Source organism: Coturnix japonica, chromosome 24, assembly GCF_054131305.1.
Source record: "Coturnix japonica strain WE chromosome 24, WE-NBRP24, whole genome shotgun sequence".
Taxonomy (NCBI): Eukaryota; Metazoa; Chordata; class Aves; order Galliformes; family Phasianidae; genus Coturnix; species Coturnix japonica.
The window spans coordinates 8,040,753-8,149,899 of record NC_140686.1 but is presented as its reverse complement, the minus strand read 5'-3'; the positions used below and the strand labels follow the sequence as shown (position 1 = coordinate 8,149,899).

At 58.5% G+C, this 109,147-nt stretch overlaps 11 protein-coding genes across 45 annotated transcripts; 6 read left to right on the top strand and 5 right to left on the bottom strand.

Moving 5' to 3' along the window:
- Positions 1-6,511: 6,511 nt before the first annotated feature.
- On the top strand, positions 6,512-19,780 carry MAP3K14 (mitogen-activated protein kinase kinase kinase 14). 2 transcript variants are annotated; one of them, XM_015885466.3, is made up of 16 exons: positions 6,512-6,645; positions 9,430-9,700; positions 10,162-10,231; positions 10,570-10,780; positions 10,897-11,505; positions 11,910-12,047; positions 12,536-12,665; positions 13,276-13,407; positions 13,782-13,886; positions 14,516-14,679; positions 15,023-15,173; positions 15,747-16,091; positions 16,308-16,414; positions 17,095-17,239; positions 17,741-17,841; positions 18,237-19,780. In XM_015885466.3, exons 2-16 carry the CDS (start codon positions 9,448-9,450, stop codon positions 18,399-18,401), a joined length of 2,826 nt encoding a protein of 941 aa, XP_015740952.2. In that variant the 5' UTR covers positions 6,512-6,645; positions 9,430-9,447; the 3' UTR covers positions 18,402-19,780. The 2 variants fall into 2 exon arrangements, with proteins under 2 accessions (XP_015740952.2, XP_015740953.2); XM_015885467.3 differs by lacking the exon at positions 6,512-6,645 and adding an exon at positions 8,306-8,570.
- A 14-nt stretch (positions 19,781-19,794) lies between these two features.
- Positions 19,795-37,956, bottom strand: FMNL1 (formin like 1). Of its 4 annotated transcripts, none has more exons than XM_085523540.1 (29): positions 37,899-37,956; positions 37,435-37,709; positions 30,450-30,533; positions 30,073-30,156; positions 29,908-29,981; positions 29,227-29,310; positions 28,860-29,000; positions 27,707-27,832; positions 27,276-27,384; positions 26,919-26,995; positions 26,753-26,846; positions 26,346-26,420; positions 25,861-25,971; positions 25,601-25,750; positions 25,398-25,499; positions 25,078-25,297; positions 24,571-24,864; positions 24,365-24,486; positions 23,610-23,812; positions 23,287-23,521; positions 23,133-23,201; positions 22,968-23,048; positions 22,390-22,519; positions 22,115-22,278; positions 21,888-21,989; positions 21,556-21,654; positions 21,227-21,350; positions 20,832-20,931; positions 19,795-20,686 (listed from the first exon to the last, which is right to left on the bottom strand). In XM_085523540.1, exons 2-28 carry the CDS (start codon positions 37,612-37,614, stop codon positions 20,840-20,842), a joined length of 3,426 nt encoding a protein of 1,141 aa, XP_085379666.1. In that variant the 5' UTR covers positions 37,615-37,709; positions 37,899-37,956; the 3' UTR covers positions 19,795-20,686; positions 20,832-20,839. The 4 variants fall into 4 exon arrangements, 3 of the variants coding, with proteins under 3 accessions (XP_085379666.1, XP_085379665.1, XP_085379667.1); XR_014937069.1 differs by having other exon boundaries at positions 19,931-20,686; positions 22,115-22,255; XM_085523539.1 differs by lacking the exon at positions 20,832-20,931.
- Positions 37,957-44,317: 6,361 nt separating this feature from the next.
- On the bottom strand, positions 44,318-48,584 carry LOC107325036 (myosin light chain kinase, smooth muscle-like). Of its 4 annotated transcripts, none has more exons than XM_085523542.1 (12): positions 48,467-48,584; positions 48,067-48,324; positions 47,492-47,592; positions 46,969-47,086; positions 46,727-46,814; positions 46,406-46,609; positions 46,075-46,292; positions 45,822-45,945; positions 45,593-45,745; positions 45,266-45,386; positions 45,092-45,182; positions 44,318-44,710 (listed from the first exon to the last, which is right to left on the bottom strand). In XM_085523542.1, exons 4-12 carry the CDS (start codon positions 46,982-46,984, stop codon positions 44,586-44,588), a joined length of 1,140 nt encoding a protein of 379 aa, XP_085379668.1. In that variant the 5' UTR covers positions 46,985-47,086; positions 47,492-47,592; positions 48,067-48,324; positions 48,467-48,584; the 3' UTR covers positions 44,318-44,585. The 4 variants fall into 4 exon arrangements, with proteins under 4 accessions (XP_085379668.1, XP_015741002.1, XP_032305268.1 ...); XM_015885516.3 differs by having other exon boundaries at positions 48,067-48,166; positions 48,467-48,554; XM_032449377.2 differs by lacking the exon at positions 48,467-48,584 and having other exon boundaries at positions 48,069-48,192.
- A 2,053-nt stretch (positions 48,585-50,637) lies between these two features.
- Positions 50,638-53,908, top strand: LOC107324990 (uncharacterized). The gene is made up of 6 exons (XM_085523648.1): positions 50,638-50,674; positions 50,778-51,084; positions 51,800-51,940; positions 52,896-53,062; positions 53,412-53,538; positions 53,649-53,908. The coding sequence occupies exons 1-6, from the start codon at positions 50,638-50,640 to the stop codon at positions 53,704-53,706; spliced, it is 837 nt and encodes a 278-aa protein (XP_085379774.1). The 3' UTR covers positions 53,707-53,908.
- HEXIM1 (HEXIM P-TEFb complex subunit 1) lies at positions 53,873-55,741 on the bottom strand. The gene has a single exon (XM_015885499.2). It carries the CDS (start codon positions 54,998-55,000, stop codon positions 54,155-54,157), a length of 846 nt encoding a protein of 281 aa, XP_015740985.1. The 5' UTR covers positions 55,001-55,741; the 3' UTR covers positions 53,873-54,154.
- Positions 55,742-56,068: 327 nt separating this feature from the next.
- Positions 56,069-61,924, bottom strand: ACBD4 (acyl-CoA binding domain containing 4). 6 transcript variants are annotated; one of them, XR_014937067.1, is made up of 10 exons: positions 61,823-61,924; positions 61,612-61,732; positions 61,448-61,532; positions 60,925-61,045; positions 59,043-59,144; positions 58,346-58,452; positions 58,023-58,164; positions 57,085-57,901; positions 56,633-56,671; positions 56,069-56,381 (listed from the first exon to the last, which is right to left on the bottom strand). XR_014937067.1 is itself a non-coding variant. In XM_085523529.1 (10 exons), the coding sequence occupies exons 5-10, from the start codon at positions 59,142-59,144 to the stop codon at positions 56,271-56,273; spliced, it is 777 nt and encodes a 258-aa protein (XP_085379655.1). In that variant the 5' UTR covers positions 60,925-61,045; positions 61,448-61,532; positions 61,612-61,732; positions 61,823-61,924; the 3' UTR covers positions 56,069-56,270. The 6 variants fall into 6 exon arrangements, 4 of the variants coding, with proteins under 4 accessions (XP_085379655.1, XP_085379653.1, XP_085379654.1 ...); XM_085523529.1 differs by having other exon boundaries at positions 57,085-57,254; positions 58,937-59,144; XM_085523527.1 differs by having other exon boundaries at positions 57,085-57,254.
- Positions 61,925-62,856: 932 nt separating this feature from the next.
- On the top strand, positions 62,857-72,496 carry PLCD3 (phospholipase C delta 3). 14 transcript variants are annotated; one of them, XR_014937063.1, is made up of 15 exons: positions 62,857-63,260; positions 65,408-65,566; positions 67,058-67,286; positions 67,771-67,900; positions 68,285-68,510; positions 69,161-69,362; positions 69,497-69,641; positions 69,715-69,867; positions 69,936-70,058; positions 70,430-70,464; positions 70,846-70,962; positions 71,034-71,182; positions 71,326-71,461; positions 71,748-71,897; positions 71,966-72,496. XR_014937063.1 is itself a non-coding variant. In XM_085523526.1 (15 exons), the coding sequence occupies exons 1-15, from the start codon at positions 62,885-62,887 to the stop codon at positions 72,052-72,054; spliced, it is 2,544 nt and encodes an 847-aa protein (XP_085379652.1). In that variant the 5' UTR covers positions 62,857-62,884; the 3' UTR covers positions 72,055-72,496. The 14 variants fall into 14 exon arrangements, 5 of the variants coding, with proteins under 5 accessions (XP_085379652.1, XP_015740934.2, XP_015740933.2 ...); XR_014937064.1 differs by having other exon boundaries at positions 69,933-70,058; positions 71,051-71,182; XR_014937065.1 differs by having other exon boundaries at positions 69,933-70,058; positions 71,051-71,182; positions 71,326-71,497.
- Positions 72,497-73,279: 783 nt separating this feature from the next.
- Positions 73,280-83,982, bottom strand: NMT1 (N-myristoyltransferase 1). The gene is made up of 12 exons (XM_015885450.3): positions 83,816-83,982; positions 79,555-79,666; positions 78,875-79,019; positions 77,898-78,016; positions 77,620-77,711; positions 77,081-77,197; positions 76,512-76,682; positions 76,034-76,142; positions 75,299-75,469; positions 74,572-74,739; positions 74,300-74,437; positions 73,280-73,558 (listed from the first exon to the last, which is right to left on the bottom strand). Exons 1-12 carry the CDS (start codon positions 83,941-83,943, stop codon positions 73,538-73,540), a joined length of 1,491 nt encoding a protein of 496 aa, XP_015740936.2. The 5' UTR covers positions 83,944-83,982; the 3' UTR covers positions 73,280-73,537.
- A 221-nt stretch (positions 83,983-84,203) lies between these two features.
- Positions 84,204-93,252, top strand: DCAKD (dephospho-CoA kinase domain containing). 9 transcript variants are annotated; one of them, XM_085523534.1, is made up of 7 exons: positions 84,204-84,236; positions 85,792-85,902; positions 86,211-86,328; positions 87,799-88,002; positions 89,510-89,597; positions 89,679-89,838; positions 93,083-93,181. In XM_085523534.1, the coding sequence occupies exons 3-7, from the start codon at positions 86,217-86,219 to the stop codon at positions 93,149-93,151; spliced, it is 633 nt and encodes a 210-aa protein (XP_085379660.1). In that variant the 5' UTR covers positions 84,204-84,236; positions 85,792-85,902; positions 86,211-86,216; the 3' UTR covers positions 93,152-93,181. The 9 variants fall into 9 exon arrangements, with proteins under 9 accessions (XP_085379660.1, XP_085379657.1, XP_085379658.1 ...); XM_085523531.1 differs by having other exon boundaries at positions 89,679-89,933; XM_085523532.1 differs by having other exon boundaries at positions 84,204-84,438; positions 89,679-89,933.
- Positions 93,253-96,385: 3,133 nt separating this feature from the next.
- Positions 96,386-100,754, top strand: C1QL1 (complement C1q like 1). The gene is made up of 2 exons (XM_015885451.3): positions 96,386-97,160; positions 100,293-100,754. Exons 1-2 carry the CDS (start codon positions 96,603-96,605, stop codon positions 100,470-100,472), a joined length of 738 nt encoding a protein of 245 aa, XP_015740937.2. The 5' UTR covers positions 96,386-96,602; the 3' UTR covers positions 100,473-100,754.
- Positions 100,755-101,539: 785 nt separating this feature from the next.
- On the top strand, positions 101,540-108,853 carry KIF18B (kinesin family member 18B). Of its 2 annotated transcripts, none has more exons than XM_015885470.3 (16): positions 101,540-101,594; positions 102,019-102,370; positions 103,330-103,487; positions 103,905-104,009; positions 104,200-104,310; positions 105,005-105,202; positions 105,277-105,453; positions 105,783-105,857; positions 106,008-106,096; positions 106,249-106,360; positions 106,557-106,672; positions 106,792-106,985; positions 107,347-107,845; positions 107,951-108,046; positions 108,166-108,251; positions 108,488-108,853. In XM_015885470.3, the coding sequence occupies exons 2-16, from the start codon at positions 102,052-102,054 to the stop codon at positions 108,583-108,585; spliced, it is 2,433 nt and encodes an 810-aa protein (XP_015740956.2). In that variant the 5' UTR covers positions 101,540-101,594; positions 102,019-102,051; the 3' UTR covers positions 108,586-108,853. The 2 variants fall into 2 exon arrangements, with proteins under 2 accessions (XP_015740956.2, XP_085379644.1); XM_085523518.1 differs by having other exon boundaries at positions 101,570-101,652.
- Positions 108,854-109,147: the final 294 nt, after the last annotated feature.

Here is a 109,147-nt window from a genome sequence, read left to right as displayed (position 1 = left end):
ATCGTTTCCTTAAGCAGAAGTTAACTGGGGGTGGTCCTGTGTCACACAGATGGCTCCGCTGGGCTGGAGCTCCATGTGAAGAGTGAGCAGTTCTGAGTTACACAGCACAGCTCCTGGACACAGCCACATATGGCAGAGGGGTCTGTGTGGGCTGTGTCAATGTGCCAAGCCTGACTGCATGGCATACAGTGAGGGTCAGCACTGCACACTGCTCTTGGTTCCACCACCGTGGTCTTGGGAGGAGTGGATGGAACAAGGTGGGAAAGGACCTGGGGTGCTGATGGGCAGCTGGCTTAGGTTGGGTGTCAGAAGGGGCTTCTGCATGGAGAGGGCAATGTGGGGTCAGTCTGGGCTGCCCAGTGGGGTGCTGATAACCCCCACCACATGGGCATGGCACTAAGGGATGTGGTGTAGTGATGGGACCTGAGAGCTTGGGCTGATGGCTGGATCTGGAGATCCTGAAGGCCTTCTCCAGTGTGGATGCTTCCATGGTTCTGAGGTTCTGTAATTCTGCCATGGGTTTTCTGCTCGTTTTTGGCCAAACACACCATGGAGACACTGTCCTCCCCCAGCTGCTGTGTGGGGCTGTACCCAGCTCCCCCTAAATGGGCAAGCAACCCTATGATGTGAGATGTGAAAGAAAGAATGCAGAGCAGTGTTTGCAGGATGAGAGATCCCACAGCAGACACGTGGCCGTGCTGGGGCACTTCCAGCAACTCATCCATGAGCACCATCAGCATGGGGAGCTGCGGCTCAGCATGGCAGTGCCAAGGGCTGCACTGTGCCAAGGGCTGCTCCTCACCCAGCACTTCCAGGACCTGTGGGCAGCCCACCAGCATCACAATGGAGGCAGCTGCCAAGGAACCGAGTGGAGCTGTCAGGAAGGAGAAGTGTGGGAGTTCCAGGAAGCTCAGCTCCCAGCTGTGATCTGCGTGTCCCCATTGTACCCATGGAGTGGGGAAGTGAGTCTGTCCCAAAGCCAGGATGGGAGCTCCCAGTAGGATTCCTCTCTTGGCTCCATTATCCTGTATGTTTGTGGCTCAAACACGGCACAGGGCAGAGGGAGCTGCTCTTGCACAGCGTCCCTTCCTCCCCTGGAGAGGCAGCTTTCATTTCAGGGCTGGGAAATCACATGTTTGACTGCTTCAGGGTGATGTCATTGGTTTGGGAGCCCGGCGGCAGCCCAGAAGGTGCTGCAGGACTGGAAATGAGGAGGAATTGCTGGGAAAGGGCTCTGTGCTGTGGAGCACCCAGCAGCTCTTTGGGCACAGCAGCACCAGGGGATGCACACAACAAACCCAGGGGCTGCTGATGGGGTGCTGTGCCAGATGGAGCTTTCACCAGCCTCGTTTGTGCTGCCCTTCGTTCTTCACTGCCAACAATGCGACCCCAGGCACAACATCTCATTTTTGATGCTTTTAATTTAATTTCACGAGCAAAGGCTGAGCCCACATCTCCCACCTGTTGCTTTAGGAAGTTTCCTGTATGGAGCACAGAGACCTTCTCTGTGTCCTGCCCCCATTCCAACTGTTTGCTCCCTAATGAGGGTTCTTCCTAATTATTGTCACCCAAGTTATTGCCTCAGGTTTGTCAGGTTTCTTTTAACTCCTTTAACTGAGGAGTAAAGGGCTGAATGGGTCGGATTAATCAAAGTAAGGCTGTGGATGCATGAGATCATTGGAGCTGTAGGGGAGAACACGGAGGTGGCGTTGAGCAGAGGGGAGATAGCAGGGGGGATGCCCAGAGAAAAAGGCAATTAAAGCACTGCAGAGCAGATGTCTCCACTGCGCTGTGGTTGGCCACCTTTGCTTTCCTGTCTCCTGGGAGCTTTTCCCATCACACACAAGAAATAAGACAAAATAAGTGTCTGCATGTTTCCAGTGTGAGAAGTTAACCTGTGTTAGAATCACACGCAGCCGTCTGGCTCATTTGTGCTGAATGGAGATGGGGAAATGCCCATGGCTGTAGGTGAGGATCCTGGGCTGCAGTGGCCACGAGAACAAGGCTCTGAGATGGACACCAGCAGCACACGTCGCAGTTGATTTCACTGTGCTCCATTGGGTTTTGTTGTGTTGTGTTTAGGGTTGTGTTGTGTTCCATTGCTTTGCACTGGGATAGTGTTGAGTTCTATTGCTTTGGATTCCATTGCATTTCATTTTGTTGTATTGCATGGGGTTGGAGATGTGTTGTGTTCCATAGCTTTGCTTTGAATTTCACTGCATTCCATTGCATTGCTTTGCATCCAGTTAGGATTGTGTTCCATTGCTTTGCATTGGGTTAGGGTTGCATTGCATTCTGTTGCTTCAGATTCCATTGCATTTCATTTCATTGTGTTGCATTGGGTGAGGTTTGTGCTGCATCCCATTGCTTTGCATTGGGTTGGGGCTACGCTATGTTCCAGTGCTTTGCTTTGGGTTTCTTTACATTGCATTTCTTTGCATTGGGTTAAGGTTGTATTGCATTCCATGGCTTTGAATTCCATTGCATTTCACTGCATTGTGTTGCATCCCATTGGACTGCATTGCATTGGACTGCATTGCATTCCATTGCATTGCCCCCCATTGAAGAATAAGAGCAAACAGATGCAATTAGACACTGCTGTATGGGCTGGGAGGAGGGGTGAGCCCAGAGGGATGCCCACACTGTTGGGGTTGGCCACATTCTCTTGCCCCTTTGCAAATACAGAGCAGACATTGCAGCACAGCAGCAGCTGGTTTCCAATTCAGCCCATCCCCATTTCTGTAAGAGGAGCGAGCTCAGCGACTGCTCGGGGTTTCTGAAGGTTCAAGCAGAGGACAAGGGCTGGGATCGAGTGGGATGTTCCACTGCAGGACAACAGCTGCCTGCAGCTGAGCCTCCCACGGGGCTCAGCGTCCCAGCATCATGTCCTGGGATTTGCATCTTATGGGATTCTGTATTATGGCATTCAATAGTGATGTCAGCGTTTGGATGCCTGACTTGGATGTCTGGCTTCATTCTATCTGTCCATCTGCTCCCAAACCTTTGTCATTAAACCACTGTCTTGGGAGCAGAAGTGCTTCCCATTCCTCAGACCCGGACTAATCCCTTCATGTTCACCAATGCAAGGCCTGGGGCTGACAGATAGACCCAGGGAACGAAACCACCGCACACAATGAAGTGACGTGTGGTGCCCTCCAGCCACAGCACCCACAGACCTCATGGACTGCTGCTGCCCCACTCCTCCCCTACCCTGTCTCTATGGGGCACACAGCAGCAGCCAGCCAGCAAGTTTGGAACCAGTGCTCCAAAATGTAAGGAGCACAACTGAGAAGCACAGCAGCAAAAGGGATAACAGCGAGTCCTTGGCTGACACGTAATGCTGGGCTTCCAGACTCTGCCAGCAGTGGACAAGCCATATTTTCCCTTCAGAGGAATACTGGATACATCAACCAACCCAGCCCTTGGCAGGGGGCTGGAGCTCAGTGAGCTTTAAGGTCCCTTCCAACCCAATGGTGCCTTGATCCCATGCTTCTACAACCCTCAAGGTCCCTTCCAACCCAACCATGCCATCATTCCACGGTTCTCTGATCTTTGAGGTCCCTCCAACCCAGCTGTGCCATGATCCCACGGCTCTACAACCCTTAAGGTCCCTTCCAACCCAACCATGCCGTGATTCCACAGTTCTATGATCTTTAAGGTCTCCTCAACCCAACCCAATGCCATGATTCCATGATCATTTCCTCTGAGCTCCCTCCAACCCAACCAAATCCATCCCGTGACTCTGATTCTAAACTCAAGATGAATAAAAGATTTCTCCAAAACGCATCTTTAAGAAACAAGTCCAAGAAATGGAATGAAATGGAACGAAATGGAGCCCCGTCCAGCTCCCTCTGTGCTCATTTTGGGTTAATCAGTTACCAGTCAAAGCAAGGAGTATTCCATTAAAAGCAGTGCTGACGATCCAGCAACTCCTTTCTCCAGCCTATACATAAATATTTCTTTTCTTAAAAAGGAAAAAAAACAACCAACCAACCAACACTGGAATTTCTTCACTTACTTTTCCACTCTCGGAGCTGGGATTAAAAAGAAAACAAACGTTTTGTGCTTGTTTTCCAACGTATCCTGAACCCCCAGCCCGGCTGCAGGGCTCACCTGGGGGCGGCTCTTCGTGCTCTGTGCCCACCCGGCCCCGACTGGAGCTGCTGGGGTCGGGACATGCAGCGGTTCAGACGCGTTTCCTGCTAACAGAACGGAGCCAGAAAGCAGAACTTGTTCAGAACGATCCTATTTTGGCAGAGATAAGAGGAAGTCGCACAGGAGCTCATTGCCTGCGGGGGCAGAAAGCTGATTAATTGGAACTGATTGCTATTCGAAGGAGCAGATGAAAAGCTTTGGAAACCCAGTGAGGCTGCTTCTGATTTCTCACTTCAAGCCACGAAGTGGAGAACACGAAGTTCAGTTTGAAGGCGATAACAGTGATCAGCATCAGAGCCATCCCGCACCCCACAGCAGCCATCAGCAGAGCCGCTGCGTGCAGCGCAGGGATCGTTGTGGCCATTTCTGCTCTTTTTAACCCCGGAGCAGCCGCATGGCAGAGCTCTGTGATGGACTGCGAGGTGTGGGGCTCTGCTCAGTGAGGATCACAGCGAGTGGGAATGAAAGCGACCTGCATGAAGCGCTGCTTCTGCCTTGGGGAGGGAAGAGCTGTGACGGAGCGCCTGCAAACACAGAGCAGCGCTGTTCTAAAGAGCACCGGCACGACACGGCACGACACGATACGACACGGCACGGCACGATACGACACGACCTCCAAGGAGCCCGAGGGAGCAGCAGGTCTGTCCATGCAGCACCACGATGTTCGCCAACCCGGCGTTAAAGCCCTGCACGATGCAGCATCCGAAGCTGCGCCCCACGCGTGGGGGTGGATGTCAGACCCGTCCGTGTGAGCCGGGAAGTGAAACCTTTGGGCCATTTGCTGCCCCATCCATCTCCGTGTAACGCTGTGACCGCGGTGAGCTGCTCACGGAGGAGCGGATGCAGCCGGTGCATCGCGCACCGTAACAGCGGTTCTCACTCTCGCTCCGTTCGCGTTCGCCCCGAACTTCGATCCCTGCAGCACAACCCGGAGTTGGGCCGCTCCGTCCGTCCCTGCATTGAAAACCCCGCCGCGAGGCAGCGCTTCTCCGTGTTCCTTTTGCGAGCAGCGGACGCTGCGAGTTCTTTGCCGACACCCACGGTCCGAACCAGCTCCGTTATCGCCGGAGGGTCCGTTCGGAGCGGGGCCACGAGGGGGGGCTGAGTTTGTGACCGTAACGCTGCGCCCAGAGCCGGGACAGGGGGAGAATCCGCCGCAAACCTCAGGCGGCGTCCAGTGTGTGATGGGGATATAATGGGGGCACGGGGGATATGGGGACACGGGGAGGGGGATATGGTGAGATATGGAGGGATATAGGGACACGGGGGGGATATGGGGACACGGAAGGGATATGGTGGGATATGGGGACACAGGGAGGGGGATATGGGGACACCGGGGGATATGGGGACACGGAGGGAATATGGTGGAATATGGGGACACGGGGGAGATATGCGGACACAGATGAGATATGGGGACACGGGGGGATATGGGGGATATAGGGGGATATGGGGAGATATGAGGACACGGAGGAGATATGGGAGGATGTGGGGGGACAAGGGGACACGGGGGGGGGGACATGGGGACACGGGGGGGATATGGGGACACTGGGGGGATATGGGGGGACAAGGGGACACGGGGGGGATATGGGGACACTGGGGGGATATGGAGGGATATGGGGACACAGAGGGGACACAGAGGAGATATGGGGACACGGAGGAGATATGGGGGGGAGATAGGATATAGGGGGAATTGGGGGATATGGGGGGACAAGGGGACACGGGAGGTGGATATGGGGACACGGATGAGATATGGGGGGATATAGGGGGATATGGGGGGATATGAGGACACAGAGAAGATATGGAGGGGATGTGGGGGGGACAAGGGGGGGATATGGGGAGATATAGGGGGATGTAGGGAGATATGGGGGATATGTGGGGATATGTGGCTAGGTGCTGCAGGAGCACAAGGTGGGAGCTGCGGGGCACGGGAGCAGTTTGTGCTACAAGCCGGGGGGGGGGCGGTGCCGCAGCATTTATTGGTTCCGTGCCCGTCCCGTTCAGCCCGGCCCGTTCAGCCCGGCCCCTCCTCCCTTCATGGCACCATCCGCCCCTCCCCCTCACACCGACCCGCAGCCCCGCAGCTCCGCCCACCCACCGCTCGCTCTGCGCATGCGCGCCCACAACCGCGCGTGCGCAGTACCACCTGCACGAGGCGGTGGGCGGGGCTGTTCGCCGGAAGCTCCGCCCTTTTCCGGGAAACCGGCCGGGAGGCGGGGAGAATCCTGGGCGGTGATTGGCCGCGGGTCAGATGGGGCGGGGCGAGAGAAAACGAAGGGAGGCGATTGGCTGCGGGGCGGAGCGGGAGGAGAATGGGCGGGGCGAGGAGGATCGGAGCGCGGTGATTGGCTGCCAGGCGGATGGGGCGGGACCGGCGGCGCCCGCGCCTGTCAGTGTGAGGGAGCGGCGGGACGGACGGCGGGACGGACGGGGTGTGTGCGGGGCGGGCGGCACCGAGACCGGGAGCGGCGGGAGGAGCGACGAGATCGGCCGGTACCGGACGGACGGAGGGAGGGAGGGCGGAACAGGGTCAGCGGGGCGGGGGGCTGCGGGATGCGGGGTGGGCCTGGGGCGGGGCGGGGGACGGAGGAGCGCCTTACCTCAGGCCAGGCCGGGCCGGGCCGGGCCGGGCCGGGCCGGGCCGTGCCGCCGTTCAGGCCGTGCCGCTGTTCAGGCCGTGCCGCTGCCCGGTCGTGGCGCTGCCTTTGAATTCCTCGTTGGTGACTCACCCGCTTCGAGCTGTGAAACGCGGCGCGTTGTGGCGGGGCCGAGCTGGGATCGCCGCTTCCCTTGGGCCGCTCCGGGCTCAGCGCGTGTGAAGGGCGGCCCGGCCGGTACCCGGCCCTTATAACGCTGAGGAGCTTCCATCTGTGCTGAGCTGGGCAGAACTTTGGGGTTGTTTGGTGTCTGTAGGTGTGAGTTGGAAGGCTCGGGCTGTGCTGCGGTGTCACAGTGAGCGCTGGGCCCTGCTGACAGCACGGAGCTGGTTCGGATCCACTCGGTGCTGGGGGTGACCCAGCCGGGTGCAGCTGTGTCCCGTGGGCTGCAGGGCAGAGTGGTGGCGGTGGGCTCTGAGCTGGGAAAGCTGAGTGCATCAAACACATGGGGACACGCTGCCATTCACATCTCTGCTCATGAAGGGACTCGTGCTGAGGGAAACAGTGACAGATGGTTGGTACATGGAGTTCTGCTCACTGATGTTTCCCTGCAGCTCTTGTGTCCCGGCTGCAGGAGGGCCGGGTGGATACTGGTGCTCTCCATCCCAGGGTAAGCAGAAATAGGAGCTTGCAGTGCTTGCCATCAAACCAGTGGAACAGGAGGTGTCTGTAACAAACCTCACTGACAGCACCGGGAGTCCTGCACAGCTGGAGGGCAATGGGAGCCATCAGGCCATGGGAGCACCATGCAGAGGAGGCAGCACCATACAGAGGAGGCAGCACAGCGTGAGGAGCAGCCCAGCATCGCACCTCCTGCTCTGGCTGCTGCCCTGCAGCCTGTGCTCCTTCCCAGCCCGGAGCTCTTCATACCTCCAGGAAGTCTTTTCTCCTCTCTTTGCGTGCGCAGTGTGTGAGTTAAGGACAAGGGGCGTGTGCTGAGCGCTGCAGCTTTCTTTTCTCAATCCCTACTGAGACAAAGCGAAACTTCTCCCTCCCGTCAGCACGGAGCTGCTCTGCGCTGCAGTAACATGCTGTGAGCTGATGCTGCTGGGAACGGAACCGCCTGAGTTTGGGCTGGAGCCCCAACGTGGCAGCCCAGCCTTGTCCTGCTGGAGCTGAGGGCGTTGTGTTGTGTTGGTGGAGTCCCCAAGTCAGCGCTGCTCATCGCGCTCTTCTCAATAAGGAAGTGGGAAACCTCATGGAGACGACGTGAAATGTCAACATGAAGCAGCTGCAGCACACTCAGATTGGGAGAGCAGAGCTGTGTGCAATGCAGGACACTGCTGGGGTGGGAAGGGGCAGCGGGGAGCTGCTGGGGGGAAGGTGGAAGGAGCAGGAAGCCCCGCAGCACTGCTATGTGCCCCGCAGCCCCATGCAGCTCCCAGCGGAAGCTGTCAGCTCTGTGCCGGTGCTGCCGCAGCACAACTGATACCACGTCGGCTTTCGTTCTGTACAACTGCACTTTCTATTTTACAGCAGTGAGAACTGACGTTGGTTAACGGGCTGAGAGCTGCAGCCTTCCTCAACGACCCTTCCCGCTACCATCCAGGGCCCCGCGTGGATCGGTGCTGCAGCGCTCGCCTTCACTTAGTGCCTCGTTACCTGACCTCTCCTTTTCCTCTGGCAAAGCACGAGCCCGTGCACACATCTGCAGGAGGAAGGAAGGAAGCCGGGGGTACTGAAATCAAGAGTTGAGTCTCAGTGATGTGGATGAGCCAGAGGAGGTTCTGAAAGCAGCAGAGCTGGGACCCGCAGCGCCAGGTGCTCTCAGTGCAGGAGGGCAGGATGGGGGGCACAGCTCACAGCACTTACATTGGAGCATCGTGGGGCTCAGTGCTGCATGGTCCATCCTGAGCTGCTCATCTGCTGCAGCCATTATGTAGAAGTTCTGCATCGGTTCCTTTTCATCACAGCTCCCAGGTGCTCTGAGCTGCACATTGGTTTGGGGGTCCTGTAAAGCCTGCAGGTTGGATGGCAGTGCTTGGAGCTGGCAGCTCCGGAGCCCACAGTGCCCCATCGACCCACATGAGCTTTGTGTGCTGCCCAGTGAGGTTCCCCCTTCAGATTTCACTCCCATCGATGTTCCCGTGCTGCTCCTTTCCTTATCAGGCGGTTGCGGTTCCACATCTCCCCTCCCTCTATTACCTTTTAACCGAGGAGCACCTTGCAGAGCTGCGCGCTCTCAGGGGTGGGCAGGGCTTTGCTCTGCAGCCCCTGAAGGTGAGGAGAGGGCAAGGAGGGACAGAGTTAATGCAGACTGGGCAGCAGTGAGTGTAAAAATAGCTCTGAGCCTGTTGGTGTGCGCTGCAGGCTCACTGTTAGTCATCTGCTGCCGGCTTCTGCTGCTCCGAGGGATTGTTTTACAGCCCTGAGATCTGCCTTGATTTCTGTAGAGAAGGGGCAGGGGTGGCTGTGATGATGGGGTACAGCCCCGCGTGGGAGCTGGTGGGGGTGGGTTTGTCTTGGCTTCCATGCTCAGCGCTGCGTCGAGCCTTGCTTTGCATTGGATCAGTGTTAATGGATGCCGTGGGCAGGCTTCTGTTTCTCTCAAGCGTGGAGCTGCTTTGCCTGGGAGGTGTTATAATGAGTGTTGTGCTTTTATTTTCCCATTCCTCATTAGGGGCTGTGAAGCTGTGAAATGGCAGTGATGGGGATTGTGTGCCATGGAGCTCCCGCTCCGCCCGCCAAGCAGCAGCAGGAGCTCAGTGCCACCAAAGGGCTGCACGAGGCCGCCAGCGAAAAGCAAAGCAGCGTTTGCAAAGTGGAGGATTCCAAGAAAGCCATCTTCCACAGCCAGTGGAAAATCCTCAACGACGTCATCACCAAAGGAACAGCAAAAGAAGAAACAGAAGGAGGCTGCGCGTCCATCTCCATTATTGCCCAGGCAGAGTGTGAGTAGCAGGGAGCGCTGCTGTTCATTGAGAAGGGCCGCGCGAGGCGGTGTGCGGTTTCACTCTCCTGGGGAGCCCAGCTGGGATCTATTTGTAATCCCACGTGGGGTGGAGCTGCTGACACATCCCGGGATCTATTTAGGCAGCGCATGAAACCTCTTAATAATGTGGCAGCATTATTGAATGGCATGGAGTAACAGAGCAGTGCATGGCTGGAAATGCATCACAGAGTCCTGCCTGTGCTCTTGGCTGCTGCTGAGAAGTGTTCTACAATACTAATAATGGTAGAAATGCTGAGAGGGGGTCAGGTGGGGGACAGCAGGGGATCAGGAGGTGACGGTGCAGTGCTGTGGCTCTGCTGGGTCTCCATGTGGGTTAGTACATTGGGGGGGGGGGGGTTCCCCTCCTCCTTCTTACCATCGTGCTGAAGATGTGCAGTGATCTTGTTTTCTTTCTCATAGGTGAGAACAGTCAGGAGTTCAGCCCCACGTTGTCAGAGAGATCCTTCATTGCCCACAGCAAACGTTACAGGTGAGAGATCTCAGAACACAAATGCTGCACTGCTGTGTGTTGCCCCATCCAGGTCGATAGATCTGTGCTCTCTGTCCTGTCTCCCTGTCAGTGCTGCCTGCTCTGCTGCTCCATCTGGGAGCTCAGCTTTGTCTGAAATCACTGAGCAGACCTGCTGCTTTTCAGGGGTAGATAAACAAAAGGGGAAGAGAACCTCTGCTTAATAACAGCATCAGCAAAAGGGCTGTGAATAGAAGCAGCTCAAGGCTCAGTCTCCTTGTCCCCGTTTGTAGCTGTAAGCTGAGGCTGTGCTTTCCCCATCCCATCTAAGAGCCCTCACACGTCTTGGTTTCCAACAGCCGCTCAGACAGCCTCGATCAGATCCCAAACAATGTGGCCCACGCGACGGAGGGGAGGATGGCTCCCACCTGCTGGAGGGGGAGGCATCGTGGTAAGGCGAGGAAGAAGCGTCACAAGAAACGATCCAAGCTGAAAATACAAACAGTGGCTGCTGGCAGACGGGGCCCCAGAACTCCAGAACAGGAGAGCTGCACTCCCATTCCCGTACAGGTGAGACCTTGTGGGTGCTTGTGTTGTGTTGCCAGGACCCCTGCAAAGCACTGAGCCCTCCTGGTTATGTCTGGGCAGCTGTCCTGAGGCTCCCGCTGTTCTCTTATGTTTCCTAGGAGGATGAAACACACCACAGTGCTCTCTACAGAAACAGCTTTTGGTTATCAGAACTGAACAAGAACTGGCTTTACGATCCACCCCCGTTTCAGAAACCCGAGAAAGTTCTGTCCGCAGGCAAACTCCATTCAGTGGGCAGCCAGCACAAAACTGACCTGCACAAGCTGATAAGCCCTATCCAGTGCCTTAATCATGTCTGGAAGCTGCACTACCAGAGGGACAACGTCCCTCAGCCTGAAACTGTCCATCCTTTTCCATACAACATCCTGCCCCCTCCATTCCCACATCTGGACAGTCCTATCCATCCCATGAAGCTTAATGCTCTGGAGACATATTTCCATCGCGATCTCAATTACCCAGACAGTGAGCATCGCTTGTCTGGCCTGAACTTGGGATTCAGCTTCCCCAAGTGCGTCAGCCAGTCCATGAAAAGCAGCTTGGACAAGGTTTCTGTGGAAGAATACTTGGTGGACGCCTTGAAGGGCAGCGTGAGCCTCGGGGAGCCGCAGAACTTGGCCAGCCTTGCCAAGACGTGGAGGGGAGGCGGTCTGGACCTGAAGGAACAGCTTCAAAAGGCAGATGAGAATGAAGGCGTGCTGCTCACTGAGGTGATCTTCCCATCCTACACAGTCCTGTCGTGGTAGGCAGAGCTTCTCTTGGGCTTCCAAAGAGAGAAGCCGTATCCTTCTGTCACAAGGCTGCCTTTTCCAAGGGGATATCGATACGGTTGAACACTTTCAGGCAGAGATGTGACGTTGTTCTTTGGAGGATATAAAGCCCCAGCTTAGCTTGGAGACTCTCATTTGTCCACACGTTTGCTTGTCTGGGGGAAGCATTTCTGAGCATTGGGCCTATTTTGTTTCACCTCAAGGCAGCGACAGAAGAAACTGAGTTGGTGGATTTTTAGAGCGGTGATGTTGTTGTGCTGTTTGTTGGGAGCTGTTCAGCTCCACCGACAGCAGCTAAAGTTTCTCTGCTTGCTTCATCTTGTTTTATGGTTCTCCTCCCCTAGAAACTAAAGCCGGTGGATTACGAGTACCGAGAAGAGGTTCACTGGACCAAGTGCCACGGCTCCCTGGGCATCGGCTCCTTTGGAGAAGTGTACAAAGTAGAGGACAAGCAGACGGGATTCCAATGCGCTGCCAAAAAGGTAATTATGTGTGAGGAGGGGGGTGATGTGATGTAGGAGACCAGGCTCTATGAAGGGAAGGCGTCCCATTGCCGTGCAGGCTGTAGGTGTGGTCATAGCACGGTGACGACGAGAATCCAAAGTGCTTTGTTTGCACGTAACGCTGGCGTGGTTCCATCACCTCTGTGCAACTGTTCCTCAAATGGCTGCCGGAGACAACTGGAAAGAGTATTTGTGTGTGTGTGCTTGTGTGTGTGTGTGTGTGTGTGTGTGTGTGTGTTTTGGGGGAGTTTGTATTGAATCCAGATGAGTTATGTGTGAAAATCCATCTGAAAGCCTTCACTCATTGCATTGGTTGCAGTGCAGTGGCTGTCTCATGGAGGCAGCAGATGAGGCTCATCCAGGCTTCCTTTAAGCGTTCTGTTTTTCTGCTGGATAGAAACAAACGTAGATACAGCACACAGAAAAACATGACGGGTGTCACCAGATCCGTTCCTCTGTTCCTCCAGGTGCAGGTCGAACACTTCCGTGCAGAGGAGTTAACGACGTGCGCGGCGATAACAAGCCCTAAAGTTGTGCCATTGTATGGTGCTGTGAAGGAGGGACCTTGGGTGACCATCTTCATGAAGCTGATGGAGGGTGAGGAAGGGATGGTGCAGCACAGTGACACGGATCTCCTCCCTGCCCTCTCATTAACTCTCGTGTCCCAGCCCTGTACTCGTGGGTGTGCTGGGAAGCCGCCTGCTGTCCCCGTGGGTGTCTGGCTGCTGTTGCTGTTTCTGGGCAGTGTTTCCAGCCCAGCCTTGCTCCATTCCAGCTGCACATTCCCATTGAAACACAGAGCTGCTCCCTCCTGGTTTTGGTGCTGTGTTTATCTGTGCGTGTTGCCTGATGGCAGAGCACGCTGGACAGACAAACCTAAGTGCTCCTCTGTCACCCAAGGCTCCTCCTGCAGCCATGCTGCTGTCAAGCACAGCCTGGGGCCTGCAGCATGAGTCTGAGCACACAGTGGTTGCTTTTAGGGCAGAACAGCATTGTGAAATCGATGCAAAGCAATGGGTGGTGTGAAAGGCACCAGTGTCTATGTGCTGTGAGACCTCTGGGGATAAAGATAGGGAACGGACCCAGGTGTGGGAGATGAGGGCTGTCAGAACCAGCAGTTCTCATGTCTCTGTCACAGCGCTGGTGGTTCTGTTGAATCACTGAATTAACAGCTGAATTGACACAGGCTCTGTGTGTTCCCTGCCAGGTGGATCACTGGGTCAGCTAATTAAGCAGAGCGGCTGCCTGCCCGAGGACAGAGCCCTCAGTTACCTGGGGCAGGTGCTGGAAGGTCTGGAGTACCTGCACGCTCAGAACATTCTCCATGGAGATGTGAAAGGTAGGATGCTGCTGATGGGGTCGTGGCCTTCCCTTCTTACCAGGAGCAAACTGCTGGGGATGGGGCTTCTGAGTGGCAAAAGGTCACTGAATGAGATCTTCTGCTCTGCCTTTGGGACTGGAGCTTGGCTTAGTCCAAAGCAGTTGGGCATAGTGATGGGATTTGTCACCCCTTCCTTTCTGGTGTCTGGGTGTGGGTTGGGCAGCTCTGACAGACATCTGGGGTGGCTCTGGTGGTGTACAGTGAGGCTCTGTAGGATTAACAGACCCCAATTTGGACTCATTATTAAAGCAGCTCTGTGGGTTTCGGGGCTTTGTTTCCCTCTGGGTGACACCACAAAGGGCACTGATGGATTCACCACCTTTCGTTGGCAGCGGAAAACGTGCTTTTGTCTGACGATGGGAGCAGAGCTCTGCTGTGTGACTTTGGTCACTCTGCTCACCTCCATCCTGACGGCCTGGGGAAGTGCTTGGTCACAGGTAAGACTTCTCTGCTGTCGCTGTACAGAATTGCTCTACTGACTCTTTCTGAACATTTATATATGGATAAATTTTCATGCTGCTGCATTTTCCAGATGTAACTCCCTCATAGGTTGATGAGTTGTATTGTGATGTGTGTTGCTGGCAGCTGAAATGAGTGGAGGTTTGGAAGCTGGTCCTTGTCTCTCAGTCTGGAGGGCTGTTGTGTATTTCATGCTACATTCAGTGCTCCCTCCCTTGAGAAACCACGTCCAGACTTTAATATCTAACTGGCTGCTGCTGTAACTTCATTAAACAGCCAGGGTAGAATCCTGACCTCCACCAAAGGCAGAATTCCTCCCTGATTTCTGGGCAGTGGAATGGCGAAAGAAAAGGACTTGTTTCCTGACGCTGTGTTCACTGGTGGAGGTTTATATTTTATAGGTCCCCTCCCATGTGCACTGCAAGGGCACATTAATACATATCCCAGTGGGTGAGGCCTGTCGGGGTGTGGGGCTTTGGATGCTGCTGTGGGGTGAAGCTGACTCCTCTCTCACTTAACTGAAGAGCCAGGGAGGCTGCCTCAGCTTCCCAGCAGTGGGACAGCCGTCCGGTTGGCACTCAGTGAGCTCTCATTTCAATGCTGATAGGGAACTACGTGCCCGGCACGGAGACACACATGGCTCCAGAGGTGGTGCTGGGGAAGCGCTGCGACTCCAAGGTGGACGTGTGGAGCAGCTGCTGCATGATGCTGCACATGCTGAACGGGTGCCACCCCTGGACGCAGTATTACAACCATCCCCTTTGTCTGAAGGTGAGCTGCTCCGATCTGCAATAAGAGCTACTTCAGCCTGTGATATCTCAGTGCAGCCATGCAGCAGGAGGGCTCTGAGTTGACAGCAGCCGTGCTGCAGAGCGGGAGGTTCTCACTCCTGCAGACTGCTGCATGTTGCACAGAGCCGGGCTGTTTCTTTCCTATCCTGCTCGTGGTTTGGGTGTGAGCTCCAGCCGCTCAGCTGTAGGCAAATTACTGCTCAGGTCCGTCGCGTAACGCTGTCGTTACGGTTGGGAGAGCTTTCAGGATGGGAAGAACCTTTTTTTGCAATCAAATGAAGCCTCTCTGGTTTAACCTCTTTCGCTTCCTGTTTGCTGTGCAGATCGCGAAGGAGCCGCCTCCTCTGAGGGAAATTCCACCTTCCTGCAACCCCCTCACTGCTGAGATCATTAAAATGGGGCTGCAGAAGGAGCCCGTGCAGAGGGCGTCTGCATCCGAGCTGAGGACCAAGGCCAGCACTGCGCTGCAAGAAGGTAGCAGGGTGGTGCCACCCGTCGGGCTGCTCTCCCACGCTGCACAGTGGGCACCCAGCACTCGTGTCACTGTTCCTCTGGGGAATAGCAGTGCATTTTGCAATGCGTTCTGCTCAGTGCATCGCTTGCACTTCAGCACTGATGTGCGCTTCGGGTTGAGAGCTTTTCCCTGCATTGGTTCTACTGAGATTAACCCCAAAGGGACCCCAGATACGCTGTGACTTCCTGCATGCTGACACACACCGTTCCTTGTCTGCATGAAGCAGACGATGCTGTGCTTCATGCATGTTTGTGAAGCTGTGTGCTGGGTTTGCTGTGCCCGCTGCCTGCAGCCTGCTGTGCGGCAAAGCTGGGAGCGGAGCTGCAGCATCCTTGGCTGGAAGTTGTGCTTGTGGCCCTTCCTTCCCTCTGAGACAGCCCATAATTTCTGTCAGTCCTGCTGCACCAGGAGCTCGCGGGCTTCGGCTGGTTTTATGTTCAGGGAAAGCTGGGCTTTTTGCAGCAAGAGAAACTTGTGTGGTGACAGGAAACCTTTGCCTCTATACAACATCTGTGTGCTCTCTGTTTCTGCAGTGGGAGGTGTGACGAGCCCCTGGAAAGGCGAATACAGAGAGCCCCGGCGATTGGCACTGCACAAAGAGAGCAACCCGCAGACATCCCTGCCCCCCGCAGTGAGCCCGGCCTCGGCCGCTCCTGACCCAGACCCTGCAGCCCGAGGCTGCTGTGCCAGCCCTGCGCCTCCACCGGCCCCGGAGCGAACGCAGCAGCGCGAAGGAACCCGCTGCAACCCCAGCAGGGAGCTGCCCCAGATCTGGGATCCTCCTCCTCTCTCCTCCCCTCCCCTCCCCTTGAAGAGCTGCAGCCACACGGAGAGAACGACCACCATTTCTGAACAGGAGCTGCAGCAGCTGGAGATCGGTACGGAGCAATAGAGGCAGCTCGGTCTGTCCGTCCTGGCTCAGTTCTCATGGCAGCAGCAACAGCTGCCGCATCCCAGAGGGGTTGTGTGGGGTTTTCCAATACGCTGCTGTCAGTGTGGCACTGAAGATGCTTTGGGTGTTAACTGTAGTGTCTGGGATCGGGGCAGGGAGGAATGAAAGGATTCACTGGGAATGTTTTCCTGTCTGTTTGCAGAGCTGTTTCTGAACAGCCTTTCTCAGCCGTACTCACTGGAAGAGCAGGAACAAATGCTTTCGTGTCTCAGCATTGACAGCCCGTCTGTGTCAGACGCCAGTGAGAAGGTGAGCAGCATTGGGGCCAGCTGCTAACCAACCCCTCCCAATGCTACAGTCCACTTAACACCACGCTTTATTAGTTTGGTTTGCTTTAACCCTGCTGTGTACAAGGTATACCAGTAAAACAACCCACCTGAGTGAGCCGTACTGAGGCAGGGATGGATGTGATCTGCCCTTACACCCTTTGCTTGTTGTTCCAAAGCCAAGCAGTGCACTGTGGTTGTAGCTCCATGCTTTGCTGTTCCCTTTGCACAGCACCAGCCCCCAGCAGCTGACCTGGCGCTCAGTGGCTGCTTACCAACGTGCTGCTGTTGTCACACTGACCCCCCCCGACTCTCAGATAGCGCAGGCTCTTCTAAACAGCGCAGCTGCTGCTTTTCCTGTGTGTTATCTCTCTCTTCATGAGACTGCATTTATCTGATGCTTTATTGTGCTGTGGGTGTGGTGAAAACCCCTTTTCTTTCCCATGCAACTCTTCAGCCGAAGAGTTGACTATTGAAAATAGCTGCTCACATCTGCACAGTGCTGCTGCCTCACCTTCCCGGCTGGTGGGCGAGTGCTGAGTAACTCAAGGCCCAGCACAATGGATTCCTGCTTTGTTTCCCCTGGGGCTGTTCCCATCTTGCTGTCCCACAGGAGCTCCGTTTCTTTGGGAGCCTGTAACAGCCTCACGTTTCCTCCTGCAGAACTCCATGAAGGCTTCCCTCAGCCTGCGGGACACCATGAGCTCCGGCATCCATTCCTGGAGCAGCCAGACAGACGGACAGAGCTTCAGCTGGAACAACGTGCTGAGCCGCAGCCGCCACACGGACACCCCCAGCTGCTTCAACGGTGAGTCCCTCTTCCTGCAGTCAGCACATGCAGACACATACAGCCTCACTGCCCACCGGGGTCCCTCCTCAGCTGCTGTGTTACCAGGGACCGGGCTGTGACGGGGCCAAGTCTGCTCCCTGCAGGCAGGTGGGGGGCACTCGAGTCTGTGCAGCCAACTAAAGGCCACAGACACCCCCGATCCCACTGAGGCTGATTCAGCTTCATACCTCATGCAGCTGCCGTGTGCAGGAATAGGTGCTGTGTAACCATCTACAGAGTGATCCTGAGGGTGCGTTGTGCAAATCAGCGTCTTCAGCTGCTTTCTCACTAAGCCCAGCTCTGCTCTGAGTCACCTTTTGTCTCCAGCACTTCTTTGTGCCAGGACCAACCTGAACAAAACCCCTGATGACAGAAGGAAGCGCCTGCGATGGCCGTGCCCTGTTTGTCAGTGCTTCTGTGTGGGACTGTGAAGCTGCTGCGCCCACAGCGGGAGCTGAGGGTTTCTCTGGTGTGTTTCAGGAGTGAAAATCCAGATCAGGTTGTTGAGTGGAGAAAATTTACACATCAGGGATTTCCACAGGACGAAGGTGGGAGACATCGCCACTGGGATAAGCAGCCAGGTGAGACGCAGGGCTGGAGCCATCGCAGGCTTTTGTTTAAGCCATTTCTTCTATCCTGCAGCCTCCTAATGCCTCAAAGCAGTGAGCCAGGAGTCTGCGCAGGGACCCTGATGATGCACTTAGTAAAATAATCGCAGGCTTGTTGATAGGAGAAGCTGTTTTCTGAATGCCAACCGCTGCACGCATCACAGTTGAGCTCCATCTTTAACAGCACCTCTGCTTCAGCCTTCCTGGGGCTGCGATGCTTTGCTAAGGGCTGTTATGTTCTGAGCGGGGCTGATGTTACGTTCTGAGCGGGGCTGATGTTACGTTCTGAGCGGGGCTGATGTTACGTTCTGAGCAGGGCTGATGTTACATTCTGAGCAGGGCTCAGCTCTGTTTGCTCTGCCCCACAGATTCCCGTCCCCGCCTTCAGCCTGGTGACGAAGGACGGCCACCCCGTTCACTACGACATGGAAGTCCCCGACTCGGGCATTGAGCTGCAGTGCACCCTGGCCCCGGACTGCAGCGTCAGCTGGGCGTGGAGAGTCAAACACGGGCAGCTGGAGAACAGGCCGTGAGGCCGCTCCTGTTGGAGAGGGTTTTGTACCTCGCTGAAACGTGGAATTGCAAAAGCTTCCAAGCACCCCCTGCCATGGAGCACCACGTGCTGGAGCCTGGTGCTGCAGTAGGATAGTGGCTCAGCACGGTGCTCTCACCTCGCCGCCGTTCCGGCCCCTTTCAGGACATGACCTGAAGCGTAGATGTTCCCCAGAACAGTGGGGCAGTGCTTGTTTTGGGTGTGTTACATTGAGCTTGAGAATGGGAGGTGGCAATTTCTGCTCTTGAGAGGAATACGATTGTGCTCATCAGGAGGATGTGGAGGCCGGGTGAGAGCTCCCATTGCTCAGCAAAGGGAAGCCAGTTGTTGCTGGGCTGGAAGGAGGCTGTGTGTCCTCAGAGCACCCAGGGGAGCAGGTTGGTGTCCTCTGAGCTGCAGGAAGGCCGGGACGTGGCTGCAGGCTGTGGGTGGCAGCAGCTCTGCCTCAAGAGAAGACACAGCAGTAACTGCCGGGGTTCTGGTCTCACCTTCCACGCAGACTTTTCCTTCCTGAATCACAAAAGAGCTTTGTTTCCAGAATGAGATTTGCTTGCAGCTCTCATCTGCCCATCTGCTCCTGCTGGAGGAGCACAGCCTGGCTGGGCAGAGCCACGGCTGCAGCCCCACGGCTCCACTGCAGGCAATGGGGCAGAGGAAGGATGTCAGCTCAGCCAACCTCTGCTGCCAGATTCCATCTCTCCATCCCGCATCCAGCTGTGGATCCAGCCCCGGTTCAGCCCCTCCTCGCGGGCTGGGCAGCAGATGGGCTTTTGTGCCTTTATTTCTGGGGAACTTAATGACTGATTTGTGTGTTTCTATTTTGTGTGTTGAACCCACGTGTGCCCAGTTCGGGTGGGCAGGTGCTGCTCTCCCTTTGCTGACAGCTCTGGGCCGGCGGTGAAGGGAAACTCACTTAAAGCAGCTGATGGAGCCCTGATCCAGCTCTGGAGCTTTGAGCTGTGCCCCACAGCTGCTCCCTCCAGCTCCCACCACCCCTGGCAGCGTTGTCCCCAACCGGAGCCGTACAGCTGAGCTGCTGTAGGAAAGTGGAACTCTTGAAGAAAACTCAAACCCATCCCCTCTGTGGGTTTATCCCTTATAGCACTTTTTTGTTCTCGAGCACTTAACCCGCTGTGTGAATCGGGCTCCCGGCTGTTCTGAACCGCAGCCCCCCATGGAAGCATCCCGATAACCGCGATGCGTTTCCCGGCACAGCCTGCAGAGCTTCACGCCTCCCGTACAGCATTAACGCCGCTCCGGGGGCTGCGGGTGCACAGCGGGGCCGAGCTGGGCTGGGGGGGTGAAGGTGACCTGCAGCTTCACCGGGGGGAAATAAAAGCTGGGGATGGAGAAAAGAAAGACGGACCACGGGCTGTCATTGCTGCGCCGGCACCGAGAGCAAGTGGAGCCAGCACAAATTGCCAGCATTACCAGCACCGCTCCGCCCTCGGGTCGGTTTATTAGCAGTTCTGCTTTAACAGGCCCTCGGTATATAAAAATACTGCCGTATCCAAAGGAGCGGTTAATGTTTTACATCTCTGGCTTCAAGGCATTTATAAGTTACGCATTCATATTCCCAGCCCTTCCCCAGGAGCAGCGTTAGTTACAGCGGGGAGCTGCGTTCCGGGCAGCCGGGACGGGGGCAGCGGGGAACGGAGCGGAGCCGGGCGCTGCGGGGGGAGCAGCAGCAGCAGCAGCAGCGCTGGGTCCAGCCGCTGTGAACCCACGGGAGCGCCGGGCCGTGCTCCTCCAGCACGGAGATGTTAAGGAAGACGTAGAAAGTGAGCGTTAAAACAGCACCCCGCCAGCTGCTGGGGCTCCCAGGTGCGATGTTGGCAGCAGCTCCGTGATGGGGGCACAGCCGGCTCTGCAGAACGAGCCGTCCATGGGCTCCGAGGGACGAGAGGCACCGGCAGCGCCGCTCCTGTCAAAGGCACCGGCAGCTGAAGGGCGCAGCGGGGCCAAGCGCCGCCCCGAGCGCTGAGTGCGATGCGGCAGCTCCGGGAAGCAGCTCGCGGCGCTGCCCGCTCCGCCCGCCGGGAGAACGAAGCAAGCGCTGGGGCAGCCCCGCGGTGTGCGATGGGGGCCATGGGGGCGATGGGGGCCATGGGGGCGGACGGAGCCGAGCGGGCCCCGCTCCCACCCCGCGTCCCGGCGCGGCTCACAGCGCCATGTCCGCCGTTGCCTGCAGGCTCTGCCCCGCCGCCCGCTTCTTGGCGCTGCCGCGGCCCTTATCAGCGCGTCGGTACGGGTTGTTCCGCAGATCTGCAGCGGGAGGAAAGAACAGAGCGGAGCTGAGCTGCAGCCCGGCCCGGCCCTTCTGCCATAGCGGTACCCGCAGCTCCCAGCCCTGCCCTGCAGACCCGCCGTGCCGCAGCCCCCTGCCGGCACCCCCCGCCCCGGTACGTACAGCAGCCGCTACAGCGGGCTCTCCTCGCTGAAGCTCACGTCGCAGAAGAGCCGGGACGAGCGTTTGCCCGTCCGGGCCGTGAAAGGAACAGTTTTCAGAGCTGAGCACAGCGATCCACAGACAGCGAGGAGGAGGAAGGAGGGGAGAAAGGAGGAGCAGAAGAGGAGGAAGAGCTGTGAGACAGGGCAGAGAGGTGGGCAGCCCCGCTGCGTGCGGCAGGAAGGTGCTGCAGGTGGGTCTGGGCTCTGCACGGTGCTGGGGTCCCCCCGGTCCTTGCTGACACCCCCGTACCCCCAGGCGGTCCCTGCTGTGCCACTGAGGCCCAGAACATCACCGTGCCCCCCAGTGTCCCGCCCCCAGCTGTATTGGCTGCAGGGGGACGCTGAGCCGCTCACCTGAAATAATGTCCTCGATGGCTCCGTCTTTGCCTTCATAAATGAGCGGCTCCTTCACCATCTGCTTCTTCTTCAGCTCAGCGATCATGTCCATCTGCTGCCGCTTGGCTTTCTGGAACGGTGACTGCAGAGGGGACAGCGGGGTGAGCAGCGCATCCCCGTGCTGCCCATCTCCCCCGGCCTCTTGCTCTCTCCCACAGGCAACGTGCTCTGGGTGCAAGGCCACCCCACGAGGGCACAGACAGACCCAGGCCGCTGCCTCGTGGCTGTGGCTGTGCGGGGTTTGCTGGGGCAGCGATGCCGCAGGGTCCCGTCCCATCACCGGGTACCTTCATGTCCGGCTGCTCCTCACTGCCGGGGGGTCCGGACTCCGCCTCCTTGGCCGCAGCCTCTTGTTTCTTCCACAGCTCGATGTCCTGCTCTGCTTTCTGGGGAGGAGCGCAGGGAGGGCGGGCTGAGCTGGGGGCTGCTGGGGGAGCTCAGCGCCCTGCTCCCTCTCCTTGGTGCTCCCCAGCAGCGCAGCCCGGTGCCTGGATCTGCAGCTGCCCCAGAGGATGCTCTGAGTGCCCATGTGGGTCCATGTGGGCAGGGAGCCCCCAGCCGCACTCGTGGCTTCATCCCCTCCCAACCCCAGGAACAGGACACCCCCATCCTCTCCTACCTTGTAGGCTCTGATGAAGCGCATGAACATGGGGAAGAACGTAGTGGGGGGACTGGTCTTGGGGTTCTCCCCGAAGTATTCCACGGCCGACTCATAGGCCTCCTGTGGGCAGAGATCTGGGGTTGGGGGCTGGCAGCAGCCCTCCTACAGCCTCTCCCATGGGGCACAGGTGTGAGCAGGGAGCACCACGGGGCATCCCGGCACAGGACTGGGGGCCCAACACCCACCTTGGCAGTTTTGCTGTCAGCCTGCAGCTTCTCCATCAGCTCCGTGTTGGCCTTGAGGAACTCCTTGAGCACGAGGCTGTCGTCCTGCCGCATGAACTCCTTGCGGGTGAGCTCCATGCCCTGCTGCAGGCTCCGCACATCCTGCAACACGCCGTCCAGGGACACTGCGGGGAGGGCGGTCAGCAACCAGCTCCAGGATCAGGGTGGGCTCAGACGGTCCCCGGGGCGGGGGCTGCACCCGCCACGGCCCCCAGCCCCACGCCCACGGGTGCTACCTGAGCCCGCCTTGTCAAGGAAATGCAGCTCGGTGTGGAAGCCGGTCAGCTCAGGGTACTTGTCCGTGATCACCCGCACCAGGTAATGCAGCAGCGTCTGCTTACGGTCTGTTGATTTCATCTCCAGCAGCTGGGAAAGAGCAGCGTCAGCCCTGCCCTGCGTCCCACTGCCCCACCAACCCTCCTTCCCCATGGCTGGTTCCCATGTCCTTCTGTGCACACACACCCTTCCATCTCCGCACCTGCTCCTCGTGCCCCTCCATCCCCACGGCTGCTCCCTACATCCCTCCAAACCCCATGGTTAATTCTCACACCTCTCCAAACCCCCATGGCCAGTCTCCACCTCCCTCCATCACCTGCTCCAACGTATCCCTCTGTCCCCACAGCTATCCTGTCTCTCCATCCCTATAGCTGCTCCCCAGGCCCTTTACCCCTACAGCTGCTCCCCACACCCCTCCAGCCCACAGCTGCCTCCCACATCCTCCCCACCCACAGCAGATCACTGCATCCCTCTGCTCCCATGGTGTGTCCCCATACAGTGACACTGCCTGCACACACTGGACCCAAACCCAACGTACCGCATCGAGGCTCTGCAGGCGGAAGCCATAGGCAGCCCCACGTTTGCTGCTGTTCATGTAGTTCCCAAAGGCCAGGACGATCTGAGGAGACACCCCAGGCAGGTCAGCATCACACCCCAGCAGCCCCCCCATGGCCCCAGTGCCCCCCATGGGGCTGCCCCTCACCTCGAGGATGTTGCGCAGTTTGCTGGAGGACTTGAGGGACATAGAGGCTGCGATGATGGCATTGAGTTGCTGTGGGTGGAGGGGAAGCGTGTGAGTCTCACTGCAGGATGCCGCCTCCCTGCAGCCCCCCAGCGCCGCCCGCAGCCCCACACACCGGCATGAGCAGCTGGGCCGTGTCGCTGAAGTTGCCCAGGAAGATCATGACGTTCATGCGCTCGGCCAGGCGCGGGATCTTGCTGAAGCGGATCATGAACTGATCCTCCTCTGAGAGCTCCTCCAGGGGCTGCTGCTCCCGCTCGAACTTCCCGATGAGGGTCCGCTCGTACTCCGTGGGCAGGAAGCGCAGCAGCAGCTCCAGGAAGTCGAGGCTCAGCGCCTGCTGGTCGTACCTGCAGCACAGCGGGCACTGCCATCCCCACCACCCCACAGCGCAGCCCACCCCACACCACCCCATCGCACCGAGGAGGGGACACTCACGTCTCAATGGCCGTGCAGATGTCCTGGATGCTGCGGCCGCCCTTGCGGAGCGTGATGGCCAGGTTCTTGGCCCTGTTGGACTCCATGAGCGTGACCTTGCTGGGGGCTTTCTGTGTGGCTTTCACCTTTAGGGCACTGATGTCGAGGCCGGGGCCCTGAGCTTTGGTCTTGAACTGTTCCTCAAAGTCACTCATGTCCAGCTCCTGTGGGGACACGAGGCTGAGGGCATTGCTGGGGGCTGCGGTGGGGCACAGGGGATGGGGCTGCGGCCAGAGGACTGTGACAGGATAAGTGGGATGGGGAAGAGGATGAGGATGGAGGGAGGGGATGAGGAGGAGAGGGGATGGGGATAGGACAGGGATAGGACAAGAGGACAAGGATGGAATAATGAGGGGGTAAGGGGACAAAGTGAGGGGAGTGGGAAGAAGGCAGAGGATGAAGATGAGGATGAAGATGTAGGCAGAATGAGAGGATGAAAATGGAGTGAGGAGACAGGGAGGGGGTGACAGGAAGACGACAGGGCAGATCCCGTGCTGCTTCCCTCTGTCATGCTGACCTCCATCTCCCTGGAGGCTGCAGCCCCGTGAGGCAGTGACACAGATGGGTGCCACGTGGGCGAGGGATCAAAGCCAGCACGGCCGCAATGCGGGTGCACAGGTGACGAAGGCGGGTAACTCAGTGCGGCTGCAGTGAGGACTCGGGTGGCAGCCACACTGAGCCCCTGCTCCCAACGCCCCCTGCCCACGTGGCCTCACCTGCAGCACTTTCTCATCGTTGAGCTCGGTGAAGACGGTGCCGTCGATCTGGCTCGGCTTCAGTGCAACCCAGTTGAAGACAGGCATGCGGAACTTGGTCTGGATCGGCTTCTTCACCTTCACTGCAGGGCAAGAGCAGGGCAGTGTCACTGGGGGCCAAGCCCCAACCCAGCACACTCACAGAAACATCCCCAGACCCAACTCACCTGAACCGTTGGCAGTGGGGGGAGCGCCTGGCCCAGCGTGCGGCGGCCCACCGAGCGGTGGGGGTGGCGGTGGGGGTGGCACAGAGCCCTCCGGGCCCCCAGGGAGCGGCGGGGGTGGTGGGGGTACCTGGGCACCTGGCAGTGGAGGGGCTGGGGGGGGTGTGATGTCTGTAGGCAGTGGGGGGGCGGAGGGTATGGAGGGTCCAGGCTCAGCCCCAGGCAGTGGTGGGGGGGGTGGAGGTGGGGGTGGGGGTGGAGCAGCGGGTGCTGGGGCAGGAGCTGGAGCTGGAGTATCTACAAACAAAAAGAAGAGGATGAGTCAACACCGCAGCAGGACACGGGGCCACTGCCAAGATCCCACTGCCACCAGGTGACCCCTGGGCACATCCCCACACCTTTGCTGTGCCCCAAACACACCGCCACCCCTGCTCTGTGCCACCTGTCCCAAACACGAAGGGGACACTGGGGACACGGCAGGCGGCCTCCATTTCCCTGCACCCGCGGTACCTGTGCTGGTGGCAGTGGTCTCTCCGGTAACCACGGGGGCTGCTGTAGTTTCTATGACGACAGGGACAATTTCGATGGCGACGTCTCCATCGGGCCCACGCAGGATCTGCACTAACCCCTTCTCCTCCAGCTCCGCCAGCCGCCGCTCCAGTGCCAGCCGGTAGCACTCCTGTGGCTGTGGGGCCGGTGGGCTGGGCGGCTGCGGCGGGCTGAGCTGCTCCTGCAGCGGAGACAAAACCCAGCGTGTCACCCACATCCCCCTCGCACCCCAAACGAGGCTCCTTGTTCACGGCAGCATCGCAGCACCCAGGGGCGCTCACCCGCAGCGCCTCCAGCTCCCGCCGCGCCTGGCTCAGCTGCTTCTCCAGCTCCGCTATCTTGGCCATGGAGTCGTTCTCCGCATCCTGCAGCTTCTCTGTCAGCTGTGTGGGATGAGGATGAGGCACTGTCACTCAGCCGTGGCCGCCACCCGCCCCGAGTGGGGTTTGCGTCAGCAGCTCCGGCCCCCGCGCCCACGTCCCACCTGGCTGACGTGCTCCTCCAGCTCCTCCATGTGCTCCAGCACGGCCGTTTTGGTCTCTGAGTCCTCCAGCATGGCCCCCACATCGAAGACGTTGTCCAGGTAGGCTTGGATCTGTACCTGCAGCTTGTCGCTCTCGGTGAGACGCAGGCTCTGCCGTGGGACAGACAGAGGCACCGTCACGACTGGTGACAACCACAGCGTCCAGACACCCCCATCCCTCCGCCAGGACCACGGGGGTGCCTGGGGAAGCCCCAACCCACCTCCAGGTACTGGTCAAGCCCCAGGTGGGTGAACTCGTACTGCAGGAAGACGCGGAAGTTCATGTTCTCCACCGAGTGCACCACGATGTTGATGAACTGCATGCAGGCGACCTGCGGGATGGGAGCAGGCTCAGCACAGCCCTGGGCACAGCACGGTGGCCCTGCGGACTGCGTGGTGGCTTCACTGGAGAGCTGGGAAACAGCCAGCTGCTCAGCAGCCCTTGGGGACACAATGGTCTGGGGATACTATGGTGGCTCAGCGGCCCTCATGCACAGAATGGCATGCTGGATAGGAAACATGATGCCCTGGGGACAGCACAGCCATCTGACAGCCCTTGGGACCCCAGGGAGGGACACAGCACACTGGGGACAGCCCCACAGCTGGAGACACAGCCAAGAGGCCTGGAGGGCCCACAGGAGCTTCCCCCAAAGCAGGAGGCTGCGGGTCCCCAGGCTGTGGGTCCCCTGCCTTGTGAGCCACTCACCATGAAGTCGATGTTGCTGTCCTCATTTCGGAAATACTCCATCAGTTTCTCAAAGCGGTTCTTCTCGCCACAGACCTGGGGTGGGAGCAGGGGCTGAGCGCTGGGAAAGGCAGGGCCGGAGTGGGCAATGCTGGGGGTGTCTGGGCAGCAGGTGCCCACTGGCGAGGCCAGCCCAGCCCTGCTGGGTGCTGCTCAGTGCCATGGTCCAGCTGGGACGTGGCCCTGGAGACAACTGCTGGCATGGGGACATTGATCTCAACAGTCCAAGTGGCCTCAAATGAGTTAGGAGATGGGAACTTTTAGGATCAAAGGTGCTCCAATGGGGCAGGACTCTGCTGCACAAAAGGAAACTGAGGCACAAGCACAGGTGTCATCACAGGGACACTGTATCCCTGCTGGAGACTCACCTCCTTGAAGTTGTCGAAGGCAGCGAGGATGATGTCGTGGCCACCTCGGACCAGGCAGACAGCGGCCAGCAGCTCCAGAACGAGTGCCTTCGTCCTGTGGGGACACAGGGATGAACCAGGGCTGTGGGGCGCATCAGGGGACAAGGGGGCAGGGGACAGATCCTACCTGGCATTCCTGTTGTTGAGGCTCAGGGTGATCTCGTTGACACAGGCTGGGTGGTTCATCACCAGGCTGAAGCCAGACTGGGGGGAAAAGGATCATGAATGAGGTCAGACATCCACTGGCCCACCCCAAGGACACCCTGGGATCCTGTGACGTGTCTCTGCCATGGTCCCACCATACAGGAGGGTGAGTGAGGACACCTGAGTGCAAAGGCTGGGTATCCCTATGCCATTAGAGCTCGGGGACAGTGGATATGTACTCCTCCTCGTCACTCCACCCCAATGCCCTGAAGAGGGCAGCACAGGGCTGGAAGCTTTTGGGGATCCCTCAGGGATCCCTGAGGATGCTGCCGGTGCCCACCTGGTAGTTCATGATGGCACGGAGACACATGATGCAGACATGGACATCATCCTTCTGGTTGACAATGCGGGAATTCCTCAGTGCCTTCCTGCTGTGTGAGGGGTTGAGCCTGCCGGGCAAGAAGGCAGCTGAGCAGGGGACACCTGGGGGCACCTGTGGGGTGCAGCGCAAGCAGGGCAGGGGCAGCGCGGGGGCAGATGGGCAAAGGGGTCAGGCAGTGGCCTCGGTGGCCCTGGGCTCACCAGCCAGCAGCAGAAACCCAGAGACCAAGCCAGCTGCATCCCAAAAGGGGGGAGCCCCCATGACTGGCTCAGTGACCATCCCCATCTGCAAGCCCAAGGGACTCTTGGCACCGGGGGGGGGGCTGTGGTGGGGCCGAGGTGGCTGGAAAGCCAGGGGCCCCTCGTGCATGGGCAGTCTCGGAGGCTCACCGGGGCGAATAGGAGCTGCCAGGTGACCTGGGGCAACTGTCCCCATCACTGCCCGGGGCGCTGCAGGGGACGCTGGGGTGGACATGGTGGAGGAGGGTGTGGATGTGCTGGTTCGAGAGGCAGCAGCTGGAGGCACGTTAGAGCCTGCAGGACAGGAGGGAGAAACAGGGCTCCCGCGCAGCCCGCGGGATGGCTGGGGCACAGAGCTGGGGGCCAGGGGAACACAGATGGGAGGCAAGCAGGGCGGCTGCTGCCACTCACAGGGGCTGGCATCGAGCACCAAAGTGCTGCCCTTCTAAGCCTGTGACCAGGCTGAGGCATGGTGGGTGGGTGACAAAGGGCTGGGACCCCGCGGGTGCCACATCCGAGCCATCACTCCTGACCTGTCCCTGGGGCTGGGGACACACCGGCTCCTCCGGAGGTGCTGGCAGGTGGCGAGAGGCCCTGCAGTCCTGAGGGAGCCCCCAGACACGCTATGGCAGCTGTCTCCCTTCCCAGGATGGCCACTGCTGGGTGTCCCCTCAGACCGCCCTGACTACTGGGGACAACTGCAGGGACTGTCCCCACGCCAGAGCCAGCAGCGAGTCAGGGGGATCTGCACGGCCCCACTGGGGCATCTGCCACACCAGCACCCCGGCCCCGTCACCTACCGTGAGCACATCCCCCGGCAGCGTGCAAGAGAAGAGTGGGGTTAGAAGAGGGCTGCAGGGTTAGCAAGCAAGAGCTGCCAGCCAGCGGGTCTCGCTCAGGGGTGCAGGCCTGGTCACATTCAAACTGTCGCTGTTTTTAAACCCTCCCATGTCCAATGAAGCAGTGGGTTGGGGATTTATTCCCCTGAATCTCAAGCAGCTCTGATTTTACTCATTCACAGATCACCCCACTCTTTCTTTTGGCCAGGGCATCCTGCAGCAGGGAGCAGCGCTGAGAATGGATCCAACTCTGCTTCTGCCCTGGATCCCAGCAGAGTTTATCCACTGCTGGGAGCACACGTGGCTTTGTCCCTCCCCAGTCCCCCACACTTTGATGGGAATCCATTTTTAGGACCAGGACTGCATCTCCCTGCCGAGCCCCTCTCTGAGCTGGCACAGCGCAGCATGGCGGGGCCAGGGGGCAGCGAGGCAGTGGGGTCTGGCACTGGGGTGCCACAGGTTACCTGACAGTGAGGTGCCGCACTTTGGAGATGCCGTGTGTGGGAGATGAGGAGTTGCTTTTGCTCAGGTCCTCAACCGACCGCTCCAGGGGTTTACCCTTTTCAGAGCCTGGGCTGCCATTCTCAGTGCTCTCCATGTCATACCTGGTGGCCCATGTGGGGACAGGGACAGATGGGCAAGGAGAAACCTCAGTGCCAGAAGACACATGGGAACATCCAAGGTGGTGAATGTGGGCTGTTCTGAGCCCCCCCCCCAGCTCACCCAGCCCCTCTGAGCCCAGCAGGAGGCCAACCCCAGCCCAGTGACAGTGTCAGGGCAGGGGATCAGGGGAAAAGGGGACCCAGAATGCCAGCGGCAGTGGGGACGTACGCAACAGAGCACTGGGCAAAGGCGAGGTACTCCAGCAGCACATCCAGCCCCTTGTTCTCCTCGTTGAGAAACTCCTGGACCCAGCTGCAGAGAAGAGGTATTAGTGGGGTTTGCCAACTCTTCTCTTCCTCCCACCTCCCCTTCCACATCCCCAGCAGAGCCTCACTGTGGTGGGGAAAGCACCCAGGTACACCCTGGCCAGATGTCCCCAGCCATAAGGTTAGGACATACAGGGGACATGGCACCACCATGTGCCACCTCTCCAACACAGGTGGGTGCCACACAAAACCCCAGTGCCTGACCTGCAAGGGACACAGCCTACAGGCTCTGCCACCACCCTATGGAACAGCCCAGCCTTGGGCAGCGGGTCACCATGCCCAGATAAAAACACAGGCAACCCTCATGCCACAAGGAACCAGGGCACCCAGTGTGGGGGGCAGGGTCCTACTTGGGACCCATGGGTGGCAACAAACTGGCACAGCCAAGATGGAAACTGGGTTCTGGAGCAGTCAGGGCACAGCTGGTTGCTGCCTCAGCACCTCCATCCTCTCATCAGAGTCCTCCCAGACAGGCAGGATGAGACCACCAGCCTCCACCTGTGCCTCCACATCACAGTCACCCCCACAGCCAGAAGCCACCAGCACGTGAACCTCTGCCCCATTGACAAGGACCCCTCCTTACCCGATGTAGTTGGTCCTCAAGGAAATCTCCAGCTCCCGGAGCACCTGTGTTGACTCCTGCACTCGCCGCTTGAACTGGAGGAATAGGGACAGCCGAATGGTCACTAGGCTGAGGACCAGCACAGGGGAACAAGGGCAGACTCACAGGGTGCAAGGCAGCCCTCACCTTCCTGCTCACACCGCCTGTGTCCAAGTAGCTCTTCAGCTTCTGGATGTAGGCAGACGGCGGGTTTTTCACCTGGAAACGCTCCTACAAACCACACAGAGAGGCTGAAGCCAGGACATCCGCAAGCAGCATGGGGAAATGTCCCAGCTCCCAGCGCTGCCCAGAAGCACAGCAGCCACCCACCCCCTGTACTGCAGATGGCCGCCTATAAATGTTTAATCAGGTTAATCAGCTGCTGTCTCACTAATGGAGATGGATGCCAGCACTCGGATCCACCGCTCCAGCCTCATGTACCAGCAGCCACCAACTGTGAGTGGCATTTGGGGACAGAGCCAGGAGCAGGGCCAGCAAGGTGCCACGCAGCACTCAGACCTCACCTGGTCACAGACAAGCTCCCACTTCTTCTCATTGTCATACTGGCTGAGCAGCTTCATCTTGTCTGGAGGCAGGTTCATGGAGCTCTGTGGGGAGACAAGTGTCAGGGGCACGGCTGTCCCCAGAGTCCTCTCTGGGCATGTGATGCTCCCCTTTCACTCAGCGCCGTCTCTGTTTGCCAGTGGGACCATGGGGACATTGCTGTCCCCAGGATGTGACTGTGTCACCATCAGGCATCACAGACCCATCAGCATTGTCCTTGTCCAAGGGTGTCTGGGATCCCCACAGCAGAGGGCACAGGAGCTGGGGGCAGGGGATGTTGAGGGGAAAACTGGAGTCAACCCTCCATGTCACAAGGGCAACAAAACTGGCAACCTGGATCCCAGTCCAGCAAACCACCACCTTGAATGGCGGCCCAGGCTGGGGACATGGCTGAGCCCCCATGGCCTGAGGGTGATGGATGGCCCTGAGCCCTGACTGCAGGCACACAGCAGGCCCAGATGGTGAAATCAGTGTTTATTTGTGGACACGATCTGAGGGCAGGGTGCTGCATGTCACCACGTCCCTTCGTGCCAGCATTGCACAACCCGGCTGCGCCGCCTCCCCACCCATCAGCCTCTCCACCACCGCGGCCGCCCGAGCAGGACGTGACGTGGCTTCCGCTCCTCAAATGGCAAGAGGCAGCCACCAAAACTGCTCCTCACCACGTCCGGGGGCCCTGGGACACCCCAGGCTCAGCTCCTGCCTGCAGGACAGCGAGGTGCAGAATGACAGCGTATCCTAGGGGGGTGCAGATACCATGGGGTGACCTGCAGAGCCTTGGGGGAGCCCCCACTGCACCTCCGGCATGGCACACATACCCTGAGATTAAAAGGTTTGACATTTCATTTCCCCAAAGAGCAATTTCTTGGAGATTCAGCCCCAAGAAAAGCAGGAGCAGAGCCTGGAAAAGCCACGGCCTGGCAAGATGGTGAAACAGCACATGGAGACAGTGCACGGATCCAACCCTGATGAGTCACCTTAACCTTCAGTTCTGGGGTTCCCCAGCACAGGGATGTGAGGTGCAGTGACCAGTGGGCGCAGCCCTTGGGACACCCACATCCCTGGGGAATCCCACAATGGTTTGGCCAGGATCTGAGCGCAGCAGGGAGGGATGCAGGCAGCCACAGAGGAGCCCATGAAAGAGAAGTGCCAACACGCCAGGCAGCAGCGGAAACCTCAGCGCCCACCTCCCACCAACGACCTGTCAGGCTGCTATTGCAACAAACCAAACCAGAGTGATGGGGGCAGGAAGGAGCCTGCACAGAGGCTGAAGCCATGGTCACTGGGCTGCCTTGAGCCCCAGGCCACCACATAGAGCCGGTGTTTGGCTGCTTTTGGCTGGGCTGCCTGGAGCCAGCTGCTCCCTCCCACCTGTCCACAGCACCAATACCAAAATTATGCTGCAAGGCCACAAATAGCCTCACTCCAAGGCCACCGGGCTGCATTGCAATGGCCGGATGGGCCCTGGGACAGGCAAGGCAGTGACACATCCCAGGTTGCCACACAGAACCTGCCGTGGGTGACTGACACCCCCAGGGCCCTTCTGCTGGGCAGCTCTGTCCATGTGAACAGATGGGACCCTGCAGACCCCAAGCCCACAGCACATCTATAAGCTTTGCACTGGGCTGTTCCAAAGTCATAGAATGTCCTGAGTTGGAAGGGACCTGCAGAGATCAACAAGAGCAAATCCTGGCTTCTCACAAGACAATCTAAACATTAAACCAGCAGGGCCTGATTTTACCAGCTGTGGAGCTCCGAAAAGCCAAGAACAAGCCTCACTGATGGGACAGGGCCTTGCATGGGCTCCCTGCCCCAAGGATGCGGGCAGAGTGGGATGTCAGAGATGTCCCTACAGAGGTGGCCATGCCTGGGCTCTGCTGCCAAGCCCCGCTGTCCCCAATGAGGGCACAGCCCCTTCACACAGCAGGGCTGGGCCTGGGGGCAGGATGTGGCACTGTCTGGGTTACAAACAGGGTGGTGGATGCCTTCCCCGCAAAGGCACGTGGTGCAGGGGAAGGAAGTGGCCTCCCACCCAGGACACTCTGCTGTGGTCCGTGGCATCAGCCAGGAGCACAAAGAAGCTGGTTCTCACTTCCTGCTGGGGGCTCTGGTGCCATTGGGGCCGTGGGGCAGAGTGGGAGATGTGATGCAAGAAGAGCTGGCAGGTGGTAAAGGCAGGATTTGGTGCTTCTTCTTGGGTGGTAGGGATGGTAAGGACAAGGACGGAGGGGACAAGGGGACATACCCCAGCAACCACAGACTGACACCCTCATTCCAACCAGCACCCACTGTCAAGCCCATCTGCATCCTGCTGTGCCATAGGGTGCACCCACAGCAGGCCGCACAGCCCACAAGGGCACACACAGCTGCTGAGCAGCACTGCTGCCTGCCCTGCTCCTGGCAGCCTGAACAGTTGTCACCAAGCATCCACCAGGAGCCCAACATCTCCAGTGCCTGCGGTGACACCTCAGCAGCGCCCTGGCAGGAGGCGGCTGGCTGAGACCCCCACCACAGCCAAAGCCAGCAGGGGAAGGACTTGCTGCAGGGTTATGCAGGGACTTACCCTGCGCCTGAAACCAGACAGGGGGAGGCAAAGCAGCACCTACATCATTTCCCACTACAAAAAGGGCTTCTGGTTGTACAACGGCAGCATGAGGCCATGCAGAGGAACCCCGCTGGGGAGGCCGAGGGGTTGTGGGTGTCAGGCAGTCCCTTTTCATTCCACACCTACAAGCCTTCAAGCAGGGCCAGTCTCTGCACCCAGAGAGAAAATTAAAAGCATCCACCACGGAAGTGTTTGCTCTGCAAAACACGCGCGGTGCTGCCGTTGCTGGTTGGCTGCCCGGGCAGCTCGAGTCAAACCCAGACTGAAACGAGACGCCCGTTGCTTAGGGATCAGGGCTGAGCTGCTGAGGCGTCTTCTGTGGTTTCCCGACCTGCACGAGGCGGAGGGGAGAGAGGCAGCATGTGGGGCTGAGAGCTGGGAGCTCACGTGTGGATCCATGTGTGCAGCAGTGTCTGGGCACACGGCAGATGCAGAACCACACAACAGTGATGGGAAGCTGCCCCTGGCCCAGCATAAAGGATCAGATGCTGGGCAGCAGGGAGAGGACAGCACCCCAGCTCAAGGCCACAGGGAAGAGTGATGAGAGCAGTAGGGTGTGTTGGCAGCCAATGGGATGTGCCAGTCCCAGGATGCTCCAGCCCTTGTGGTGATGCTGTGAAGGTGATGTTTCTCTAGGCAGGGCTTGGAGCATGCCCGATCTATGGCACAAGACTTCCTACACTGTCCCCGCAGTGACAGGCACCAGCACTGTCCCGTCCAGCAAGCACATCTCTCCTTGCTATGCTGACGTGACGCTGAGGCCACGGCCTCTTCCCAAGGCTCAGTGCCAGTGGAGCAGCCTGGGCTCTCCCAAACCCCAGCACACAGCACACAGGGCTGGGCAGCGCTCCCAGGAGCACCTCACCCTGCGAGGTGATCCCTGGAGCCGGCCATGGCCACGTCCCAAACCTTGCAGGTGCCAGAGGGAAAAGCTGGCAGGGAAGCAGGCAGCCCCCCACCAGGGGCCAGAGCCCACCTGAAGGGAGGACAAAGAATTGCTAAGGGACAGGCACTGCTACCGTGCAGCTGTGGCCAAAGGCTCCCTGCTGCCTGCTGTTCCCAGCTCTATTTTAAGCACAAGCAGAAGCTCCTCTGAGCATACGGCGGGGAAATGAGACTCGTCAGTCACACTCACCTCCCCACTGAGCGCCTGCCCAGTGCCAGCAGCAGCATGGAGGGGGGATCCCCACATCGGGACGCCCTCTGGATTCAGCCACAGTCTGAGCCAGACACACAAACACAGGCTTCCTTCCCAACACCGGGCTGTGCAGGCAATCATCCTCCATGGGGATGCTGGGGACATCAGCAGAGCGGCACAGGAGCCCTGACAGCATGGCACCATCCCACATGCTGCTGTGCTGCACAGAGACCAGACTGGGGATGCATCCATCATGGAGCAGGGCATCATTTTCCTTTCCCCCAGCCCACGGCACGGCTGCAGCTGGGGTTCACTGTGACCGACCTCAGCACCACGCTCCAGCCAACGGTACATCTGCAAACATCTGCAGGGTGACGTTTGCTGGTTCCCCAGGACAACTGTAAACGCACACCAGTGGCTCCTGGCCATGCAGGGCCCTGCGGCACACCATGATTCTACAGCAAAGTGAAGTTTTTCAGGTCTCCCGGTTCCCATCCCTACCCTACAGGCTGCCCTGATTTCACAGAGCGTTGCTGATTTTAGGTGTTACCAGCAGCTAAACAAGGGCTCTGTGGGAATCTGTCACCCGGCTCCTCCAGGGCTCAGAGTGTTTTTAGGTCTCTGCCCCTTCAGATGTGACTGATCTCTCTTCCAGGTCTCCAAAGGGGCCAAAGCAAAGCTCTCGTGACCAGCTGAGCTGCCACAGCTCAGCAGCAAAACCTCACAGCAGGGCCTCCACCATCCCCATCTCAGAGCCCTCACAGCTATTTCTGGATGCTCAGGCAGCCCAGCTGTGGCTCACCTCCACCACACCCTCATCTCACCTCTTCATTTAAGCCCTCCCTGAACCTTTGTTTGCTTCTTGATATGTAAGGGGGATGAACAGCACTGCCCTGAACACACACACACCTGTACGCCCCTGGCCCAGCAGCCAGAGACTGACTCCTTCCTCCTCCTGTCCCCATATCCCCTAACCCCACAGCCACACCAGCACGTCCCAAATTGCTTGGCACAGAAACGGCCCTGGCATCCCTTTGCCAATACAGCATCTGCCACGGAGCCCTAACTGGGAACAAGCCAGAGTTTCTGCAGTAATACAGAATTCCCCATTGCTGAGCACATGGTGGCAGTTGGGACCCCCAGGACCCCTCTGATGGCCCGACAGCCCTGGGCTGACTTTCAGCTCCCTCAGTTTGGGATACCTGCCCAAAACCTGGTTTGCACTGATGTGCTCTCGCAACACCAGGACGCTCTCACAACACCACTGTTATGGCACTGCTGTCCCCAAAGCTGTGTGATGGACCCAGATCACATCCCAGCAATAGCACAGATGGATCACCAGCACACCGCTTCACGCCTTATTGCTAATCCCACACCCTTAGCAGTAAAGAAGTGAACCCATTAACACCGTGAGTTTCTAGAGGTGATTCCAAGTACAGCTGGTGTGGCTGAAGGCCCTTGTGGGGGTCCTGATGCTCCCCCTGCCCTGAGTGGGATGGAAGGAGGGGGAAGGGAGCCTCTGTGAAAGGAGGAAGAGAGATTGGGACACCCAGTTTCACAAGAAGCCTGGTTCCCATGTCGCTGAAAGCTGCCTGCTCGTCCCGGTAGCTCCATGCCAGGGCTCCTGCTTGAGACCCAGGAGGTTTGGGAGGGATCTGGATCTCCACTTTGCCCTTTTTGATCACTTCTCAGCTTTGGCCCTTGGAGCACACCTGGGCCCCATCTCACCAGCGGAAAGTGATGTTTCCTGAGGCCTCACAGTCGCAGCAGAAGCACCTCAAGGTCCCCATCCCCTTCCTGAAAGCACCGCACACGTCACCCCAGAGCCATTACAGGCACAGCCACAACCTGAACCTCATCCTGCAGCCTGCACCCAAAGCAACACACGGCACTGTGGGCACACAGCAAGTTACTGCAAAGCCCCATCCCGGGGGTCCCAGGAGCACCACCCGGGCCCTGTGTTGCACAGCCCTTTGCTGTGACCCCTCTGCAGTGACAGCAAGTCAAAATAGATGCAGAGGACTCACAGCCCATGTCTGCAGGCAGAGCAGACACTTCAGCTGCGATGCCTGTCCCCAGTAATCCTCCTGTAATTGCTGCACGGCGGAAAAGCCTGTAAATAATCTGTGCTGGGCCGGCGGGTCCTGCCTGCCACGAGGCCACACACACACTGTGGAGCATCTCAGGTCACAGCACCGGTGCTGCTCCGGCTCTCGTTGTGTAACAGCAGCCGCCGGAGCCGTGCCTGCAGCCGGAGCCGGGCTGCTGCTCCTACACCGGTCCAGGTGAGCACACGGGATGACTGCAGGGGATAAGGGGATTTAAGCAGCAAATGTGAAAGCAGCAAACGTTTCCCTGCTCTCGGTGCGTTGCCGATCTGACTTTGCCGTGGAGCTTTTTGGTGAGTGAGGGGACACAGGAGCACGACCTTCAGAGCGTGCCCCAGCTCCGCGGCGTGCGGGGCTTTGCGGGGAGAGTCGGGCTGCTCTCGCCTCCGCCCTCCGGAGCTGCAGAGGGAGGAAAAGGCCACATCGCTGCGTGCGGGGGAAGGCACAGGCACGGGGACCGCGTCCAGCACAGCTGTACAGTGAAGGTCACGGCCATCCTTCCCCTCCCAAGGACAGAGAGAAGCGGCCAGCAGCTCAATCCAGCGTTGCTGGTGCCCGGCACTCAGCTCACCTCCTTCTTCTCTGCCCACCCGAGCGCCCCATGGGACTGTGGGGCTGCACGCGGAGGGTCAGCCGCCCCACGGCACGGGGCAGCGGGTGGTTTGCTCCAGACCAGCGAGGCTGGGGCTGATCCCAGTCCTCAGCCCAGCGCTGAGATGGGAATAGAGGGAGGGGGAGAGGGAGAGCGCTGCCGGGATGCGCCGGAGAGGAGCAGGGGAGGAGGTGAGCGAGGCAGGTTGCTATCTGTAGCACCGGCTCGCTGCAGCGTGCACGGCTGGCACTGCTCGCGCTGCCAGCTCCGGGCCTGCAGCCGGCTCCTCAGCCCCATCCCCGCGGCTGCGGAGCATCCCCGGGGCCGAGGACAGCGTCAACCGAGCGGGCAGCGCGGAGCTCGGGGCATCCCGCTGGCGGTCCCCGTGAGCAACGGGAGGAGTCGGCCCACGCCGCGGGGATGGGAAAGGAGGGATGGAGGGGGAGGAAAAAAAAATCACAGAGAAAAGCCCGTGCAGGACTGCGGCTCCTCCAGGACTCACCAGGACGCGGCTGAAGCGCTCCTCCAGCTCGTCCGCGGCGGGCATGGGCTGCCGGGCGGGCGGCGGCGGCCGCGGCGGGGTGGCGGCGGTGGAGGCGGCGACAGCGGCGGGGCCCGGAGCTCGGGGGTCTCGGTTCTCTCGGGCCGCAGCCCCCTCCATGCCCCCGGCCGCGTTGCCCATGGCGCTGCCGCCGGGCCCGGGGTGCCCGGGGTGCCGGGGATGGAGAGGAGCGGAGCGGTCACGCTGCAGTGAGCTGGGCTGGGCAGGAAGCGGAGCTGCGGGAGGGATGGGGCGGGTGAGTGTCGGGGTGTTTTTTCCCCTTCTCTGTCTCTCTTCGCCGCTCGCAACTTCTGCTGGGCGTTATTGAGCCGCAAACGCCTCCCCCCGCCTACACCCCCGCCCCGCGGGCTGGGCTCCGCTGCGCCCCGGTCCCGACCGGCCGCCGTGCCCCGCAGCCCCGGCACCTGCCGCCCTCTGCCGCAGCCCGGCTCCAGGGTCCCAAAGCCCACGGCTGCGCGGAGCGGGGCTGCGCCTCGGGTTCGGTTTCGTTTTAATAATATTTCTGTAAGGAAGGGAAGGAGGGAGGCGGATGGGGATGGGGAGGGCAACGGGGACGGCTGGGAGCCCTCCTCTCTTCCTCTTTTGGCCCCGGCTGCCAAAGGAGGGCGAGCTGAGGCTGAGCAAACTCATCGCGCCTCTGAGCATCCCCAGCAGCGGGGATGGAGCCCCGGGAAGGGCGGCACCGGCACAACTCCAGGCTGGAGCATGGCTGGATGGCAGGCTGGCGGATCAGAGATGTGCTGTGACACCGCCCAGTGCCCCATCCCGGCTCTGGAGGTGCCTCCCCAGCAGCTGGCAGCACTGACAGGGCGCTCTGTGCAGGGACACCTCCCTGTGACCGGCACGGAACCACCCGCTGCCCTCGGTAGAGGATGCAGCAGAGGATGAGGCAGCTGTTCTCACCCCGTTAACATGCAGCTCCTGCTTCCTGACAGCCCTGGCAGAGCAAGGAGCAATTCATCTCCTCATGGCTCCTGCTGCAACTGGCATCAATAAATGTAGTTCTGAAAAGCTGCCATTACACGAGCACATTATTCCAGATAAGAGACATGGAGATAAAGAGCTGCTGAGGGCCATGTAAGGACAGAGCCCAGGACCCCCTGATGTGTGCCAAGGCCCAGCAGCCCCGCACAGCCCCACTCACCTGCCCAGGCTCCGATGCTGGCTCTGTGTCTGCCTGGGCGTCGCAGCATCTCCTGCTCTGCACAGTGCTCCTGGTCACCTGCCGAGGTGTTGGGACGAGTCACCTGCCACTCCAGAGCTCTGTGTGCCGGGAGAATCACCAGACCTGTTGTGTCAACCTCTGCAGCAAAGCTGGGTTTGTTACCCTCACCACGTGGCCTCAAAGCATTCCCACCCTCTGCAAACCCCAGATCCCACACGGGGATGTGTGACGTGTCCAGGGTCAGGCTGGCAGGAGGCAGCAGCCGCAGGATCCTGACCCTGATGCACTGCTGTACCCTCCTCACACTAAGCACCATTCTCTGTGCCTCAGGAGGCCTGAGAGGAGCCACAGGCAGCTCAGAGACACACAGAAATTGGGGTCACCCACATTATGGTACATTCTGACATTCCAGAGCTTGACTTTGCAGTTTAAATATCTTAGTTTCGTTACATATTTCATCATTTCACTACATATTTTATATGCAATTCCCTAAGACCCCGTTTGAACAGATCTGCCCGCCTCAATCCCAGCTGGGGTACAGGGTGAGAGCAGGATCTGCCTGTGCAAGAGACCCAGCATGGAAAAAGCTGGGTCCCAAAGAGCCAGAGGGTCCCCCTGGCTGCAGAGTGCCCCCCAGCAAGGAAGTGCCACCCCCTGAGGGATGCCCCACGTCAAGGCCAAGTGCCAGCAGAGCATCGTGGTGACCAGGGCCGAGCAGGGAGGTGACACAGGGTTAAGCTGAGAGCTTCAACCACCAGGTGGGGCAGAGCTGAGGCCCGTGGTCCCAGTTCCTGGCACAGCTCCGTCCGGCGGCCCTGGCTCTGGAACCAGGTACCAGGAAGCCCAGTTGTGCGGCTCAGCTCAGCACGGAGCAGCAGCAGCGGCTCTGCCGGCCGCTCGGAGAAGCAGCGGCCTGCTGCCCTCCGTCGGCCCCGCCAAGCAGTGCAGCCTCAGCAGCATCCACTCGGGACTGAGACAGCGCAGCACCGCGGCCTGCAGAAAGGCCCCATGCCCCAACAGCGGGCTCAGCTTCACCGCTGTGCCTTCGGATGACGCTTCCCACCCTCACCGAGGGCTCAGCGGGACCAGCCCGGGATGGAGCTGTGCCGGGAGCCCCGCGAGAAGCGGATCCCAGCGGGAGTAAAGGCGGAGGCGTCGAGCGACGGGGCCTGGGACAAAATGGCGGCGGGCGCTGACAGGATCCGAGAAGGCGGAGCCTCGGTGGGGACCGGCACCTATTGGCTGCCCCTCAGCCAATAAGGCCTCAGAGCCGCGGATTCCGGTGGTGGCGGGAGGCATGAGGTTGTTGATTGGTTGAATCACTCCGGAGCTGGCCAATCACATTGAGAGCGTGGAGTGGGGCCGAGGCTCGTGGTCTTGTGTCACCTGAGGGCCGCCATGTTGGCGTGTGGGGAGGTGGAGATCTGTTTGCGTGGAGCTTAACTTGATAAAGTAATACAGCGAGGTAAGAATGGGGCTGTTCGCAATCATGACACATAGCAAGGCCCATCTGGGCGTATTACATGTGATTCAGGTATTACTGATGTTCTTTTCATCACCACTTCCCTTATTACTTACAGTTTCTGTCACTATTGAAGCGCCGTTGTACCCGAGGTCTGACATTCTGCCTTCCCACCGCTGCTGTGGTGTTTTATTAGTGATACGTGGAGGCTTTTATCTGACGCTCCCTGTGGGTTGGTAGCTGTGCACTTCCTGGTATAACAGGCCTTAAAAGAGCGTTCTGGAAGTGATGTATTCAGAAGACGTGCAGTGTTTGCCCAGCGCTATTTTTTTCCATTGAGGTTCACCTCAGGCTTAGATTTGTTTTCTTAATTCAGTTCAGCTCACAGCAAAAGACCCAGAGAGGAAATCACAGATCACATTTCCAGGTTCCCCTCGCCCTGAGTCTGCAGGACGGAGAGATTCCACAAAGAAATATCACTGTATTCCTTGATGCCCAAGGGATGTTTGTTGGTCTGAATGAGCGTTCTTATGCCTGGATTCTGCAACCCAAAGTAAACATGAGCTTTGATGCTCAGTACAGACCCAGAACCTCGAGGGTATTCAAGCAGCTGACCATTCCTTGCAAACCTCCGAGGAGCTGAACCCAAGGATAAGGAAGAGCAGCACTTATGGAGGTTCTCCAGCTGCACCACTCTCCCACCTTGCTGGGAGGCATCCAGTGATTGGTGTTGGTACCCTGAAGTGGTGTGGCTGAAGCGAAGATAAACCAGAGGGAGTCAGTCTCCACTGAAGGATCACTTATTAATTCCTTTCCTCGCAAGAGCTGAGATTGGATTTCTATTTTCAGTGCTGCTGAATTTCTCAGTGGCTGTAATGAGTTCCAGGTATAACTCTTCTCTTCATTTATTCTATTGCTTTCCCTGACAAGCGCTCATTGTTCTGTGTTAAGCCATGGGAAGCAGTGGAAGGGGAAGAAATGTATGCTGGAGGACACAGGCTTCTGTAGATAAATCAGCTTCTATAAGTAAATTAATGTTTGCAGCGTCAAGTACAGGCAATCCTGAAGCAAAAGGCAAGATGATAGAGAGAAAGCTCGTATCTGAACACCAGGATGTGAATTTTCAGGGCTGTGGGTAGTTTGAAAAACAGACTGAGATAAACATAGTTCCCAATGAGAAATATTTTGGTAATGTCACATGGTAAATAGCTCATCAAGGGATTGATTATATGTAACTTGGTGTTTGCTTATCATCCACAGCTTGAAGGCATTCTGCTTGGTTCCCAAGGGATGTGTGTGAGTTTAGATCAGCCAGAGTCTGCGTAATGAAGAAAACACAGAACAGATGATACTAATGGGTGGAAATTAGGATATGATGTATGCGAGCATCAAGAAAAGCACTTGGAGGAGTAATGGAGGAGAAAAGGGTTCTTCAGTGCCTCTGTTTCTCTGGGAATGGAAGATAAATACCACAGACAGAATACAGAATGATTGTTTATACGTTTCTGGGAGCTTCTCCTCCACCTCAAAACCAGAATGACTTGTGAATTCAGCCAGAACCCTTCATCAGGAGTGTGGCTGTCACAGATTCTTACCAGGTTCTGCATAGCAGTGAGTTCACTTCTGCTGCTGAAAATGTCACTTATGGAAAAAGACAGCAAGTAGATGAACTCTGTCAGGAGTTGCCTGATACAGTCTTTGAAGAGCCATATTTGGAATTCTTGCTGGGGATGACCTGCAGCATACAAAGCAGCAATAATGGCATCACCAAAAGAGGATTTGGAAGGGGGTGCTCGCCAAAAGGTTTGCCCTGTGCTCTGAATGTAGGTCTGTGTCAGCTCCTAAAGCCATCTGGATTCCCTTTCCTGCAGTACATCTATTGTTTACAAGGGAAAGAGGGAGCCAAATCTTGGGCAGAGTGTGCTTGAACCCTGCAAAACCACAGTAGTTTCCTTCTCGCTGGCTTCCCATGGGCAAATGTACACAGAAGCAGCTGTCAGGAATTGATATTATTAACAGGAACAGGCTCTTGCCACAAAAACATGAGCTGGGCCTGTTTGCTGATAAGACCATTTCATCGAGAGGGTCCACACCACGATAGCAAAACAGGAAGGTCACAGCATCCTTTCCTATTAGTCCAAGAGCAGCTAAGTGCTATGAAATCCTGCAAACAAGGGTCTGCAGACACCTGAGCTCGTTTCACCTTTCTGGGGGCTGCTGCAGCGTGACAAATTCTGCCACAGTGACTACAGGGAACAGTGCACTGTCTGAAAGCAGGCTCTCTGCTGCCCATTCTGCAGCAGTTCTGAGTGCTGGTTTCCCTTCCGTCTGTGTCACATGAGCGTGCCCTGTCAAAGCCCCCAGACACACACATCCCTGCAGTAGTTGGGAGCAAGAGGATTCGGTTCTCTTTGATAAAAGTAATGCTTGCCTCTTCATCCCTCTTGGCCTCGCCTCCAGCTTCAAGGAGCACACAGCAGGAAAAGCCTGAGGAGACACAGTGGGCGGAGGAAGAGAGGAAGGGTACAGGCGTGCCTCGAGCTTTACTTGGCACAGCCTCACTACAACAGTGCACACAGAGCTGCACCGTACAGACCAGGGCACCTCTGCAAGCTGAAATGAACAGGAGAGATGGGTTCACTGGGACAGAGGAGGAGAGCAGCAGCCAGCTATTCACCAGAGCCTGCTCAGCACCACCAGGAGAACAAAGAGACAAGGAGATATCCAGCCTGTTGCTTCCAAATCCTGGTCACTACCCAACCTGCCACCCGAGGGTGAGGTTTGAGGTCACGGTGCTGTTTCTGAGCCCCCTCAGTCCCTGTTGGTTACAGAGTTAGCACAAAAACTAGGAGACCAGAACCTCCAGGGGTGGCTGAATGCATAAGACAAGCTTTAAACTAGGAGAGAGCAATAGAAAGAATTACTGAACAAAGGCCATGAGATGCTGTGACTGGGAGGGAACCACAAAGTCAACAATGTGAAGCTTCAGCAGGTTCACTTTCAGCACTTACGTAAGCACAAGGAAATGCCCACAAACCTCTTAGAGAAGCTCAGTGTGCTGGGGAGCCTGAGGTGCCCCCACACTACTGCACATGGAATAAACATGGTATGTTAGAGATGTGCTTACTTGTTGGGATCACAGAGGGCAGGAGAGACGGGTCCCACAGCTGGAGCATTACAACAGAGCGATGTAGGCTCTCTAAGAATAACAAGACAGAAAGGTGAGGTTGGATTGCTTCTCTTCCACATAAGGGAGCAGCTGAAATGCAAAAAGTGCTGTTCGGGAATGGAGGAGGAGAAACCAGGAGTTCACAGCTTAGGGTTAAAGAGAGGCTGGATGTTGTGATGGGCTCCTGCTCCACCTGAGCTGCAAGGACAAGCAGACAAGGCCCTCTACAGGCAGGTGGCAGCAGCATCACATTCTCAGTCCGTGGTCCTTCATGGGACCCCATAGAGAAACAGCACAGCAGAACCTGAACAGTCCAGGAGGTTTTTAGATTACATTGGTAAGAATTGTTGAGATTGGATGTTGCTGGTTTGGTAGACTTCAGTCAAGCCTTCAACACTGCTCTATAGGGCACATAAACAAGCTGTTGTTGTGTGGCCTGGATAGGAGATATGAGATGGATTGAAAGCAGCCTGAATAGCAGAGCCCAGAGGATAAACAGCAGCAGTGCCAGGTTTAGTTGGAGGTTAATAACTAGCAGTGCACTCCAGGAATCAGTGCTGGGGCCAGACTTGCTCAGCATCATTGTTAGCAATCTGGATGATGGGACACAGAGCATCCTCAGCAAGTCTGAGTCCAGCAAGGGACTCAAAGGATCTGAAGCAACTCAGAGGAAAGGCTGAGAGATCTGTGGCTGTTCAGCCTAGAAAAGAGAGGGAGCAAGGGATCTTCTCCATTTGCATACATACCTGAAGCGAGAGCGCCATGAGGACAGAGCCAGGGCACAGTGCTACCCCACCCTCAGAGGGAAGATGCTTCCTGAGGGTGGACTTCAGAGATGCTGCTAAAGCCATCCCTGCTAAAGCCATCCCCACTCAGTCCTGGCCCCAGTGCACAGAGCCAGCCTCCTTCCTGAGGCTGTGGTAGCACTGGGTGATGAGAGTGGTACCAGCACACAAAGGGTTGGAACAGCTTTGCACAGCTCTCTCCCCCCACCCCGTGATCTGGGGAGGAAGGAGCAGCACAGGGAGCAAGAGACCTCAGTGCTTTATTGGGCTCACAAAATACACACACAGCAAGAAGATCCAGGCTGCAGCTCCAGTCCAGGCAGCCATGCAGACAGGAGCACCAGTTCTTTGCTGGGACAAGAGACCTGTCCCCGCACCAGCACAGGGACACCTACCACAGGCTGGGGAGTTCATGGTACAAACTGCAGGCCTGGAGAAGACTTTGTCCTGGTGAGTCTTCTTTCCCTTCACCAGCTCCTCTGTGGCTCAGGTCAGCACAGCAGGGCTGTGTTAAGCCTTGCCTGCAGCCTTCATACTGCCATTGCCCTCTTCTCCTGTGGGAGGCTCTGAGGAGCTGGGATCTCTCTGGGGCAGAGCCCCACAGGCTTGGTCCTCCTCTGCGCTGCAACATGAGTCTGTAGACAGATGGACAGAGAGCAGTGAGGAGCCAGCTGCATGCAACCCTCCTCTGCTGCTGGAGAAACCTGCGTGACACTTGTAGGGAGCAGGAGCTGATCCCTAAGATCAGGATCATGTGCAGGTCCTGGTGTTGTAGCACAGGATGCCCCTGCTCTAAGCCCACAGCAGAGCTGGCCCATAAGGTTGAAGGCATGAGGCAGCTTTGGGGCACTGAGGCTGGTCCAGAGCACAAGCTCTGCACTGGGGACATACCCAGTATGTTCAGCAATACAGTGCAGCCAGAGCAGAGGTGGGGGAAACTGACAGGAGCAAAAGGCAGCGAGGGTGGCATAGCAGAGAGAACCTGGGTTTATGGGTTAACAGTTCAGCACCATCACCTTCCTCATCCTGAGTCTCTGATGCTCTCCTGTCCTGGCTCTGGGACAGCAGCGTGAGCCTGTTGATGGCCAGCAGGGCTTTGCCTGTTTTCTGGAGAGAAGAAAAAGAGCACTGAAGTTCACTGGAGCCTTCATGCCCCCCACCATCCCCCAGGCACAGCCTGTCCCACACACCTGCCACTTCCGACGGGTCAGGAACTGCTTGATCCGCTCCTTTGGCAGTGCCTTCATGCTTCTGGGCAGGGGCTGCTGTAGCCAGGGGTGCTGGAGAGCCCCTGGGCTGGAAAGCCGGCAGCTGGGGATGGAGACAGATTGGGAACTGCCCTCTGGCCCTTGATGCAGCTCCAGGGAGTAGTTCTGGGCACCACCCTGTGTGTTCAGCTCAAAAGGCCTTGCACCTTCCCCTGCTCATCCCTGGGCTTGAGTATCTGCTCCGTTCATCCTCCTCACACCCCAAATCCAGCTCTAACCATGGGGACTCGCCCCACACCTGGATCTTACCGTGGATCCTTCTGCAGCAGTTGGCTGATGAAGTCCTTGGCCTGCTGGGAGATGTCTGAGAATATCTCCTCCTCAAATTCCCACTGGGCAGCTGTGATATTGCTCAGTGTCTCCATGTCATTGTCTCCCTGGAAGGGGGACTCCCCACTCAGCCTGAAGAGAGGACAGAAGACTTCAGGGACAGCTCAGCCCCTTCCCAAGCAACTGCTGTCCCCAGGGGTCCACTCACAGGATATAGCAGATGACACCAACACTCCACATGTCTGTAGCAAACCCCACAGGCTCAAAGGAGACCACTTCTGGAGCCATGAACTCAGGGGTTCCATGCAGCACCTTCACAGGGGTGTCCGGAGCTGCAGATGAGATGGAGCCCATGGGCAGGCAGCCCCAGGACAGCCCAGCTGAACCCAGCAAGTGCCTCTGCACCCAGCTGCAACAGAGCTCTATAGAGCTCCTGTTGTCACCACCACTCTCCAACTCACCCAACTTCCGCGCCAGGCCAAAGTCAATGATCTTGAGCCAGTGGCTGCCTGGGCTGACGCAGACAATGTTCTCAGGTTTGAGGTCAAGGTGTACAACAGCCTGGCCGTGCATGTACTGCAGCCCCTCCAGGATCTGCCGCATGTACTGGGTGCTGCTGGGCTCTGTGTGCTCGAAGTCATCATCCACAATGCGCTCAAAGAGTTCCCCACCAGCCACACTGCAGGTACAGGCAGGATGCTGGGAACCACACAGGGGCCTGCAGGTTCCCAAACCACCCTGCACTCCATGTTACCATCCCAGGGACCACCCCAGCACCATCCCCACACTCACTACTCCATGACCATCACCAGCTCCGTGGGGCCCTGGAAGGCAGCGAGGCACTGCACGAGGCGCGGGTGATGCAGCAGGTTCATCAGCTCCACCTCAGCACGAGCTGCCTGCTTCTCCTTGGCCGTCCGTGTCCGGAAGAACTTCCCAGCTCGGATCTTGCCTGTGGTTTTCTCCTGCAGCCGATACACTGTCCCAAACTTGCCCCTGGAACAGAGCAAGCAGGAGGGATGAAGGAGACGTCCCCATCACTGCCACATCTCGTCCCGCCCACAGGCAGACCCTACAGCTTGGAGCTGGTGGGGATTATAGGACCCTACTTACTCTCCGAGCTTCTCCAGCTGTATGTACACATCCGAAACCTTATCCTGGCTGTTAATGACAACATCACAGCATTCAAAATCCTCCTCACCTGCAGATGGGAACAGAGGGGGTGATCAGAAGGGCTGTAGGGCCACAGCCAAAGCACTGAACAGAACAGGAAACAAGTGCTGATGTGGGGGTGAGCCCCGTGCTGGGGACACAACACTGCAGCTGTGGGAGGGCAGACCGAGGACAGCACGTACCTTCTGCTTGAGACATCACGGTGCCACTGTCAAGGCGCTAACACAGTCAGGACAGATGCTGGATGCAATGTTAATATGGGGGTGAGGCAGGGGCACCCCTCTGTCTGCTCCTTGGGATCTGCGTGGTTAAAAAGCAAGGCTGAACACATGGGGAGAGCCCCACACAGCCCCAGTGATATGTCCTGCAGGGCCCTGCACCTTCACTAGGAGAGACATCAGGAAGACTCTGAGCTGCTATCTGCAGAGGTAGGAAGCAGTTTTAAAGCAGCAACCCCTTCTCCCTCAGATGGGAACAGACTCTTTCTAGGACCCCCATTGCCTTAGGCGAGAAGCAATAGCCTCTTATGTGCTCCAGCTTGCAGCAGCCAGGAAATCCCCAGGAAAAGCTGCTTTTCTAGGGCAGAGGAGCTGCTTCCTTAGGCAAGTCCCCTCCTCAAGCCTGCCCATAATGAGGGGGTAGACCAGAGCACAGACACCCCATATGCTGCACAGTGGCACCCAAACCCAGACCCTCAGTGCTGACCTGTCGCCACCTGGTCCTGTTGTGTCCCAGACCACCAGCACAGGCCCCCAGTCCTTCCAGTCCTGCCGGGTCACTGCTGAGCCACCGGAGTCACGAGTGAGCTGGGAAGGAAGGGTGATGCTGGAGTTGGCATTGGGGATCACTGCAGCCACACAGCCTAGATGGGAAGATCTCAGGGCAAAGTGCCAGCCGGGCTCCAGGCACAGCTGGAGCATCGCTCCTGCAGGGAACAGCCCTCCCCTTCCTTCCCAGAGCATTTCCGTACTTGGGGGAGAAACAACCACCAGCATCAACACTGAGCTGCCTGGCAGCTCACCACCAAAGCAGCCCCAGCACTGCAATCCCAAATGCCCCACTGGGCACCACTCAGGGCTTTGGACCCAGATTCCAGCCAGCAAAACCCCAACTAAAGCCACCCAGAGCTCTGCAGAGAGCTCACACCTCACCACACAGCAATGCCCCCAGCCTCACACCAGCCAATACCCCACCCCAGAGACCCACAGGACCTAAATCCTACAGGGCATCACCTCATCCCCACCCACAGGTGTGTTCCCACAATGGCCCTAAGTACCCACACCTGCTTCCCCAGCTCCGTCTGCAGTCAGTATTCCATCAGATCCATTGCTGTCCTCATGCCCATCCCAGGCTGTGATCACTCTGATGTCCTCAGGTGAGCTGGGATGAATTGGAACAGACCATTGCAAAACCACACCCTGCTTCTGAGCTCTGCTGCTTTGAAGCAAAAATGGAGTTTTCCAGCCTCTTCCCCCCAGGACCAAGGGATCTGCAGGCTGCGCAGCTGCTCTGAAAACACCGTGCCTTGCTTTCCCCTGCTTTAAAATCAGAACGACACAATGATTTCCCACTCAGCTGCCTCCAGACGTGGGGATGGGCCGGGGCACTGCAGAGGGTCCCACCCTTTGGGCAGCCCCATATCACAGCCTCCCTGCAGTGCAAGGGACATCACCCCATTACCTGTGGTGCCCCCGTGGGGTCGTGGCACTGCTCTGCTTCTCACTGGTGCAGTTGGGGTAGAAGCGATATGGGGCTCTGCCAGCCACTCCCAAAGTGCTCAAAGTCCACGGGGACAATGTTCCCAGCAGGGTGACAGGGCCGCAGTGTCCACGCTCTCACACAGCCCACGGCCTGGGGACGGTGACACGACCTCACCGCTCCCCGCTGCAATATCGACCCTGCTGGGACACAGCACGGCGCAATGGGGACATGTAGGACGTGTGGGGGATGATGGAGGAGATGTCAGAGCTGCTGCAGTGGGTGAGGGGCGGTGGAGACCCCCAGCTGGGTGCCTTATTCCTTACAGCATCCTTACTGTAGGGTTTGGTGCTGTTCAGGAGGATTTAGGGGTTTAGACTGTGCTGTGATGCACCTCCTGCATCTCAGCATGGGGTGGAAAGGGAAACAATTGGGTAGAGTGAGGCTGTCAGGTGCTGCACAGCACAGGGAATGGGGTCTGTGCAGCACCCGAGGGCACAATCAGAACCCACAGCTGCTGGCTGTCAGCGTTGTCTTTGTGCTCATCCCAGCAAAATAAAAACAAAATGCTTTGGGAAAAAAAAGCTCTTTGGTGAAACTGATCACACCCCCATCCCCCCCACAAACACCTTAACTCCCCAGGGGCTGGAGGTGCCCTACACCACCACTTTTTCATCTGAACCCCAATAAAACCCAAAGCTTTTAAGAGCTGAGTGCAGGATGAGCCCCAAGGAGCTGCAGAAATGCCTGCTGTGGGGTTTGGATGCCCAGGGAGCTTTGGTGGGGTCCTGGAGCTGGGTATGTAATCCCAAATCTTCTTCCTAAGTCTCTTGTTTCACCCCCACTCCCATGTCCCTGTCCCCCCCCCCCCTTCAGGGTTCCTCCTTTCTGCTGGATGTTAGGTGGATTTAAAGAGAAGGTACCTGTTTATTTGTAGGACCTACAGAAACACCTCTGCAGCACTCAGCCTGCTCACAGTGCCCATTGCTGTGCTGCCCTGCTCAGGTCTCCATCACTCTAGGTCCCACAGGGGCCTCCATCTGTCCTCATGGCCCCACAGCCACATTGCCACACAACAGAGCCACCCAGCTTGGGGCAGCACCCAGAACTGGGGGGCAGTGCCACATGGAGGGGACATGGGACATCTGAGGAGCACTGGGGACAGGGAGGACATACGGACATGTGGGAACTGCAGGAATACAGGGGACGTGGACAGCATATAGGGGGACATGGAGGAGACATGGAACATGAGAAGGATGTGCAGGGATGTAGGGTACATGGAAGACACAGGGGACAAGGCCATGTGGGGAGACATGGGGGACATGGGGGATACGTGGGGGACATTGAGGACACAGTGAACAAGGGAGGTATGTGAGCAACATGAGGGTCACAGAGCACACGGGGGGGAGATGGGAGACCTGAGGACACTGGGAATGGGGACACATTGAAACCACGGGGACCTGGGAGGACCCAGAGACAGGTGGGTGACCCTGGGACATGCAGGGAGACGTGGAGTACGTATGGGACATGGGGTGACATAGGGGGATGTTGGGGGGATTCAGGGGACCTGGGGGTGCAGATGGGGCATGGGTGACACAGGAGGCACTGAGGGACCTGGGGACAGGAACACTTTGGGGACACCAAGCAGGACCTGGGGATAAGTGTTAACTGGTTGCTTAGGGCTGGGAACTGGGAGCTTGGAACTGGGATCTGAGAAGTGGGGGCTGGAGCAGGTGGTTGGTTCTGGGAACTGTGGGGTGGGAACTGGGAGCTGGGAGCGAGGGATTGGGAAGAGATGGTAAATGGGAACTTGGATCTAGGAACTGGGAGCTCAGAACAAAGGACTGAGCTGGGAACTAAGGAACGTGATTAGAGTGAATAGAGAACTTGGTGCTGGGAGATGTGAACTGGGAGCTGGGAAATGGCAAAGGGAACCATTGGGTTCCAGTGGGAATGGGGCACAGGGGGCTTTGAAAGGGGGGGTAAAAACAACTGGGAAGTGGGAATAGTCAGTAAGTGTGGTCTGGGAGCTGGAGACTGGGAGGACTTGACTTGGAGCTGGGGATGGGGGCAGGGATACGGACACGGGCCCAGCGCGGAGCGAACAGCGCCCGGTAGGCCCAGAGCAGGCCGCAGATCCCGCACCCGTCGCCATGGAAACCCACAGCGCGCAGGCGCAGAGTCGCACAGGTGGGCCGCAAGGCATCATGGGACAGTAAGTCCGCAGAGCTGCAGCCCTCTCACGCCGGCCGCAGCGCAGGACTACAGCTCCCATAAACCCTCGCGGCGGAAGCGCAACCCTTCCCCTTCCTCTACACCTCTCCCTCCTATTGGCTCCGCCGCCATATCCGGCAGCAGTACGGCGGCGCCCGATTGGTTGGAAGGCGAGCGGGACGAGGCGGCGGCAATGGCGGACGAGCGGGCGGTGTGAGGGCTCGGCCGCCATTTTGTGTGTGTGGGGGCTCGCGCCCGGCCTCGCTGCCCGTCACTACGGGGCCGGTGAGCGGCCGGGAGCTGCGATGGGACCGAACCGAACCGGGAGCGCGGGGGAGCGGCTCCCTCCGGTGTCGAGTCCCGAGGAGAGCGGCGGAGCCCGCGCGGTGCGGCCGTTCCTCTCAGGAGTGCGGGGCTGCGGGGCGGGGAGGGCCCCGGGGAGGCCGAAGTGAAGGGAACGAGGCGGAGCGGCCGGTGTTGGGCCTCAATGGGGACGGGGGGGGATTGCAGAGATTGGGGCAAAAACTGCGAGATGGGGCCGAGCCGGGGGAGCAGCGGGAGCTGAGTGACCCCGGCGGGCGCAGAGTGGGGGGAAACGGCGCATTTTTGTGGTGAAAGTGACGTTTTGGTTTAGAAACATGGAAAGGAACACGGTGACACTGCCAGGACTTAATGCACCCCCAGAAACGAGCCCCAGGTGTGACACCCTGAGAACATCCCCAGGTGTGACCTAAACCCCTGAGAACATCCCCCTCAGTTTCACTCATCTCGGGGTCCCTGAAGTGCTGAACCCCCCCCACAGCCAACACGGACCCACCCCCCCCCCCAGACCCCGACACAACAGCCCCACCCGGCCATGGGGGAGCCCGGAGCTCATTGTGCAGCACAGAGCCCCAACCTGGGGCCAATTGGGGGAATAACAGCATTGGAATTGGTTCAGGTGTAAAACAGCACGACTGGGGGGGCTGGGTGTGGGCCCTGCTGTCAAACGTGGGACCTGCCAGTTGCAAATGGGGCTGTTTTCCATTTATACAACTTGCTGTTGAAGAAAATGTCCTGATGAAACAGGTTTGCTGACGAATGCCCGTGTTGCTCTATTAGCTCCTGCACTCCGGAGCTTTGCATTTCAGATACTGCTGCATTTCTGAGCTGGGAGCTTTATTTCAGTGCTGTGTTCAGCTCTGGGCCCCTCACAAGGAAGGAACCGAGGCCTTGGAGTATTGCAGAATGGAGCTGTGAGAGGTGTGAGCACAGAGGGGAGCAGGGATGGGTCAGTGAGGAGCTCAGGGGCCTTATTGCTCTCTGCAATGCCCTGAAAGGAGGGGGGGAGGAGGGGGTTGGCCTCTGCTCCAGGTAACAGCGATGGGATGAGGGGGATGGGATTGTGTTGCATAGGGGAGGAGCAGGTTGGATGTTAGGAAATAGAACGGGAGCCGTGGGGATGTGGCACCGTGTCAGCAGGTGGGGTGGGGTCGGACTCGGGGGGGTCTTAAAGGTCTTTTCTAACCCTAAAGGCTCCGTGGTGCTCAGTGTGTCTTAGTGCATCCACGTGGGTTGTTGGAGGTGGGATGTTGGTGGGCTCACAGCGAAGGGGAGTGAGCAGGAACGGACAGAGGCTCCTTTCTAAGGGGCTCCTGCTTCCATCGCAGTGCTGTTGTGATAGAGCAGCTGAGTGAGTCCTAAGGGTAAAGCATCGGTGGCCCTGGAGCCAGTGGGGCCGTCCCAAAGCCGCTCCGGGTTTCGCTTTGTGCTGCCGTTGTCGTGCAGTTGCAATGGACTCCTTCCCTTTTTGCAGCAGCGTTTGGAAGGAGCCGAGCTGAGCTGAGCTGAGCTGAGCTGCTGCTTCCTGCCCGTAGGAGCGGCTGGAGGCCGAGCGGGGCGTCCCGGACCCCCGGAGTGTGAGTGCAGGAGGTGGATTAAGGAGCAATTAGTGCGTTAAGGCTCCTTCATTAAGCGGAATGAAGTTGGTCCAATCGAAGTAGGGTCGGGGAGTTGGTGGGTCAGTGTCAGTGTCAGTCGGTGCCGATGCTGCAGTGATTGCGGGTTAATGGAATGAAGGGCCGCTCCTATGAATTCAATGTAACCGCGTTGGGGTCAGTGGGTGCAGGGCGGCCTGTGTGAGCGCTGCCATCACTTAGTAACTGCCCGGCTGCTACATTGCTCCCGCCGCTTCCTTGTCTGCTTCCTCCCCCTCCAGGTGCCCGGAGCTGTCGGTGCTGCCCGTGCTCGGACCCTCCGTTGTACCGGGAGGAGCCGAGTCCGCCCGGTGCGGCGCTGCGGGGCTCCAGGTGGAGCAGGAGCCTCTGCGGGCCGCTGTGCTGCTGCTGCTGCTGCTGCTGCTCCCCGAGCGATGGCCGCTAACGAGTGAGATCCCAATTAACGCAGCCCGCTCCTAACGACTGAGATCCCAATTAACTCAGCCCGCTCCGACGCACGGAGATGCGGCACAGCCCCGCAGCCGGCCCAGCGCTGCCGCTGTCATGGCAGAGGGAAGGGAAAGAAAGGGAGACACTGCGGGGCAGCTCCGCTCCAACACTACGATTGTTTGGCCGAGCTGTGCTGGGATCTGCCTGCAGCTCCATAGCAGCCCCATAGCAGCCCATGGAGCCCCATAGCAGCCCCACAGCAGCCCCATAACAGCCCATGGAGCCCCACGGCATCTTCCCTTTTCCCCGGGGCTGACGTTCGTTATGAAATAAACCTGCCCCCGTAGGTGCGGAGCTGCCTCCTCTGCGAGCTGTTCCATCGCGCCCATCCTGCCCTCGGTTACACAACAGCGGCTCAGCCCCTTCGCCGTCCCCATCCCCCCCTCAGCTCCCCGTCCTGTCCCCCCCCCTCAGGTACAGCCCCCTCCCCTTCACCCCCCCCCCTTTCCCAGCGCTGCTGACACCACAACTTCTCTCTCTCCTCCGCTGGAAAAGAACTTTTAAAGCCCCATTTCTGGCACTAGGAGCGTTTATGGGGAGCCCCCGAGGAGGAGGAGGCAGGAAAACGAGTCGAGCCTTTAGATGAGCGAATCGCTGCGGCTTCCAAAGCCCTGAGGGAGGTGTGAGCGCTGCCCCCCGGTACCGAGGGGTCCCGGTGCACGGAGCACAGAACGCACCAAAACCATCCGAGCTGCGTCCCCAGGTGGGAGGAAACTCGGGGCATCCCCCATAAACCAGACCGAAGCTGTTCCAGTTACAAGTCATTAAATTTATTAGACCTCTCTATTATTTATTATTATTTTTTTATAGTCAGTTTTGGCCAATTTACACTTTTTTTTCCTTTTTTTTTTCTTCTTCTTTTTTTCTCCTTTTTGGTTTTTACACACACACACACACACACGGGGAGGAGGGGAAAGGGAAAGAAAAGCATCATCATGAGTTCACGTTGACAGCGACCCCTCCCCACCCGCCTCCAAAGGGGGAGGGCTGAGCTGAGCGCCGCGTCCCGCAGCTCCGCTCCGAGGGTCGCTCACTCCGGAGCCGCCTCCGCCGCTCGCACGTCCCTCTCCCGCAGCAGCTGCAGGTTCTCTGCCCGCAGTCGATCCACCTCCAGCTCCAGCAGCCGCGCCGCCTCCGCCGCCTCGCCGTGTTTCTTGCTCTCCATCCGCAGGCGGTTGTTCTCGTCCTCCATGCGGGAGAGGCACTTCTCCAGCTCCAGGTACTCCTTCACCAGCTCCTGCTTGCTCATGTTCTGCAGACTCTCCACGTGGTACCGCTCGTACGTCTCCGAGAAGTCCCTCTGCAGGAACTCGCTGCCGTCGCCCCCCATCCCGTCGCTGCCGCCGTCCTCCTCGGCCGCCTCCTCCAGGAAATCCTCCTCGCTCGTATCGTCCGATTTGGCGGCGTTTCGCCGCGGGTACAGCCCGGTTTTCAGGTCGGGCTCCTCCTGGTCGTGGTCCTCCATCAGGAACTGCGTGGTGTTGTACGGGGCCACGGGCTGCCCCTTGGCGAACATCTCCGCGCGGAGCCTGGACGCGCGCAGACTCTGCCGCTCGTCGAACTGCTGCTTCTCCTCCCAGCTCAGTTTCGAGTAGGGCTTCCAGCGCCGCTTGTTCTTCGACGGCCGCCGCCGGTGCTTCTTCTTGGCGGGCCACTCCTGGGCGCGCCCCACGGCGGCGCGGTACCGCGGCCTGAGCCCGGGCTGCCCCTCGCCGCCCTCCGCCGGCCGCGCCTCGTGGTCCCCCGCGTCCCCCGCCGCCTCCGCCGCGTCCTGTCGGTGCTGCAGCCGCCCGCCGTCCCCGTCCCCGTCCGGCTGCGCTTCGCCCCGCTCGGGATCCGCGGGCGCCGCCTCCGGGGCGCGCTCGGCGTCGGCCATGGCTGCGCGCTCCGCTGCCGCTCGGACGGACGCTACATCGGAGCCGCCCGCCGCCCCGTGCCGCGGGGTCACGGCCAGACAGGGGTTAACGCCGCCGGGCCCGCCCCCCCCGCGCGCATGGCACGCGCCGCCGCCTCCTTCTCCTCCTCCCTCCGCTCCGCTCCCGCCCTGCTCTGCCCTCCCCCCGCCCCGCGCCGCCACCGCGACCCGCCGCCGCCGCCTCCCGACTGCCGCTCCCCACCCGCTCCGCCGCCTTATATAGCCGCGCGCGACCCGCGCAGGCGCGCTGCGCGCCCCGCCCCGAGGCCAATCGGAGTGCGCGAGGGGCGGGGCGTACCGCTCAGACACGCCCCCTCGCCGTTCGGCCGGCCGAGATCCGATTGGCGGAGCGAAACGTCGCTCGCGCTTCTCAGCCAATAGCAGGAAGGGGGCGGGCCGGGGCCGTACCACTCTCGGAGGGGGGAGCTGCGGGTGCGACCTTCAGCAACAAGAGACCCCCAGAAATGGGGCGGACCAAAGAGTCCGCGATGCGGAGCGACACCGAGCGGGGATGGACGGAACCGGAACCGGAGCATGGAGCGGACAGAGGGAGCGGGGGGGGATGGGGGCAGAGCGGGACGGAATGAGGGAAAGGACGGGGGATCCGGGCGGAGGAATCGCGGAGCCGCCGCTGTGTGATGCGATGTGATGGATGTGACGATGTGATGCGGCTCAGGCCGCGCGGAGGGAGATGTAAACAAACGGGGCGCAGCGAGTCCCGCCTTAAAGGCGCCGCGTCCCTTTTTTGTTGCGTTGGGGGATGGGCGCGTCGGCACCTGGTCGGTGTGAGCGGGGCGGGACGGGGCTGCGGGGCGACCATGGATCGACAACACCGCACCGGGGCCGGGGGATCCGCTGCAAACGATGCATCGCTACGATGGGGTCACGTGCCGAACCGAACCGAGCCGAGCCGGGGGGCGGCTGGCAGCGGGCCATGCCCGTCCAACAGGTGGTTGGTCCCGTTCGGTGCCCGGTGCCAAAGGTTCGGTGCCCCCCCCCCCCCCATTGCAGCGCACACAGCCACAGCCGCACTGAAAAGGCAACTTTAATGGGGTCGGGCTGACCCCGCTCTGACCCCGCTGCCGTCCGTGTCCCCGCGGGTCCCCCCCGCACCCCGCGGCCGTTCCGCCCGGAGCCGCCGGCGGTTCGTGCTTCGTGGTGCAGGAGGAGCCGAACCGGGAACCGGGAACCGGGACCGGCTGCGTGGGGCCCGTGAGGCCGCGGCTCCTCGTCACCTCTTCCTGCCCCGCCAGCGCCGCAGCAGCCACTGCGTGACGAACGGCCACGCCACGAGGAACAGCAGCGTGCGCGGGGACGCGGGGAGCGGCCACGGGGACTCGGCCTGGACGGGGCACGGACACGCGTGGGGGGCGGCACACAACAACACGGCTCGTGGCCGCCGTCCCGCCGGGCTCCCACCGCTGCTGTCAGCGACGATGCACCGGGACGGGACGCGCCGCTCACACCCGTCCCCTCCCCCGCCCCGCTGCGGGACCCCTCCCCTCCCCGGCCCGACCAGCGGCACAGCCCGGCTCACAGCAGCGCCCTACGGCCGGGACGGGGCGGTACAGGCGCTGCATTACAGCCCCTCACCTGCACCAGCAGCTCTTCGGGATCCGCCCCAGCCGGGTCCTGCAACAGGAGCGGTTGTGGGGCACAGCCAGGAACCACGGGCAGACACCGCAGCCCCGTCATGCGATGTGCTCAGCACCCGGGGCCATGGGGATATGGGGGCGATGGGGATAGAGGAGATAACGTGGATCTCGAGGGTAGTGGGGATCTCGGGGCAATGGGGATCTCGAGGGGGTAATGAGGATCTCGGGGCGATGGGGATATAGGGGCCATGGGGATATAGGGGCCATGGGGATCTCAGGACGATGTAGATCTCGGGGCCATGGGGATCTCGGGAATAACGTGGATTTCGGGGATAACGTGGATCTCGGGGCAGCGCTCCCCGCTCGTTCCTCGGGCAGATTCGAGGGCCGCGATTCGGCCCCGCCCCGGCCCCCCCCGCGCTGCCCACCCGTGGGAGCGGTGCCTCGTACCTGCGTGGATGCGAGCAGCTCCAGCTCGCTCAGCCGCTCCAACACGCGCTTCATGTCGTCCTGCAGGGCCCGCACGGTAACGGCCACGTGGGCGTCCAGCTCCGGTAGCGGCAGCTGCTCCGCGGCGCGGGGCTCGGCCGGGCTCCCCGCATCATCCTCAACGAGCCGCTCTGCGGGAGCAAGGGGAGGCGGCGCTCAGCCACGAGCGGAGCGGGCCGTGGGCTCGGGGTGGGCGCTGCACTGGGAGCAGCGGGGCTGCGTGTCCCGGCGCTGTTGGATGGAGGATCGCCACGTCTCGGCCCCAAACCCGCCCCGCTGCCGCGATAAGCCCGGCCGCCCGCAGACCGGCAGGTGCCGGCAGAAGCTCGGCCGCTCCTCGGCCCCCAGAGCCGCTTTTATCGGCCTCGTTACAAGTTAACCCCCGAGGTCAGGCAGCCCCGGAGCTTCGCAGGAACAGCAGCGGGGAACCGAGAGTTGTGGGCTGCGGGGGGCGGCAGAGCATCAATGCCCGGCAGGACGGGAGCAGCCACCGGGGCTGCCCCTCGCTGGGTCCCTGCTGGGCACCGACCCTGGGCCGGCTCCTGCGGGGACACCGAGCCGGGCCCCACGGAGAGCCCCGGCCCCACAGAGCCCCAGCCCCACGGAGAGCCCCGGCCCCACGGAGAGCCCCGGCCCCCCCTGGCACGCCCGTATTATCCGGGGGCACCGAGCGTTTGCTGCTGGCGGGGCTGCACGGCGCTGAAGCTGAAGGATGTCCAGCATTCAGCACAGCGGGACAATAACGGGGATCCGTCCCGGAGGGGAAGCATCGAGCTGCCTGGGGGCCGGGGGATGAACAGGGCGGGTTGGTGGCTGCCGACTACCGGCGGTGCCGGCGCTCAGCCCGCACACACACACCGCAGGCGGGCAGGGAGCAGCGGGAGCCGAGCTGCACCCACCTCCATCAGCGCCCCGGGCCGCCAGGTCGGCACCGCCGCTCCCCTCCCGTCTTCTGCCTTCACCCCGCTCCGCCCGCCCAGCCTCGCACCCGGCCGGGCCGCTCTTTGGGACCGGCCCCCGCTCCGCCAGCAGCCGCCCGGCCTGACACGGAGAGAACAGCGACCTCAGAGCGCCGGGATGCGCGTCCAACCCCCCCCGGGAGCTCAGGGGGGGTCACAGCCGCCAGGAAAGCGGTGAGAAGCCGATGGCAGCGCCTGCATGGATGGGGGGGTTGGGGGTACCGGGACCCCATCACGGCCCAGCGCAGCCCGGGGGACGTTACCTGCTGGTGCTCCATCTGCTCCATGGGATCGCTGAACACTTCCCCCTCCGAGTCGCTGGTGCCCTGGCTGCCCTGGTGCGTGTCGGCAGCAGGAGCCGGCCCCGCTCCTGCAATGAAGCACAGGCAGCGCCGGCGTGACGGGACGTGGCTGCGGAGCCGCTGTGAGCGTGGGGTTAAAGCTCAGCACGGCCAGAAAGCAGAAAGCAGCGCTGGGTGCACAGAGCAGGGCCACCATCCTCAGCGGGAGGATCAGGAGAAGCGCTCGGTGCTGCCGCTCGGGGCCACAAAGCGTCACCCACAACCAAGGGAGGGCACTGGGGGCAAAAAGGGACACGGGAGCCGTGTGTGTGAGCAGGGGGCACAGAGATACCAGCACTGTGTGAGCACCAGGGGCTGCACAAGAAACCCAGGTGCAGCTCCCAGGGCGCCCCGTCCATCCCTGCATTGCTCTTATCCCTCGGCTGCAGTTCAGCACAGTGAGGTCTCTGAGCACAGACACCCAACACACTCAGGGTTACACTGGGGGCAGCAGCTGCCCCACAAGAAGCCCCAGCCCTGCATGACACGCAGGCGGGGTTGGACCAGACGTGCCTGAAGCCAACAGCTCTGTGTTGGGACGGAGGCCCGGCCCAGCCCTGTCACCACTGCCTCCTCCATGGGGTCTCTGCCGGGTGCTGGACACACCAGGGAGACCAACCTGGCTCCTGCTGCTCCTGGGGCAGCTCATCCTGAAGGCTCTCCTGGCTCTCTCGCTCCTCCTGGCCCTGCTCAGCCGGCTGCTGCTGCTGCTGCTGCTCATCTGCAGGGAGAGAAAGGCAGCAGAGTTATGTGCCATGCGTCTATTTGCAGTGCCACCTGCCCTCTGTGTAGAAGAACCCCTGCACCCCACATCCCCCCCCGGGTGTTGGAGCCCATGGGGTTAAGTGCAGCCGTGCAGCATTAACAGCAGGCAGGACTTTGCTCCCCACTCCTGGCCAAGCAGCTGTGTGGTAACGCTGCCCTGTACCTCATTAGGGCTGCACGGGCACCACCAGCACCCAGCCCAGCCTCCAAAAATCACCCCTCTCACCTGGATTATCATTAACAAAACAGAAAGAAAAAGGCTCGTGGTGGGTCCGAGCACCTTTAGCACAAATAACTCAACGGCTTAAGGAGAAGTTGGTTGTTTAAAGCACGTTCCAGGCCGCTGGTGTTTATGTGGGTGTCAGGCAGTGTGAGGTTTCTGTCATTGCTAAGGGACAGCAGTGCAGGAGGACACCCACAAGGAGGGGAAGGATGGGGAGTTCAGAGCAGCTCTCATGTAATAGAGAAAAGCAGCCAATTTCTGTGGCATTCAGCAAAAAGAATGAATGCACCTGGGAGGAAGCAGCCGTCGTGAGGCCGAGCCATGCAGGAACAAACCCTACCGATTGGCTTTGGGTGTCTTTGTGGATGCAGGGGGGACAGAGGTGAGTCAGTCTGTCAGAGCTCTGCCTGTTTATACCTGCTGCCAACGCAGCCCAAAGCTCAACCTGCTGCAAAGCTAATGGAGGGAGCAGCCAGCAGCCACATGGAAGGGTTTCTGTTCCAACACAAGGCCGCCCCAACACCCCCCTGCCCCTATAAGCCCCCTCCCCGTCCCAATAATCACAGAATGACCCGGGTTGGAAGGGACCTCAAGGATCATGTAGTTCCAACCCCCCTGCCTGGCAGGGCCACCAAACATACACCTTTACTAGATCAGGTTGCCCATAGAGACCCCATAGATCCCCATAGAGACACCATAGATCAGGTTGCCCAGGGCCCCGTCTAACCTGGCCTTGAACACCTCCAAGGACGGGGCATCCACAACCTCCCTGGGCAGCCTGTTCCAGGGCCTGACCACTCTCCTAGTGAAGAACTTCCCCCTAACATCCAACCTAAATCTTCCCTCTTTTAACTTAAAACCATTTCCCCGTGTCCTGCTATTGTCAGCCCTTTCCAAGAGTTTACTCCCCTCCTGGTTACAGGTTCCCTTCAGGTATTGAAAGGCTGCAATGAGGTCACCCCGCAACCTTCTCTTCTCCAGGCTGAACAAACCCAACTCCCTCAGCCTGTCCTCACAGGGGAGGTGCTCCGGCCCCCTGATCATCTTCCTGTCCCTCCTCTGGACCCTTTCCAAAATCTCCATATCTTTTTTGTACTGAGGGCTCCACACCTGGACACAGTACAACAGATGGGGCCTCACAAGAGCCGAGTAGAGAGGGACGATCACCTCCCTATCCCTGCTGACCACCCCTCTCCTGATGGAGCCCAGGATCCCATTTGCTTTCCAGGCGCTCCCCAGCCCATTTTCCCGCACACAGCCCCGTCTTTGTTTCCATCAGGTGATCCTGGCGCTGTGCCTGTACTGGGGCCGAGCAGGAGGAGCAGAGCCCGGCTGCCACGGCCATGTAGGGCTGCGGGTGGGAGCCTGGAGCCACAGCTCGGCTTCTCCCCTCCAGATTTAGGGGAGGGGTCGCTCGGCTCGGAGACCCACCGTGTGACAGCAGCACCTGGGGCCCGGCAGCAGCCTCGTGTGTGCGGTGCGGGCTCCCAGCGGTCGGTGCGGGCTCACTCACCCCCCGTCCGTCGGAAGAAATCCTCGGGGGGTCGCGGCATGTCCCGGATCACCTCGTACAGCGGCTCGAAGTAACGGAACATCTCCTGCGTGCTCTCGTCCGGCCGCACCGTGTCGATGACCTGCGGGCAGCGGGGTGTGTGTGTGTGTGTGTGTGTGTGTATGTGTGTGTGTGTGTGTGTGTGTGTGTGTGCAGCGCTCTGTGTGTGTGTGTGTGTGTGTGTGTGTGTGTGTGTGTATGTGTGTGTGTGTGTGTGCAGCGCTCTGTGTGTGTGTGTGTGTGTCTGTGTGTGTGTGTGTGTGTGTGTGTGTGTGTGTGTGTGCCCGTGTGTGTGTGTGTGTGCAGCGCTCTGTGTGTGTGTGTCTGTGTGTGTGTTTGTGTGTGTGTGTGTGTGTGTCTGTGTGTGTGTGTATGTGTCTGTGTGTGTGTGTATGTGTGTGTGTATGTGTGTGTGTGTGTGTGTATGTGTGTGTGTATGTGTGTGTGTGTGCCCGGTGTGGGCGCCGCCCGCAGCCCCCGTTACCTTCTGGGCCACCTTCTTCATCTCGGCCACATACGCCGCCATGGCCTCCTCCCTGCTCATCCTGCCCAGGCTGTGCCACGCGTCCCTGCGGGGCGGCCGTGCTCAGTCGGGCTCAGTCGGGCCGTGCTGACCCGCATCCCCCGCGGGGCCGTGAGCTCCGTTACCACTTGTAGCGCCCGATGGGGTCCCAGAAGCCGGGCCGGGGCTCCTGGCAGCGCCCCGCCGTCGCCTGCTTGTAGTAGCTGTAGAAGCGCAGCATCTCCTCGTACGAAGGCCGGTACGAACCTGCCGCACCGTAACGCCGTCAGCACGGACCGGGCACGCCCGGCTCCAATCCCGGCTCCAATCCCGGCTCCAATCCCGCCCCGCACTGACCGCTCCGGGGCAGCCCCTGGATGACTCGCACCGCCGCCTGGAACTGCGCCCCGCAGCCCGGATCCGCCATGGCCCCGCTCCGCCGCCACCGCCGCTCGCCTCTCCGTGAGGGGACGTCGCGCGGCCAATCGGAGCGAGGCTTCCATCGGAGCCGACGTGTCGCACCCAATCAGAGCGTCGCTTGCGAAACGGGACGCGCTGTCCCGCCTCCTCCGGGCCAATAGCGGCGTAGCGCGGGAGCCCCCTGCTGGAGGCGGGGCGCGCTGCAGCCAATGGGAGAACGGGGAGCGTGAGCTGTGGCGCCCCCTGCCGGCTGCGGGTGGAACTGCACGGGGCGGGGGGGGACAGTGCGGGGCGACATGGGGCGGAGTGAGGGAGGGAGGGGGACGGTATAGGAACAGTATGGGGCAATATGGGGATAGTATGGGGATAGTATAGGGACGGTATGGGGATAGTATGGGGATAGTATAGGGACGGTATGGGGATGGTATAGGGACGGTATGGGGATAGTATGGGGATGGTATAGGGACGGTATAGGGACAGTATGGGGACAGTATGGGGACGGTATAGGGACAGTATGGGGACTGTATTGGGACGGTATAGGGACGGTATAGGGACAGTATGGGGCAATATGGGGACAGTATGGGGACAGTATAGGGGCGGTATGGGGACAGGAGGTGGGGACAGAGAATAGGGGCGGGGTGTGGGGACTGTGACGGGGTAGGACATGGGGTCAGAATAAAGGGGCGAGGTATGGGGTCGGGGTACAGGGACAGAGTATAGGGGCAGGGGATGGGGACAGTGTGATGGGGGAGGACATGGGGACAGTATAGGGACGGTATGGGGACAGTATGGTATGGGGACAGGACATGGAGTATAGGAACAAGGCATGGGGAGAGGGAGTGGGGCGGTGTGATGGGGTGGGACATGGGGACAGTGTAAAGGGACAGGACACAGGGCAGGATAAAGGGCCGGGCAGGGGATGGGGACAGCACGGGGACACGGCGCTGTGGCAGCGCAGCATCGCCCCCCCCGCTGCATTCCTTCCCTGCGCGTCATCCCATGGACAAGACCGGGGGGATCGGGGGGGGTTCGCTCAGACAGCGCTGTTTGTTGGTGCGGGATGGGGGGGGGGGGGGGTGCGGCACACGTACACACATGGATGTGCGTGGTGCACACGCGTGCAAATGGCTGCACACACACACGTATGTGCGTGCAACGTGCAACCGCCCCCCCAGCCCCCCCAGATCCAAGATCTCCACTGCAAACCCAAACCCAAACCCAAACCCAACCCCCGGGCTCCCTGCCGGCTCCTCCCGGGACCGCCCCGCTCCTCCCCCGCGCTGCCCCGCACGGCCCCGGCAGCTCAGCACCATGATCTGCGGGCGGAGGGCGCGGCGCCGCCCCGAGCAGAGCGGGGGGGTCTTAAAGAAGTTGGGTGAGTGCCGGGATCGGGGGTCTCCATTGCAGGTCACATAGGGTGGGGGGGAGGCCCCTTGGTTGGGGGGCTCCATGGTCAGCGGTGACGCCCGTGATCGGCATCCCTGTAGTTGGGGGGGGTCCGATGGTTGGGTGGTCAGAGGTTCCCATGGTCAAGGGTCTCCTTGGTTGGAGTTCCCTGTGGTTGGGGGTCCCCATAGCTGGGGGTCATGGTGGTCAGGGGAGTCCCTATGGTTGGGCAGCCATTGGTTGGAGGTCTCCATTCATGGTGTTCCCCACATTTGGGGGTCCCCTCGGTCTGGAGTGTACCCCATAGTCTGGAGTGTACCCCATAGTCTGGAGTGTACCCCATGGTCGGAGTCCCCATAGTTGGTTGGGGGGTCCAACGGTTGGAGGGGTTCCCCATGGCTGGGAGTCCCCATGGCTGGGGGTTGTTGTGGTCAGGGAAGTCACCATGGTTTGGTGGTCTCTGAGGTTGGAGTCCCCTGTGGTTTGGGGGTCTCCATGGTCAGGGTGGTCACCCACTGTCAGGGTCCTCATAGTTGGGAGCCCACCCAGTTGGGGGAATTCCCCATGGTTGGGGGTCTCCATGGTTGTGACCCAGTGGTTGGGGGTCACCATGGTAAGGGTCCTCATGGTTGGGGGTCCCCATAGTCACAATTTCCCATGGTACTGGGGGTCCCCATGGTCTGTGGTCCCCATGGTTGGGGGTCCAATGGTTGGGGATTCCCATGGATGGAGTTTCCCCATGGTTGGACATCCCCATGGTCAGGGGTCCCAATGGTCAGAAGTCCCCATAGTTGGAGTTTCCATGTGGTTGGAGTTCCCTCTGGTCAATGGGGTCCCCACGGTCAGGGGTCTCCACAGTCATGGCTTCCCATAGTTGGGGGTCTCCATCATCAGGGATCCCCATGGTTGGAGTTCCCCATGATTGAGGGTCCCTATGGTCAGGGGGATCCTTGTGGCCATGGTTGGGGGTTCAAGTGTTTGGGAGTTCCCCACAGTTGGGGGTCCTCATGGTCTGCATTTCCCATGGTCAGGAACAGCCATTTCCCACCCCAGGAGCTGCTGGGGCTGTTCTTAAGGAGTGGTTCCAAAAAGTAAATAAAAAGGAGGAAATAATTTCATGGAGAATGGACGGAAATGTCCCGTCAGGCTGGGTGTGCAGCCACTGCCAACCCAGGGATAGGGTTGGGGCCGGGGGGGGTGTGGGTGGCAGCCCAGCTCCTGGTGCTCACACACTGATTGCAGCAGCTTTGCTGGCACTGCACAGCCCTGGCTGAGAGCTCTGCAGTGTGAGCACAGCTCTGTGTCCTCTGCTTGGCTGTGTCCCATCCCTCTGGCTGCACAGTGTAAGAGGAGCTGATGGCAGTGGCTTGTCCCATCCCATCCCATCCCATCCCATCCCATCCCATCCCATCCCATCCCATCCCATCTCGTCTCATCCCATATGTCTTGCCCTATTCCACCCTATCCCATCCTGGCATGTTCATCTCATCTCTCCTTTCCCCCCTCCTATCTCATCTTACCTGCACTTGTCCCATTGTGTTCTACCTGTGCCGACATCCATCCCATTTCATCGTCCTATACTGTGCATGCTGTCCCATCCCATCTCATGATTTCTGTCCTGTTCCATGTTATCTGTCCCATCCTGTTTGTGCCATCTCATCATGTCTGTCCAACCCCACTCCACCCCATCCCATCCCTTCTGCTCCATCCCATGTCACCCTGTCCTGTCTGTCCTATCCCACTGTATCTCTCCCATTCCATCAGACCCATCCTGTCATGTCTGTCCTGTTCCATCCCACTACATCTTGCATGTTCCATCCTATTCCATCATGTCCCTCATCCCATCCCCATCCCCACCCCAATTCTCATCCCCATCCACATCATCCCATTCCACCCCATCCTGTCTGTCCCATCCCCATGCTACCTCATCCCCATCCACAACCCACCCCCAGCCCCATCCCACCCCACCCTACCTCACCCCACCCTACCATATTACATCCCCATTTCATCCCCATCCCACCCCATCCCACCCCATTCCATCCCCATCCCCTTTCCCACACCACTCAATTCCCTCCCACCCACCCCATCCCACCCGTCCCATCCCACATCACCCTGTCCCTTGCTGTCCCCCCACAGGGCTGTATGAGGACCAGGACCTCCAGCTGATGCTGCAGGGCTCCCTGCTGTGCAAGGTGAGGTCTCGGCGGGCGAAGGAGCGGCTGTACCGCCTGCAGGAGGATGGGATCACCGTGGTGTCTGAGCGGCGCTTTGGGCGTGTGCCCTCCAAACACAGCTGTGAGTGTTGGCAATGGGCTGGGGGCATTGGTGTGGGTTTGCCATGGCCCCCAGTGTGGCCACGTGGGCTTATCCTAACCCTCAGCCCAACCCAGACCCCATATGGGACCTGGACCCCAACCTGGGACCCCACTTAGTGATGCCCTGTGGTCCCCATCTGAAAACATGCTTTGCCCCCCCCAGCCATGGACCAGTGCCTCCCAGTTCATCCTGTTGCATTCTGTTTTATTCCATTGCCTTCCTGCACCCTGTGTATCCTATTGCATCCCAGTGTACCTCATTGCATCCTGGTGTATCTCAATGCCTTCCTCTCGGTGCATCCAGCACCTCCCATTGCCTCCCAGTGCCTCCCCGTGTATCCCATTGCATTCCATAACATCCCATTGCATGCTGTTGGATTTCATTGCCTCCCAGCATACCCCATTGTATCCCACTGCATCCCAGTGCCTCCCCATGTATCCCATTGCATTCCATAACATCCCATTGCATCCCAATGCTTCACAGTGCATCTCATTGCATCCAAGTGCCACCCAACTTATCCCATTACATCCCATTGTGTCTCTTTCTCTCCCATTGCATCCTGCTATATCCCATTGCATCCCTATGCCTCCCATTGGATTCCAGTGTCTCTCATTGAATTCTGTGGCATTCCAGTGCCATCCAGCATATCCCATTGCTTTCCATTGCATCCTGTTTCATTTTGTTGCATCCCAGTGCCTCCCAGTGTATCCCATTGCATTCTGCTGCATCCCAGTTCATGAGTGCCCCCCAGTGTATCCCAATGCATCCCACTGCATCCCAGTGCCACCAAGTGCCTCTAATTGTGTTCCACTGCATCCCATTGCCTCCCATGGCCTCCCATTGTGTCCCAGTGCCTCCCCATGTATCTCATTGTATCCCATTGCTTCCCAGCGTCTCCCAGCATTTGCCATTGCATCCCAGTGCCTCCCAGCACATCCCATTGCATTCCATTGCATTCCATTGCATCACAAGTCCCTCCCAACATACCCCATTGCCTTTCAACATATCCTTTTGCCTCCCATTGCATCCCACCATATTCCATTGCCTCCCAGTGCTTCCCAGAGTATCCCATTGCATTACAACACATCCTATTGCTTCCCATTTCATTCCAGCATACCCCATTGCATCCCATTGCATCTGAGTGTCTTGCAGCATATCCCATTGCATCTCAGTGCTTCCCAGTGTATCCCATTGCATCCCTTTGACTTCTATTGCATCCCATTGCATCCCAACATATCCTATTGCATCCCATTGCATCCCAGTGCTTCCCAGTGTACCCATTGCATCCCTTTGGCTTCTATTGCATCCCATTTCATCCCAGTGTATCCCATTGCATCCCATTGCCTACCATTGCCTCCCATCTCCTCTCCATCTTGCCTGGGATTCATGTCCTTGGCTCAGTCCATGGGCTTATTGGCTCTGGTGTCCCTATGTGGTGCCCATTGGAGCCACCCCTTTGTGTCCCCACAGTCTCTGTTGCACACATCACGTCAGTGCGCCGGGGGCACCATTCGGAGGGGCTGCGCCGGTACGGCCGTGCCATCCCTGAGCAGAACTGCTTCACCATCACCTTCGAGGGTGGGCGCAGGAGCCTGGACCTGGGGGCACGGGATGAGGACGTGGTGCTGAGCTGGGTGCGGGGGCTCCGCACGCTGCGGGGGCGGCTGCAGGGCATGAGCCAGCGGGAGAGGCTGGAGCAGTATCCTATGGGGTCAGCAGGGGTCCTGGGAACAGCCTGGGGGCACCTTGGAGACATCCAGGGACATCCCATGGGGATGTTATGGGGACATGTTGGGGACAACTTGGGGACAGTTTAGGCACAGCCTGAGGACATCATGGGGACATCTCATGGACAGCCTGGAGACACTGTGGGGACATCTTAGGGACATCTTCAGGACGTCTTGGGGGCATGTTAGGGACAGCCTGGGGACAGTCTGGGGACATGCTGGGAATGTTTGTGAACATCTTGGGGACAGTCTGGCTGTATCTTGGAGGCTTCCTGTGGACAGCTTGGGACACCTTGGGGACACCACTTTGGGGACAGCTTGGGGAAATCCTAAGGATAGAATGGGGATAAGTTGGGAACATGTTGGGGACACCTTGAGGACTGTTTAAGGACATCTTGGGGTTATCTTGGGGACAACTTGGGGACAGTTTTGGGTGCTTTCCTTAGCACAGCACAGCTGGATCCATGGCATGCTGCAGCGTGCCGATAAGGACAAGGACAACAGAATGTGCTTCCAGGAGGTGCAGATCATGCTGCGCATGGCCAACATCCACATGGACAATGCCTACGCTCACCAGCTCTTCAAGGTACCCTCTGTCACCCAGTGTCCCTGTCTGTCACCAACCAGCCTAATCCAGAGGACAGAGGGCTAGGGATGATGATACAGGGGACACGACCCACACAACTCCATAACCCATGGGACTGGGGGCTGGGAACAATGACAGAAGAACATGACCCACACAACCCCAAGGTGACCCATGAGGTCCCAAGATGGGGGACATTGGGATGGGGACAAAGAATTGTTGGGTGTCACTGTGCCACATCCATGGAGGTCAAGGCAGTGAAGAGATGGAAGACACCCAAAGGGACCTGCACATTCACTGGGTGCCCCTGGGTAGCTGAAACTCCCAAACACATCCCAGCCCAGGTGGATTCTTTGGGGTCAGGGTCAATGGCTGCTGTCCCAATAGGAATGTGACCACTCTGGTGATGGGAGGTTGGAGGACCGGGAGCTGGAGGACTTCTGCCGGCGGCTGCTGCGGCGCCCAGAGCTGGAGGAGCTGTTTGGGCGCTATTCGGGTGAGGACTGCGTGTTGTCAGCCGAAGAGCTGAGGGATTTCCTGAAGGATCAGGGTGAGGAGGGCACCCTACACCAGGCCTGTGCCATCATCTGTGCTCATGAGCTCAACGAGAAGGGTAAGGATGGGGATGACCCCACTGGAGGGTGGGTGGCTGAAGGGCAGAATGGGTGCCATGGGTATGTGTCAGTGGCCATGAGGTGGGCTTGAGGTTCTCCAGGGCTGGAAAGAGTGTCCCTGTGTCCCTTTGTCCCTTTTTCCCCCTCACCCTTCCGTGGGGGTGACCTTGCCCCATCTTGGTTGTGGACATGAAGGTTGGGATGGAAAAGAAGAGACCTCCTTGTGCCCTGGTGCCATCCCAAGGGTGAGTGTGGCACTGCCACGGGCAGCAGGTTGGGAGTAGTCACCCCCATGTCTCTGTAACCAGCAGGATGTGGGAAATACACCAAGGGATTTCCATGTGCCTTGTGTGCCATTGTGCCAACCCAAAGGTGAATATGCAGGGGGAGATGGGACACCAAGGGTACTTTTGTGCCTTGGTGCCCTGTCAAGTGGGGGACTTTGGGGTGGGGGCAGAGGACCTCCAAGTCTTGTGGATGCCACCATGCCATATTTATGGTGGTCAAGGCAGAGAAGGGATGGAAGACACCCAATGAATGGGACTTGCATGTCTTCTGGGTGCTGCAGTACCAGGGGTGAGCACGGCACTGCCAGGGGACATCCATACGGGGACAACCCATAAGGTGCCACCTTTGCCACATCCCCCAGCCCGTCAGCAGGAGCTGATGACACTGGATGGCTTCACCATGTACCTCCTGTCAGCTGCTGGTGACATCCTCAACCAGGAGCATACCCAGGTACACCAGGACATGAGCCAGCCACTGTGCCACTACTTCATCTCCTCGTCCCATAACACCTACCTGACCCGCAACCAGATTGGAGGCACCAGCAGCACTGAAGCCTATGTCAGGTGGGTGCCATGAGGAGGTGGGGTGACCTGGGTGACACAAGTACTGATCCAGAGGTGGTGGGCTGGGTGACACGGGGACTCACTGGATGATGTGAGTGACATGGAGTGACATGGGGACTCATCGTGTGGTGCAGGGCACTGATGATGGGATGCCGTTGTGTGGAGCTGGACTGCTGGGAGGGTCCCGATGGGGAACCTCTTATCTGCCATGGCCATGCGTTCACCTCCAAAATCCTCTTCCGTGATGTCATCGAGGCTATCCGTGATCACGCCTTCAAAGTAAGGCTGGTGCCATCAGCCCTGTGTTGGGCATTGGGTGCTGGTGCTCAGTGCTGCCCAACCCCATTCCTAGCGATCGCCATACCCCGTCATCCTCTCGCTGGAGAACCACTGTGGGGTGGAGCAGCAGGCCACCATGGCACGGCACATGAAGGCCATCCTTGGGGACATGCTGCTGACACAGCCCCTGGAAGGACAGGACCCCAGTGTCCTCCCGTCCCCGGAGGTAAGGCCATCTGTTGTGGTGTCCCCATGTCACCAAGCAGCCCAGCTCAGCCCTTCATCCTGCAGCAGCTGAAGGGGAAGGTCCTGGTGAAGGGCAAGAAGTTGTCGGAGCTGCAGCATGAGCCCTGTGGTGTCATCTCCATCCTGGATGAAGAGGAGGAAGAGGAGACAGAGGACGAGGACAGGCTACAGGTTGTCAGGTTTTCCGGGTCTCCATCACCTTGGGGTCAAGAGCATTTTAGATTGCCCATTGCTTTGGGGTCTCCATCTCCTTGGGGTCTCTATCATCTTAGGCTGTCCATTGCTTTGGACTAACATCTTGGGATGTCCGTTGCTTTGGGTTGTCCATTGCTTTGAGTTGTCTGTTGCTTTGGGGTCTCTAACACCTTGGGTTGTCCATTGCTTTGGGGTCTCCATCACTTTGGGGTGGCTCCATAGGCCAAAGATGCATCGCATGTGGCCCCAGAGCTGTCAGCCATGGTGGTATACTGCCAGGCCACCCCTTTCCCTGGCCTGGCCCAGGCCCTACAGCACCCCCGGCCATATGAGATGTCCTCCTTCAGCGAGAGGAAGGCCCGGAAACTCATCAAGGAGGCAGGTAAGGGCAGTGGGATGGGGATGGGGTTGGGGACAGAGATGAGGACAGAGCTGCCCTGGCCTCTCCAGGACACAGGGTGTAGTTCTGGGTTGCTGAGGTGGCCCATGGATTGGGTTGGGGCATTGGGACAGGATACTCAGGACTGGTGGGAATGGGGGCTCTGGTAGAAAGGTCAACATTTGGGATCTGGTGTTTGGGCGCAGCATGTGCATCTGGGATCAGGTCTGGGGCTGGGATTAGGTTCAGATTTTGTGGTCCATTGGGATCCAGACTCAAGGTCAGGGTCTGAAGTTTGGGGACAGGTTTTGGGGTCAAGTTTTGAGGTCTGGGGCACCCATGTGGCCCCCATCCCACCCCACCCCAACCAACTGTCCCACTCAGGCCCCACGTTTGTGCGCTACACCTCCCAGCAGCTGAGCCGTGTCTACCCTTTGGGATTGAAGATGACCTCCTCCAACTACAACCCCCAGGAGATGTGGAACGTTGGCTGCCAGCTGGGTGAGCCCCCAGCCCCCCGTGTCCCCTGAGACCCAACATCCACCCCAATGGCCCCATCTCTATCCCTACAGTGGCCCTCAACTTCCAGACTCCAGGCTATGAGATGGACCTGAACACCGGGCGCTTCCTGGGCAACGGGGGCTGTGGTTACGTGCTGAAACCCCAATTCCTGCGCAGCCCCCACAGTTGCAGCCCCCGCCCCCTCGTGTTGCGCATCAGGGTGAGGATCCCCTACTCCTGCCACCTGCATCCCATATGGGTGACACCAACCCCATACCCAGCTATGTACCACCTGCCACCCTTTCCCGATGTCCCATCCCATGGGGACCCCGCGGTGCCACCCTCCTCCCCCACTGTCCCCAGGTCATCACAGCACAGCAGCTGCCAAAGCTGAACAGGGAGAAGCTCAGCTCCATCGTGGACCCCTTTGTTAGGGTGGAGATCTATGGGGTGACAGCGGACTGCAGCAAGCAGCAAACGGCCTACAGGAGCAACAACGGTGATCCCATTGTAGTCCCCATTCCTCACAGTGCAGGTCAAACTGGTCCTGTTATGGTCCCCATTCCTCCTAGTACATCTCAGCCTGGTGTCATTATGGTCCCCATTTCTTTTAATATACCCCAGCCTGGTCCCACCTTTTCTTCCAGTGTACCCCAATCCCATCCCATTCCACCTCGTCCATTTCAACTGGCCCCAGTATGGTCCCCATTCCCCCCAGTATATCTCAGCCTGCTCCCATTATACCCCATTCCCTGGGCAATGACCATCCTGACTCACTCCCACAGGCTTCAACCCACGCTGGGAGGAGACACTCACGTTCCAACTGCAGGTCCCTGAGCTGGCGCTGGTGCGGTTCGTGGTGGAGGACCACGACAGCACCTCCTGCAATGACTTTGTGGGGCAGTTCACGCTGCCATTGGGCAGCATGAGGGAAGGTGGGTGCCCCAATAATGGGGGAGGGGACGACCCTGTGTCTCCTACTCAGTGTCTGCTCTGTCCCCAGGGTACCGCCATGTCCATCTGCTCTCCAAGGACGGCGCGTCCCTGTCCCCTGCCACGCTCTTTGTGCACGTCACATGCAAAAGGCCATGATGTCCCCTTGGCTGCTCCATGGGGTTCAGGACATCCTGCAGGGACAGGACGGGGACACTGCTCTCCAGCTTGGGTGAAAGTAGGGCTGCCCGGGGTCCCCAGTGGGGAATGGGACCCTGCCTGTGTCCCATTTGTTGGCATTCACACTCTACTTTTCCCCTCTGGCTGAGACCAGGAGATGGGGACATGGTGACAACCAGGACAGGGTGGCCCAGCCACCACGTTCCCAAAGCATCTGCAGGGACATGATGGTGCCAGCAGCTTCACCAGCTCCATCCCGACTCCTTGGGGCTGCAGGGATGGTGCCTGCTACAATGTCCCCAAGGGGACTCTGCCACCACAGCCATGGCGCTGACCCTCCACATGGTTTGATGCTCACTAACCGCTGACAGAGATTTGCACCCAGTGCCCAGTGGGTCGAATAAAGGTTTATTGAACAGCCTGCGCCGTGTCCCCGTCACCTGCTGTCACCTGCAGGGGGGTGGCATTGGGGACAAAGGAAGAGATGCAGGGGAAAATGGCTGCCCCCCTTTTCTGATGCTCTCCCCAGTGCTGGGGACTCGTTGGAGCCTGATTCACCCCACTGTTCTGCAGCCCCAGAAAGTCCCACGTGCTCCCAGCTGTGTGCTCGTAGCTGATGTCCCCATCACCACTGCAGGGCGGCTCTTGGCTCTGTGGGGCACAGGAGAGGATGTAGAGCTGCTTGCATAGAAGGGAGACAGGGACACTGGGAGTGCATAGATGGACACGTGCAGCTTTGGAAACCTTTGGCGTGGAGATTGAGAGCGATGGGGTGATGGAAACAGATGTCTTCTTGGGAAAAAGGGTTCCATGGAAGAATCTGACCCTGATTCTGAGCCTGTGCAGGAGGCACTCAGGTGGTGGGAGAGGCCGAGTCCCCAGGAAGGCTGATGGCACGTTGTAGGGCAAGCAGGCCAGACTTGGATGGCGCAGAGAGAAAAGCATCCGAGCACAGCATGGCATGGGGTGGCAGATGAGGATGTGCTCCAGGCTGGGTCCCCTGCATCTTCGCCATGGTGAGCACTGAGGGTTTGAGACTCCGAGGCCGGGGAGGAGAAGGGACAAGGCATTGCTTGCACAAATAGCCCTTAAAACCAAACATCGAGGTGTTCCCGAGCAGGGCGGGATGGCACCAAGGAGCAGGTGGTGGCCTTCAGCAGCTGAATGCACTCGTGCCAGTTTGGAACAGGAAAGATTTAAAATATATATATAATATATACTTTTATTATTCACCCGTTAATTCCATTATATGCCAATCATGAGCTAGTTTCAGCAGTTACATTCCCTTGATCATGTCTTTAGGAGGATGCAATTAATTCAAAACAAAGGAGAGCACTGCCAGTGCCTGGGGATGCAGTCGGTGACATTGGTCGGGGCTGGCAGGGCTGGCTCACTTCCACGTGGGGCCACATTCAGCCGGGCCAGGCTCCTCACTGACACCGTGCCATCCTCACAGGGTCACTTACTGCAACACCAGTCCGACCTGGGGAGCAAAGAGATATGGGTTGCAAGGGACAAGTGACCGTCTGCTACCTCAAAGCCAGCCTGGATGGAACTCCCTCACCATCGCTGCTGGGAGGGCTCTAGCCCCAAAGCCATCAGCTCCCTGAGTGAGGAGCTGCTCAAGCAGCTCGGCAGAGATCTCTGGGAGCTCAGTGATGGAGCTGCACTGAGGTGCGTGGATTTGTACCCTGTGGGTGCTGCGTGACTCAGATCAGCCCAGAATTCACAGCTGAAGGAGGTGGCAGAAATCCCTAATTCCACACCTGTCAGAGCTCACACCTCTAACGAGCTGCCTGCAGACTCTCCTGCTTTCGGGAGGGCAGAGATCCTAATGAATGCCTGAAGTATTAATGAGCTGTCGCGATGCCACATGGGCAGACTGCAGGAGCACTGTGCTACACAGCAGGACGGCTCCTGGCTCTCCAGGGCTGCTCCCAACCCACACAGGACTCCCAGTGAGAGGGATGGATGCTGAGCCACAGCGCTGTGTGGTGGAGCAGTCCTGCTTCCTCCAGAGGGGCTCTTGTTGGTGTTGTCCCACCATGGTGTCCTGCACCAGGCTGACACAGCCCATAGTGCTGCACTGTGGCATTCAAGATACAGAGAAGGGACTACTGTGCCCACTGGTGTGTATCTGCCAGCCCACAACCTCCTCTCAGAAGCAGATCCCAACCTCTGGAGCCTGTCTCATATGTCCTCTGAGCTGGAGGACCCCACTCACCTTCTCTGGTGCCATGCTGGGACATTTCCAATTGTACAGGTAATACTGCAGGTTCCCGTCCCCGATCCCAAACTTCAGCTTCTCCAGGAAAGTTTTGTTTTCCATGAGATCCAGTGCATTGAAGACGTCAAATCCTTTCTGCACGAGCAAAACAAAAAGCCATCAGCTTATGTGCTGGTCAGTTCTCCTGTGTGTGTTTCACTTCCTGGCCCTCTGCACCCCAAATAATGAGGATGATGTGGCTCCAGGCTGCCCAGCCCTGCTGTGCTCACCGACTTGGCGAGGATGAGAGCGTCGCTCATGAGGTCGATGAGAGGCGTTTTGGTGTGGACGTTGTAGAAGGAGTAAGCAGCTTTCAGGCTCTTGTGGGTCGGGTGGTTCATGATGGTGGAGGGCAGCGTGTAGAAGCTCAGGAAGTCTGTCACCTCCCCTGGGGCGCTCTAAAAGTCAAAGGTGTGACACCACAGTGTGTAAGGACTGCGTTAAAGCTTGCCCAGAGCCTTTAAACTATAGAATGGGGGCACTGATCTGTTCTCTCCTCTGCTTCTGGACCACCCAGCTCCCTCCTGGAGGGGCGAAACTCCCTAAATTTCCACATGGGGTTTTCAGTTTCAGACTGCTGCACGTGTATGGGTGTATGGATGGCTTTGAAGTTATGGCCTTGGACTGGGTTTCATTATGCATCACTCCATTTCTGCCTCCTCTGCAAATGCCCTTTTAGTTTCCCTGCCATAAAAATGTGGAGATGCGGCACTTGGGGACACGGTTGATGGGCATAACGGGGATGGTTTGGGACCTGGTGATCCCAGAGGTCTCTTCCAACAGTAATGGTGTTGGGAGTGGGCACAGTGGGGTGGGTTGGGGTTGGACTCAAATGGTTCTATGATTCTAAGAGCTCGCCGAGCGCTGGGGCAGCCCCTGCATGGGAAGCAGCACCCTGCAGCAGCTCACACCAACATGATCCCAAGAAAACAGCTCTGCCTCATTCTTCCCACTCACCTCCACCACAAAGGTGTCAATGATGTTCTCCTGAGGTAGGAACCAGTGCTCCACCTCCTCTCGGCTCATGACAGGCGTCAGGTGGAAATGTTTCAGGTACTCAGTCAGGAGCTTGTGCACTGCAGGGATATCTTTGTGCTCCATCGGCCGCAAGCCGGGAGTCTTGGGGGTCTGCAGAAAGCAAGACAAGTCATTTGCACCACTTAGAGGGCAGCTGTGTCCCCAAAGGACCACCTTCACCTCTGAGCTGAGATGTGGGTCAGACTTTCTGCTCAAAAGAAAGAATAACAGCCTTCTCCAAATGAAACAAGCAGCTCCCACCACCAGAAGGAAACAAACAGGGGTAGGGTGGGTGGTGGCAACCTGAATGCTTTGTTTTTCTCCTCTATCCAGATGGGGAAGTTCCCCAGCAAGAGAACTGCAGTGACAGAACTCATCACTGTGACTGAGGAGTGAGGGACTGACCCAACTCAAGGTGACCGTGAGGCTGTTTGGACAGATGAAGGCTGTCACATCTGCATTCCTGTTCTAACAGGAGGACGGGATATGAGTCACCGCGAAACAAAAGATCGCAAGGGTCCTCTGGGTGTGAGGATTTGCCCTCAAAATGCAGGTAAAATAAGCAATGATTCAATAAAACCTAGTGGCTTGATAAAGCCATTTACTACATAAGCCAATGCCAGTTCTCCATGCAGAGGATTCAGCCTCCGCTGAGGTCTGTGTGTGCTCACCCACCTCGGGCAATCGGTAAAGCTTCATGGTGCGTTGCATAGTCATGTTCCTGCTCAGGTGGGAGAATTTGACCTCGATGAGTTTCCGAGGATTCAGGGAGCGGTGCCAGTACCTGCACAAACACATCTGCTGGGGGAGATTGTTCGTGGGCAGCCAGAAGGAGCATAAGGTTCTCAAAGCTGCCATAAGAGGGCAAGCAAGAACACTGCAAAGGGGTTGGCCAGGAGTTGCCAGAGAGAAAAACAAGAGCGTGTGCAGTGGAGCCTCCTGCCTTGTGATAAAGGAGCAGCTTAAGCAAAGCTGCTCGAATAATCCCTGAAGGACACTGCAGGGAGGAGAAACCTGGGCTGGGGTTGACGTGTGCTGCCCCAGGGAGCCCCACACCAATAAGTGCAGCCATCCCCATCCTACACAGCACGGCAAGGGGCGCTCTGCAGAGCTTTTCATCGGTCCTAAATCTATTCAGAGAACTGGAGCTCACCTGCATGTCCCCACAGGCTTTGGCAGTACCACTCCTGCTGTGTAAACAGCCTGAAAGATCCCCTCCAGGTGAACCCTCCGTGTGATCTCGCGGATCAGAACCGGAGCCACTCGTTTTGAGCGCAGCTTTTTGTGGACACACAGGAAGTTTATCTCCACCATCTTCTTCTCTCTGAGGAAGGAAATAATGCAGAGCGTGAGACCTGACTGTGCTGACCGGGGTCCAACGCCCTGAGCAATTTAATTCCAGCTCCCCTGAGACACAGACAGGTCCCATGAGAGGCCAAAGGGCAAGGCCTGGCTTTGGAGAGCTCTCCTTGAAGCTGCCACACAAGGTTTTCCCAGGAAATATGGTCTCCAACCAGCCCTGGGGGATTTCTGTAGGGCAGAGCTCCTCACACTAGTGGTGAAAACAGCCCTCAGGGCTGTTAGATACATGGCATCCTTGCAGCCCATCCTAAATATCCCCCGCCTCGTCCTCCAAGCAGCCAAGCATCTCCATGGCTGAAGGCCATTGCCCTGGAATGCCACCAAGGGACAGGATGAGAAACTCATCTGAGCAGCACTTACGTCTCGTAGATGTGGATGGTGGCAGGAATCGCGCTGATAAATCCAACCAGCTTCTTGCTGGAGACCACTCTGACCCCGCAGTGCCACTGGGGCAGCCAGCCTGGGGGACGCAGCGCCCTGGAGAAGAGACACACATTGGTGGTCACAGCACACCCAAGGTCCTACACAGCACTTCCTGCTGCCTCCAACCTCCCTGGGACACCCCAAAACCTGCTCAGTTTGACACCCAGTTGACACCCAGGCTTGAGGAAAGAGGCAACCACAAAGTGACAGTGCAGGAACACTGGGAGGCATTCCTGCACCTTCTGGCCAAGGCCACTGGTGACACAGGAGGAAATCTGCATTCCTCAATTCATGAACGCCCCGAGGAAACAGCAGCTCAGCTGTAACAGGTCTCCAAGTGCTACTGCTGGCAGCGTTACTTGGCAGTCACCTTCATCCTGCAGCTCTGGGTCACTGGGAAGCAGCTGCAGCGCCATGGCCGGGGTTAAGCCCGCAGCATCCCGCACCTCCTGCTCTGCGGCTGCTCTGCCACTCACCACAGCAGGAACTCAGGAGAGTAGTCGAAGCGGAACATGTTGTCATCATCTTCCACATAGTTCTCGTTCAGCAGCGTGTACAGCTCCTTCAGCTAAAGGAGAGATCAAGGAGGTCAAGCGAGTTTTTCAACCAGCACCATTCAACTGCTGTAGCCAGCAGCCCTGAACCAGGACCCACAACACTTCTGCTGTGTCTTCAGCACTCCAAAAATCACTTCCAGCTGTCCAAGCACTGAAGCACGTGATGGGGACTCACACACTAAGCTGCCCCTACTCACCACGCCTCTGTCCCCAAGGTCCAGCGCATCCCAGGTGAAGCCCTGGGGCAAAGTGTACGGCTCCTGGCGGATGTTGTCCTTGTCTGGTTCAACAGGGCCGTGGGTGTTCACCACTTCTCCTGCCAAAGAGAGCAGGGAACTATGAACGTTACCTCCATCCCCACGGCATCCTGTCTGACCATCCCCATGGCACCTTGTCTGGGCACTCTGCACCTCAGGCAAAGCAGCCACAGCAGTGTGGCTGTCAAGAGAAGCACAACCCAGTGATGAGGAGTCACCTTCAAATGGCACTGAAAGTTTCCAGGCAATGAGGCGGCCAACAAAGCCCACTGCAAGAACTGCTCCCATCACACCTCTGCTTCTGGAAGTGCTCATTCATGGCAGCACACTCTGCTTTGAGCAGAGATCTGAAATCTGGCCCCAAAAAGCTGCGTGCTACCAGACCCTAAACATCCTTGTGCATGTAACACTGCATGCATAGAACACCGAGATGGACAGCGGGGCAGTCAGCCCGAGCACAGTCAGCAGTTTGGTGCACTGTGGCTGTTTGGTGCCACTCCTTCCCCACCCCTTTCACACTGTACCTCCCACCTAATGGGGTTTACAGGCACAGAAGCGATGTTTGCCACGTCAGGATCCTCTGGTGAAAGGGGCAAACACAAACCAGGCTTTGCTGCCCCGGTAACCCCATGCCTGCTGTATTCCACAATGATTCCCCAGCACAAGCACAAAAAGAGACCAAAGCTGGGTATCACTTCCAGCAAACAGCCCTTTGAGACCAAACAAAGCCTCGGACAGGTGCTGACAGCGTGAAAAGGGAATCAAACGCGGTGTCTGCAGCAAGAGGGGCTGGGAACTGCCCCATGAAGATCATGCAGACAATCTACAGCCACAGCAACGTCAGAAAAACCTGCATAGTATGCTCCCATCTCCTGTGAAGGCTCATTGGGGCAGCCTGGGGGCTACAGGGCACGTACCGAGCTTGGGCACCGGTTGCGTGTCCCAGAACTGATAGCTGCGCTTGCTGGCCTCCTCCATGGTTTTGGCAGGGCCCTGACCTACAGAGAAGAGCTCAATGGCTTTCTGAATCTCCTGGATCCTCTCAGCGGGCAGAGAGTTGACCTGAGGGTAAAAAGAGAAAGGACAAAATGAGGATGCTGAGCTTGTAGGCCTGTTTCAGCTCCTTGTTAGGAGGGCTGGGGGTACCAATAGGGTACAGACAAATCCTGCACTCCCCACACTCCTGGCTGCTAGTCCAGGGCAAAGCCAAGAGGGGCAGACAGCCCCTGCTGCTGTTCTTATGTTAATTAAGCAAAAATCAACACCAAGGAATGTCATCCAAGAGTAGGAAAATGGGTTTGTTGTGCTGGCAGCCTGGCTCGGTGGCACAGAGCGGCCGTTCCCTGCCATCCCTGCTCTGATTTCGGGAAGAGAGGCGCCAGTCTGAGCCTTTCAGTGGAGCTGGCTTTGATACCCAGCTCCGGGCTGCATTCACCCTGCAGCAACACCTCCCGCAGCAGTGGGAATTCCCATGCACCGAGCCAGCAAATCACTCTTAAATCTGAAGGCTTTCAAGCAGCCAAGTGCCTGAATACAACAGCAGGCAGTGTCAGCAATGGGATCATTCTGATTGCCCTGAAAGGTGTGAGAAGCTCACCTTCATTGGCTGGTCCTGAGCCTGGTCAGGCTGATCTCCTCCTTTTTCTTTCTTCCGTTTTGGTTTCTTTTTCTTCTTTTTGGCTCCGCTGTCATTCGCTGGACTCAAGCCACTAAGGAACAAAAGAAACATCATTGCGGCTTTTGGGCTGGTTTGGTTTTGGTGTTGTGTTTTTTATTTTGAGGGCACTTACACGGTCTCTGAAACACTCAAAGGAAAATAAAAGCTCCCTGTTTTAAGCCCTGACCTCACAGCCCCCTTCCTTCCCTCGTCCTCCAGCAGAGGACCATGAGGTTGACATTGGTACCAATGGATGCATTGGAGCCACCTGAGCTGGTGGCCAGGACCAAGTGCTCCCCGCCCCCATGGTTAGAGGCTCCAGCAGCTTCCACACCAGGAGAAACCCCAAAGCCAAGAGATCTCTGCGTGTGGATACATCCTCAGTCCAGGGACCCACACAGCACTGCTCCAGTCCAAACTCCTGCTAACGAGTTCAGCCCAAGTGGCATCATTTAACCAACAGGTAGAAGATGGGAGAAAATCCTCCTTGATTTATGAGTGAAGATGTCGTGAGCAGGAGGAAATCAGAGCTGAGTGTTCTGCATAAGCAGATTTCATCTGGGAAATGAATGCAGCCCATCAGGCAAAGCATGGAGGAAATGTAATGTGGTGAATGGGAGCTACGCCTGAGTCCTTGGGACTCACAGCCACTCTTAGAGGGATTTTCAATTTTAAACCCACTTAGCAAAGCAAATAGCAATGGTTAGAGGTGTTGTCTATTTTAAAGTCCATTTAGCAAAACAAATACTGTGCCCAATCCCCTCTAACTCCCCAAATTAACCCCCATGCCCTGCAGAACTGCAAACATCCCCAATCGCAGCACACAGGGCTGCTTTCCATCCCATCTGTCAGAGAACAGACAGCTCTGCCCAGAGCCCGTGGCTCCCCTAGATGTGCTCACAGCCTTTTTCCTCTCCTATCTCGTCAACCCAAGAGCTGCTCTGACAGATAACATGGGTGGAGAAAGGCTGCACTACCAGAACTATCTTAGCACTTGGGGACGTGGGTTACCAACATAACAAGGATGGGTTGGGGTGTGACCTGGTGATTCTGGAGGTCTTCTCCAACCTTAATGGCTCTTGAAAGAGATGTTAAGGCACAAGATGAGGTGATCTGAGGCAGCCACAGAAGGGACTCCATCCAGAGGGACCTGGGCAGGTTTCACAGGTGCCAAAGGCCAGGCTGGATGGGCCCTAAGCAGCCCGACCACCAGCCCATGGTGGGGGGAGGTGGAATTGCATTGAGGTCCCATCAAACCATGATTCCATCTCCTCCACACTGAGAAATCAGAGAGGTGACAGATGAGGAGCCGTGTCTGTCCCACATTTAGACACTGGAAAATCCTCCTGACGAACGTGCGTGGCTAATTGGGTGCAGGTAATCTCATTAGGCTGTGGGGGCGGGCAGATGGCAGGGACGTCACAGCGCAGGGCAGCAACACATCATCACTGCGATGTGTTCTGCAGCAAACCAGAAACAGCAACAAAACGCCGCTTTCACATAAAGGAAATGAGAATAAACATGAAAGTGTGACTCTGTGTTGGAAAACAAACTCTATGCTTCAACACAGAGAGGCACTTCCCAGCGCTGACACTGAACCAGGGCGGGGGATCTCAATTCCTCTTTCCTGTCCTTAAAAGGAAAGGAAGTGCTGCTATCGCTCTGTGATAGTGCTGGGTTCTACAGCCCTGAGCCAAGAGCTGATGGCTGTGAGCACAAGCTGGGCACTGGCAGAGGGACAGCCCCGAGCACTGCTCCAAACACTGCCCCTGTGAGCTCTGTGCTGGGAACGGTGCTCACCTTACAGATATGGCACTGGGGGATATGGTTAGAGGACACCAGGATGGGTTGAGGTGTGACTGGATGATCTTAGAGGTCTATTCCAGCCTTAACATTCCATGAGGGGGCATGGTGGGGTTGGGGTTGGACTGGATGATCTTAGAGTTCTATTCCAGCCTTAATGTTCCTTGAGTAGGCATGGTGGGGATGGGCTGGGGTTGGACGAGATGATCTTAGAGGTCTATTCCAGCCTTAACATTCCATGAGGGGACATGGTGGGGATGGGATTGGACTGGATGATCTTAGAGGTCTTTTCCAGCCTTAATATTCCATGAGCGGACATGCTGGGGATGGGCTGGGGTTGGACTGGATGATCTTAGAGGTCTTTTCCAGCCTTAATGCTCCATGAGTGGGCATGGTGGGGATGGGTTGAGGTGTGACAAGATGATCTTAGAGGTCTATTCCAGCCTTAATGCTCCATGAGTGGGCATGGTGGGGATGGGTTGGACTGGACGATCTTAGAGGACTCCTCCAATCTTAATGACTCTGATTTGCTCAGCAGCACCCAACGCTTCCTACCCCACCCATCATCCACCATTCATCTCAACAGCTGTACTGGGAAACCACAATGAGAAGGCACAGCAGCACTGAGTGAATGCCATGTGTGCTCTGTGCGTGGCTGTGGATCCTGCAAACCTCATAATGAAAGAGAAGAGGAAAAGAGGATCCTTCCCAAGCACGGCTCAACCCATTCAAAGGAGACACGATGTGAGACACGATGCCACACCCAGGAGGCAAATAGAACAGATCTGCACATCTGTAGTGCAAAAAACAGCTCCTGCAATACGTCCTGCATGGCATTTATTGCCTGACATGCAAGATCTCTGAGATGGGGATTGAAAAGCCCTTGGTGCGATGCAGGTGGGTGCTGCTGTGGCTGCGATGTGCCACACGGAGGCACAAACAGTGTGAATGGTGTGAGCTCAACGCACAGCTCAGTTACAGCCCCAACACCCCATGAGAAGGTGTGAGCTCAGTGCACAGCTCGGTTATAGCCCCAACACCCCGATGTGAAGGTGTGAGCTCAGTGCACAGCTCGGTTACAGCCCCAGCACCCCGATGTGAAGGTGTGAGCTCAGTGCACAGCTCGGTTATAGCCCCAACACCCCGATGTGAAGGTGTGAGCTCAATGCACAGCTCGGTTATAGCCCCAACACCCCGATGTGAAGGTGTGAGCTCAGTGCACAGCTCGGTTACAGCCCCAGCACCCCGATGTGAAGGTGTGAGCTCAGTGCACAGCTCGGTTATAGCCCCAACACCCCGATGTGAAGGTGTGAGCTCAATGCACAGCTCGGTTATAGCCCCAACACCCCATGTGAAGGTGTGAGCTCAATGTACAGCTCGGTTACAGCCCCAACACCCCGATGTGAAGGTGTGAGCTCAATATACAGCTCGGTTACAGCCCCAACACCCCGATGTGAAGGTGTGAGCTCAATGCACAGCTCGGTTAATGCCCCAGCACCCCGATGTGAAGGTGTGAGCTCAGTGCACAGCTCGGTTAATGCCCCAACACCCCGATGTGAAGGTGTGAGCTCAGTGCACAGCTCGGTTAATGCCCCAACACCACAATGTGAAGGTGTGAGCTCAGTGCACAGCTCCGTTATAGCCCCAACACCCCGATGTGAAGGTGTGAGCTCAGTGCACAGCTCGGTTACAGCCCCAACACCCCGATGTGAAGGTGTGAGCTCAATGCACAGCTCCGTTATAGCCCCAACACCCCGATGTGAAGGTGTGAGCTCAATATACAGCTCGGTTACAGCCCCAACACCCCGATGTGAAGGTGTGAGCTCAATATACAGCTCGGTTACAGCCCCAACACCCCGATGTGAAGGTGTGAGCTCAATGCACAGCTCGGTTATAGCCCCAACACCCCGATGTGAAGGTGTGAGCTCAATGCACAGCTCGGTTAATGCCCCAACACCCCGATGTGAAGGTGTGAGCTCAGTGCACAGCTCGGTTATAGCCCCAACACACCGATGTGAAGGTGTGAGCTCAATATACAGCTCGGTTAATGCCCCAACACCCCGATGTGAAGGTGTGAGCTCAATATACAGCTCGGTTATAGCCCCAACACCCCGATGTGAAGGTGTGAGCTCAATGCACAGCTCATTTAAAGCCCCCATTCTCCCCCGCCCCCATCCAGGCCCGGTCCCGGCCGCAGCCCCAACACACGCTCACACACATAGGAGTGAATGGACGCCAAACGGCCCGCCCCCACGCCGATTGACAGCCGTCTCGTCCAATCGCACCACGCGATATTATCTATCGGCCAATCAGCGCGCGCGAGGGGCGGAGCGGCGCCGACTTCCCGGCCGCTGCCCACCTCAATGTACCCCGCCGTCCCCCCCCGCCCCGCGCTCACCCGCGCTTGGAGCCGCGCTCCGCTTCGTTCTCGCAGTCGCTGCAGTGCTCGTGCTCGTTCTCCTCCGCCGACGGCCGGTGAGGCTTCGCCGGCGGCCGCCTCGCTGCTGTCTCACTGTCGTCCGCCATCTTGAAACGGGGCCTCGGCGGCTGCCGCACCCCCACAACAAAGCGCGCTGTGACTGGGCGCCGCGCCGCGGGGCATGCCGGGAGCGGTAGTCCGAGCGGGAGGGAGGGGGCCGGGCCGGGCGTGGGCGGGAACTACAATTCCCATCAGCCTTTGCCGCACCCCAGGCTCATTCTACCCGAGGGGTGGGACAGATTCCAAAGCGGGCTGTGCTGATTGGCTGAGAGGAGTACCCTCAGTTCCTATCAGCCAATCCGCGTGTGCTATACTGCGTGGTGCGCGAAGCCGGCAGCGGGTGAGTGCGTGAGGGGGCGACGCTTCGGGCCTGGCTGAGCGCGGCTGAGGGGCCGCGGGTCGCGTTGGGCTGCGGATCCACACGTTAAAATCGTGGTTTATTTGTGATTATTTTCCCTTTGAACTTCACTTTCGATCATCGCCGGAGCTGGGCTCGGACTGAAGCTGGTGCACTTTGCCCTTCAAACCCTCGGCTCCTTGGGGTGTGTTGTTCCATTAGGCCTCAATGTTGTGTGTGGTAAAATCACCCCGATTCCCCCCGTTCCTTCTGGGTTTTTCTTTCCTCTTGTTTCTTGGATCCGTCGCTTTGGTTCATTTGGCTCCTGCCCGTCTGCAGGGAGGGACGAGCGTCCCTGTGTGCAAATCAAACCCTCCAGCATTAAACCACAGGGCTCGGGTGGTCTCTGTGGCCTTAAAAGTGCCGACAGACTCCATTGCAAACAGCCTTTAATGCTGCTTTACCCCTCGGTAACTCCAGCAGCTGACAGTGCACTGAGCTCTGTAACAAGGTTTGTTGGGGCTGCGTAACAGAGGGACAGGAATAGATCCATTGGGATCACGTAACACGGGACAGAAATAGGTTTGTTGGGACCAGGTCCCAGCTGGGGCCGCAGCTCGGGGCTACGGCGCTTAGAAACAGTGTATTTGCTTTACATGGGCAGGAGAGTTTTATGTTTCTAAGCACAGAAGTTTCCTCCATAGAAAGTTGTGCACTGATGGCCTGACCCCCTTCCTCTCCCCCTTGCTCTCCCCACACCAGCCCTGCCCACCTCACAGGGTGTAGAATACGTGGAACATCCAGGGCTGGATCCTAACCCAGTGTGAAGGTGGGGGCAGGGAATGCCCCATCGGGGTCAGGTGCTCACTTGGCAACAAAGCTCAGGATTTACATCAGCCTCTCAGAGATCACTGATGTTTGTTTGCTGCCCTCTCTGAATTCCCCCTTCTTGCTGGAGTTAACCCCATCTGTTTGCCAAAAGGAAGAGAAGAGCGCACGTGGTGCTGCTGTGGGCTCTGTGTGCTCTCAGCAGCCATGGAGTGAAGCTGCTGGCAGGTGCTGCTGGCTTTCCTCTCCCTGCTAACTCCCACTTCCTCCCTCTGCTGAACTGCCTTCAGCTGCTGCTGAGTGCATCCAGCCCTCTCTGGGTCCCATTTGTAAGACTGAGTCGTGACGCAGGTGTCTTTTTCTAGCAAAAAGGAGGCACTGAAATCACACAGATCATCAGGGTTTGGGGCAGGTGCCTCTCCAGGAGAGACTGAGTTTCCCCTGGTCTGGCCAGGAGGAGGATGAGGGGTGGCCAAGAGCAGCCCATCACTACAGGAATGTGGTTACTAAGGGAATGGAGCTGCTCTCAGCTGATCTGGAAAGGGCTGAACCGGTTCCAGGGCTATCAGCAGGCACAGGGCTGTGCCTCTGGTGCCTCTTTGTGAGCTGACAGCCACGAGCTCACTGCTCAGAGCCGTGACTTCTTGCATCCATCGCGCTGTCCATGCGGTGCGTGCTGTCGATGACAGTGCTGGCTTCCAGGTAATGCAGAGATATGATTTATTTGCAGGCTCCCATGTTCTGCGTCCCGATTATGTCAGAGGTAGCTCGTCTTCTCTTGCTCCCCATCTGCTGAGATCAAGCAGGGTTCACTATCTGTCCTCGTGGGCTGAAGTGCTGGGTGAGTTCTTCTTGTTGTCACTGATCCTGTGTCACCCTGCCGGTTGCACTGGGTGTCCTTTGGTTTGTGATGCTGTAGGTGAGGCACAACCAGAATCCCCATACTGTGGGGAATCCTTGTTTAACCTGGCTTTGTTTTTCAGCGTGGGCACCCAGCTCAGAGGGGTGCCAAGACTCTAATAATAATGTCTCGGTGACTCCCTGCAAATGTATGACCAGGCTCTGAATGAAGTTGTCTGTTGGTATAAATATTTGATGAACAAAACAGCCTCGTCCTGGCACATTTTCAGCTCTCTCTTTCTATTTCAGAGCACAATGTTCCTGGTTGGGCTCTCGGGTGGAATCGCATCGGGGAAGAGCACGGTGGTGGCCGTACTCCGGGAACTGGGCTGTGCCGTGATTGATGCTGATGTTATTGCCAGAGAGGGTTCGTTCTGCATAGCTGATCTTTCTCCCCGATGCTCCCCTGACAACTGGGATTGATGTGCGGTGACGCGCAGACAGCAGAGGGTGCTCTGGGTACATTGGATCTGCTTCCATTCCCCCAGCCCATAGGGATGTGTGGAGCAGCTGTCTCAGGGGATTGGAACTAAGATATATTTCTAATTAAGCAAAAAAGAAAAGATCATGTCCTAACAACAAATGCTAGGGGAGATCTTGCCCTGAGTTTCCCTCTCCAGGAGTGCAATGCAGTCAGCACTTCCTGGCTTTGAAAGCAAGCATTTCTCCTTACAGTGGGTTCCATGGGCTGTTTCAACCTCCTGAGCCCCAGGACCTCACCCTGTAACTCAGTTACGCTGGGTGATATCACTGAGCTGAAAGAATTCCCCCGGTGCTGGGTGTTCATACAGAGAAATCCATCCACGAAATCACTTGTGCCTTAATGTGCTCAAAAAGGAAAAGAAAGAAAGGAAGAAAAAAGAGGCTACAAAGCTCTCAGCTCAGAGGGAATTCAGGCTGTGCTCCTGCACGTCTGCTCCTTCTGCTTAGCAATCCAGGCGTTGGGTCTGCAGCTGAGCAGCGGTGCAGGCTGTATCATTTCAAAGTGCTTTTCTGTTTGTCGAAGAACTTACCGTGTAGCCACTCGAAGCTGCGATGCTCTCACGTTTTATTGCACTGTAATTCCCCTGGAGGTGCTGGAAATTTGCTGGAGGTGCTCAGAGCCTTTGTAGGCCACAGGAAAACACTATGGATGCTTGATGTCAGTTTTCTACCAATCGCTTCGTTTTTCTCCAATTCCTTTTTTATGTGTGTGCTCTCACTGTATGGATCTCACCCACCCCGAAACGGCCTCAACGTGAAATTCCGACGGAGAAAGAGATTGGTCTTAAAGACTTTTATTAGGTTGGCCTATGGTTACAACCTGTGGCAACGTTCCTGGATTTCGGAGAGGAAATTACATCTGGTCTGCCACTCTCTGTGGCTAGCCTCAGCTTGATCTTAATTACGGTTTTATTATTTCATCCTTTCTGTTGGTGCTTTTGATGCCCGTTTAACGTCAGAGTCCCCCCCAAATACCTGCTGGGAATTGATCTCTGAGACGGTTGCCGCATTCATTCTCACAAAGAATTTGGTGGCTGAGGCTAAAAGCAGCAAAACACCTTTGTGACAGTCAGAGCCGATGGTGCAGCACGTCTGAGGCGGTCGTGGCTCTGAATTAATGTCCCCAAAGCGCTTCGATCCCCAGGTGTCAGCCCTCAGAGGGACCTTGGGCTGAGAGTTTGCAGAGCGCTGCCTGCAGCGCCGGTACCAGGTGTCTGCTGGCGCGTGCTGGCAGGCAAATGCGCTCTCAAGCTCTGTTATTTAATGAGCAAACCTCATTTGAGGCCGATCGCTGATGCAAAAGCTGCCTGTGCTGTGTGATTGTCTCTGACCTCTGGCTGTTTAATGTTATCAGTGGTGCAGCCCCGCCTGAAGGCCTATCAGCAGATCGTGCATTACTTCGGCCCCGAGATCCTCCTGGAGAGTGGGGAGATCAATCGCGAGGCGCTGGGAAACATCATCTTCTCCCACCCGGAGAAACGGCGGCTGCTGAACTCCATCACCCACCCCGAGATCCAGAAGGAGATGCTGAAGCAAGTCTTGAAGTACTTTGTGCTAGGTAAGGGCGTCAGGAGCTGCTGGCTGTCCCCAGTCACTCTGCTCTCCATGTCAGTGTGGAGAAAGGGATGGGAAAGGGGGCAGAACCAGCGCTGAGTGACGGCCTTTGTGCTCCGCCACTGGTGGCCTTTAGCATTGGCGTTTGGAGTATTCATCACTGCCCTTCCTGCCTTTCACTGCTGCCCTTCGCATTCTTCTTCTGTGGTTTAAAGTACATTTGCAGGGCCTGAGAAAGGCATTGTGAGGCCTCTTTGGAGATTGCTCTTTGGATAATGTCATACCTTCTGAAATGGCCAAATATTATTCCCCGCTCCCAGCCTCTCTGGGCTTCGATGAAAGCTGCAGAGCACTTGTAGTCTCGATAAGGTGAGAAATGGGCTGACAGCTGTGCTTTCCAAAGTCCCGCTTTCCCCCCTGATAAATATAACAAATACAGCTGTCAGACTTGGTCTAATCAAATGCCAGATAAGATCACCAGCTGTTTTGGAGGTCTCCGTGTAGACAGAAGGATGTCTTAATAGAGTCAGTCTGGTTTTGTGGAGCTTATCACAGCTGAGCTGCATGACAGCTGAATAGGGCTGTGCAGAGACCCCAAGATTTGGGGTGGAAGGAGCAGAAAGCAAGAGAAACAACAGGCAGGAGAGCTGGGAGCCAAAACACTCTGAGTTCTGAACCCAGGCTGCAGAGGCAGAAGGAAGACCCTGTCCTGCCCCTTGGCGAGAGTGCAGTGTGTGTTCAGCAGGCTGCTTTGTCCTCATTAGTCAGGTTTTAATGATTTGGGATAGCTGGATGCTGTCTCTGAGGATTGCTTTGTAAGGAAAGCTCTATTGATCAAGCCATAGGGCAGTGAGAAGCATCTCTATCTAGAGATGCTGGTAAAATGGTGGTTTGTTGGGGGATTGTGCCTTTGTCAGGCTTTAGTTGCCATGGCCTGGTTGGTTGGGGAGCGCTGGCTTTGTTCATAAACCAGCAGAGCTGTCTGCAAGGATCTCCTTGCTCTCTTTGGGGAAAGTGGAACTGCTTTGCTAAAGCTTTCTGAAAGGGAAGAAAACTAAGCTGGAAAATGAGCCGGGAAACATCAGCTTAACTGACTGCAGCCTGGCAAAGCCTCGGACAGCTGAAAGAGAGAAGAGCAAATTCTGCTGTGGGCGCTGCTCCCCTGGAGAGGCCGGCGACGACGTGTGACTGCTGCTCCTGCCAGCACTGCGCTGCCACTTCCATTTGAGCTTCTTGTTTCATCTCCTCATTATATTTCTGCAGCTTCACCTTTGGTCTGAGATCATCCAGGTTAGGGTTTGGGGGTTGTGTTGGCTTTTATTTTTTTCTCCCCTGCAGAAACTTGGAATGAAACCATTTCCTCTGTCTGAGAGGGAGGAGGGCTGCTCTTCTCTCGGAGCAGCTGCACTCACAGAGCTGCAGAGTTTTGCAGGAGCAGCTGCCGTGCACGTGTGAGGCTGCTGGGAGTCCGTGTAATGCTCTTCCTTTTGGGGGTGTTGTCATTCCTGCAGGCTACCGCTACGTGATCCTCGACATCCCCCTGCTCTTCGAGACCAAGAGATTGACCAAGTTCATGAAGCACACCGTCCTGGTTTACTGGTAAGTGCCGTGTGAGCCGCAAGCGCTGGGACAACCTCCGCATCCCTCCGTACTCCTCTCAGTGCCACCTCTGCCCCGCAGCGACCCTCAGACCCAGCTGGCACGGCTGATGAAGAGGAACGGGCTGTCCCAGGCTGAGGCTGAAGCACGCATCGCCTCGCAGCTGCCTCTGGATGAGAAGCGCAGGATGGCTGCTCATATCATCGACAACTCCGGCGACCGCGAGAGCACACGCCAGCAGGTGCTGAGGCTGCACGCGAGGCTGGAGGGCTCCCTGGACTTCCTCTGGGCACGCCTGGTGGTGGGAACAGCCGTGGCTGCACTTGGAGGGTTGCTGTACATCCTCCTCCAGCATTTCATCTCTTAATTCACCTTTTTAGGGTGTTTTTTTTTTTTCTCCTCTCGGTTGTTTTCCAAAGGCCTGGATTTCCAGGTTTGAAAAGGGCACTGAAAGGCCATCTGTTTTAATGAGCTTTGCCAGCTGAATGCAGACAGTGGGGTGAGGTTTCTCCTACTGACTTCCCAAGGTGAATGTGAGTTTTCTGGCCCCGTCTCCCATCTGTGTTCTTTAACTTTCTGCTCAGGGTCTGGTGCCCATCTGTGGGGTGGGAAAGGTCCCACGGAGGGGATGAGGTCCTTCTTAGCCCCATGGAGATCTGAATGGTGGCACTCCAACCTGTGGTGAATTTAGGCACTTCAGTCTCTTCCATGGCAATCTCTTTATGAGGGGAATAGTTGGGCTCTCAGGTCTGGTTCCTGCTGCTGGGTGTCCCCAGGTTGACCCCCTGGGATTGGATATGGGATTTCCCCTTCTTTCACCTTAAACCTGTGGTTGGGAACAAGCAGCACGTCATTCCCAAGGGCTGGATGTACAGCTGGCTGCTCACAGCCCCTCTACCCTGTGTTTCTGCTGCCTAAACAACCCCGTGAGCATTAACTTCCAAAGGGGGATGATGCACCCCCAGGGGGGCTGAGACCTGGGGGCTGCCCCATGGAAAGGGGAAAGCATGAGCCTGGGCGAGGCGGGTGCTGGCTCTTGGCGTTTGTTTTAATAAAGCACTGCCCAGCAGACAGTTCCCCATGGCTCTGAGGTTTCCGGGCTGCAGCGCTGCTCTTTTCCTTCTCTCAGGCTGTTCCTATGCTGGGGCACGGCTGCGCTCTGTAAAGTTCATTGTGTGCAAGCAAAGCTTATCAGCACACTCATGCGTTCCTGATGCAGAGCTCGGTCCCAGTCCCAGGAGCTCTGCAGCCTCAGTTCCTGCAGGGCTGTGGCTCAGCCCTGGCCCTGAGCTCTGCTCTCAGCTCTGGGCTCCTGAGCACTCGGTGCAGTGGGGTGTCCAGGTCCCATGTTTGATGTGGCTGTAGGGACCTGCGGGTCCCAGCCCCGGGCTGCTTAGTCTGAGCATCCCAGCACAAGCAATAACCCTCTGTCATGCCCCTCTCCTGCTTTTTAATGTGCCTTTAATTGCAGTGGTGATGTCGGGGCCGGGAGTCCCTCCCAGCAAGCCATAAATCAGGGCTGGAGCAGGTCAGGCTAAGCCAGAGATAAGCACTGATTGCGTTCCTCCCTCCCGGCTCAGTGCCTCCGCGATAAATGGGGCTGCGATGAGGCCGGGGGGAGTCAGGCTGGCACAGTAATCACATTTGGCGCTCCGCTCCCGCCCCGCTGACGTTTCCCAGGCACTAATGAGTTTAGTAGGGCCGAGGGAGGGCTGATTTCAGGGGGCTGAGAGGCATAGTGCTGCCCAGAGTGCGGATGGGGATGTGAGGTGCCCAGCTGAGGTGGGCTCACACCTTGTGTCCTGGCTGCACAGCTGGCACCCGTGGGGAGGATGCTGAGCGCAGTGCATGGCTTTGGAATTGGGTTCTACATCCCCCATGGTACCCAACTGTGCACCCCCACTGCCACCATGTCCCTCAGCCTTGGGGACAAGCTGGGGACACACCTCACGGCCACATCCCTGACCCTCTCAGGGCACCCTGCACTCAGCGGCTGTCCCCACCGGTGACAAATGGCTCCGCTCTGTGCCATCGACAGCTCAATCGATGGCTCTGGAGGGAACCCGAAGGGCAATGCGCATCCATCCGGGGGCGAGAGGCCTGACTGAGACCTTTGTGCTTGTGACACTGGTGGCTGCCACCCAGTGTGGGTCCATGGGGGCACTCAGGCTGTGGGGATGGTGCGGTGTCCCTTTGTCCCCGGGCTGGGACCCAGCACCAGGGGGGGCCCTTGGGGACAGGAGGAGGGGGCTGAGTGTGTCACAGTTGCTGTCACTGCATGGTCCCTGCAGCACTGCACTGTGTCACCATTGCCACACGGTCCTGCACGCGTGGCACAGCGCTGCAGCACAGCCCTGCAGCGTCACCGCTCCGTGGGTGTCACATGGCGTCACTGTCAGCGCGCGGTGCAGGGGGTGTCACTGTCACTGCCTGGCCATGGGGTGCCACACAGTGTCACTGCAGCTCCCGTGGGTTGTCACACAGAGTCACCGTCACTGCCTGGCGCATGGGGTGTCACACAGTGCCATGTCACTGCATGGCCCACGGGTGTCACCCGGCGTCACATCACTGCTGTCCCGCGGCGCATCGCACAGCGTCGCCGTCAGCGCGTGGCCTGCGGGTGTCACCCAGCATTGCTGTCACTGCACGGCCCGTGGGGTGGCACGCAGTGTCACTGCACAGTGCCACGGACACTCCCCTGTGCATCCTATGGGCTGTCACCCTGTCACTGCACCGTCCCCAACCCACTGGGGGATGCGTCCCCATGGTCCCCAATGCACTGGGGAACCTGTCCCTGTGGTCCCTGAGCTGGTCCCATCCGCCCGCCTCGTCCCTGTCCCCCGCTGCCAGGCAAGCAGTGATTTTCCATCAGTCACCGGCTGTCTTGATCAGCCAGGCTCTAATTAAGTATCGGTGTTGGCAGCCCTTAATTGCCAAGCGGTGGGAGAGTGGTGGCCCTGCTGTGCCCACAGCCTCTGTAATGAGCGGCCGTGCAATGGGGATGAGATTGGGGGATGTACTGCTCCAGCCTCACCCCAAAGCTGTGCCGGGGTCACCCCATAGGATGGGGGGCACTGCCCAGCACTGGGCTGGGTATGAGGGTTGGCTCAGCTGGCCAGCTAGCTCCCTGAGTCATCCGCCTAGCCATAAAGCCTGATGGCCAACTGGCCAGTGAGCCAAGCAGCCAGCCTGCTGGCCATCAAGTCAACCAGACAGCTAACCAGCACAGCACCTAACCACCCACCAGCCAACCAGCTAGTTGACCAACCAGCCCCCTGCCAGCTGGCCCACCCAACTACCCAACCAGCCAGTCCCACCAGCCACCTTGGCCAACTCTAGCCAAGCAGGCAACCAAAGAGCCAGTGGGGTGTCTGACCTCAGTGGGTGTATGGTGGCTGGGACCGTGGTCAAGGTGCTTAGCAGGGATAAGGGAGTGCTGTGCTGGAACTGTGCCTCAGTTTCCCCTTCTGTTTCTTTCTCTCCAGCTCCATGTTGCTGTCACAGTGCCCAGACACTACAGCACATCATCGCTCGACTGGAAAACTCCTCATTAACACCTTCATTTAATCAGCTCTGCTGCCCAATGGAGGGGTCACGGTGCCATTTCTCAGCACTGGAGGGGCTGCAGGTCTGGAGGGATGGATGGAGAGATTAAGGTATGAAAGGATGGATGGAAGGATTGATGGATGGAAAGATGAATGGGGGGATGAATGGAGGGGTGGAGGGATGGGTGGGAGTATGGACAAATGAGTGCATGCATGCATGGAAATGGGGATAGATGCAATCATGCATGGATGTATAGATGTGTGGAAGGATGGATGGATGGATGAATGGATGGATGGATGGATGGATGGATAGATGGATGGACGGACGGACGGACGGACGGACATGCTAACAATATGGGGTTAAATTGATGCATGGATGCGTGGGTGGGTGGATGTGTTTATAGATGGCTGTGAAGATGAATACAATTGTGTGCATGGGTGGATGCAGGTAGAGATAGAGGGAAGTGTGCATAAGTGGAAGGATGTATAGATGGATGAACGGATGGAAGGAAGGGGGGAAGGGAGGAAGGAATGGTGGCCATCTGAATGGATAACGGATGGGTTTGTGGGGGGGTGGGTGCCCCCAGGGCAGCAGGCAGCAGCAGAGGAGGCCCCACACAGGAGCTTTTGCAGCCCATTGATTGCACACTCACCTCGTTGAGCACATGGGCATTGCACAGCTGTGTGCACGTGAGCTCATTCATGCACACAGGTACCTGCACCCACACACACCCACATGTGCACATGCATCCCCACACAGATGTGCACCTCCACACTTGTGGAGGGGAAACTGAGGCACGGAGCAGCTCCGACCCCATCCCACAGCCCAGCCACCGCCTGCTCTCTGTCTTCCCCAAACCCCAAATCCTCCCTAACGAGCTCCAAGCCGGCAGCAGGGCCATGGCCGGCCCCGTGCCCCCGCACCATCCCCGTGCCCCACAAGCATTGATTGTGCCCCACACCACCGTGGCCCCTCCGCGCCCCCCGGCCGCCCACCTCCGCCTCGCTCTGCAGAGCAAACAGCCGCGGGCTCGGCTGCGCATCGATTCTGTGAGAGCTGCTGTTTGCTTAACCTTTGCAGAGAGCGGCAGGCGCGCGGCACGAGGAGATGCTGCCTCTCAGCTTTGTCCTTCCCCATCCTTCAGCTGCTAATGGGGCTTTGCTTGCTTGGCTGAGGGGCTGCGATGGCCCACGAGCAGGGGATGGGGACAGGGATCCCCCTGGGGTCTCTTCTTGGACTACTCAGGATGTTGTCCCCACTCGCACGGTGCTGTATGTGTGGGGTGATGCTCCTGGTGCTGGCACCATGGGAACGCGGCACTTTGGGGTGGTGGGTTTGCTACGGGATGGGGTTGTTTGGGGTGGTGGCCATGCTGGTAGGTACATGGTTGTATGAGGTGGTGGCTGTGCCCTGGAGATGAATTGATTTGGGTCCGTGGCCATGTCAATAGGGGTGAGGTAGTTTGGGCTGGTTGCTACGCCATGGGGATGTGGTAGCCTGGGTCTGTGCCAATAGGGACATGATGTTTTGGGGTGGTGGCCATGCCATGGGGACATGGTGGCCTGGGGTGGTGGCTGAGCCATAGAAATGCAGTGATTTGGGGTGGTATCCATGCCAATAGGGACAGTTTGGCTTGGGGTGGTGGCCATGCCATGGGGACATGGTGTCTGTGCCTGTAGGGACAGGATGGATTGGGATGGTGGCTGTGCCATGAGGATGTGATGTTTTGGGGGTGATGGCTGCGCCATGGGGACGTGCTGCTTTGGGGTGGTGACTGTGCCGTGGAGATGCAGTGGTTTGGGGTGGTGGCCATACTATGGGGTGGTGGGTTGGCCTGTAGTGGTGGCCCTGCTCCGGGGACAAAGTGACATCAGCACGCATTGTCTGCACACAGCAGAGTCCCATTATCCCTCTGCACGAGGCGGGTGCTGTGATTCAATCCGGGGGTGTCCAACGGGGCCCCTCCGTGACCGCACCACCCCAGTCCCCATCCCCGTGCACAGCTCGCTGCCACCCGTGGGAGCGCTGCGCCGGAGGGTGACTCACGGAGCCCGTGGCCTCGCCGAGGCGTATTTTTAGGAGCTCATTAAAAAAGAAAAGAAAAGGAAAAGGGAGAGGGAGGGAAGGAGAAAGGAGCGGGGAAGCGGCGGCGCGGCGCAGTTCTCCTCGTGGTGACCGCTCGTGGGGACGCGGGGACAGCGCAGGGGCTGCACCCCGACCCCAAAATGCTCTGAAAGCCCCCAAACCCCCCACAGCCAACGGCACGGCTGCGTGTCCCGGGGCCGTGGTGTCACTCCGATGGGTGTCACCGCTCCCCGTGTCCCCATTGCGATTCGGCCGCGCCGCCCGCGGGGGCTGTCAGTTCCCATCGCGTCTCGATGCCGGCTGTGACAAGCGGCCGCTCGGCCCCGCAGCCCCCGGTGCTCGGCTGCACAACGCGGGGTGACACGCGGCGGAACGCGGCCACCGAAGCCCCGGGCGCGGAGCTGGGTGTGCCAGGGGGCTGCGTCCTCGCCGTCACCGTCGCGGCCGTGTGTGTTTGTGTTTGTATGTGTGTCTGTGTGTGTGTGTGGCATTAATGGGGACGGGGCGCTCAGCTCCCACCAGCAGCGGCCGCCCCGGTGTGGGGCTGGGGGGGGGTCGAGGTGATGGGGCGGCGTTGGGGCCGTGGGGTGATGGTGGCCGCGTTGGGGCAGCGTGGCACTGCGGCCCCACGGGCTGCTTTGGGGTGTAGGTACAGCCCTGTCCCCATTGATGGGACAACGGGGCGCTGTGTCCATCGGGGTGTCCTGTGGGGCTGTGGGGCGCTCAGTGGGGCGGGTTCTGATGTTGGTGCTGCCGTCTGTCCCCTCGGTGTGTGACATGTCCCCGTGTGTCCCCTTACTGTCCAACCGCGTGTCTCCGTGTGACACGCGTCTCCCCGTGGGCTGTGAGCACCGTCCCCACGTGTCACGGGTTGCGGTGCTTTGGGCTGAGCCGCCCCTCGTCCCAGCGGGTGATACATGGGGGGCATATGTGGGACATGTGGGTCAGGGGCTGCCGGAGCTGCTGACCCCAATGTGCCACGCGTGGGTGCCCCGAGGCCGCCCCCTCCCCATGGCCGCACCGGGTGGGGGCGTGCCAACACGGTGGGCGTGGCTTCGCGCTGCCAGGACGGCGCTAAGGACCAATCAGCGCGCAGAGGGGGCGTGGCCTGGAGTGAAGTGGGCGTGTCTATACTGGGAGTGGGCGTGACCACAGCGGCAGTGGGCGTGGCCTGGCGCGGGGTGGGCGTGTCCGGGCTCGGAGCGCCCGGAGCTCAGCGGAGCGGATCGGAGCGGAGCGGCACCGCCGAACCCCGAACACAGCGCCCCGAACCGCCCCCGAACCGGCACCATTCCGGCCCAGCGAGCAGCCCCGGCCGGGCGGCGGCTCAGCCTCGGCCGTAAAACTTTGCTGGCGGCCGCCGCGGGCGTGGTGATGGTGCTGGTGCTGGTGGTGCTCATCCCGGTGCTGGTGAGCTCGGCGGGCACCGACGGCCGCTACGAGATGCTGGGCACCTGCCGCATGCTCTGCGAGCCCTACGGCGGCACCGCGCCCGGGGGCGGCCCGCTGCCACCGCCCTCCACGCTGGTGCAGGGGCCGCAGGGCAAGGCGGGCAAACCGGGCAAACCGGGACCGCCGGGACCCCCCGGAGAACCGGGACCGCCGGGAGCCGCGGGGCCGCCGGGGGTGAGGGGAGAAGCGGGCAAACCGGGACCGCCCGGGCTGCCGGGTCTGGGGGGGACCGGGGCGGTGAGCACGGCCACCTACAGCACGGTGCCCAGAGTCGCCTTCTACGCCGGCCTGAAGAACCCGCACGAGGGATACGAGATCCTCAAGTTCGACGACGTGGTCACCAACCTGGGCAACAGCTACGACGCCGCCTCGGGGAAGTTCACCTGTGTCATCCCCGGCACTTATTTCTTCACCTACCACGTCCTGATGCGCGGCGGAGACGGCACCAGCATGTGGGCTGACCTCTGCAAGAACGGGCAGGTACGGGGTGCAGGGCTCCGGGGGGTCCCGGGAGGGTCCTGTGCTTCTCCTGCCCACGGGATGCACGTTTTGTGCAGCCCCGCGATGCTCCGTCCTTCCCTCAATGCTCCAGGTCCCTCCCGGTGGTGCCTCGTCCTTCTGCCCGTGCAGCTGCACCCCGGGGTGCTCCATCCCTATTCCAGCCGTGGGGTGCAGCCCCCCAGGCTGCTCTGCCCTCCCAGCGCCAATGATGTGCCCTGGCTGCATCCCCGAGGTCCCCAATCCTCCTCCTGCCCGTGGGATCCGCACTCCCCAGCTGCTCCATTCCCATTCCAGCTGTGGGATCTGTCCCTTTTCCAGCCATGGGATGTGCATCCCACGTTGGTCTGTTCCTCCCCTGCCCGCGCTTATGCACATCCTCGAGATGCTCCATCCTTCTCCCATTGGCAATGATGTGTCCCCATGGGTCCCCTCTCGGCCCCTCTCCTGCCCCAGCAATGTGCCCTGCCGTGCTATGGGGTGTCTGTGCTGTGTCCCTATGTCGTACCAGTGGCCGTGCCCTGGGGGTAGCCGTGCAGGGACAGCAGCTGTAGTGGCCTTGGGGACCCCACTGCTGGGTCTATGCAGTGCTGAACCCACATTGAGGGCAGTGTGAGCTGTGTCCGCTGCTCCTCAGTCCTATTAGTCCCAGCAGGTTGTGCCCCCATGGGACGTCCCCTCTGCCTGCTGACACACGGTGGGACCGCTGCCCCAATGCTGGGGCTGCCTCTGTCCCCACATCTCCACCATCGCTGTGGTTGAGGCTTCCAGGTGATGTCGCATCCCCGCAACACAAACCCTGTGCTGGAGCTGTGGCTGTCACTGCAAATGTCACCCTGCTCCGAGGGGCTCCGGGCTCAGCGGGGTGACACCTCGCCATGCTCTGACCCACAGCTCTGCCCCAATAGTTGGCTTTGCCTTTGGGTTGTTGGGTTCTTCTTCCCTTCACTGGCAGCCCCAAATCCGAGGCATTAGGGATGCTCGGTGCTCATCCCCATGGCGCTGAGCATTGCTGCACTGTGCCCACTGCACTGAGCACTGCCCCGGCTCCCGGATGGGGTTCTTCCTTCCTCAGAGGGGTTTAGGAGCCCAGAACGCAGCTGGGATTGGGGTCACCCCTCCATCCCTTTGCCACCTGCATCCCCCCGTGATCTGAGCCTTTGCCCCAGCAGTTGGGTTTGGTTTCCAGCTGTTGTGTTCTCCCTCCCTCGGCTCCCAGCCCCACATTCATGACACTGGGGATGCTCCGTGCTGATCCCCACGGCAACAACTCCGAGAGCCCCATTGAGCTGAACATCCCCCCACCGCTCGGATGGGGGTTTTTCCATCCCAAACAAACCCCACGCAGTGATTTAGGATCCCAAAACACAGCTGGGAGCCGGCTCGCAACCCGCCCCTTCACCATCCCCGCTCCGTGGGCTCGTGCCGGCACTAACAGCTGCATTTCCCGAAGCTGCAAAGCTCCTGTCAAGTGTAAATAAACCCATTCGGGCGTGCGCCTGCAATACAGCTTAATCATCGTCGCGGCCGTCCTGGTCGGGCGCCGGCTTCGCAGCCGTCCCCACGCGCCGGGTGTTAATTGCCGGCACGATGGCACGGCTCTAATTGGGGTTTGTGCCATAGAAATGCGGCCCCGGAGTGAAGCCGGGGCGCTGGGGTTGCACCGCAGCGGTGATGCCCCCATGTTTCCCTATGGAGAAGTGTCCATCACAGCGCCGGCCGCTCCGTTCGAGTTAATGAGAGCCAGGGGAGCTGCTCCTGGTGATTAATTAGCATTAATTATGATTATTTGTATTAGCTTGTCGCCGTTTGCTGGGTGACAAATCTGTGTTTGGAAGGAAGATGGATGGGTTGGATGGATTGGATGGATGTCCTCGGCGTTGTCCCTCGTGGGGATGTGGGGCCGGTGGGGGATGGTCCCCAAGGTGCTGCCCCACAGAGGGATGTGTCCATGGGGCCACAACCTGGGAGCACCCAAAGGTGACGTGTTTGAACCCAAAAACATGGTGCCCCCACGTCCCTCTGCACTGTGTGGGCACAGAGCTGCAGTGGTCGCAGTGGGGCAGCTCCCAGCCATGGGGGCAGCGGGGTTGGTTGGTGACAGCTGCCACGTCCCCGTTTTGGGCACTTCTTCCTTTGGGTGCAGGGGCAGCTCCCAGCCATAGGGCTGCTCTTGTTGACATCCCCATTTTGGGCTCATCTCCTTCCCCACGGGCAGCTCCATGGGGATGCTGGAGCTTAGAGCTGCTGAGCCCCATCTCTGCATCCCCTCCAGTCGTGGGGACACGGCAGCTGGGACAACGCGCTGGCTCTGCTGCCATGGAGCCATTTATCTTCCCTGGTTAACCAAGGGCTGGCGGGCGCGCGGTGACGAGGCGGCTCCTTAACGAGGGAAGACGGATGGCAGTCGCTGCAGCGGGGACGGGCGTTGTGCTGGGACATCAGTAGGTTCCAGAGTAAACAGGGGCTGATGGGTGGGATCTGTCACAGCCATGGGCTGCCCGTGGGTTTGGGGATGTTTCTGCCTCAGCCCCGATGGCTTCTGTGGGGTGTCCATGGGGCTGTGGTTGTGTCCCTTCAGCTGTGGGATTGGGGCCGTTTCCCTGTGAGCCGATGGGGAGCCCATTCTTGTCAGTCCTAATTAGGAGCTGCTTCTCCCTGCTGCGCCGCTTTGCATTTCACATGGGATTTTTTTACCTGCCTCCTTGTCACTGTCACCCGGCGCGCTGAGATCTCGCTGCAAGGCTCCGGCTCGGATTTGATTACCCCAATAATTCCCTATCAGCTGCAGCCGCAGTGCCACTTCCCTGGGCAGCCATGGGGCCGTCGGGTACGTGTGGGGTTTTACAGGTGTGGGTATACCTTCCTGCCCCACACCTGAGCCGTAACCCCACATTCAAACCTATGGGTCAGGGCAATGCTTGCTGGCACCACAGCAGCACCACCATCCCCGTGCCAATGCCACCTCTTCCATCCAGCTCCCACCACCCATCTATGGGTCCAAATAGACTCAGATGGAGCGGGGAATGGAGCCCATGGGTGCTGTGTATGGGATCATGGTGGGGCAGTGGGGCCGTGGGATGCAGGTGGGTTAAAGCCGTGTCCCCTGTGCAGGTTCGGGCCAGCGCCATCGCGCAGGATGCGGATCAGAACTACGACTACGCCAGCAACAGTGTCATCCTGCACCTGGACGCGGGTGACGAGGTCTTCATCAAGCTGGATGGGGGCAAAGCCCACGGCGGCAACAACAACAAGTACAGCACCTTCTCGGGCTTCATCATCTACTCGGACTGAGCCTGGACCCACGGCATCACATCATGGCATCGCCCCATGGCATCGCTCCATGCCCACCCAGCCCCACAGCATCCCCATGTGCAGCCCTATGGCCGGCTGTGGGGCCCAGCAGCCCCCTTCCCCATCACCCGCTCACCCCATTGCTGCTAATTCGGGGCGGGGGGAGCAGAGGGGCGTTCCCCTGGCTGTGACCCACTTGATGTGGGTCTGGATGCGGTGCCTCGCGCCGGGGGAGCTGCCCGGCCCCGGGTGACTCCATGGTAAAGCAGAGCTGTGACCTCCCCCTGTGTGCTGTATTTGTCCCTGCGTCGGGATGATGTGGCCCCATGGTGGGACATGGCCCCATGGAGGAGGTGGCTCCGTGATGGGATTTGTCCCCAAGGCAGAACTTGGCCCCGCGAGAGGATCTTTCTGCATGGCAGCATGTGGGCAGACACGGCCCCGTGATGGGATGTTGGCCCCATGGGAGAGCATGGGCCCCATAACAGGATGTGGCCCCATATAGGACATGGCCCCATAACAGGACCTGGCCCCATGTGAGAGCATGGGCCCCATAATAGGACATAGCCCCATATAGGACGTGGGTCCCATAACAGAACATGGCCCCATATGGGATGCAGCCCCATAACAGGACATGGCCCCATATAGGATGTAGCCCCATAACAGGACATGACCCTATAACAGAACATGGCCCTATAAAGGACATGGCCCCATAACAGGGCGTGGCCCCACATAGGACATGGCCCCATAACAGGACATGGTCCCATATTGGACATAGCCCCATACAGGACATGGCTCCATATAGAATGTGGCCCCATGTAGGACATGGTCCCATATAGGACATGGCTCCATATAGGACATGGCCCCATATAGGACGTGGCCCCATAATAGAGCATGGCCCCATATTGGACATAGCCCTATATAGGACGTGGCCCCATGTCAGATTGTGACCCCATGGCGGGAGGTGACCCTGGGGAAGACTACAAGTCCCGTGATGCCCCTCTCGGAGTCTAGATTCACGTGACTCAGATGAGCCAATGGGAGGCAACGGAGCGAGCGGCCAATCAGAAGGGCGGGAGGGGGTTGCCGGGAGATTTGAACGCGGAGGGCCGGAAGTGGCGGGTGAGTGGGGGGGCGGGACCGGACCGAGGGAACTGAGGGGCTGAGCGGGGCCTACGGGGTGTGTGGGGCCCACGGGGGTTGGTTTGGGGCCCACGGGGGTCTGTGGGGCCTACGGGGGTCCGTGAGGCGTGTGTGGGGCCTACGGGGGGCCGGTGTGGGGCCTACGGGGGGCTGTGGGCCTCAGGGCCGCGATAGAAGCCGCAAACAAAGGCTGTAAGGCCGCGGGGCCGGCCCAGGGCCCGGTGCGGTGCTGTGGGATCTGAAGGGGCTGCGGGGTGTCGGTACAGGCCGCAAAGAGCTCATAGGACCCATAGCACGGCGGCTACGGAGCCCTTGGGGTCTATAGGCTGTAAGGGGGACTGTGGGGCCGTGGGGGTCGTCGCTTTGTGGGACCTCAGGCCCCTCCGCTGTGCGTGGATCCCAGGCTGCTCCCACCGAGCTCCGTGTCCCCGTGGCCATGGACCCCCCGGCCGAGGGCGGCACCGTGGCCGTAATGGTGCGTGTACGACCGCCCGCCCCCAATGAACGTGAGGGGGCCGCGCACTCGGTGCTGCACGTGGTGGATCAGCACATCCTCGTCTTCGACCCCGACGAGCCCGGCGGACCCCACGGCACCGCGCTGCACCCGCTGCCCACCCGCGGCTCCAAACAGCGCGGCAAGGACATCAAGTTCGTCTTCGATCGCGTGTTTGGGGAGGGGGCCACGCAGCAGGAGGTGTTCCAGCACACGACACGGGACGTGTTGGATGGAGTCCTCAATGGATACAACTGCTCCGGTACGGCCTGGGGGGCTGGGGGGGTCAGCAGAGCTGGGATGTGACCCTCATAGGGATGTCCAAAGGGTGGGAAGGGCCGTCTACTGGCATCTCATACCTTGAGTTTGGCAGCGTGGTGGAAAACCCAAAGGATGAGAGGGGGATCGGGGTCATAAAACAGCAGCGTGGGAGCAGACAGTGCTGAACTGCCAACAGCATCGAGCTGGGGGTTGTAGGTGTGGTCAGGGTGTCCCTGGCACAGGGGGAACACAGTGAGAAGAGCCTGAGATGCTGAGCAGGAGGTTGGGTGAGACAGGTATGTACTGGGATGCTCTGGGAGCTGCCGTGCTCCTCACACATCACCCAGCCCTGCAGTGCACACAGACCAGGTCTGAGCGCTCCTTGCCCAGCCCTGCAGCTCCTCGTGCTGCTTTCAGGCTGTCAGCAGCGCAGCGTAATGGGCGCTGGGGCTGCACGCTGCTATTCCTGGCTCTGTCACCGTGCCCACCTGGCAGCGTCTCCTGTCTCTGTATGAAATAACTCCCAGATCCTCAAATGAGATATTCCCAAAGCTAATGGGGAGAAAGGCTGAGGTGCTCTAGATTAGCGTCCTGTTCTGATGCTGATGCTTCACAGAGGGTGTTGAAGGGTTGGGGAATGGAGATGAGTTGCAAGGTCTGGAGAAAGAAACTCCTTCAGGAGACCTGGGGGTGCTCAGCTTGGAGGGTGGCTCAAATGTGGCCTCAGAGTGTTTGAATGGGTGACGGCACAGGGACTTGTCCTGTCTTTATCCGCTAAATTAGAGATGCTGACAGCTGAAATGAGAGAGAAATTGCACTGGGGGATAGTGCAGAGAGTGCTGAGGGTAATTAACTATTGAACCGCTCTGCGACGGCTGCGAGTGACCTGCTCTGCTGCAGCCTCTGCTGCAGGGACGTCACGCTGCTGACAGTTTCAAACACCCCTCTCCTTCCTTGCAGTGTTTGCCTACGGTGCGACTGGAGCAGGGAAAACCTACACCATGCTGGGCTCAGAGCAGAGCCCGGGCATCATGTACCTCACCATGGCAGAGCTGTACAGGAGGATTGAGGCCAGGAAGGATGAGAAGAGCTGTGAGGTTCTTGTTTCCTACCAGGAGGTATGTGTGTCCCTGGTGTGTTTTGGGGCTGGTGCTGACCCCATAGCTCTACAGTTTGTGTCCCCAGTGTTTGGGGCACCCGCTGTCCCAGCTGCATTCAGGTGTGGAACTGGTGTTGCTGGTTCCTCCCATCTGGGGAATGGGAAGTTGTTCTGCCTTACTGAGCTGCCGTGGTGCCTGCAGTCTGCTTAGCAATCTGAAAGGGCTGAGCAGGAGGAGCAGTGGCACAGTGACTTGCAAGTAAAGCCCTGGAGGGCTGTCCTCTGCATTTAGAGCACTGTCAGCCTCTCTGTGTTGTGTCTGGGCAGTGCCCTGCAGGGTGTTGGGGTGGGAGGGGCTCATCTGATCAGACTGTGTGACCCTCATGTGCAAAGCTCCTCAATGCTGGGGTAACAGCCCGTGTGTTCCCTGATCCAGGTGTACAACGAGCAGATCCATGACCTGCTGGAGCCTAAGGGGCCTTTGGCCATCCGGGAGGATCCAGAGAAAGGAGTCGTGGTCCAGGGGCTCTCCTTCCACCAGGTGGGTGTGAGGAGTGGGCACAGGCTCTGTGCAACGCTGTCTTAGCAGCAAGTCTGACCCTGAGCTGAAGGGGACGCCCCAGGGCAGCGGGATGCCTTGCGTCCCAATTGTCGTTGCTTAATGCTGGGTTGCTGTAGGGGTTACCTGGGGTGCCCAGCCTGCTCATACCCACCCCTCTGCTCCATTCCAGCCCAAATCAGCAGAGCAGCTCCTGGAGATGTTGGCCAATGGCAACAAAAACCGGACGCAGCACCCCACGGACGCCAACGCCACCTCCTCCCGCTCTCATGCAGTCTTCCAGGTGAGGGCTGAGCCATAAAACCACAGCACGGTTGGCTTGGAAAGAACCTTAGAGATCTTAGAACTGTGGAATTGCAACAGGTTGGGTTGGAAGGGACACCAAAAACCCCCAGCCCTACCTCTACTGTGGTCTGGGTGCCTTCCACCAGCTGCCTGGGGACCCACCTGTGGCCTTGGAACCTCCAGGGCTTATCTGCCCCATCGTCCCCCTCAGCACAGAGCTGGGATTTACGTTCCCTGCTCTCTTTGTCCTCACTGTGTCAGTGCTCTCCCCCACAAGCCTTCCTATTGATTTCAATTCCATCCAGGCCCTTCCCTGAATTAGCAGCGCCGTCACGGCTGCGTGGGGAGACTGAGGGCTCTGCCTGCAATCTCTGTGTGAACCTGGTGGCTGCGTGCAGGGGAAGTCCAGGTGTCTGGATGCCTTCCCAGCTGGGTGCTGGACTCCTGCCTGCTGCACATCCGTTAGCAGTGCTGGAAATGTGCCCTCCCTGCTGCTGGCTCTGCCTGCTGGTGAGCCAGGCACGGGCTGGTGAGGGTGCAGGATTGGGATACGACATGGGAACTGGGCTCAGCACTGAGAACATGTCCTAGGTGCTCCCCAGGCACTGCAAGGCAATGCCCAGAGGACTCCACCAGCGTTGGGTTTGCCTGTCCTCGTTGGGTTGTGGCCTCACCAGTCTCTGTGCTCACAGATCTACGTGAAGCAGCAGGACCGTGTTGTGGGCCTTGCTCAGGACCTGCAGGTCGCCAAGATGAGCCTGATTGACCTGGCGGGCTCCGAAAGAGCTTCTGTCTCCAAGACCAAAGGAGAACGTCTCCGGGAGGGTGCAAACATCAACCGCTCACTGCTGGCCCTCATCAACGTCATCAACGCCTTGGCTGATGCAAAGGTAACACTGCCTGGTGTGCCCTGCTGAGTGCCCAGCTCCCAAAAGCTGAGCAGCTCCTCACTCTCTTGGTGCAGAGCAAGAAAACCCACATCCCGTATCGGGACAGCAAGCTGACGCGCCTGCTGAAGGACTCCATCGGTGGCAACTGCCGCACCATTATGATTGCTGCTGTCAGCCCCTCCTCGCTGGCCTACGAGGACACCTACAACACTCTCAAATATGCCAACAGGGCCAAGGAGATCAAGCTGTCGGTGAGGAGCTCATCTTCTGCTGAGGGTTTGGGAGCTGGTGGGAAGGAGTTGGGTTTCACAGCCTGCCCTGGTGTGTGGGGTGGGTCAGCAGGTGCCTCCATGCTCTGGGTTGGGTGATCTGTTGGGTTGTTATCCAGCCCCTCTGGCCAAATGAAGCTGAGGACTCAGTGTGCAGTCTGTGCCAAAGCCCCTCATCCCAGCAGGGCTGCTGGCAGGGACAGCACATCCCTGTGCATGGCTCGTGCCATCTGCAGGCTCAGCTCCAGCACTGAGGAGGGATCTGTGCTCAGCACCACTTTCTGACCTCTTGCCCATTCCTGTCTCTGCAGCTGAAGAGCAACGTGCTCAGCCTCGACTGCCACATCAGTAAATACGCCACAATTTGTGAGCAGCTGAAAACGGAGGTGAGGTGCTCTGACTTTCAGCTGTGCTTTGGTTGGTGTGTGCACCTCTGAGCTCCTCTGTGAGCTGTGTGGTGGTGCTGCCTGCTGGGAGAGCTCTGAGCTCTGTGGGGCAGCCGATCCAGCTGTGGTACAGCTGATTCTTCTCTGCAGGTGGCAGATCTGCAGGCAAAGCTCCGAGCCTATGAGGACGCTGCCCGGGATGCAGGAAAACAGATACCAGTGCTGCTGCCTTCCCCCAGGTGAGGTTGTGGGGCTGGTGGGGAGGAGATGCTGAGTTGGAGTAAGTCCTGAAGGAAGCTGGGCTGGGAATCCCAAACACTGTCCTTAGTGATCCATCCCAAACGTGACTGTTTTCCCAATGAGTTTTTTTCCTCCCTTCTCATTTCTGTAGGATGGAAGGAGCCGTCCCAAAGAGCTGCTCAGCCCCGAGTGTTCGCAGGGAAAGTGATGGGGAGCAGCAGGAGCTGGGAGCCGGGCAGGATGCTCAGGGAGCAGTGGAGGAGGTGAGAGGAGGAGTGGGAGGGCTGGTGATCCAATGCCCACATGGCACAGAGGGCAGGAGCTCAGTCCTGGGGTGCTGGCGTAGTGTGAGCTCCTTATTGCTAGTAAAACACCTCAACTTTTAGATAAAGAAGTTTGGAGGATGAGACTCTGCTCCATTTAGGTCAGGTAAGGGCTCACTTTGGGATATTGTTCCAGGTTCTGGAGGCAATGCCCCCCAGCAGCCCCAGCCCCTCCCAGCAGGCAGATCTTCAGCTGGGAATGAAGAAACCGAACCTCCTTCCACAGCGTTTATCCCGCAGCCACACAGACAGGTGAGTCCTTCCTCTGTGTGCCCCTCCTGGTTCAGGTGGCCAAACTGACTGACTTTGGAAGCTGAGGGGCTGCCTCTGCCCAGACTCATTTATCTGATGCTGTTCCCCCTCTGTCACAGGCTCATAGCTGCCATTCTGAGTGTTGCCCAGAAGCAGTACTCCCTGCTGAAGGCTGCCAACCTCCTCACTCCTGCCATGGTCACTGAATTCGAGGAGCTGCAGCTCTTGGTGCAGCAGGAGGCAGATGTGAGCCCTCAGCCCACAGACACCAGTGGGGCCACTCCAGCCCTGAGGACACAGCCGGGCTGTGATGGTGAGCAACCAGCAGCTCTGATCCCTGTCTTTTCTGGTCTCATGTAATGGTTGCTGTCCTTGCTCAGTCTGTAGCTTTCCCTCCTCACCCCCAGTGCCACAACATGAGCCCAGCAGTGAGGCTGAGGGCTCTGCAGACTCTTTTCCAAGGACAGGCTGAGCTTTGCCATTGCACATTTCCCTTGGAACCGCTCTAGTGCTTTTAGGATGGGATTTGCAGTAGCTCCGTCCCTCTGGGTTGGATGTGAGCGTGGTTTGGTGATACCTGCTGGGAAATGGCAGCGTTTGGGGTGATGCTGAGGGCTGGGGATGTATGTGAACACTGCAGACGGTGCTGACTGTGCGTGTTGCTTCTCCTTTAGCATCACCCTCAGTGCTCAGCACTGAGTCCACCATCCCCATGACGAGAGCTGCCCTGCGCCGCCTGCAGCAGCTCACTTCACTCCCCAGCCCTAAAGTGGCGGTGAAGAAGAGGAGGAGATCTGAGATGAGCAGCACTTCCAGCCTGGAAACACCACGCAGCCTCAACACGCGGGCGAAGCGCCAGCGGAAATCCTCCCCACTGAGCAACGGGGATGAAGCGGAGGCGCCGTGGAGCCCACACACCCCGTGTGTTAAACAGCCCCAATCCACACAGCTGCTGCCGAGCTGCACCCCCAAAATCTGCCCTCTGACCGTCACCAAAGGGCGTGCACCCCTCAGGACATCAGCAGCCCAGAACTGCTGCACCCCGACTGTGTGCGACCTCAATGTGACCTACAGCCTCTCTGAGGACGTCTCCAAGCCGGGAGCCCTCAGCCTGCCCAGCTGGGAGAGCGCCCCATGTGCCCTAAAGAAGCAGGAGGGCCCCTTTGTGCCCAGGTTGGTGCTGTACCACTCGGACACAAACAGCATCCTTAAGAACCTGCTCCTCCTTTCCCCTTTGGGTTCAGTGCTTTACCCTCTGACCCTTCTTCCTCCCTGCAGAACCTCCATCCCGGTGTTCTCCATGAAGGGTTCCTCCATCCCGAAGCCGTCCTCCATCTCCAAAGGGTCTGTGCGGAAGCGGAGGGGAGCAGTGAGGTGAGATGGCAGCCATTTGCTGCTGTGGATGCTTCCCTGTGGGGCTGGGACCCCCTTTTTGCCTGCTGGCAGCCTGGGGTTTATATGACCATCCCCACATGTCCCCTTTTCCTTCACAGCACTGCTTCCCATTCACTGGGTGGGGTCCAGAGCTGCATCAGCTCGAGCAGCAGCTGGCGGTCTGTGCAGCCCCAGAGTATCCCAGGTGAGTCCTACAGGAGTTCCACCCATCCCTGATGCAGTTACACCAGGGGCAAAATACCTGGTGTTGCTGTGTCTGGGGCTGTTGGGATGTGCTCGTTGGGTTTGCTGCTTCCTTCCTATGGCCACATCCTTGGGAAGGGGTGTTGGGGGTCTGGGCTTGGCTGTAAGGCTGGGGCTGGCAGTGGGTTTGTAGGTTTTGCCTTTTCATCCCCTTCCTCCCTTTCTCTCCTGTTTCAGAGCATCCCCCTCCTGGGCTCACCTGGAAGGGTCGGAGCGGCCCCAGAGATGGTGCCCCCAGAGCCCCCACCTCACAAGCAATGAAGCTGCTGTGCTGATGTCCCTCACATCCAGGACCCCTCACGTGGCCCCACATGCAGCTGCCAGGGAGGTAGAAGTGCGACCACCCCAAACACTGCCCTGCTGTTCCCTGGCTGGTTTCCCTGCTCCCTCCTGCCCTCCTCCCTCTGCACAGCCCCATGTATTTTGTAGCAGATGGATCACTGCTGTTCCCTCTCAGCCCCTCTCGGGGTGTCGAGTGCTGACAGATGGGCAATGCTAAGCAATACCACGCGCTTTTAATAAATCTTACAGCTTAAACCCAAAGGAGTGAGGGAAGATGTGGGGCTGCTTCTCCCCCCTCAGCCTCAGAGCGGTGCTGGGCTCCCAGGGGTGGTTTTCTATTGTCCCTTTGGGGCTTCAGAGCATTTCTCCCTCTACTGTGGGGTCCTTGGGGCCACCAGCAGAGGTGATGACTTTGCACCGAGGCCCCAAAAGCTGCATGGCTGCCTTTGCCCCACAGCCCCTGGTATGTTCTGGCCCCGTTGTCCCATGCAGCGCTCCCCATAGGGGCTGGGGTCACTGCTCTCTGCCCTACTTTGCTCTCCCCTCTGTCTTCTC

What these genes read in the sequence shown, in the direction of transcription:
- MAP3K14 (XM_015885466.3), top strand. Translation starts at nt 9,448, where the DNA reads ATGGCAGTGATGGGGATTGTGTGCCATGGAGCTCCCGCTCCGCCCGCC. An exon ending in GCCCACAGCAAACGTTACAG is followed by an intron (nt 10,232 to 10,569) that starts GTGAGAGATCTC and finishes GGTTTCCAACAG; the next exon opens with CCGCTCAGACAGCCTCGATC. An exon ending in AAGGCGTGCTGCTCACTGAG is followed by an intron (nt 11,506 to 11,909) that starts GTGATCTTCCCA and finishes CTCCTCCCCTAG; the next exon opens with AAACTAAAGCCGGTGGATTA.
- C1QL1 (XM_015885451.3), top strand. Translation starts at nt 96,603, where the DNA reads ATGGTGCTGGTGCTGGTGGTGCTCATCCCGGTGCTGGTGAGCTCGGCG. An exon ending in ACCTCTGCAAGAACGGGCAG is followed by an intron (nt 97,161 to 100,292) that starts GTACGGGGTGCA and finishes TCCCCTGTGCAG; the next exon opens with GTTCGGGCCAGCGCCATCGC.
- PLCD3 (XM_015885444.2), top strand. Translation starts at nt 62,885, where the DNA reads ATGGACAAGACCGGGGGGATCGGGGGGGGTTCGCTCAGACAGCGCTGT. An exon ending in CAGCGGGAGAGGCTGGAGCA is followed by an intron (nt 67,287 to 67,770) that starts GTATCCTATGGG and finishes AGCACAGCACAG; the next exon opens with CTGGATCCATGGCATGCTGC. An exon ending in GAACGTTGGCTGCCAGCTGG is followed by an intron (nt 70,963 to 71,033) that starts GTGAGCCCCCAG and finishes CTATCCCTACAG; the next exon opens with TGGCCCTCAACTTCCAGACT.
- NMT1 (XM_015885450.3), bottom strand. Translation starts at nt 83,943, where the DNA reads ATGGCGGACGACAGTGAGACAGCAGCGAGGCGGCCGCCGGCGAAGCCT. An exon ending in ACCATCCACATCTACGAGAC is followed by an intron (nt 76,683 to 77,080) that starts GTAAGTGCTGCT and finishes TTCCTTCCTCAG; the next exon opens with AGAGAAGAAGATGGTGGAGA. An exon ending in TTGACACCTTTGTGGTGGAG is followed by an intron (nt 74,740 to 75,298) that starts GTGAGTGGGAAG and finishes TTTGACTTTTAG; the next exon opens with AGCGCCCCAGGGGAGGTGAC.
- ACBD4 (XM_085523527.1), bottom strand. Translation starts at nt 61,892, where the DNA reads ATGGCGGATCCGGGCTGCGGGGCGCAGTTCCAGGCGGCGGTGCGAGTC. An exon ending in CCAGGAGCAGCAGGAGCCAG is followed by an intron (nt 58,453 to 59,042) that starts GTTGGTCTCCCT and finishes GCTTCATTGCAG; the next exon opens with GAGCGGGGCCGGCTCCTGCT. An exon ending in AGCTGCTCGCATCCACGCAG is followed by an intron (nt 56,672 to 57,084) that starts GTACGAGGCACC and finishes CTCCTGTTGCAG; the next exon opens with GACCCGGCTGGGGCGGATCC.
- HEXIM1 (XM_015885499.2), bottom strand. Translation starts at nt 55,000, where the DNA reads ATGGCCGACGCCGAGCGCGCCCCGGAGGCGGCGCCCGCGGATCCCGAG.
- FMNL1 (XM_085523539.1), bottom strand. Translation starts at nt 37,614, where the DNA reads ATGGGCAACGCGGCCGGGGGCATGGAGGGGGCTGCGGCCCGAGAGAAC. An exon ending in CCTTCGACAACTTCAAGGAG is followed by an intron (nt 26,421 to 26,752) that starts GTGAGTCTCCAG and finishes CTCCCACCCCAG; the next exon opens with GTCTGTGGCGAGAAGAACCG. An exon ending in ATCTGCACGGCCATTGAGAC is followed by an intron (nt 23,522 to 23,609) that starts GTGAGTGTCCCC and finishes GCTGTGCTGCAG; the next exon opens with GTACGACCAGCAGGCGCTGA.
- KIF18B (XM_015885470.3), top strand. Translation starts at nt 102,052, where the DNA reads ATGGACCCCCCGGCCGAGGGCGGCACCGTGGCCGTAATGGTGCGTGTA. An exon ending in ACGCCTTGGCTGATGCAAAG is followed by an intron (nt 105,203 to 105,276) that starts GTAACACTGCCT and finishes CTCTTGGTGCAG; the next exon opens with AGCAAGAAAACCCACATCCC. An exon ending in CTCAGGGAGCAGTGGAGGAG is followed by an intron (nt 106,361 to 106,556) that starts GTGAGAGGAGGA and finishes ATATTGTTCCAG; the next exon opens with GTTCTGGAGGCAATGCCCCC.
- LOC107325036 (XM_085523542.1), bottom strand. An exon ending in CTGGTGATGGTCATGGAGTA is followed by an intron (nt 46,293 to 46,405) that starts GTGAGTGTGGGG and finishes CTGTACCTGCAG; the next exon opens with TGTGGCTGGTGGGGAACTCT. An exon ending in GGTGTCATCTGCTATATCCT is followed by an intron (nt 45,746 to 45,821) that starts GTGAGTGGACCC and finishes TCCTCTCTTCAG; the next exon opens with GCTGAGTGGGGAGTCCCCCT.
- DCAKD (XM_085523531.1), top strand. Translation starts at nt 86,217, where the DNA reads ATGTTCCTGGTTGGGCTCTCGGGTGGAATCGCATCGGGGAAGAGCACG. An exon ending in CACACCGTCCTGGTTTACTG is followed by an intron (nt 89,598 to 89,678) that starts GTAAGTGCCGTG and finishes TCTGCCCCGCAG; the next exon opens with CGACCCTCAGACCCAGCTGG. An exon ending in GCTGCACTTGGAGGGTTGCT is followed by an intron (nt 89,934 to 93,082) that starts GTACATCCTCCT and finishes CTTTCTCTCCAG; the next exon opens with CTCCATGTTGCTGTCACAGT.
- LOC107324990 (XM_085523648.1), top strand. Translation starts at nt 50,638, where the DNA reads ATGGAAACCCACAGCGCGCAGGCGCAGAGTCGCACAG. An exon ending in AGAGCGGCGGAGCCCGCGCG is followed by an intron (nt 51,085 to 51,799) that starts GTGCGGCCGTTC and finishes TTGCTCTATTAG; the next exon opens with CTCCTGCACTCCGGAGCTTT. An exon ending in GTCCTGTCCCCCCCCCTCAG is followed by an intron (nt 53,539 to 53,648) that starts GTACAGCCCCCT and finishes TTCTGGCACTAG; the next exon opens with GAGCGTTTATGGGGAGCCCC.